At 35.9% G+C, this 144,179-nt stretch overlaps 8 protein-coding genes and 1 long non-coding RNA gene across 9 annotated transcripts in view; 5 read left to right on the top strand and 4 right to left on the bottom strand.

The window, feature by feature from the left end:
• LOC119188597 overlaps positions 1-4,547 on the top strand; it is a 43,748-nt gene extending 39,201 nt beyond the window's left edge. Inside the window, 4 exon segments of the mRNA XM_037436320.1 lie at positions 1-1,524; positions 1,667-1,914; positions 2,144-3,396; positions 3,399-4,547. The exon segment at positions 1-1,524 is cut by the window's left edge and continues 481 nt beyond it. Of these exon segments, the coding sequence (XP_037292217.1) occupies positions 1-1,524; positions 1,667-1,914; positions 2,144-3,396; positions 3,399-3,493 (3,120 nt within the window). The 3' untranslated portion in view covers positions 3,494-4,547.
• A 5,640-nt stretch (positions 4,548-10,187) lies between these two features.
• Positions 10,188-19,797, bottom strand: LOC115446068 (DNA topoisomerase 3-beta-1). The gene is made up of 15 exons (XM_030172626.2): positions 19,605-19,797; positions 19,244-19,533; positions 18,491-18,710; positions 18,032-18,278; positions 17,679-17,796; positions 17,209-17,291; positions 16,749-16,885; positions 16,112-16,299; positions 15,480-15,596; positions 14,974-15,129; positions 14,541-14,795; positions 13,919-14,106; positions 13,057-13,209; positions 12,380-12,560; positions 10,188-12,109 (listed from the first exon to the last, which is right to left on the bottom strand). Exons 1-15 carry the CDS (start codon positions 19,693-19,695, stop codon positions 11,978-11,980), a joined length of 2,556 nt encoding a protein of 851 aa, XP_030028486.2. The 5' UTR covers positions 19,696-19,797; the 3' UTR covers positions 10,188-11,977.
• A 464-nt stretch (positions 19,798-20,261) lies between these two features.
• On the top strand, positions 20,262-36,442 carry LOC115446054 (NEDD4 family-interacting protein 1). Its single transcript, XM_037447616.1, has 6 exons — positions 20,262-20,474; positions 20,579-20,675; positions 22,789-22,925; positions 29,912-30,041; positions 30,194-30,379; positions 31,163-36,442. The coding sequence occupies exons 1-6, from the start codon at positions 20,472-20,474 to the stop codon at positions 31,264-31,266; spliced, it is 657 nt and encodes a 218-aa protein (XP_037303513.1). The 5' UTR covers positions 20,262-20,471; the 3' UTR covers positions 31,267-36,442.
• Positions 36,443-39,776: 3,334 nt separating this feature from the next.
• Positions 39,777-71,211, top strand: LOC115446059 (multidrug resistance protein homolog 49). The gene is given in 25 exon segments (XM_030172611.2): positions 39,777-39,915; positions 51,647-51,829; positions 52,485-52,530; positions 53,892-54,085; positions 54,447-54,591; positions 54,943-55,043; positions 55,321-55,492; positions 55,803-55,927; positions 56,297-56,486; positions 56,831-57,052; positions 57,412-57,653; positions 58,176-58,263; positions 58,378-58,586; positions 59,038-59,210; positions 59,521-59,780; positions 60,224-60,375; positions 62,061-62,175; positions 62,450-62,699; positions 63,020-63,215; positions 63,631-63,793; positions 64,452-64,646; positions 66,462-66,671; positions 67,258-67,404; positions 67,726-67,839; positions 67,841-71,211. Coding segments are annotated over 24 exon segments (3,999 nt in total). The 5' UTR covers positions 39,777-39,915; positions 51,647-51,662; the 3' UTR covers positions 67,964-71,211.
• A 158-nt stretch (positions 71,212-71,369) lies between these two features.
• Positions 71,370-79,414, bottom strand: LOC115446060 (probable pyruvate dehydrogenase E1 component subunit alpha, mitochondrial). Its single transcript, XM_030172613.2, has 8 exons — positions 79,195-79,414; positions 79,008-79,082; positions 76,972-77,140; positions 76,379-76,602; positions 75,824-75,995; positions 74,857-75,006; positions 73,151-73,326; positions 71,370-72,901 (listed from the first exon to the last, which is right to left on the bottom strand). Exons 1-8 carry the CDS (start codon positions 79,246-79,248, stop codon positions 72,722-72,724), a joined length of 1,200 nt encoding a protein of 399 aa, XP_030028473.1. The 5' UTR covers positions 79,249-79,414; the 3' UTR covers positions 71,370-72,721.
• Positions 79,415-80,207: 793 nt separating this feature from the next.
• On the top strand, positions 80,208-85,729 carry LOC115446069 (AN1-type zinc finger protein 2A). The gene is made up of 6 exons (XM_030172627.2): positions 80,208-80,431; positions 80,787-80,829; positions 81,208-81,394; positions 81,772-81,926; positions 82,556-82,658; positions 83,019-85,729. Exons 1-6 carry the CDS (start codon positions 80,377-80,379, stop codon positions 83,160-83,162), a joined length of 687 nt encoding a protein of 228 aa, XP_030028487.2. The 5' UTR covers positions 80,208-80,376; the 3' UTR covers positions 83,163-85,729.
• A 1,016-nt stretch (positions 85,730-86,745) lies between these two features.
• Positions 86,746-93,173, bottom strand: LOC115446056 (malate synthase). Its single transcript, XM_030172609.2, has 7 exons — positions 92,860-93,173; positions 92,186-92,444; positions 91,551-91,878; positions 90,185-90,359; positions 89,545-89,653; positions 87,904-88,158; positions 86,746-87,401 (listed from the first exon to the last, which is right to left on the bottom strand). Exons 1-7 carry the CDS (start codon positions 93,108-93,110, stop codon positions 87,150-87,152), a joined length of 1,629 nt encoding a protein of 542 aa, XP_030028469.2. The 5' UTR covers positions 93,111-93,173; the 3' UTR covers positions 86,746-87,149.
• Positions 93,174-93,669: 496 nt separating this feature from the next.
• On the top strand, positions 93,670-97,614 carry LOC115446058 (telomere length and silencing protein 1 homolog). The gene is made up of 2 exons (XM_030172610.2): positions 93,670-94,343; positions 96,846-97,614. Exons 1-2 carry the CDS (start codon positions 93,920-93,922, stop codon positions 97,331-97,333), a joined length of 912 nt encoding a protein of 303 aa, XP_030028470.2. The 5' UTR covers positions 93,670-93,919; the 3' UTR covers positions 97,334-97,614.
• An 8,820-nt stretch (positions 97,615-106,434) lies between these two features.
• LOC119193821 lies at positions 106,435-107,712 on the bottom strand. Its single transcript, XR_005114065.1, has 2 exons — positions 107,591-107,712; positions 106,435-107,380 (listed from the first exon to the last, which is right to left on the bottom strand). It is a non-coding gene; the product is annotated as an uncharacterized LOC119193821 (long non-coding RNA).
• Between the last annotated feature and the right edge of the window lie 36,467 nt (positions 107,713-144,179).

Consider the following 144,179-nt stretch of genomic DNA (forward strand, 5'->3'; position numbering starts at 1 on the left):
AACGAGGACGACGCTGAAGAAGATCTCGATAAACCAACAGATATGAAGAGTATGGTTGAAGAGATGCCTAACTTTAAAATACACACTCACAGACTACAATCAAAAAAGCCTGGCGTATTTAAACAGACGTCGCTCAACGAAGAGCTGATGTCTGTAGAAAGATTAAGGGAAAAAGAGCGCTTAAGGAAAAACATACAAAAACAAGCCTCACTTAACGAGGAATACTTATATCGACGACAGGGCGCATTAGATTCCATTCGCGACTCAATATTTTCCACTTCAGCCACCACCGCAAAGAAGTTCCAATCCCTGAAAAACGGCCTCACTAGTAAGTTTAAAACGTCTACAACGAATATTGATAAAGTTACTGTGTTCGTGAGAATGCTTCAGGGTTGGAAGAATCACGGGCCGGTTCCTGAAGTTCCCACGCCGAGCGATACTCCTGTCACAAATGAAAAACCGTATCCTGAGAGGCGACATTCAAAAGAAGATGGATCAGATTCTTCGAAAGACAGCAGCCTTCAAAGCGATACGAGTGTAGATTCTGAAGACAGTTTCGCGTCTGTTATTTATGTGCCTAAAGCGGATGGATCGGGAGATCCGTTGTCACCAACCCCACTTTCTCCAGGACCAACATCACCTAGATTAAAAGTTTCATCAGTTCCAACTTCGCCAAGAATGAAAAGTTCGCCGGGTCTACCATCTCCGAGGATAAAACAAGCATTTCCATTAATCCGGCCTCCTGCATCACCTAACGCAGTACCAACACCAGCTACTGTTAATAAGATACTTGTAGCTCAATATAGTTTGAAGAACTACTCTACTTCAAGCTCAGTTGTTGCTGCACCGCTGAAGCCACAATCGAAAAGTCAACCAAATTCTCCGCCAAAATCGGAATCAGATGACAAAATTCTTAAGCCTGAGCCACCGCCGATAATAAACACAAACATGCCTGTTGAGGTATTCGAAGAGGTTGATCCAATACCACCCATCAAGGAAGAAGAAGAAACATCCACAGAAGTGACTAAAGAACTGATCGCCGAAATCAATAAAGACATTGAGGAAATACATAAACTGACAGCTGAAACTAATCAATTAAAACCACGTGTGGTGTTGCAAGACGTCAAACCTTACCCGAAAATAACATTACAAACAGTGGCAGAATTACCTGAAATACCACAATTTAAACCCAAAGAGCCGAATAAGTCAGCTGCAACTGACGCCTTGGACTCTAGAGCTGCAGAACGAAAACGTAAAGAGAGGATACGACAAATAAAAGAAATGTTAAACAGCGGCGGCATACCGGCTATAAACTTGAGTAGAAGGCAACCATTCCCAATAGTGCGCAGTACAAACAAAGCGGAACCGATCGCTAAAAGTCGTCCAACATTGATGACTTTAGAGTTGTTCAACCCAGCCACCGATGACATGGACAGCGATTCGAGCGGCGTATCATCGCCAGACTCCGTCGATAGTGTCATTAGTGTAGTACCTGAAGAAGTGCGGAAAACAGCCTTAGAAAAGGTAAGTTCAATTGACTTTATTCATATTTTCGTTTTAACACAGCTGTGGGTTTCAAAATATGCTAACAATTTATAATATTTTTTCAGATTTACCCAATAATTCAAGCACAGAAAACCCTAAAGAAGAGCCATCCAACGAAAAGTCGCGTTCAACTTCTCCAGCTCCTCAAAGTTTAATAGAAGCCGCTGCAGAAGTAGCAAACACTTTAGAAGAAGCATGTGAAACCGTCATACAATCAAGTCCAAGAGCTAAAAGGAAACAACTTGAAAAAATAGAAAGTTCTGAAGCTATGGCCATCATACAAGGAACTTCTAGTAGTAGCAGTAGTAGCAATTGGAGCCTCAACAAACTGTCACCTGGAGATTTGAGGATATTAGAAGATAGATCTAGGTCACAATCTCCACACCAGTTCTAGTGGTAGCTCGTCAAGCCTAGAGCGCTTATCTCCAGGTCGAAGGTCCAAAGACCGTTCACCAAAGCTGGGAAGTACTAGCAATTCCACTTGGAGCCTGAATAGGCTATCTCCAAACCGGCCAGAAGGTCGCTCACTAGATGAAAACTTGAGTAAAAGCCACAGAAGCCCTACCCGGTTACCTTACGACTCAATTTCAATATCAAGCACTGGATCCGAAAAATCAATTTCAAAGTCAGAAAGCTTCAATAGGATAATTGCAAACGAACCGCTGGTGACATGCAAGTCAGATATGCTAGCCAAAGAAGAAGAATGGGTTCAGGATCAAGACAAGAATCATCAGTTAACGGAGTTCGCTGAGAAACTCAGCGAAAAACTGTTACAGGAAATTGACCAGTATTCTAAACGTATTAATGAAGAGGATTTCGACCTGCCAAGCAGTAGCAGCAGTGAAAAGAGCATTTCTCTAAGACTCAAACGGGAAGAAGAAGACAGAAATACGCAAAAAATCTTAGACGAACTCTCGGATAGCTTGCAGCATTTAGAAGATCCTTATATCAACAAAATCAACACAGAAATGCAAGGGTTAAGTAAACTTAGTGCCGAAATACAAGAGAGGAGCAAAATAATCGCATCGCTAAATGATTCACAAGAGACTGATATCAGCAAACTGTTTCCTAAATGCAGCACCAAAGTGAAAAGCAGAAAACGATCGAAGGACGTCGACCCCATAATAAACAAATACAGGGAACTAAAAAGAACGATGAAAGTCACTAGTGATGAGGATATATACCTGAATAATTGTGCCAACATCCAATACACAGTGAAACCAGTTACTGAAGAAAAGTTACCCGACGTTGAAACTAAGAACCCAGATGATGACAGCGCCATATCGTCTAGCAACGGCAATCCAGAAATTACAATTGATTCTGGAGCTTACGATACGAGTCAATCATTAGAAACAGGATACTCATTGGAATCAGAAATCAGTGTCGATTCCCTTTGCACAAGCACGGACAAGAGGTCTTCGCTGAAAGTGGGACAGTCGACAGATTCCAGCGACTTAGACAAAATGGAAATAAGTCCTGAATCCGTCACCTCACGATCCAGTACGAGTACGGCGCCTCTAAAATCAGGATTCTCTATTGAATCCAGCGATACTTCTGCAGGAAGTGACTGGAGTCGCCGCGACAAGACGGGCAGTACAGCGTCTCTTGGCTGCGCGAGTATAGCATCACTTCCTTCGTGCAGCGAATGTTCCAAAGAGAGGAAGTTATTGGAGACCAGGTCTTCTTCGGAAGACACGGCTACTGTGCCGGTCCCGACCGCCAGGCCTCTGCCCCACGCGCCGCTCCTGCCATCCCTGAGCGACGGCTCCGACAGCCTGCCCTCAGAAGGTGGCGCGGTCACCTACCACCGATACTACCACGTCTTCAAACGGGGAGAGCTCGACCAACTCATAGAAAGTACGTGGAGAGCCTCCACGTGGTGTCCTCGTACTACGACCAGGCGAGTTGGTGCGTCGTCGCGGAAAAAGTACAAGTGTGGACCATATAATGTGTTTATGTGCATTCTTTGTCTTTGCTAAAGTTTCAGGTTCGCTGCTGGTACTTAGGGGCTGAGGGTATTGTTACGTCTGATCTCATATTCTTACGACACAGTGACACTACCGAAACAGACACTACGTGCAGTGATTACATCCAAGTGACCTTCTTGACGTACTCTTAATGAGCCAGTGTTAAGGACATTTACAAACTGATCTTATATGAGGTGTTAGCCATACGCGAATATGCCAAAAGCAAAGCTTTTGTTTTTTTAATATATTCTTAGTCATTATACTACATATTTTACTAGTTGTTATCTCTATAATAATCTTAAATAATCTTTGTCCGCGGCGGATCGCGGTCGGGGTGGCTCGTGCCGCTAGTACAGTGGTACTGTGTGGATTGTCATTGGGACGGAAGCGGCTGCGGTCCGCGGGCGCGTTAGTATTCGATGCGAGATATTAGTACTCGCATGAAATGAAAACTAAGAGCTTTAAATAGTGAAAAAAATAAAAATATTATATATTATATACTTCAATGGCTCAATATTATATAAGCTACTCATAGCTTATTACTCTACCATTCATGTATACCTACAGATAATGTTACTCTTACATATTCGGTATAACGTATGTATTCATACCATATTCCAAGACCAAAATAATTAGATATTATTGGGGCCAATTCCAGAGCCGTCAACCTGTATACATAGATCGAGTATACGTACCTAAACATTTAGACAACTCTTTTGCGAGCGACTTTAGAACTGGCCTTTTAAAAATTATAAATTAATGTAATATATTCTATGACAATAACAAGGATATAGCAATGATGTCATCAAATTTGTTTTCTATGAAGTTGTGGAAGTGGTGAGGATGGATGCAAGAGTACTAAGTCAGATTTAAGGGTGCTTGACCGCTAAAGAACTGAATTAACCAAAAGGTTTACAAATATACGTCACGTGGATCCACATTGGTTGATGTTTCTTAACTCTACTTTAATGGCCAGACACCCTAACCTCTATGGTAATCCTATAATATTTAATCAAGTGTAGGTAGCCAAGGAGTGTCAAGTAAGCTTGTCAGTCAACTGAACACGCTAAATCAAAACAGACATGATACATCAGAAACTGAATTGCCAATATGAAGCACTATTGAATTGAATTATAGTTATGTTATCAACATTGCATTAGCTTAGATGTTATGTCTAGAGAGTAGATATGAGATATGCATGCAAATAAATATCTACATTGATATCAATACTGACTTATACGCTTCCCTCCAACCTGACCACAAATAAATAATAATTTTAATTTAAAAAAATATTTCGGTTTTGGATTATGGTATTATTCTTTTATTTTTAAATGTAATATTCCGTAATGTAATTATAATTTCCCAGTATTAAAATGTTAAACGAGCTGGCCTCTTAAAAAGAAATAAGAACCTTTAAAATTAGCTATTAAAATACATTGTTATAACATATAATTGCAATTTTATCAGACACATTGTTTTTTTCTTACTTGTCCTATAATGTTGAATTCCGAGCGAAAAAATATTAAAGTGATAAAACAAATTCATTATAATAAAAACAAAATATTATTTACAAAAGAATATATTATTGATTTACATTGTAAGACAGGTAATAAAAAGCAAATTACAATTGTATCAATGTAAAAATCTAATCAATCCAACATGTCAGCTATTACTGACAATATAAATTTACCGTCTACGTGTAGAAATCCTATTTTAATCTTAAAACAAAACCACATTTGTGTAATTTAATATTTGGTCCATTTACTTTGGCAATGAAAATTTTAGGATAAACAATGAATCTCTATAAAAATCAAATGATTTTCAGATAACAAAAAAATACATTTATCATTAAAGACGATAGAAAAAGGAATTTAATAAAAATAGGGCCTACTCTATTGTAATGTTTTTTCCAGTCAGCAGAATTTTTTCTTTTTAAATCTTTCATAATACGACCACCCTGCAAATTGCGTTTGAATTTTAACAAAACATAAATACGTTCGGATTGACAAAATGTAATGATACAATTATGCCAGATGATTTCAAAATAAAATAACATCAAAACAGGTAATTTTCATAACCAACCTGATATAAGTAATAATGATTATACTCACAAGATGGCAATTATGTTTACAAAAAAAAAATACGATGATCTGCCGGGATTTGCTGTAAATAAAATGACTACGGCGTAACTCTGAAATACAATTCTGCCCTAAAATATTATAATCATAATATTCTAAATTAAATCTCGCTGTACTAATAAATATTTTATTTCGACAAAATAATTTTAATTTTCAAACAAATTTAAACTCCATGATTGTCATAAATTGAATAATGTTTACACGTCTCCATATACAATATGGCACGATATCCAATCCCGTAAATCATAAGTTTTTGTTTCATAGAAAACTCTGAGGTAAAACCGCTACTATTGCTTCAATAAGAAATGTCAAAAAAAATCTCATTTCTTACTTCGACATCGTAAACATAGCCATCTTGTATGATAATCGACAAACATAAAAACTAAATCTTTTTTCAAACCCAAAAGTTTCAATTTTAGTTAGGAATATTACAAAAGAATAAATTATTTTCTATTTAAAACACATTTAGATAAGTTTAAATAATTATCTGCGAAAAAAAACATAGAAAATTAAAAAAAATAGAACAAAATTATGACAACATTGCTTGAAGGATAATATAAAGTTGAATAAAGTATTCGGCATTGTATATGTATTGTAAATAATTGCATATAAGTATAAAGCTATATTAGAATACGTTATAACAAACAAGTGAGATTAAACTTAATTATATTAGTGGTAGTAAGTGAGCGCTGCGTATTTAATATTTTCTAAATGTAATTTAACGAATCTCAGTATAAGAAAATATTAAATGGCCAATGTCACATCACTACACGATAGTAAATACTGGTATAGTGTAGAATACAGGTGTGTTTATCATTCATCTCATTCCTTTGAAGACGTTATTCTGATATCTAAAACACATTATTTACACAAGTTCCCAAAATGTTTTTTCTCATAGATCCCTTTCAAAACTTTGCTGGTTCCAAACCTGGACCACTTTGGGAATCAATGATTAACACTTAGTAGAGTAGTAGAGAGCCCCCCTTTTTTAATATCAGCCAACAGATAATGCGATTATCTCACACATAACAATAAAAGAAGGGATTTTTTTTTTCTTTTTCTTTTACTTTTGATTTATTATCTCCGATTTTAAATAGCAAGGAAGCGTTTTTTACCACATTTCGCCATGATTTCGAATGTGTTTTGATATCAGATATCGACCGTGCCTTAAGGAAACAGATCAGTTTTAAATAAACCTGTATTTGTAACAAAATGCACAATCATTGTTGTAATCATACCTATGTGTATACTTTCATTGTAAATCTGAAACGTCCCTAATTTTTATTTTTTAATGTTTAACGAACAAAGAAATACAAGAAGTACTTACTTAATAACAAAATATAAAAAATTGTTTCTTATGTAAAGTTCGTGTAAAATTTATTATGCAATTTTAGTTGCAATAATAACGAACATCAGAAGGACCGGTGTGATGAATTTTTTCATCGTCTGTACAATTCGACCGATTTAAGTTGATCCCTTTGTAAATCACGATGTATAACTTCAGGCCTACTTAAATCAGTCGTATTACACATGGTATAAACACAGCACCATGAAATCCTATAATATTGAAATTGCTTGCTTCTAAATTATATGAAGGAAATCTTCATACAAAATGTACATTAATTATAAACTCAACACTAATGTCAAACAAAGGTTCCTTCAGCAAGATTGCCAAATACATAACTACTATTTATCTAAATTGAAAAGCATAAGTATATCAGTTTAAGATTTCCTTAACAGTCTTGTCCGTGAGACACTAAATCAAAGTTGTGAATTATTTGAAGCATATCAAAGTTGTTTGACACTTTATTTAAGTAATGCCGCGCCCACAAAATTGTCGAAACTACTAAAAGTTCGTCTACCTATTGATGTTATGGGACATATTATTCACACTTGGGAACATCAGTATGGAAACCTACAGTATGATAGCACACCATTAACTGAAATATATTCAATTGTATTACAAGGCTATTTTTCCTTTTTCATTTTGTGATCCGAGTATGTGTCTAACTAGAGTTTTGAATAAGTAAACTATTGTATGTAAATTTTTACAGAGCCTCATGAGCGTATTTGGACCTAAAATAAGACAGCATAAACACTTCGAATAAAAAATCGTGATATCATCGCGCAGTATGTTTCAAAATATATAGGAATCAGCAGCACCTATGTATCGATGGGCTGTATGATTTTTTTGTGACGTCTAGCAACTATAGAGCAATTCTTAAACGTTAACTTACTCGATACCAATACTTGATGCCATTCTTTATAATTCGTGCTATGGGTACTGATTTGTGGGTAATTGAATGTATATTTATCGTATTTTTGACGCAAGTGGACTCTCAAAAACAAAGTATTTCTAGTTTTGCACCATCTCCCATTTCTCTTAACATCAAGCTTTGATTGGATGGAGCTGGCTCTCCATAAAAGACGAATTATTGAAAACTTGAACAATTGTGTGGATGCGTCATTCATTTAATTTTCAATATTATATCCCGTGTTAAATTATAATTAATTTTAGATAAATAATTATATTTGCACTTGTACAGTACTCTGTTCTCAATGCGACCAAACTGAAAATGTTTCTGCTTGTTAAATTATCATAATTTCGGGTTTCAGTCTTGACGGGCAAATTTAGTACCAAGTGGAAAAAATATTGAAATAACACTTGTCTATGAATATAATAAAATACTTAATTATCGCTCCCTTTACTTTGACATTATTCTTGACAGTAAATAGTCGAAATTGCCCGCTACAGGACAAAATGACCCAAAATTATGATACGCTACATAATTTAATTGCATTTTGCGAACAGAGATAAATGATTTTATTTATAAGTCCCACTATGTGTACATATGGAGTATATATAATATTTCGTATTGGCTTCATCTGTGATATGTAATCGAAATATTGGCACAATATTATTTTTTAATTGTACAAAGTTATTTGAGTTAAGCTGTTGCTTTCTGTACAAAAATGTAATGTAAATTATTTGACGCCATATTTTGTATGTTTCTAATTGCATTTGTTTTGCTCTCTTCACTGTAAGGGGATATTTGGATGAATTATTCGAAATCATTAGCGTAATAGATTTATTTTCGAAGCACTCAAACATCTGTGTTTAAATCATAGTTAAATGTGTTACGAAATAAGCGTTGAAAATTTATATGATTTCAATATAACTTATATCAGAAATCAGTAAATATAAGGTTGAAGGTAACCGTTTATTTCGTGGCCCACAGTCTAGCGTAACTAGCCACTAAGTCCCAGTTTTTACAAATCATTGATTACTGTTGATCCCCTCTTACGAATACGAACAGTGTAATATGATATGTAATAAATACAGTAATACATTATAAGCTTACGTGTGTACGTACTGTACCTATACATTATAATAGGTGAAAACATTCACAATAAAATGAAGACTTCATGTTTCTCTTTTATTTTCGGAAATGTATAGTAATTATAAACAGAAAAAAAATCTAAAACCTTGATGTTTTAATTAATATTTACAAGATTAATATGGGGTACATAAATAAATTAAATATAAATACCCCAATTTTTAGATAACGGTAAATGTGACTATAGCCCGATATGTTGCTAAAGTAGTGTTACTGCTATCCTACTCGATGTCATCAAGCGTTTCTTTTTTTATTGCTTTGAATGAAGAGACGTGCTTACCGTTCGCCTGATGGTAAACGATACGACTGTCTGAAAGTATGATGTTGCCGCTGCAACGAATTCTCTTAGAGTAGTAATAGTGGCTTTAGGGTGCGTTAAATTAAAATTACTTTTTATTCATATTTATTGCTTTGAATGAAGCCATGAGTTAGCTGTTCGCCTGATGGTAAGCGATACGACCACCCATAAACAGTAGAAATACCATTTAACACTAAATGTCAAAGTATTGTTTGGTATTCCGCTGCGATCGCCAACCTGAGACATGAGATGTTAAATCTCATTATGTCCAGTAGTTATACATGATACAATGTTCTTCAAACCGGAACACAACAGTAACTACACAACGCTGTTTGGCGGCAGCAATAGACATTGCGGTGATACCTACCCAGGCGGACTATCACATTGAGAAACCTACCTCCAGTAAAATAATCTTAAATCTATTGTTTCTGGAAATATTCTGACTTGCCGGCCTGGCTGGAAAAAAGCTAAATCTAAGCTCTATAATTATTATGAAAATGAAATGACACAATGTTCCACTGCCGCATTTTTTAATTAGCTTTGTAATTTATAATACATAACATCACGCATTTTATCCCCGAAGGGGTATGCAGAGGCGCAACTAGGGCACCCACTTTTCGCCAAGTATGTTCCGTCCCATGATGTGATAGGGGGCGAGCCTATCGCCATATCGGGCACAAATTCCAGACTCCGGGCTGATACCGAGCAGAAAAACCCCAAATATCACTTTGCCCGACCCGGGATTCGAACCCAGGATCTCAGAGCGCTATTGTACCGGACGTGCAATACAACTACGCCACCGAGGCACTAATTTATAATAGGTATAAATAAAAAACGAAAATCACATTCAACTTATTTATTTTAAAAATAAATAAATACAAACACGATAGAGACCTAATTACACTATATTCGATTATTATGTTTAAGAGAGTTACACTTACTTTCAAAATTGTAGACAGCAATCCTATGGGGTAAACAGAAAGCAAAAAAATAAACCATTTTTTTTTGTGCCATACTGCGAACCTGTCGCCATTTTGACCTATAAAGAATCGCCGATTTTAGATTCGAACGCAGGACTATAGGTAACATTCTATACTATGCATCGATATATATGTGTTGTGTTTAACCGAATTGATCTGCAATCCATTCAAACTGACTTTAGTATGGTGTCAACATTGACAGCTCTTTAAAACGCTTTAGCGATACTTATTTTAAAAGTTTGGTTAGACAACATTTGGATGTTTTAGCGCTGCAGCGAACTTTAGTTCTAACTCCAGATTTTGAACAAATATTTTATATGGACGCCCGTGTCTATAGAATATACGTCAATGGTACTTACTGTGTATTACCACTGGGCCATTTATACAAAAAGGTTATGTACTAGTTAATTTAAAAATGTATCCTGATTATATGCTAACTCCTAAGTAAGCTTTTTATTAACCGACTTCAAAAAAAGGAGGAAGTTATCAATTCGACGTGAATGTTTTTTATTTACTAGTGGGCCCGGTAGAAGTCCTATCACAAAAGAAACTACTTTCCATCTTTTAGGTTTCGCCAACAGCGCCACCAATCGGGTCCAAAATTATCCCATCATGCAAGCTGACTAACTAAACTCAGGCAATTTCAATAAAATCTGTTTCATTTCGGAGATGAACGTGCACAAAAAAATATATTCATATAAAATTATAACCCAAATCGCCAACTTATCCAATCCTTTCCCGTTGATTTATCAAAAATATTTGATACAAACCATATCCCAATAATTAGGAACACAAAACAAAGGAATCAGTCAAGCCGATCTAGACGTTCTTAACTGATGCTCTTACACACACGTGGCAACTGTTTCATACTTAATTAGATTAGTATATTTTTGCTACAATAAATATGTTGCCACTGAAAGGTAGATTTTATATTGCACATTTATGGTACTAATAAATTATAACTAATACATGATGTTATACTAGTATCAAAAACCCGGAATTAGGGACGTTATACAGGCGGGTGCAAAACTGTTATGCGTATCTCGTACTTCATACAGGATGTTCAAAAATGAAGTATAATAATTGGACTACAAACGAGGTGCAAAATTTGCAATGAAATAGTAGAAGTGTATTTTTTTTAATCATACATAATTACATGGTAAGTATGAATTAATTTTTTTTACTTGCAATCGCCAGATAAGTGTAATGGAATTGTCTATAAAATAAATCTGGTTATCGCATACGTTGTTTTCTGCGCTATTATTTTATGACAAAAATAAAAAAAAATAAGTATGGAATTAGTAGTTAACAAGTTAAACAATATGGTTGTAAGGGCCATATTAATAAATGCAACTCAATTTCGCTCTCAAGTGAGATATCAGCTGGGACGCTGTCGCTAAGGTCAACATCTTAAGATAATCACTATTTATCAAGGGCATGCAAACATCGCCTCAATTGACACTATAAGTAACAATATACGGATTTTGAGAGCTGACTTGCTTATTCAACAGCACTGACTTAGCTGAGAACAAGCCCTTAAATGACAACTTAAGCATTGGTTATTAAATAGTTTAGAATATCAAATGTCGACTTGATTTGAACTCAAAAATTAAATCGATTTATTAATACGATCCTAAGACGCGGTTACTGGTTACACAAAGTAAGCTGCGAGCTGCGCCATCTTGTCCTTGGGCTGCTTGTTGCGGTGCTTGTTTGTGCGCGCGCGCGGGCCTCGTGGTCGCGCCGGCGTTGCGCGTGCGCACACCGCGCGGTGCTTCTCCACCTGCACACAGGACGGCACCAGTGAGCTTAGACTATTATATAAAAACACGACACGACTCCGTGTCGTTTAATTAGGATTGTTTGATAGACTAACACGTAACTGACGCGGTCTCTTGATCAGTTACAAATACCAAAATTAAACGACATCGACTTACGAGTCGCGTTTTTTCGGTCATTCTTAAGAGGGCTACACTTATGGCAAGATACGTGATAACCAACAAGACACGCAATCCCCGAATGTGTTGAGTGTCACTATCTCACATCCACTCACCAGCGCACTGAAGCTAGGCTCGCAGTACAGACAGGCCGTCATCTCGGTGAGAGCGGCGGGCAGGCGCGTGCGGCCGGCGCGGTACTCCGCCGTGACGAGCTGCGCGCCGCACGCCGCGCACTGCTGCTCGCACACCGCCACGCGCGTCGCCTCCTCGAATATGTTGATGATCACGTCGCAACTGACAAACATTACACCACATTCAGCACTTGACAAGACGCCTTCCTACAAACCTCAAAGCTCAGGGGCACCGTATCACTGATACGGCTGATACGGCGGTAGCAACCCTCCTGCTAGCAATAAATAACAAAAGAAGCAGAATAGAATCGAAATATTTGCAACTTGTCTAAGGCATCACGGCTTTATGCCTGAAGGGGTAAGTAGAAGTGTTTTCACACTCACATTTTGCCAAGTGAGTTCTGTCACATCAAGTCATAGGGAGCGAGCTTATCGCTACACTGGGCATAAATTCCGGACTCAGAGCTGATACCGAATAAAAAAATCTAATATAACTTTATACAACCTGGAATCTCAGAACTTCCTTCCCGTCCTTCTGTCATCACTTTTATTCAATAAAAAGTATCAATTGAAATATCCCACTGAACACAAAGCCCTTATCCTAAATCCATCACACACTACACTCCACTACACTGGTCCGTCCCCCCGCAGCTACCCACCGGTTGCAGGCGAGCTTCCACTTGGGCGCGGAGGGGTCGAGCACGAGCACGCCGCTCTCGCACTCCACGCAGCCCGACACGCCGGTCGAGTTCACGCCGTACGGACACGTCGGGTGCGTGCACGAGTTGCAACCGAAACCTTTGCGCATGTCCCTGGAACAATACATTTATATAAGTAGGGGAAATTGTTTTCTTGATTTCTGAACATGATAAAGTTTGTAATACCATGTTAGAGGTCATTAATCACGTTAGGCTCGAAAGGGGGGAGTTCAGAAATATAATCACGAAATATCATAAGAATGAGGGATGGGCTGGATAATGAGATTTCACGTGTTTTTATTTTTCGTTGATCGCGCGATTTAAACTAAAAGTTTCAATATACTTAGTACCAAAAATATACACGTGATTCTGGGCAGGGGGGAGGGGTAATCTAAAACCTCACCACATATTACCAGGAAGAGGAGTTAGTCACTAAAAAATATCACGTGATTAATGGACGACCCCTTCCGCAACATTGACATAAATAAATTTGCATTAGCATAACCTTCTCAGCAATGTATGTTTGATTGACAAAGGTAAAAGTGTTCCTAGTTTTAATAGACAATTATTCTAATGACTGGTTCATTTGTATACCCTAATAAAATTGTAAATGATAAATCATTTAATCAATCAGGAAATTTAAACACAAAAACAGAAAATCCAATTCTTATTTAACCCGAATAAAATGAAAAAAATGAAATTTTACCCCAATAATATAACCAGTGTTTTTACCCCAATATTTTTACAATACTGATTAGAGTCTTAGACCATGAAAGACATAACAAAGCTGATATTGACCTGAAGCTAGCTACGAACTACTTACCTGAACGGTGGGTGGTTGTAACAATATGGGCAGAGCGGGAAGCTCTTGCCCTTGTTGCCCGAGGACCAGGTGAGCAGCTCGAAGTCGTCGAGCGGACACTTGAGCTCGCGGTAGATGCGCACGGTGCCGTTCTGCGGCAGGCCATACGTGTCATCGCAGTGCGAGCAGTGGAGACGCGCCGGTTTGGCCTGATTATAACAATATTTCCGTTTAGAGGGTAGTTGATATATTTATTAACTCGGTGATCAACTGAAGTATTTTGAGTAAGTAAGAAAGACATAATTCTAGCAACCACACTAGAAAATAGTGGCGAAGCGTCCATACAACCCTATTCCTACCGGCTTCGTGTTTAACTTTGTTTATGATTGTCTTAGTTTTTGTTTTCTGTTAAATTGGCTGCAATGTGTTAACTAAGGCATTTTTTTTGCCTTGGGTTACCTTTTGAAAAATTTCACCCTTCGCCATTACTAGAAAATAACCTTTTTTTTGGTCAATATATTTAAAATACATTGGGTCTATAACCGGGTGTTGTGTAGAAATTGCTATAAGAGTACATAATATTTAAAAACAATTTACTTTAGTTTTTTTTTTCAAAACAGATTTTGATAATTAATAAATTTACCTGAATATATCTCATGTACCGCCTGCACTTCCCACATCTTGACAGCGCTTTACCGCTCGCCTTCAGAGACGAAAAGCTGACCTCAAACAGCTGGTCCATGGCCTCTATAGATCTCACGAAGTACTGGAACTTGCGACGGAATATCTCAGTGGTGTGGGAGAGTACGGCTTGGAAGTCGGCCCGACCTACCGCGATCAGGTTCAACTGTTCCTCTACTGCTGAACGCATTGTGGGTAGGACTAGCTCTGGATCAATCTAAAACAAAACAATAAATAAGCTTTATTTATAAATCTGGTATTTTTTAAATAATTATTATGATGCAACAGTAGTCAATATACGAGTATATCTGTTAACTTTCAAAGATCACATGGGTCAAGACCTATACAGTTTAAAAAAAAAAACACTAAAATATAATCAGTCAATCAAATCTCACCTTTTGATACCCGTGCACAAGCACTATGCCCAGATTGGTGGGGACGAGCCTCCTTCCACTGCCGACGGTAACGTAGTTCCGTTGGCATATGTTGTTAATGTGGACCGGTATGGACGCGTCGGTTCCTATACCATGCTTCTCCATTAGGGTGATTACCTGAAATAATGTTTGTATTTGAAAACATATACTTATAACCATTAAGTATTGATTTTTAATATTAATTTGAGAAACTGGCACAGATGGTGAACCAGCTTAATAAGGCAATAAAAATGTTTTATAAGTGTGCTTTGCCAGCCTATGAAAAAGAAGCAATACCTTCTTTGAGGCCTAACCCCTCAGTAGTAGAGGAGGCCCATGCCCAGCAATGGAACAGGATATAATATATGGCTGATATTATTATATACCTTTTTGGAGAACCTTTTAGAACCTTCAAATTGTTGCTTTCTTCATTACCTTACAGCAATGATTAGAACGAATAAAAACAACCAAAATGTAAAATATCTTACCTCTGACTCGGTGAGATAGTCTGGCGGCGAGGTCTGGCATTCAACGAGACGATGGTCATGCGCTCGCAACAAATCATCCACTTGCAATACTGGCACGAACTCATCTTTGCCAAATGCCTAGGGCGAAACATACAATTATTTATTTATTAAATTCTAATGTACATCAACTCTCATGGTAAATATACAATAGAGATTATGAACAAAGAAAGTACAAATGGCAGACTAATAGCAATCGGCGATTTCTTCCAGACAACCATTTCACATTTATATTAATGTTTAAAATTATATTAGTGTTTCCAGAGAGTCAACAAGTTCCACGGTTCCGTATCTTATGTTTACCAATGTAGTTTCTGTATGGGGTTTCAGGGCAGGATAGTTTCATAAGTTTTATGTCTATTATTGGAGGTTAACTAAAATGTTTGGGGTAAACCACCTCCCTATTATTCGTTCAAAACACACAATTATTTAAATTAAATTGTTAGAGTCCCTTCGATCCGTGTCTTATGCTTACCAGTGTAGATTTTGTCTTTTAGAGTTGAAGTGTGAATTGTCAGGGCAGGCTAGTGTCGTAAGTGATATCTCTAAATGTAAACTGTTTTACCCCAAACTAAAATATTTGGGGTAAGTCATACCTGCCAATGCATAATCTCGGTGTATCCTGCGTCCACAAGGGTGTTCCCGGTGTAGTAGAAGGTTTCCGTTCCAATCTGGAAGGTAATGGTGGTGCTGCAATATTTGCAGTCCCGTGACAGCGTCGCTATAAAGTGGCGCGTCACGTAGTCGTATATGCGCCACATGTCGCCTTCCAACTCCGCCTCGGCTGCAAAAGGAGAAAGATTGATGATTGTTTAATTAATATATATTTCGTGAGAAACGTTATAATGTTTAATTTTTTTTTCAATGTACTATATTTCAGGTTAAACTAAAACCATGCGTACTAAGAGACACTAACCCCTTTCATACGATTTCAAAGGCTTTTAACTTGTTCTAGATATTGATACTTTCGGATCAGATCTTGTGTGACGAACATTTTCGATAAAAGTAATAAAGACCCAACTATTACGTATTAACATAAAAGATACAAAAGAGCATTTCAAAGGATTTTAAATTGTTCTAGATATTGATAGTTTCGGAACAGATCTTGTGTAACGAATATTTTTGATAAAAGTAATAAAGACGCAACTATTTTAACATAAAAGATACACCACACAAAAGATCACTTAAAGGTTACAAAAAGATTTAAGGCCTCCGCAATGTTCGATTACTTACTAGCCGGTCTCATTGGCGTGATGGGTGGATGGTCACCAGCGTCGTGACCTTTCTTCGGCTTGTTGATACCATTTGCAATGATCGCTCGCACCTCAGTGCCCCATTTTACTGAATTCTGTTGTTGGCGTAGTGTTCCCCTGGAGGCAAAAAATTAAACCCTAAATGATACCATTCATTCCAATTGTAATATGTATGTCAGCTCATAATACAAGTGCTGCTTAGTTTCGGTACCATTGGCATATACGTTATGTATTTCATTTGAAATAAATACTCAAACATTTAATTTGTTTAAATTTATCCAATGTTTTTTCTACTGAAAACATTTTTTACCATATCTCTCGATGTAAAAATCTAATTATAAACTTTTAACTTACATGAATTCGTAAAAAAAAGATAAGATCTATTAGTTTGTTTTAAAGAACTTGTTAGTGATTCAAATTAATATAATATATCTACTTACATGAGATCATAGTTTTCTGGATAACTAGTTGTCTCTGTGCGCGGGTATGAGATGTAACCTTGTGTGTACAAGCGCTCGGCCACCTGAGAACAAAGTTAAAATTATTAGACATTAAATTATAGATAACTAGCTTTTACATCCGTGTGCAAATATTTTCCGGTATAAATATTTTCCTAGGATAAAAGTAGCATATAACACATAAAAGTAATTTCAAAATCAGATAAATGGTTACTCAGATTGACGCGTTCAAATAAAAAAACAAACTCTTAAATTTTATACATTAGTATAGGATTTCAGTCCTTTTGTCAATTTTTTTTTAACCCACAACCTAACTGAATTAGGATACTGGGAATAGAAAATGTTCTATCTCTCTCTATATGCCAAAGACTCTGTATATTCAGTCCACTAGAAATCTGGTATAAGAAGTAATACGTAACTTCAACTATGCAGTAATGTTGAGAAGAACTAACCTGCATAGCATGATGGGGTCCCATTCCCAAACCCGCACTAGCAACTCTCATCAGCTCCACAGTGTTAAGGGCGACTGGACGTGGCTTAATCTTCTCTTTAGCTTGAATATTAACTACCCTGTGGAATAAGGTAAATAATACAATACAAAACATAGGGTTACATCAAGATAAACTTACATAACATATTTTATTTCAACATTTTATTATAAGTATTTTGTTGAATAGAAAATAAACAAATAAGATATTGTTATACAACCCGTACTCAAATAGTTCTAGGAATCTTATGTGTAGAAATAAGTATTAAGCAATAGCATTACTTTACTAAAGTTTATTATCAACAATAGTACTCTTACGTTGCCTCTTTAATCTCCTTGATGCCCGCAAGAAACATATTTGCTATATCCTTCTCAAATGACCGCACTCTCTTCCACTCAAGGGGTAACTCCCTACCCTCAGATGTACTTGCGGTCACTCTGAGCACCCAGTATGTTTCAGGCTTGAAAGTCTGGATTTCATCATGGCGTTGTACACAGAAACCTAGAGTCGGTGTTTGGCATGGTCCGTAGGATATGAGGGATGCATCAAGATCTCCATATCTGCCTATAATTAAAAACAATTGTTTTAGATTCTCATTACACTATTAATATAAGAAATAAGTCACAAATAATATTCAATATTCAGTGATACAATATGTCTTAAATTATTTCATATTTATATTGTCATTATAATTTTAAAATAACTAGTAAAACGAAAATAGTATTTTCATCAGATACATAATTATTATAAATAAATAAAAACAATATGAGACGCACCTTGAAAATATTTAGTCTGGAACCTAGTAAATGCACATCCAATCCTCAAATCAAGTTCTTGCCTTGCGTCCACACTGCGCGACTCATTCTCATTAGGTCTGACCAGGTTCAACATGGCCGCCTTGATGTCCTTCTCTGTGATAGCTGAGAACCTCGCCCTGTATGTCACTTGAGGGGACAGCACATCCCCTTTCATATATGGTTGTACACATGACATTACCTGGAATATGATGGAGGTATGTAGTATCTACACAATCACGCCTTTTTTATCCGAAAGGGATAGGCATAGTTGTGACTAGTTTACCCATTTTTCTCTATGTGTTTCTCTCCCACAATGAGATAAGGAGTGAACCAATCGCTATATCAGGCATAAATTTCAGACTCCAGGCTGATACTAAGTAGAATATCCTCATACCACATTACCTGACCCAGGAATCGAACTTAGACTAAGACCTCAGCACTGCAGTTGGACTGTAATTTTACTACACCACTGAGCATCTGTTGCACAAATAGTCCTGGAGTTTAGGTAATGCATTTCACATAACAAAATTAAGATCTTATATTACATGGTTTTTAATTATTATGCATTATAAAGCTTTGGTTTATACCTGATAGTCTCACATAATAATTTTTATCCCGTAACAAACTATGCCTTATGAATTACATGAGAGCTGTAAACCTTCTAATCCACACTGAACCATTCGTAATATAACATCATTAGCAATGTAGATTTTGAGGACCCACACCACTCACCTCAAAACAAATGTTCTCTCCTTCTTTGTCACAATCAAGCCACAGAATGAGATAGTCACACCCTCTCGACTCCTGAGACAGAAACGCCGGTATTCTCAGTCTAGGCATCGCCTCCTTCTTTTCCGTAGGGCAGCTAAACAGCTCGATAGGATCAACTTTGTCCCAATTATTGTATTTACCCGTAAAATCCAAACTCATCACATGCCCACAAACCGACGTCATTTTGTAATGAACCGGCTCGTTTTTAAACGTTCCGTTCCATTCGTGTACAGCACATGCCGCGTTTGTTCCTGAAGTGAAGTAATTTATTTAGAAAATACACGCTTATGAATACGAAATCCGCCACGGTCAATAATGTTACCTTTGTTGGTGCCGCATTTTCCGTTGCTGAGTATGTTAGCCAAGTTTTGAGCTAACGATGGCTTTTCAGCCACCATTAGTGCTGTCTTCATCGTGTATTAATTTCTAAATAACTTGATAAATCATGAACACCTACACGCTTATATCAACACCCCAAAAACATTTACAATTTGACAATGACAGATATGTTACAATGATTGCCAATAAAATTGCGAAAAAATAAAACCAATGGGGTAGAGTTTGGGGTAGAGTATAAACACCGGATTAAAAGAAAATTCTAAGCTAAAATATACATATAAACATAGTGCTACCTATGATACTACAGAGAACAACCCGTTTGGTCATATCGAATAAATTTATTTGAAGTTGATAATATGAATAATTAAATTCAGACTTGGAGTATTTTGATATGACAACATTTTTATTATTGACGTTTAATTCGACACGTTCGAAAAGTTTGTGTACGTTTATTTATAATAACTGATAAAATAAATATAATATGTCATATTTACCAAAGAGCTCGCAAAAAGAAATGTCGATTATGTTACCGTTATTAAACGTAATGAATTTCAAGTTATTAAATCAACCAGGAGAGTCTTTATAAATATTCTAATTAATTATTATGCAACGTTCCTAGAATCAAATTGTTAGTTTAATTTCTGAACATTGACCGCAAACGTCATTGAACGCCTAGGGGGGTGCGCCAACTCGCTCTTCGCTGTTTGTTAAATTGTCGGAAAAACCTTGGATGATGCGCGGTGTATTATCAAATTGTACATATTAATTGAAATCGCATCGTTCACAAGTATTCGTGAAAGCACTCCGGTGTCGTAGAATTTCGTGTAACAGTTTTTATGAGACAATAAACATGGTACGGTGATTGTGATTAGAATAATTGTTTTTTCATTGTTTATTTATGTAACTGCTTGCGTATAGTATGTGCAGTATGTGAAAGTGTCCACGGTGTTGTTACAGAGCCACCCTCGAGTTGATAATGTGCATGCATCGGGTCAATTGCGAGTGATCCTCCCTGCTTCGATGGAAAATATGCCTCCTCCGTTCATGGACATTAGTGAGTTATAATTTATTATGTACGACAATCCTATTGGTTGTACCTACTGATAAGAATGTTTCCAATAACTACGTGTGATTCATACTGTTTTAATTTTGTTGTAGGCATAGTTGTCCCAGAGTAATGTAATTTTTTTATCCTTATAGTATCTTAAAGGAAATATTTCCGTAAAATTCTACATTAGAATGTAAACTAACATTGAATGGATATAGTTGAAATTGTTTTCTATCAAATAATTTTATCCATGAAATAATATTTATAGGGTGACAAAAACATTTATTGACCTTGTTCCATATTTATCAATGTAATGACATGTATAGTTAAACACCGTTTTTTACTATTTGCTAATCAATAAGACAATGTAACTTTATGAGGGTAAAAGTCATTGTCAATTATAATTGCAAATTTTATGATGATCATAAGTATTGGAGTGATAACATGGTCTTTATTATATAACATAATAATATAGTATGCATTGCATCAATAATTGATTAACTTATCAGCAAAATATGCCTGTTTTCTTTAACATACAGTTGAAATATTGATTTATATTTTTAGATCTGTAATTTCTTAATTGAAGGCATTGTATGAGGCTCCTGTAAGCCCAAGGCTCTGGGCAATTACCCAATTCAACACCCTCTAAGTTGGCCTCTATTTGAAGTGACAATTAACAAATATGATGAAGCTCGTTAAATAAGTCAAAAAAACTGTTGTACTATATTTTTAAAGCCAAAATACCTATTTACAATTTTTTTTTCAAATTACTAGTGGAAGTTACTTTGAAATTTGAGCAAATTTTTTATTTCCCACAAGCAGAATAACCAATAAACTGTGGTCTTTATATCTGATAAAGATTTCATGTAATATAGATAATTATAGACAACACAGTCACTTCTTTGTAATTGTTGTATTATGTTGTCTGACTATCTCCGATCCAATTGATTTATTATTATTATCATGTAATATTCATGCTGTTTATTATCAGTCACAATAACTATCATCATTTGTATTTCGGTTTATATTGTACAATGACCTTTATGCATCAACAATAAAGTAAATAAACCCATGTTATCATATAGTTAATAATATTTTAAGTAAAAAATCTAAAAATATACAATTACTTTATTTACAAAGGATTTATTTTTAGCATTTAATTTTTTCTTGTATTTCTTACTAATATAATGAATGAGAAAGTTGGTGGAAGTGTTGGGCTTGGGCTTTGCTAGAAGTAAATCTGAATAATCATGAACAGATCAAGATGAAATTTGACACACACCATGTTTTGGATTTACATTTAATGTAGGATATATTTTGTCCCATAAAGGTACACAATGCAGCTTTTTACTACACTTCTTTCACACAAGTGTAGTTACTAAAAAAACAATTATAAATAAATCTTTGTTGGTATCAAGTAAAGTAAGAATATTATGTAACAAACTATTTATCTACATCTAAACATACCTACTTAAATGTCTACAAAGCTATGCAACTAGTTGTCCTCAACTAGATAAATAACTATACACCTGTCACTTCTGTGGAAACTTAAAAGGCATATTTATTATTAAATTAGCATTGTTCTTATTTCTATGCATGCAGTAGTGTGCTTGATTTTTTACCTTAAATAAGCCTATATTATTCTTAAAATATTTGTAATCATGAGGAAATTTTGGGCTACTTCTGTAAAAAAGGAAAAATTGTTTCTGTTGATAAAATTTTTGAATTTTGATAGGGAATGTGTAACCTAGGTTATTTGGGTTTAAAATATTGAGTATAGAATTTTTATAATCCTGATTATGAAAGTCTTCCAATTGCCTATCCCCTGCTAAATACAGGTATATATTTGAAAACTTAGATATTTTCTACATCATATTAGCCTAATGTGACCACACAAATTTATAATCCATGCAGTTTTCTGAATTATTTCCTTAACATTAAGAAGTCATTTTCAATTTTGTTGTTACGATAATCTATGTTCTACCTACTCTTAAAAAACATTCATGTCTAATTGATAACCTCCTCCTTTTTTTGAAGTCGGTTAAAAATTTATAAATGGGTGGTTTTTACATCATTATTTATTGAAATAATATATTGATTAAGTTTGTGTGTATTTCAGATAACATGCAAGAGATACCGCCTCCGCAGGCTGATTTCTCGGCGCCGCCGCCGTACGATGTCGCCGCGAATTCCAAACTACCCACATATGAGGAGGTGCAGCGAGAGAAACAGATGGAAGGCGAGGGGCCTCCTCAGGTAACGTACCAGATATCAAAGTTATTAAATACCCTATAGGTATATCCTTAGTACGACTAATAATATATTTTCGGTGTAAAGTAATAGGCATGATTATTGTATGTTTAGGTGTCTGCGTCGAAGTTTTAAGGCAAAATTAAATGAGGCATACGAGGAGCGATAGTCACGGCATAAGTTAGCGTACGTAACTGTCAAATTTGGTCCAAATTTGAACGATTCATTTTGGTATAATGACATCTCATGATCGCTAGGACTACGTACATTTTCTTATGTCGAAACAATTACCCCCTGTGTTTCGTGCGCTTTTTGATATCAAACGAGTCATTATGAAATAACGGCCAGCACCCTTAAAATGTGAAATAATATATAACACGAACGTTCGTGTCGTGGGACTGTTATTGGTCGAGAGATCATCACGTGACTCAAACGTTAGTCTCACGACCAATCACAATCATCATAATCGGACGATATTAACATTCGTGTAGTGTTTATTTTGCCAAATTATAAGGGTATTGGATATTAAAAATTGCAAGGTCTACCCACTCACCACGTCCTTGACCGATTTTATGACTACAAAGATCGAAAAAACATATTTAACACCTCGACAAGAGTGACGTTGGTGACTGCGCCTGACACGCGCGAGTAATATTTCGCAAGCGTCAAATAGACGTGACATGCTCATTCATTTCTAACACGAGATGGTTAGGGTGTACGTCCATTGTCCATGACAAAGCAAAGTTATACTGACAAAGTAAAAATATAAAAATGCCGTATAGAACTGGCTATATCTATATATCGTCGGGCCATAAGGTAACGGTTACCCCACCATAACCGCTCAGTCGCCCCCCAAGAAAGCTGGGCGGTAGTAATAAGGGACTTTATCAGCGATAAAAAAAAATAGGAATGTCGGCAAGGCACACTAATTAAAACATCTTGTTATAGATTGCATATATATAATGATATTGACTCGCGTAAACGGCTTTCAATCCATAATTTGTAAAAATGCGTCTTCCTGTCTACATAACCTAACAACGGCATCCTGGACATGATGGCCAAGCGGTTTCCCTATCATTTCCAAAATTATCGGATGAATACAATTTTGGAGAATGATGTAGCTTTTTAAATGTAACAAATGAATTTAGTTTATCAATTTTTAAAACGGATTTAGAAAATAAATAATATTTTGCTTATGGATTATGTTATCTAAAGTAGTTTATATTAATAATAATATTATCCTATTCTTCCACATGGCTTTATCATTTATCCCATTCAACGTGTGCTCAACGCAAGACATGTTTTTAAGATAAATTGCAGTAAAATTTTGGCTTAGTTTTTTACTGCCTGACATCAAAACCCTATTGGAAAATACCATTCTCATCCGAGCTCCGTAACATCGCTCCGCTTCAGTGGACAGGCGGTCTTATAATTAGTTTAACACAGCACATTCATCACAGAATTGTCTAGAAATATAACAGATACTGAGAAGTTTTCTATAAGAATTTCGAGGGTGTGTGAAGTCTACCAATCCGCACTAGGCCAGCGTGGTGGACTATGGCCTAATCCCTCTCAGTAGTAGAGGAGGCCCGTGCTCAGCAGTGGGCAAGTATATAATACAGGGCTGATATTAAAACAGATAATGTTTCAAATAATTCATATTTTTTACCGAAACGCATCCAAATAGACCTCGTCGAAACTAACTGTACATTTTATGCTAATTAGAACATATTGTTGATTAAAGCGTGGTATACACAGATGTCTCGTTGAACAATGGCGGGAATGATAAACGAAATACGGTTCTAGTTATTATTTGTCATTAACCTGTTGTATAAACAATGTGTGTAATAAGTGTGTTTTAACTGTAACGATTACTTATAAATAATAATTATTTTTAATCAGCTAATAATTTCATTAGAGATTTGTTTTCGAAACGTCATATTTGAAACAACTCTTGGGTGTTAAAGATGAATTGAAAGTAATACATCCAAAACCGATATTTTAATGTCAAACAAACATTATAATAAAAGGTATTTGATTAAAATGTTCGCTTAAATAGCATCACCACTCTAATACAGAGACAAGGTCGTCGCCAGCCGATGGTCCACGGGGGAGCAAGTTGATATGGAGATTGAGAAAAGTAGGAATTGTAGGTAAAGTCGAGAACAAATATTCCTCTCCCAATCCCCTTCTCCCGCTTTAACAATAACATAGAGCAAAACATAATTAAGCGTACGGAATATTAGGAATGGGAATTCATTCGAGTTTCGACGAACGGCAATTGCAAGTCAAGTCCAAGACTTAGGACTTTGGTTGCTTTACATTTTACAACTTTTTTGAATCTTTGGGGGGGGGGGCTCTTGCCCCTCCTTGCCCCTGGCGACGTCCTTGTACAGGGAATCGTATTATTCAACCTTAAAAATATATATTTTTTGTAAACGTCACGTTCCATGCTACGAGAATTTTTCATTGTGTATTCCAGCCTTTAAAAGGGGAATAAAAATAAGACATTGCAAGTGCTGTTTTACAAACGTTTTTTAGTTAATTAATTAGTTAATGACTTAACCCGTTAATAAACACTTATAAATAATGAAGGCTTGTTCATTTAGTATGAATGTTTTTGCAGTTTGCGTTTAATAGAGTTTTCTGAGAAAAACATGCAACAAAATCTATGAACGTACTTACATTATAGCAGGGTAGACTATTATAAGTGGTGAAGGATTATTTTTAACAAAGAAAATAGGCAGTGAGTTTTATCATTTAGTTACTATTAATTAATAATTCATGCAATAAGTCGACAATTATCCCATTATAATAATGGAACGCTTCGCTAGGGTTAATACCTTAAAGGTAAATTATGAGCGAAATTGTACACCAAAATAGCCTTTATCGACCTTGCACATTTGACCTTTAATACACCGCCTACCCCGCGTAGGCACGACACCGCAACGGGGCGGCAAAGCCGGTGAAATGCCAAACCAACGCTAAAATAACTTTATTACAGCCTGTAGTCAGACTTGACCCTATAAGATTCGATAGTGATTACTGAGAAATTATTTTTTATGAGTTTGTTGGTAGTAAGATATATTTTATATCCGCCCGGATAGTGATCACCATATACAATTTGTTAAAACCCGCCATAGTGGCCCACGTAAGTGTGTCGCGTTCCGTGATCAGCCGTATATCAGGTTCGAACAGGCCGGCATAGTTGTGTCGACTGTCGAGGGATAATCATCTCTCGTCAGTGACAGTCTATGTGACTACACTACACCTTACCATCATTTGCAATAGGGTTCACTTTGTCGTGACAGCATATAAAAGATTTCAGTATTGAGAGTGAAGGAACAGAGAGTGCATGTGTATTGCGCACACACTTATGCACTATAATATATCCTGCGTACCTGGCTGATCTCCGCGGTCGAAATTCGGCTAGGAGGAGGTTATAAAAAAGATTGCATGACGAAACACCAAACTAACAACTAAAGACTGCCTCGTTGGCATAGTTGTATTACGGTAAGACTGGAGTTCAGACGTCTCAGGTTTGATCGGGTCGAGCAAAATGATATTGGGTTTTTCTATTCAGTGTCAGCCCAGAGTCTGGATTTTTAACGATATGCCGAAATTCGCCGCCTATCACTTTAACGGAGATCAATCAAATACGCAGGAGATATTATAGTGCACAAGTGTGTGCGCAATACACAGGTGCATTCTCTGTTCTTTCACTCTCATAGTCCGGTCAGACGGATTCCGACATGACTGAAGAGAGATCAGGCGCAGGACCAACGGCTTTACGCGCTTTCAGAGGCACGGGGATATCCACACCGCCAACTTCCTGACTCCGAGCTGCGACTGAATAATTTTTGAGATGGAAAATCCCAGGCACAATTATTTTTGCCCGACCCAGGATTCAAACCGTACTATCACAGCTACGTCACGGACTCAGTCAATGACACTGGCTAAAATCTCCTTCAAATTATAACAATTATACCAAATGTGTAAAGATAATAAAAAATAGTGCTATTTCATTCGTCTTAATAGATGTAGGTATTTAAAACAATGAGCTAGTCATCAGCTCGTACTAAGAATCTTAAATGACGCAATTGCCTCTATTGATTACTAAATACATCTCACTTAACAATGAGTTCGGTCATCTTTGTCGTCATACAATGATTACAAACACTGAATTTCATGCTGTGATGAAAGCAAATTTGAACCTTCCAGATATTGCATTGAGTTTTCTTATGTATTGGACCCCCCATTCAACATGGGGGAAATCACCTGGCTTAGTAACTGCGGGGCCTTGAAGGAAAGTTTAGAGGGGATATCTAGGGAAGGAGAAAGTAACTGATCTGCCGTGGTTATCGAGGGAGCAGTAAGTCAAAGGCAGCCATTTTTTATTACTGATTTGGAATGCACGTTAAACGAACTTTCTTCCTATCTAGATTTCATACATCTACATGAATTAAAATTGCATTTCCTTATTTGATAAACAGCAGTAACAACTATAAGATAATGTAGTTAAACATGTAATAGATCAGAAACGCCTTTCCGACTTATTGCTGTATTGATACCAGAGCTGCTCTTATAAAAAAGTGTCACTCCATTTTCAATAACAAACTTATGTAATAAGAATGCAATAAGGGCTTAGTGCCAGACTGTGTGCCAGACGTCAGGGCTGGTAATTAGTAGGGTGCGCTCAGAGCTGGCAGAACGCCAGCCGCGTCTTCAACCTCAGAACTGCATGTTCGTGTGACGCAACTTAAAACATGCATGTTCTACATATTTTTGCTTCGGATTCTCTACATGAGATAGAGATGGACTCGCCCCCAATTATTTTGGGACGGATTTGAGTCCCAAAAAGTTTCTTTTTATACGAACACAACAAAGTTCCCCCACTGAACTATGGTAAGTGAAGTGTGTTCTAATAGAATGTCTGACGTGAGATGATTAGTCCTCGTCAGTCGACACAATTGTCGGCCTGTTGGAATCGGATATACACAGGCTGATCCCGGAACTCTATACACTTATATTATACACTATGCCGGGTTTTAACACCTTGTGTACTGTGGTCGTTATCCGAGCGAAACATAGGTTAGTAAGATTGTATTTGATCGACTTATAGGTTTATGTGACGTGTAGCATATATAGTCCATTGAAAAGTTACATTTGGGGTTGCATTTTTTAGAGGACGCAATTTTATTTTTTTGAAGTGTAGGGGGGGTCAGTCTAAAGCTAAAACCAAGTTTGTGGGGTCGCCACCCTTGTCCCACGGCCGCCATCTTGAAAATAGGGGTTGAAATGGTTTTACGATGTATCTCTTAAACTATTTATCTGACAAAAAAAATGTATAAACATTTTTTGTTGCAAATTAAATTCTCTACAACTTTAGTTTAGTAACTTTTGTCGTAAAACTATAAATAAAAAAGTTATAAGCGAAAATGTTAAGAAATTCAATGTTAAGCAATGTCCATTGCAACGTCATCAGAACGTGTGTTTATAAGGTTCATAATACTTTTTTTTGTACTCATTAATACCCAAATACCCAAGGGACCATTAGGGAACAAAAGAACATCTGCCTGCTATTATTATTATTATTTCTAACCTCTCTTATTGCTATTATACTACTCAGTTTGAATGGATTGCAGTTCAATTCAGTTGAACAGTGAATGTTCGAAACGGCAAATCTAATACGTAGTACATATATATCGATGTATTTAGGCATGTATCTATTCGGCCTTGGATAAGATAGCGGACTTGCGGAAATTATTTGCCTAGCCTACCTAAAACGCGATAAGATTCGCCATAGATACCTTGGACTTACTATACTCCACTTAATATTTCAAGTGTTTGCTAGTCTTGGGATTCTGTTTATTGATATAATGATGTCACTATACTAGATATTAAGTTTATTTTTTTGCTGGTGGTTAGGTATTAATTTTAATTATTATCCCAATAGCGAATACTGTACACGAAGTATAAAACTTGCTATAATGGCCTGCATGTACTGCATTTCGGGATCAATTTGCGTATAATGTCAACTTTTATTGCTTTGAATGGCGAGACGAGCTTGCCGTTCGCGTGATGGTAAGCGATACGACCGCCCATAAACAGTAGAAACACCAACACCTTGAATTATAAAGTATTGTTTGGTATTCCACTGCGCTCGCCATCCTGAGACTTGAGATGTTAAGTCTTATTCTGTCCAGTAGTTACAATGTCCTTCACACCGGAACACAACAATGACTACAAACTGTTACTTGGCGGCAGAAATAGACATTGCGATGGTACCTACCCAGGCAGACCTACCACCAATAAACACTTGGGGAATAATCGTTTATCGTCAATGGAATCTCTGAAAGTGACTTCACTTACCATTAGATGCAAGATCCTTTATAGATCCCGTTTAAAAAAAATCGAATGCCATCGAATCTTTACTAATATATAAAGCTGAAGAGTTTGTTTGAACGCGCTAATCTCAGGAACTACTAAACAGATTTTGTTTTTTTTATCATTAACAAGAAGCTACATTATTCCTGAGTGCTACAGGCTACTTCTTATCCCGGGAAAGTTATTCACGCGGGCGGATTCGCATGCTGAAGTTAATATAATATATATGGGAGGAAACATTGTGATGAATTCAGTAACTAAGCCATCTTGATATAATAGTGATTTGCCAACGGTAGGATATGTTTTATATCCGCCCGGATAGCGACCACTGTACGCAAGGTGTTAAAACCCGCCATAGCGGCCCACGCAAGTGTCGCGTTCCTGGATCAGCCTGTGTATATCCAGTTCCAACAGGCCGGCATAATTGTGTCGACTGCCGAGGGGTAATCAGCTCCCGTCAGTCAATATTCTATTAGACTCCTCTCTACTTAAGATCAGGCGCAATGGTCCCGAACACGTATAAAAATATTTGAACCCTCTTCGTAGTAGAGATCTGTTCCTCCCAGTGGGAATGTACTGGGCTATTATAAACTCTTGTGTTGCAGATGCTGCCCCCGCACCAGCCTACATTCGCGGCGTTTGTAACAGTGGAGCAGACAGAGGGCAGCACCGAGCCGCTCGACCCGGAGAACAGCCTCCTCGGCACCGATATCATGTTCCTCACGTCTTTTATTGGTAAAAAACTATTTTTTTTTATTTTATTTATTTATTTATTTATACATATATTATTACACCATAACAGTTGATACTAATGCGATGTTATACAGATTTAATGATGATGATTCGTCTCCCATCTTGCATCATGTCATCCAACTGGTTTGTTTCAGTGGCGTTCCTGTTCAACTGGATCGGGTTCCTGTTGCTGATGTGTTTCTGCCACACGGTGGCGAGCCGCTACGGCGCGCTGGCCGGGTTCGGTCTCTCGCTCGCGAAGTGGACGCTCATCGTGAAGCACTCCACGGAACTCGCCTCGCACGAGAACTCCTGGCTCTGGTGGCTGATCATGGCTTTCGGTCAGTTTTTTTACTATTTTTTTTACTGCCTTAGTGGCGTAGTTGTACTGCATGCGCGGTGCGACGGCGGTCTGAGGTCCTGGGTTCGAATCCCGGGTTGGGTAAAGTGATATTTGGGTTTTTCTGCTCAGTATCAGACCGGAGTCTGGAATTTATGCCCGATATGGCGATAAGCTCGCCTCCTATCACATCATTGGACGGAACACACTTGGCGAAAAGTAAGTGCCCTGGTTGCGCTTCTGCATACTCCTTCGGGGATAAATGCGTGATGTTGTGTATGTGTGTGTGTTTTTTAGAGGCTTTGAGTCTCTTAGGAGACTATGCCAGCAGCTAGTAAAATTATTATGTTAGGTGACTGATGGCTTTCGGTTATTTTTTTTATTATTTTTTTCTCTATTTGTTTAGAGGCTTTGAGTATCTTAGACTATGCCAGCCTCATATTTTTTTTATGTTAATAATGTATTAAACCTTAACAGTAATAGAGGCTCGTGCCCAGCAGTGGGACGGTATATATAAAGCTTGTAATTGATATTATTCACAGACTTTGGACTGCCTTGGTGACGTTATTATATTACTAAGCGACTGCAGTGCTGAAGTCTCGGGTTCGATCCTCGGGTCGGGATATTGGGTTTTTCTACTCAATAACAACGCGGAGTATGGAATTTGTGCCCGATAGCCATAAGCTCGATATAAATTATTTCATTTATTAAAAAAAAAAAATTTACTATTCCTACTTTGGAGTTTGGAGGCAAGTAAAGTCCAATGTTTCGTGCCATTTGGCAGGTATACTGATCTGCGTGCGCGCCATCATCCAGTACCTGAACATCAAGCGCGGCTGGCGGCTGCTGTCGGGCACTGCGCAGGAGCGACTGCTCTTCTTCTACTAGACGCCTCGGGGCGACACGCCGGGCGAATGGACGGGCTAGGGTGACCATACGGTGTTACGGCAAAATCACTTATAAACAAATAAATAAATAAATAAATAAATAAACCCATCTGTCATAAATATACAATGTTTTGTCTAGCTTACTCTGATGTTTAAAGTCACTTAATGTGGTGAGACGAAACAAAGTATACTAAGGGAAGTTTAGACTGGCATTTTCTCGCAGTAATATATTACGCAATAACTTGCACTTGCGTTTACACCAACGTAAAAAATTCAAAACACATAAGACTCACCGCAAGTTCTACAAGCTTGAAAATTTGCAAAAATCGGTTTGCCGTAATATTGACGTCACAGCAAACTGACGTTTACATGGTAAAAATGTATTGCGGAAGACAACTTCAGGGTTTCTTGCTAACCTGAACCCTGTTCAAACGTATACAACCAGTAAGTAAGACGGTTTGTCTTTAGAAACAAGATTTATAGTCGAGTGGGGTGAATGGGCAAAACAGTTATTCCACTAAACGAATTAGACAGATAAACCCATGCTATTCTTATCCAATAAATAAACAAATTTCCAAGTAATATTTGCAATAATCAATTTATAAACAAAATATTCACTCAATACATCTGTGTAACAGCCGTAACGCCAAACCATCCCTATTCACCCCGATTCTTCGATTCTTCCCGATTAAATAAAAAAATATGTACTATTAACAGTAACAATATAATTATAATACAGGATAATTCCTGTAATGCGTGAAGTATGGTCACCTTAGTTATGTCTGAAATGGTTGATTCAAATGAGTTAGGTGTGAAGATGCTTGTTTCAGAACTTGTTGATTCTCTATAGTGTCGTGTCAGTGATTTGTTGATAGTATTTTGTGTAAATGTATTTTAATGTTTGCTTCTTGCGTAACGTGGGTCTGGTAGCCAGACGTTAAATATGTTTTCGGATTGATAAAAAAAAAAAAAAAACATAAAAATGATTGATTTTATGATTATTGAATGTTAGACATCGATTGAAACTAGTTTTCCGATGCTTTCGTTTTTTTTTTGTATTTAAATTTTCTTCCGACTTCAACATGAAAGCTGTAGTATTGGAAACGTCAGGAAAAATTAAAATATAAAAAACGCAATAAAATCCGAAAAATAGTTTTTGAAAATAAAAAAAATGCATTCGATTATTAGAATTGACCGCGTACCTAACATCTTTATAATAGTACTAGCTCGTGGATGCTGCTTATATTATTTAATAATTGAGATTCATAGAAAAGAACCGTCTTGACGTACAGTTGTCAAAAAAATCCTAAAAAAAATTCCTCGTATTTCAAATAAACTTTTTTATAATTTCATACGATCTATGAATTACTGACAAGGCATATGAGAATCGGCGTGTAAGCTGCGATGTCGTGCTCTCGGTGTTTAGATAATGTTTGTAACGTGATTTCAACGTATACTGACGTTAAGTTAATGAGAAATGTCAAAGTGCAGCGCCCCTACCGGATTATGTATAATTGTATGAACAGTCAAGAACAAAAGTGGCTGAAAATTAATTTAAAAGTCTTTGCCAATAACTTTTTCTTCGATTTAATTAAATTAAAAAAGGGTTGGCTTTATTTTAGGCAAAAAAAAAAAATGCTTCTATTGCATTTAACGTGTATAAACAAAGTGTAGGTAGTTTTGGGTTTGTTCGGCTACTTTTGTGGCTGACTGTACATATATTAAAATAAATATATAATTTTCAATTTGTGACTCAACTTATAAAAATAGTTAACACATTATCATTTTTTTTTTATAATATAGAGCATCTGATGTCTTGTTAACTTAACGATCGTAAACGGAACGGTAGTTCTTAGAACGATTGTCATCTTGTCTCTGAAAATTACGGTACCATAGAGTATAGAAAGTTTACGAGTATGGATGCGGTTTATTGTTCTGAAATGACGTAAATAGACGTCAACGCATGGACATGTACTGAGTTTAAACAATTAAAACTCGATCTTATGTCCTTTCGCATACGGTTGAAAGAAGGGAAATATACATCATTATGTGTATGGGAAAATAAAAAATATATCACTACATAATATTATTCTATAGGTGTTTGTATTCACCTATAGCATAGGATGTAACATCCTAATGTTTGAATGCTTTATTAGCAGAGATACGCAAAATTTCCTTGTAAATATATTACCTTTTAATAATGAGAAATATTTAACGTTTCAGGGCTAAAAAAAAACAAGAAATACTTACATGTAATTTATTGATACAGTTATAATAAAAAAAAAAATATTTTTTTTGGATAAATGTAAAAAACACCTTTTTTGGTCCTGATATCTCATTTAGTAACACGTAGTTAAAAACTCGTTTTGAATATTTATCCTTATGACCAATGGTCTTTCTTTATGCTTCAAACACAAAATTCTATCACAATTTTTCACTTTATAACGTTTTAAAGTGCGTTCAACGTATGTGACATTGTATTTAATAAGTGATATTGCGTGAAATTGAGCGTTATGAAACTTGACATGGCAAGAATGCTGTCAAAGGTAAGTGACGTATTTTGTACGCGACATTCTCGCTTATGTCACAAATAACGGTCTAATTTGTAGATGTTACATTTGTTTTGAACATAAAAGAGTGTTTCATTCGATTGGAATATTTATTTATTTTTACACTTGGTAAACAATGGTATACGGGCCAGTGGTTTAGGGGATTTATGTCGCCCGGGGCTGAGCCAATATGTTTGTTGGTCTTAGGAACCGGGCGAGAGGCCATCCGGAGCCAAAGTCGAAGACCTTTTTTAGACCTTCAGCCTTTTCCCTGGACATGAAGCCTCCTCCCTAAGCTATGCCACTCATACAGGCGTTCTTTATGCTATAGGAATTCTCTCCCAGTCAACCTTTGTGTGTAAAAATAGACTGAGTCAAGTGTAAAATAAAAAACATAATTATAACATCTAAAACATGGTGGTGATTTGTATAGCGGCAGTTTCATTGACTAGGTGTTGCTCGCGGCTTCGTCCACGTGAAAAGCCTTTCCCGCTATAAAAATCTAAAACATTAGCTATCCATATCGTCATAACTACGATGCCAGCGCCATCCTTTTAAAAAAAATCCCATAATTTTCCATGGGAGCAAATTACCGGGATAATAAGTACCCTGTATGTTAAACCAGGACATGATCTATCCGTATGGCAAATTTAATTTAAATCCGTTCAGCTATATCTGAGTTTACTTCCAACGAACATTCGCATTTATTTTAGTTAGAAGTTGATGATTTTATACTTCAGGATTTTTTAAAGTAATGTCAAATTGTGAACGCATTTTTAAACGTTTCGTAATCAGAGCGTTGTGTTTCAAAGACATGTGTAGTGGTTATTTATTAGATTTAAATATAATTAATTTATTTGTAAGTAGTTTAAGTTTAATTTGTAAACATTACGTACAGATTGGTATATTTTTGTAATTGGAAACAAAACGAATGGACTACCAAAATGGCGCTCATTATGCTGATACAAAAACAGATGTGAATATTATATTTTTTGTGGGTGCTTTTTCATTATAGTTCTAACTCGAATTAACCCTTTTGAAATCATTCCAAGACTCGCAAGGGTATTTAATGACCCTAAAATCTAAATCTACTCGTTTTAGATCCCCAACGTCAACTTTGATCAGTGTTCCTATTTTGGGAATAAAATTAATACAAATCTCAATTAGTTTATATTATATTTTGGTTTTGTCTGTTCGTCACGAACACGAATGAATAATAAGACGTAATATTACGTCTAAAGGTCAGTGTGAGACGTAACGAAAATTTTACGCAAAGGAGAATGCCCATGTCTGTCCCACTGTCTGAAGGGAGTGTATGGCTTTCCCTAATTATTCATAATTTACGATTTTCTTTTTAAAATACGAAAAGCCCAAAATAACAAAGAATGATTTTCGTTTTATTTGGAAGTGCATTATTCCTTATGTTTTTTGCGTAATTTATACTGGTCATTTTTCATTCTGCAGGTAATATGCACCTTATACCATAGCAATAGAGTTTACAATATGCAATTAATTATTGCAAGACAACGCAGACGTCCGCTAAAATTGAATAATTCGTCTGATATTGATGTTATTGGATTTATTATTTTCTTATTTACATACCAGAAAATTCTTACTATACTATCGCTCGCATCCCGTGAACTCTATTCCAATTCAATGAGGTTGAAAGTTGATTGTAAGATACTAATGCGCGTATATGCTCAAGCAGTTTCAACCAGTTGTGCACAAGCCTTTACAAAATATATATAGAAAAAGATGAGTTAAGTTTGTATATAAAACTTCGATAAGGCTATGTTTGGAGAGGCAAAATTTTGACAATTGAGAATAAATTTACCAAATTATTTAAAGTATTTAAAGTAGCTTTTTAGTGGCTCTATGTTATTCTTGACAAATTATTTAAATAGTTAAGTGTTTTCTTTTACGGTGTAAAAAAATAAATAATGCCTTTACTTTTATTTATAGTTAAGTTCAAAACTTTGTTTGTCACGAAACTTTTTAAAATTAGTCTACGTCACAATAATTAGTCGGCTTCTGTATAAAGTGGATTAAAAAAAAAATTTTTTTTTTTTGGACATACAATTAAACTATAAATATATAGAAACAATTTTTTTTTCTAAGTCTTAATAATATAACCTGGTCATAAATTTATTCGAAAATAACAGCTAAAACGAATTATCATGTTCGGAAATAACAATAATATTTTTTGGTTATAGGTATTTGAGAACAGCTTTTGTATTAAGGCTTATACAACAAAGTATTTTGAAGAAATAACGCAATCTAATCATCAGTAAAACAGTGGCGGAGCGTCAATTCAACTCGATTCCTACCGGCTTTACTTTTAGGTTTATTTTACTTTTTTCAAATTGCCCGTCAGTGCAATAAGGCAATTTTGTTTGCCTCAGATAACCTTTTGAAATTGCACCCTTCGCCACTGCAATGAATTGTAAATAACGAAAATTGTGATTTCATTTATTAGTGTAAGTTTTTAAATGTAAGCGGCGCTTTGTTAAATTCAAATATCGCACCAAATATGAACTACATTATGTGAATACTTTAGTTTCTTGTAATATTTAGTGCAATAATGTCTAGTTCTGAAATTCTAGTGGAAATAAATACGTTATTCGTAGACCTTTTTGTTTTATTGTGAATTTCTCCTATTTACCGTACTTTTATTTAGGTGTTGTTCACAGCGAAACGTCGCACTTGTGTTTTTAGGAGCTGTGTTTGAAATTTATAATATACAGGGTCATTTTGACATAGCGTTACTAAATGAAACCACACTCGTCTTCACCTTTGCGGACATTGTACCAAAAATCATCCATTAATAACTAATATTTTCGCGAAAAATCCTGGTTTTTGTTTACAAAATTTTTGATCATTTTGTTTAATGCGAATATGGCGTGTGCATGAGTGTATTTCGACTGAAAGTATGATGTTGCCGCTGCAACGAATTCTCTTAGAGTAGTAGTGGCTTTAGGGCGTGTAAAATTAAAATGACTTTTTATTAATATTTATTGCTTTGAATGAAGAGACGAGCTAGTTGTTTGCCTGATGGTAAGAGATACAACCGCCCATAAACACTAGAAACACCATCCAACACCTTGAATAGAAAATTATTGTTTGGTATTCCAACGCACGCCATCCTGGGGCATGAGGTGTTAAGTCTCATTATGTCCAGTAGTTACACTGGCTACAATGTCCTTCAAACACAACAGTGACTACACACTGCTGCTTGGCGGCAGAAAGACATTGCGGTTGTACCTACCCAGGTGTGTGTGTTCTTACATATGAGAGACCTACCACAAATAAAACATTTATTTTATTATTTTATTTATTTAGAAAACTTACAGCTAACATACACAGGTAGTAAGAAAAAAAAATATATAATAGAAGGCCAATTACAAGTTTCCATGTATAGATAAATAACATTAAAATAATAAAAGAAAATGGTAGACAGTAAGTACATGCTATACAATTAGAAGGGACTAAGAGTAATGGAGAGAGAAAACTAGATGAAAAAACGGTCGCTCAATATTTTATTTCGTTTTGTGGTGCTCGTGGTGAACAGATCCACGTCCACATCCGACGCCACTGCGTTAAATGATTTACTTGGGTTGTGCCGCTATGGCGGGTTTTAACACCTTGTCTACGGTGATCGCTATTAGAATATAAAATATATATAATTTCGAATTTGTATAATTACCCAAGTACCTATGTTTGCCAAGTTTGTATAGAAATACTTATTATATTTTTTTATTCTTTCTTCTTTGTTATATAAAAGAGTTTGTAGATTTTAGTTTGTTTATTATTATTATAATTTTTTAGAATAACTGTTTTATTTGTCTGTAATTTGCATTATCGGCTACTCATGAGTTTTTGACTCTCATTATAGGTATCCCAAGATACAGGCATAGCCTAGTTTGGGGACCCCTGACAATAATTGAAATGCTTAAACTCAGATATGCCAATTACTGTTTATGTACTTCGTAATGTTATTATTTCTGTGTTCTTTTTGTTGCAATAAAGTTAAATTATTATTATTATTATTATTATTATACTACCACCAAATAAGTGATTGTTAAGTTTATTCCCATACATATTTTTGTTTTCTTTTGACGTAAACAATTGTAGAAACTAGAAAGACGTGTTCGCTACGGCCCCATTAGACACAGTAATTCTCTCGAATATGATCTCGTGTGGTTACTTACGCCAAACAGCGATGTAATTAGCGCCGCTTTATAGATTTTGAAGTTGAAACTACTGGAAATAGTGGTACCCTTAGGATGTGGCAACCACCTCGATAAGGCCTTGTGCTTGCAGGAGCATAAAAAAAACATTACCCTACTTCGGCAACCGGTTAAAAGGCCTCGCAAGGATCAACTAACTTGAAAGGCCGTACTAACTTGAAAGATTTAATACATTCTGTTGGAGAGCTTCCATGACCCAGTCTGGATTGATTCGGTTTTATAATTACAGATCGGGACTTCGATCTTACGCAAAGAATATATTAACAGATATTGAAATATTGTATACTATTAAGTGACGAGACCGTATGGTGTGACGCATCCCCAGGGGAAACGGAGCGTCATGTCTATTTGTCGATGCATATTTTTCGTCACAACTTGACTGGTTTCCAAACAAACATAATTACATATCTACCAGTATAAGATTAATCACGAGCCAATTTCGGTGACGTAGTAGATTTAAAACAACAGCAATTTCTGACCAAAAAAAGATTTTATCCTTCCTCTTACGCTATATTATCGACGATTGACTTTCAATCCTTATTATCCGTATAGATTCTTATCACGGCAAATTCTTTCCTGTCTCACCTGATCGAAAAATTCTTCCACTTCAGCCGGATATATACTATGAGCATGAACATACTCCAAGATCACAATTACGACTTTATTCAGTGTCTTGTATTTTTATTTTAACGGACAAGGAATTTCTTTTGTATAATTGTGGAATTTAAGTAGATATTATAATTTTGACTTTTCGGAAGACCAACACCGCAGTCCATCCTGCGATCACGAAGGCTGCAATGTCTTCGAAACATCGAGAGAAAATTATAATAAGAAACCGCGATAAAATCCGTAAAATAGGTTTATTTTAGGAAATCTCACTTCCCTCCGCAACTTTTTCAACCTTCGTGAAACCCACTACTTTTCTTTACAGATGAAGATCGCATTATTGGAAAGCAAAGCATTCAGCAAGCAAATCCGGCAAAGCATTGACGGAGGAACTTAGGACAATAGCCAAAATAGAGCGAACACCGGAAATTAAACATGGGTTACAAAAATAAATTATAATGGTGTGATGATAGTGAAATGTAACTAGAAATAAAGATGATGAGCAGGTCATGTGATAGTTATGATGTCTATTCAAAGAACTGATGTTTATAATAAACTACGAAACGCGTTAGGACGTACTAAATATAAATTATATTTTTATATGGAAGAAATCGTTTCATTGATCTAGTGAAAAGATATGTAAGTGGGTAGGTACTGAAGTAATAAGTCGGTGAGGGCTTAGGTTTGACATGGTAAGTTTAATCACTGAATTTAAAACACATAAGAATCCTATATATAAGTTCGTGTCTGATATGGCTATAAGCTATCAAACTATCATCTTAGATCTAAAATACTGAAACATGAAGGCATTAGATAACTAATTGCACCTCTACCTGCCCTTGAAGATCGAGATGAGCTTATCTTAAGTTAATCAGCAAAAAAGTAATCGAAATGAAAACATATTTTCCACATAACGTATAACTTAGATCTCACTTCAAGTGGAAAACGCAAAATTCCCAATTACCCGTTTCATACTATTAATACAGAAATTCTGGCGCCAACTGCACCGTCCAATGCACCACGGGTTGATAAGTAACACCAGTGCCAAAAGCCACCCAGTGTGATGCCAAACACCGCGCAGGCTTGACGTATACTCGCTCAGTCCCGATTCCCGCGTAGTCCCTTCCCGGCCTTGGCGGGAACAGTTCGAAAATCGTGTCCTTATGAAGAAATTTAAATTTACAAATCCTTTTTGTGTGTCCCTCGCCTTTACTTGTTATTGGGATAATAATTTCTACAGAATACTTGGTGAGTATTTTTTTTTAAATGCCTGATATCGATCAGTTTTTTGAAAAGCTATGGCACGGGGAAAGTTGGCGCGTTGCCAAAATTCTACAGTGGATAGTTGTGTTTAGGGTTTGTTGCCTCTTATGTAAACTAGATAGGTGAAATGAAAAGGTACGATTTAGAAAGGGTGTTTATATTAAACCTTATTTATTAATACTTGATAAACATTAAAATGTATTAAGTATTTCAAGAAGTATCTACTCATTCTGTAGATTATAATTCATGTATTATTTATACACTTACAGCTGCATTAATTTGAATAATTAGTTATGTGTTTAATATTCTTGATACTATTATTTAACTACTAAGTTTCGTCTTACAGAATATTGGCACAAACAAATATTATTCATGTCGAGGTTTCATTCTAACTCTATAAATAACTATTTTATTTAACTATACTAGAATTGATAGGTACTATATGAATTTCTACTTTATGCTTCTCATCATCACATTAATGTGATAGCTTACTACCGGAATTCAAACAACGAAAATAATGATTTTTGTGGACAACGAATAATTTCTAAATCGTCACTGTCGACGTCCTTTCATCATCATCATCAGCCACATAAAGTCCACTGCTGAACATAGGCCTCCCCTAAAGATTTCCAGACGGACCTGTCGATAGCGGCGTCGATAGGTCCGTCGATGTTCTTTAATTAAAATTTATTTTACATTTACAAGCTTTTTAAATCACCCTTAAGATTTAAATACGTAGATACAAGAAAATGCCGGAAAAGTTCAGAAAGAAACTGGCCGGCATAATTGTGCAGATTAGCTAGAGGACCTCCCATTAAGATTTAAAATACGTAGATATAGGAAAATGCTGGAAAAGTTTAGAAAGAAACTGGCCGGCATAATTGTAAATCTCTCGTCTGTCGACGCTCTATCTGAACCCTTACCACCAGGTGCAGAAAGCCCATTTTTCCATGCCCGAGTAAAAAATAAGACTAGACTTCAACCTTAAACAGCAGTTATGGTGATATCAGCCAAACCTAACAAACTTCCAATTTAGCACTTGAATAACTTCGAACTATGTTTAAATGGTTACTAAGATGATTTAAATAAGCCTGAAGATCCAAAACATTCCATGTTTGATATAAAAACACATATTCTCTGTACAGTTGTTAACGGAAATAAAAGCCTGCGCTAGAGGAAATTCCTCATAAATACATACTAAGTATAAGGTACGTCTCTCGTAATGCTATGTTCAGACATCCAAGTTCTTGCAACAATATATTGCGGAAGAACTTTTAGATGCGTTTTCACTAGTGGCAATATTTTTATAAACATACGACTGCCCGTATTATTTTATTGCCCTAGTAGGCAAATGAGCAAGCGCTCCTCCTGATGGTAAGCAGCATCCGCCGTCCATGGACGCAACCATGGACTTACCAGAAGCAAACGAAATATTGCATTTCCTGCAACCTTCAAAATTTGCAGATGTCACCTTCCAAATTGCTTGCAGAAATCGGATTCAACAAGTTCTTCTTGCTAATGTAACGTATTTACCCGACATCGCAAACATTTTTTTGCATTAGAATGTAAATAGTAGATAAGTGTTGCCTGCAGCTTTACCCGTATGTATGTTGTATCATGAGCGTGACGTGGCTGTAGTAGTGGAAGGGCAGCAACCCCCCCCCCCCTCGCCACCTCTGGATTCACCACAAATGCATACTTTATAAGTAGTAATTGTATCATGTGTTGATTTATAAGAACTGCCTACATAAAGCTAGATACATCCATGTGAAGTATGAACTTTACCGGAACTAAATTCCTCGATGTATCCTTCTCCGGTATAAACAGTAAACCACCAAATTTTAAACCTTATCGTTGTTTATCTCCGTGCCAAATATTATCAAAATCCGCTTAGCGGTTAGATTATTATAGTTAATGTCAAGTACAATATCTTAAACGTGTCGTCTATTTTTATTATGAAAAAACACAAGTGTATATAGTACTAACAGTATTTTTCAATCGATAAATCTTAAATACTTTTAAGGCTACATAAATAGCTCATCAAAATTCGTTCCAATTAGTAATTTTATTCACGAAATACCCGCAAATTGACCAAGTTTAGATCGCGTTCGAATTGTGCCTCTAATCTCTACATGAGTAGATTCAATTTTAAGGTGATGACGTAAAATATATGTCATAAAATCCCTTTATTACATAATATAAGACGTCACTCCTCCATTGAATATTTTATGGGGTTAAAGCACTCTTTATGGAGTCATAGACGAGGCGCCTAGACACAATAAAACGGGCACAGAGATGTCTCACCACGCGGAAGTAGGGCAGATTGTCTGGCAATCACTGGGAGTTTCCTATCCTTACTATAATATTAGTGTCTTTATTATCCTCCTTTGCTATAGACACAGAACAACATGGATTTAAATTAGATTTTAGCAAAGACATTAAACAGCGTAGTTAATTATAGACCGAACATCAGGACCAAATTTTTGCTCCAAAAGTTAATTGGTAATATGTTGTGTTATTTGAAATCTCCGTATGACAAGATATAAGATCGTCTTTGGGTATTAATACAAAAATAACATATTTCCAGCAAATATGCTAATAAACGCATTAAACGCGTGCAAACTGCAAACCACGATATGGAAAAAATATGAAGAATATTACATAGGTGTAACATAATCGTATGTAATATTCTAAAATAGGTGTAACATAATCGTATGAGCGCAATTTTTTTTGTTATGATCTAAAAGTCACAGGCAATTGTTAACACAAAAGAAAAAATACGGTTTGTAAGGACCTTTTACACCGAAAAATGGCTAACACACATTTCACGGCTTAGTTTATACGATCCTATAGGCTCGCGGACATTTAGTTATCAAGAAAACAAATAACCGATAATATCCAAAGATATATCCGAAAGTTCCAGAAATCAATGCCGTTAAATAAACAAAATTCTATTTATCCAGCTTCATACTCGTACAGAATGAGGCTGCTGTCGAAGCAATGTGTTGTGTTCAGGGAAAAGCGACATGGCGTCGACGCGGCGACACGTTTTCCGTCATCCAAGATTTTGATCCAAGAGATTGATATTTAATTTCAGCATAACCAGGTATTATGCAAGTCGCCAAAGGGGGAAGGTAGGGGCAGCTGACCCCCCCCCCTAGAGATTTTAAAACTCGAATGAATTCACTAATTGCATTCCTAATATTCCGCACGCTCAATTACGCTCTGCTCTATGTTATTGTTTAAGCGGGAGAGGGAGCGTGGGAGTGGAACATTTGTTCTCGACTTTACCTACAATTCATACTTTTCTCATTTTCCACATCAACTTGCTCCCCCCTGGGCCATCGGCTGGCGACGCTCTCAGTAATATGCATGAATTCTTACATCACCTCTAAAATATACTTTAATGACCCAGTGCTTAAGTTCAAGTTAATTTAAAAAGGATAAGCAAATGGGGATGTAGGTAAATCAAGCATCCAAAGTCGGCTGAACTCCTGTTTGCACTACAAAACGATATTGTATTAATAATATCGTTACATATTTGAAGGCAGTGTGAATAGCTGATTGTAATTAGTTAGGAAAATAAATAAACTTTACTAACCGTCATGATTGTGTACGTAGAGTTTTAGATAATCTAAGATATACAGCTAAGAAACAACGAAACATAAATTATTAATAACATTGCAAAAATAATCCAAAGATCAATCTGACTCTTATGTAAGTAGAAGAAAATCTATATTTCTGGCAAAAGCAATCAATCTTAGTAATGAAGGGTAATATATAGGTATAACTTAAAATATATAAGTTCCATTCCTATTTACCCGTTCTCTGCAGTTCATCCTATTTAAATGCCTAGAATGAAAAATTGCCAGCAAAGTCAGACTTAAGTAATAGCCAGCGACAGCTTGTAGTCAAATTGAACGTGAAATGAATTATCCTTAAGGCGATACCTCAAGGTCCATTTTCATACATTTTGTTTCACCTTTAATCTGGGTAACTAAACAAGTATTGGCAAGTAAAGAATTTAAATTCACGTCTAGTTAGTGATTAGTTCTCGCAGTTGAAAGAAAAACGTAAAAATAATTAATATGCATGGATATTTCGGCCTTTAAAATTTAATGACTAAGGCCGAAATATGAAATTTTATTAGGTGAAACAAAATTATGAAAATGAAAGGTATATCCTTAAAAGGAAGAGAACAATTTTAGATATAAGAAGACCATCATTAAGACCATAATAAAAATTATTAGACATTCGGACCCGACTCTATATCCTACTAATATTATACATGCGAACGTTTATGAGAATGAATGTATGGATGTATGTATGTATGTTTGTTCCTCTTTCACGAAAAAACTACTGAACGGATTTGGATGAAACTTTACAGTAATATTGGTTATACATGAGAATAACACATAGGATACAGTTTATAATGTTTTTGTGTAATTTGGTCATAATATAACGATCCATATCAAGTAAGTTGGAAAAAAAATATATCCCGGAAAACTCGTTCACGCGGGCGAAGCCGCGAGCAAAAGCTAGATATATATAAAAATACCGTTATAAAAATTATCAAACATTCGGACACGTCTTTATATAATTCGTAATTTTTATCTTTTATTTTCTGCGGAACCCATGCTTGGTAAACTGTACTAAGATGCTGAGCGATTATTTTCTAAGTTTTCCGTCATTAACGCCTCTCTCACAAAAGCATGTAAATTAAATATATTATTTCATTATACTAAACAATTCATGTCAAGTCAAAGTTATGTAATCTAAAATTTACACGACATTAATAAATCTTTCTTTATTGTTATGTCGCGATGTCTTATTAGAGTGCGTGTTAAATCAATAAAAGCGAAGAAAGAAGGTTTCTTGAAATCTATGACCCTGCTCTATGTATATTTTAGCATCCGGACTGCAGAGGCGGCATATAGGGCCTCCTGGAATCGCCTGGAACCTCGCACTGGGCAAGTGACATCGAGCGATGTAGGTATAATTGAATTGACCAACTCAACTTAAGCATCTTAATTAATCCTAATAATTGTTGAAATCAGAAACCTTTTTTCCTCTCGCCTGGGTTCACGTGCCGGCGTAGGCCACAACTGGCAAGGAGCACATTAAAATGGCCTCGCAAAGATATGCCGCGTAAGCCGCGCGTTGCTTAGGCCGCCACTGCCTGACCGAAATATTACTTATTGACAAAAGTTCACAAAGCAATATTCATTACAAGATCTGTTGTAATAGTATGTGAGCCATTAGAACTAACGTTTTTAATAACCGCTGCCAAAATAAGTACGTTGATGATTGCCTCAGATTAATTTTCACGTGATAAAACAAATCAGTACGAAGCAGTGGCGATTGTTGAAATTTTCCAAAAGGTATCCTGACGTAATATAAAAGTACTAAAACGCATGAATGTAGTCTGCAAATAGTTGTAATGATACTTAAATTCTACATAAAGGGTATCTGTCAGTAATCGGGTTATATTGACCCTTTCACCAATTCCTACATAGAAATCATGATTTGCTTGGTTTAAAACAAGTATAGCACTTCACTTGCGTATTTGAGCGCATATTTGCGTTATTTTACCAATAGTGGATGTTGCAATAGCCAAAAACAAATACACTTAGTATCGAAAAATAAAATGAAAGTGGTGATGGTGATGATCTGATGAAAGGCCGTCTTAGTTCCTAATATTGACTACACAATACTTGTCTATATCATTAAATATTACATCAGGGCCTCCACCCTTCACATTATTTTAAAGACCTAAAAATAACTCATGAATAATTTATTCGCAAAAAGTACATAAAATCAACGAAAGCCATGATTTCTCTGATAATTAATCTACCATTACCGACTGAAAGACGCCATTGTGACGTCAAATGACGTCACGGCGGAACTACGAAGTTACGTAATACACGTTGCGCAATTCGCACCTGACTGTACCAGACGTCTGTCTCAATGAATCGGCTGTTACTGCAATAAAGACCATTATCCCGTAGCAAAAGTAATTATAATGAAGAACTGGCAAGTGCAGCTGGCGTATTACAATATACTATTTTAACCACGTCCGTCTGGCCGGCCCTTGATCCAAATTTAATAAGATAGTCTGGTCTATTTTGAAATTGTTTGTCTTAGGTTTTGATAGGGGTAAGGTTTAGTATTAATTCGTAAGGGCTAATAGGGTAACAGTGGCCTAGCATGGGTTTCTGTCGCCCGAGGTAACCTCCAAAGAGCTTAACGTCCCAAGGAACCCGACGAGAGGTTATCTGCGCGCAACTTTTTTTTATGACCTTTTTGTAACTCCAAAATGTGTCGCCTTAAAGTCTTTGGCGCCCACCGTGGGACGTAGCGCGCTAGGCGCAACCCCGAGATTGCTAAAAAGTTTAGATGTTAAAAGGTTTTATTTCACGCATTTTGCTCCTAGAAAAATTTTATAATAACTGAGGTATTGGGTTTGATCTCCGAGGCCGGTAAAGTGTTATTGGGTAGTTCTTCTCAATGTCAACCTGGAGTCTGTAATTTATGGCGATAGAATTTTGTCTACCTATCCCTTTGCGGATAAAAGGCGTTAGTGTGTGGGCTCCATGATAGCACGGTGTTTGGAATCGTGCACCCTATTACTACGGGACCTAACAAAACTGTCTAATCTGTCTACTGAAAAACGAACGGATGGTGAGATGTTATTAAAGTATTAGTCATATTTCAAATCCAAAACGATGAAAATACCTTTAAAGACGAGGCACCGTCACCTTGACTTCGCTCGACCTGCCTTCATTAGTTGGCACGAAGTTGACGGCTATTTACGGCATGGTGTTAAGCCAGCTTGAGTTTTACGTAACTGTTTCGATATAGATGCAATTATTTATGCATCATGCTTAATGGAAGTGTAACATTCCTTTAGATACATTAATTAAATTATGAATTAAAACATAAGACATCATTAATAATTTAGTTAAACTTGGAGTCCTTCAAGCGAAATGTGAAGAAGCAATTAAGAAGGCAGGCGTAGCTGCTGACCGCTTGAGGATGTTTTAACTTCACTTAACATCGTGCTTTCATCAAAAAACGTACCTATAAAGCAAGTCACACTTCTTCATCCCGCCCACTACATTATATTACATGCAACAATTTTTGGAAAGTTTGAAAGCTTTTATTCACATATTTTGCGGCTCTCCTAAATCTGCAAGGGTTAGATATCCCCTATGGTCCCCCAACGCTACACCACTGTTTAGAACTTATAATGAAGCACTGCGTGTCAGTGCTTTTCGTTCGTTGCCCTGATATAATACACCTTCGAATACAAACTGGAACACACTGCCTCAGTGGCGTAGTTGTATTGCGTGTGCGGTACGACAACGTTCTGACGTCCCGGATCCGAATCCCGAGTTGGACAGTGTTATTGGAATTTTCTGCTGAGTATCAACCTCGAATCTGATATTTCATCGTAGCACAGAACACATATGGGGAAAAATGTATGCCCTGGTTTTACCTCTGCCTACCCCTCGGGAAATAATGACGTGATTTTTAAGAAAACTTTGAGTACTCTGGTCTCTTCATAGATGACTCTAAATATTCTTTTGACTCCGCCTCTTCTTACTACTCTTCTGATTGCGAGCTTGGTGATTCCTTGGATGTTGTCTCGCAGTACTTTTCTGTGACGTTTCGCTCCCCCCTTTGCCAAATCGTCGCCTCCATTCTCGCGACCGGTCATGTTGCTGTTGTGCTTGTAGATGGTGTTATTGTAACTCGGCTAATAAAAGACTCATAACAAAATTTACACCTACAATTCAATACTAAATACTATTATTTTTTTTATCTGTTTTGACGCCGGCGTGATATGTGTTTGTTAGTGGAACAGTACAATACTTGTACATTTTTATATTGCAATCGATTTTTTACGTCGTAAACAATTACGACTGACTTCTGAAAATAAAGCTTGTAGGTCTTGCGGCGAGTCTTATGTGTACAGAATAATTGCAATATTGCCGCTAGTGTAAATGCGAGTGGAAATTCTTACGCAATATATTGCAGCAAGAACTTTGCTGGTATAAACTTAGCTTTAGAAATAAACTACATTTTACTAAATATATGCCAACTTATGCTTGAAAAACAGTAAAATATCATTTTAATGGATCTTTATAAAAGTCTCACGTTCCATTGTTTTTTTTCATTCGAATTCGCTATTCTTCATGAAAACCATTGTTACGAACTCTCATTGGAGTTTGAATTGGGAAAGCAAGGTCGTCCACGTACCGTGAATAATGTTTATATGCATATATTATTTATGTAGTATTATTTTTTTTAACAGACGCCATAATGGAAATGATTCGCGTAGGATATTTTTTATATCCGACCGGGTAGTGACCACTGTTCGCAAGGTGTTAAAACCCACCATAGTGGCCCACGTAAGTGTCGCGTTCCAGTATCAGCCTGTGCATACCCGGAACTAACAGGCCGGCATAATTATGACTACTGTCGAGAGGTTGGTGACCTTTGCCGTACACATAAAAAAAGAATATCCACAATAATAAAAATATATTATTACACCAGCTTATTAATAAAATTGAATTTATCATCTATTTTGACGAATCGCATCGATCCTAGCCATGAAACATTCGTTTATGCTAAATATACTAAAGTCATTACTAATAAATATTGTTGTTGTTGGGTTGTAAGTTGGGTACTACGCGGAAAATGTTCAACTATGCGCCGCATTGCGGGTATCAATACAGCACAAGCAGCGTGCTTTCCCCTAATCGATGCTATGGCGAATACAGAGACGCACTGGAGGAAATAAACCTTAATCTACAATTATTATTGTTTTTGGTCATCATTAGAAAGAAATAAAGTCGACTAATTTTAATACTATAGATAAATATCGAAATAAATCGGATTTATAGGTAAGAACACTGGCTTCTACTATAATTTTATTTAGATCTACTAAGTAGGTGATTGGAAAGTATGATTATAAACTTTTATTAACCTGTTACAAAGGGTCTTCTTAGGTTTCGACTGTGTTTTTTTTATAAATTAAGTACAATACAATAAAGAATAAAATAAAAAAAAAACATAAAAAACTGTGTGGTTAAAAATAATCGGAAGCAAGAAGATAACCTGCCAGATTTAATAACTCTGTATATTTAAGTGCTACCAGATTATCTTCGTCTTATTTTAAAAAAACATCTGCTTAAAATACTAAATCTTATTATCGTCAGGTCCACTCTAAGATGGTAACATCTAAAATTCTTTGCAGACAACAATATGAAATAGTACACGTTAATTGGTCCTCTAAAACAACATCATTATTAAATCCAAAGCTGTCCATTGAACCAAATCTTAGCAAGTTATTTGGTATAATTATAAATGTTTGTTAACATTATTTAACAAATTCTGAAATGAAAAAATATATAATATACAGTAGATTTGTGAGTACACCCCTAATGGGTTTGAATTTTTACTATTTATTAATTAATACAACGACTTCATAAAGGAGGAACACGTTGGATGCAGGTTGCTTTCAACAGGTCCGTCTGGAAATCTTTGGGGGAGGCCTATGTTCAGCAGTGGACTTTATGTGGCTGATGATGAAGATGATTATGGTTTATTAATAATAGCGCATTTTTATGAAATTTTTGTTCTTTACGAAATTGAACTTACTAAACTAATGAGCAGAGATAGATGTTCTATCACGTTGTCCAAAGGCCGTTTAAAATGCAATTTGTAATTCTCAAATAAAGTTTTAACTCATATGCAATATGCATAGTGCTAAAATGTTTTATTTTGCTCTTAAGTTAATACTAAATATAAAAACAAGTGATATAAATTGTAATGGTGAGATTGAAATCATAGTTACGTCCAAACATATAAGATGCGTGCCTCGGTATTCTACTCCAAACCTCTATTACAGCAAATCTCATCTCTAAAATATCGCTGTCTGGTGAGCTTTTATTAATTTATCTACTCCTCTATTTAGATGAAATACCTTTAATAAGAACTGAATTTTTAACCACTATTATCATGGTAAAGTTTATTAATTTTCAAAATACTTTTTTACTTTTCTTTTACGCTTTATTTTATGTTATAAGCGTTGCAAGCAATCTCTGGTATTAAAATGAGGAACGCTGCAAATTGCAGAGGGATTAATGAATGGAGAGAAAGAACAAAGGAACGCGGCCGCATTCTACTCTCTGTATTTGTACCTACCAATGGCGACATCACAAATAGTGACAACGAACACACGAATGAAAATATGAAAAAGCCGTTCTGATGAATGATCTTTGACAAAAGTCTGAACCAAAATGTACATTTATTTCGCTATGACTTTGGAACATTAGAGTTGACTGTATTTACATTAATATCTCTCAGGAATCCAGGTTTGATGATATAAAGCAGAGCATAATAGCCCTTCTAATATGATCTAACTTGGTGACAGGTGGCACCTACACAGACGGGCGCATACGCAGGGTTTGTTTACCATCGAGTAAACTAACTGGGTCTTACACTGCTAGTTCCATATCTATACAAACAAATATCAGTTACCACATAAGTAAGAGCATCACTTGACAACGGATCGACCGGCTGACTCCTTTTTGTTGTGTTTTGCTAAATCGATGAGATAAGACGGGATCTTTGGCAATTTGAAAAACTGGAAAAATTTTTTAGGCCACGGTAATTTCCGAAATCCCCTAATATTTTCAATTATTTTTTTTGTGCGAATTTAGTTAATTCCAGCTTAAATCGTAGGATAATCGTGGACGAAATAGGTGGTGCTGTTATAGAGACCTAAAAGATGGAAGGTAGTTCACATGAAATATGGTCTGTGGTAGGACAACGTCTGCCAGTCCTACTACTGTAGAAAAACTTCGGCTTAAGACTTTGGAACATATGAATAATCCTCAAAGCAAACATCAGACCATAAATTTGGCATTACGCTCCTCTTTGACTATGACCAAACTGACAATGTTGTCATTATGTCTTACAATTAATATGCGAATAAAAAATATTTATCAATGATATCGTGAATGAAAACGCAAGTTCTGCAAATGCTGTTACTTGTGACATAGTAAACGTAATTCCAGATTTATTTATATTACTGCAGCTAGAGCAATGTAGACTCTACGGTAGAGATCAGAAATACACTTTTTCTTTAAATAAGAAATAGTGGGCGCCTTGGGAGATGGCAGAAAGGGCAACTGTCTTAAGCCTCGCGCTTGGAAGGAGTAAAGAAAAAATTATGATCCTCCTTTGGTATCGGGTAAAAAGGTTTCCTAAGCATCGACTGCTCAAAGCCATGCATTGGTAACGGCGGCCACTATTAGCGACGTCTTTTTGCAATTCACATAGAGTTTACTTTAGCTGATCTTAATTGTACAGTTAATAAAGAACTCCCACCCCACCGCATGGTGGGCGGAGCGTGGATATAGAGTGCTGATTGACAAGAGATGTTTATCCCTCACCAGTCTACACAATTATTCCGTCTCATGGACGTAGCCATGTTTTAGTATCTGGGGTTAGAAAAGTAACTACAAAATTGTGTACTGAATGATATATTCATTGAAAAAATAAGAGAAGATTATCAGTCATCTACATCACTTATTAAAACAAACATTATTTCGGGGACTTTTTAATCCCTAAACTCTGTCTGGCTATACCCATGACTTGCCTTTTTGTTTGAAGTCAGCATAATATGACGTATTTATTATTCCAGAGCTGTTGACTCGAGAATGAAACGCGATGAGTCGTTAAAGAGCGTCACAAAGTTCCAGGCGCAGCGGCGTCTCAGCGAGCAGCGGCCGGCGTACTCGCTCGGTTGGCGGTCCAACTCGCTTACTATACAGACGCTCGCGCAGCACTCCGCTTATTTAGCTGAAAAAGCGCTTAACAAACAAGCGTAAGTAACTGAATACTAAAGCTACAAATTTTATAGTTTTTGATGGTTTTTAATTAATTTGGACCTAAATTTGAATTGATATTGTATTGATAAATTGGGAAAGACTAAGTATAAAAACATTTAAAAAAAATACCACTGAGCTGGAGCGAGAGGATTCAGTTGAATTTTTCCAAAATTAGTAAATTACTGTTTATGTTTCATAATTTATTTATCCATAAATGGAACTATCAGCTTAGTTACCAGTTAGTAATTAATAACGACCTTATATGTAATTCGTTATATAGAAAACTGGGTACCGCATAGTATATCAGTAGTATAGCTAACACTATAGTTTTTATAGATGTAGGTACTGTTTATTTTTCGAAATCTATCAGTTTTTGATTTAGGCCTCCAAATCTAGTTTTTAATGATGGTCTAGCATCGTCGACCTTCTTTGCTACGTGGACTACATTAACATAACCTCAGCAAAACTTACCACTAACTAGACTGGAGCTGTATTACGTAATCGTCACCTTTAAACAAAGTAACTGGTATAATCCTAAAATCTTTGCCTATAGAGTACGTAGTCGGGTACGTCGCGACGTTACCCGAGATATAGCATTGTATCCTTAACCGTTTACATGATTTTTACTAAATATTTATATTTTATTTACAGTGAAGAAGACAAACTCACTGCGATCCCCGTATCTTGGTTCCGGCTAGTAAGTATACAAGATTTTTAACAACATGGTCAAAGACCCACAGATAATCTCGTAAAATACAATGTATTACCTACTACCACCTACTGGTGGTAGGTCTCTCATATGTGAGAGTCAGCCTGGGTTGGTGCTATCGCAATATCTATTTCCGCCAAGCAGCAATGTGTAGTCACTGTTGTGTTCCGGTTTTAAGAACATCGTAGCTAGTGTAACTACTGGACATAATAAGACTTAACATCTCATGTCTCAGGATGGCGAGCGCAGTGGAATTCCAAAACATTGTTTTGTAATTCGGGGCGTTGGATGGTGTTTCTACTGTTTATGGTCGGTCGCATCGCTTACCATCAGGCGAGCGGCAGGCTTGTCATATTATTCAGGGTAATCAAAAATATTGCGAGCGAATGTTGACTAGATGTGATAAAACAAGAACAGTTCTATAGTAATTGTTAAGAGTAAAATTATGATACACCAACAATTATAAGTGAGGGAATTAGAAACACAGAAAGCATGAGTTTTAAACAGTTTACCAGGGAGGTAGAATCGCTGGTTTGATTATCTAGCAGCGTCACATAGTTAATCACCTTTCTCTTGTTTAATTAACCGTAACTATACTGCCAGAACATTAAAAAACAAAACAATGGGACATATGCCCTGGAATATGAAAATGGAATACCCCAGTCCCCCGTGACCATGAAGGATGCAAAGTCTTCGAAACGGGAGAAAATTAAAATAAAACCGCGATAAAATCCGAAAAATAGTTTCTATTTAATAGAATAACTTAACCGTAACAATTTCATTCATTCTGAAATGGGTATGACATACATAATGTGTATGTGCAATAATTTTTACTAGATAATAAATGTGTAGTGCGTGACAATCGATCAAACTATGCCCTGTGCGTACATTGGAGCTGATCCAAATAGTATTAATAATGATGTGATTAAATATTGCTCTAAATTCAACAGTGCGTAAAAGTAACTGAAGATTTACATTCAAATTATAACCATACAACTGTTTGTATCAATAATCGTTATTGTTATTTCACACATTATCCGAAGGTAATATGAGAATAGCAAAGAATACCTCCGGTAGCTCTGTGACGATTTTCTTTCTGCAGCTAAAATAACACACATTTTTTTGCAAACTGTTAATCTTTTGTTTTAATTACGTTTACTACTATAGTTGCGACCAGAAACCATTGTATAAAGGCATCTAAAAATTGTTTAGGTTCGTCCACTTCCTAAAAAGAAAATTGCTTAACTATAATATTTATGCTGAGACCTTCTTGACTGCTTATTCCACTCTGATCTTACTGTCGTGTGTACTTACATAGCATACTAACCACTACTCCTTTCACTTCACAGTATAGATTCGCGCAACTATGGGAGATCGGGTTGCTGGTGTTGGGCGTGATTCTAGCGTCCCTGAACGGTCTGTTCGTGCCGATCGGTGTTATAATCTACGGCGAGTTCACCGCACTCCTCATCGACAGAACCGTCATGATCGGCAGCTCGTGTCCTACGCTCACCATCGCGTGGTTCGGCGGCGGCAGGATACTGTAAGTACAGGAAATAATTTTGAGTTTGACCTAGATTTATCAAATGTTATGGCTTTTTAGTAATCTGTTACCTACTTAATTGAAAGGTTGTCGCAGTGGAGATTTATATTCTAATGAATATATCCAAATATGATACTGAAAGATCCCAGTTTCAATTCTACTACGAAAATCTATTCAGCAATTGAAATGTTGTCTCTACATAGAGAAGATCTCTGGAACTGATGAAATTCAAGATTAATTCACTAATTTAGCTAGGTAATCCTTGAATAGCAGAGGATACTATGATTATACGGTCAACCTTTGCTGCTAGAACTGCGACCCAATTCTCTACAGCAAAATAATTGCTACATTTAATCATCAGAACGAACGCAAGCCGCGCAGAGAACAGAGCAGCGCTGATTGAAGATTCGCAGGCGTTCGGCATAGGATGCACCGTGTTTTCGGTGGCGCAGTTTATAGTAGGCGCCATCAGCGTGGACTTATTCAACTACACCGCGCTCAAACAGGTTCGTGTTTGTATGAGAGACAGCAAGATTAACTGATCATATATCATCACCATCATGAACTATCAAATCCTCAAAAAGGCAAGATTATTTGATACTGAATGGAATCAGTCATCATAAAGAAATTCACGGTGAAGGGAACGTCATAAATTTTAAATACTTAGCTTTAACAACTAACGGTTCAAAGAGTGACAGAAGCACAACACTAATAAAAATGTTAATTTCTCTTTTAAACTCATAACATAAAAATAAATGAAAGTAAAATATGAAAATATTTACAAACTACTTCAAGTAAAACTCTGTGAAGTTCGTATATTATTTTACTACTAATATTATTTTGTTCTACAAGTGCAGATCGAGAGAGTGAAGACCCACTTCCTTCGCTCGGTGCTGCGTCAGGACATCACGTGGTACGACCTCAACACTTCCATGAACTTTGCCACGAAGGTCTCCGAGTAAGTTATTATCACCAGATATTGTGTTATACTGATGATTTCTTTTTAATTATGATCTGCCTATTTGCCCGGAAGCCAAAACTAACAGTTGCAATATATATTTTTTTGTAAATTATTATTATTTCAAACCTTTGATAGATTGATACATTTTTGTACCTTAAAACAAAGTATAACATTCCTACAAGATCACCAACCTAAAATTACTAACTGTATGAAATTGCTTTGATGTAAAGCTGCAGGAAAAAGAAAAAGATCTTAAATAATTCCACCACCACAGCGACCTGGAGAAATTCCGCGAAGGCATCGGTGAGAAGGTGCCGATGCTGATATATCTTGTGATGTCGTTCGTGACCGCCGTGCTGATCTCCTTCGTGTACGGCTGGGAACTCACGCTGGTCATCCTCTCCTGCACTCCAGTCATTATCGCCACCACTGCTATTGTTGCTAGAGTGAGTGATATCATGTGGTTGAAGTATACGTCTTATGTTTTTAGCAGCTTTTATCTAGTAGAAGATACATTTTAACAGCATGTAAATGTTAAATAGAAACCCTATTAAATATATTCAAGTTTTTCCAAAGTGTTAGGTATGTTTTTTTTTGGAAATTATATTACTTTTTAAACCGATGATAAATTTGTTTAAAAATGTATGATTTTTTGTAGGAAGGGAAATAACAAAGGATTTTCATTCTACATCAAGACAACAATATGTTAATGAAATTTATAAAAACGTATAACCTTGACGCCTTATTATTTTTCAGGTACAATCATCTCTAACGACGCAAGAATTAAAAGCATACAGCATCGCCGGCGTGGTGGCTGAGGAAGTATTAGCGGCTATACGGACTGTGGTAGCTTTTGGTGGTGAAGAGAAAGAAATAAAGAGGTAAGTATATCAAACTCATTTACAAAAAATAAGAAGTTTCAACCTTTCCCTTAACCTAACGAAATTTTTCAATAAACGTTCCAAATTTAAATCTTCAATCTGGTCCCTAGAATAAACCAATTATAAAAGACATTAGAAAGTTGTCAAAAAAATACTCTGTTTCGATTGGTGCATTTTTACGATGGATCAAAAAAAATCAATTGAGATCGATTATTAAAAACGGTGGTATGTCTCACGTTTTTACTATAACTTCACATTAGAACAGTAGACTCTGCCATGACATCGAGCAATAAAATTAAGAGCGGTACCATCAAACACAGTATAATCATTATTATGAGAAGAACATACATTACTATACCACGTTTTCAGGTACACAGTCCGCCTAGACCCGGCAAAGAAGATGGGCACAAGAAAGGGCGTGTTCTCAGGTCTCGGCAGCGCTGTGATGTGGCTCATCATATATGCAACGTACGCGCTCGCCTTCTGGTATGGCGTGGGGCTGATCCTTGAGAGTCGGCATGAGACTTCACCTATATACACGCCAGCTGTGCTGATGATTGTAAGTTCATGACATTTTTCATAATATTATCACTTATTTATCCTAGCAGATTGTCAAGAATTTTGTGTAGATATTTAGAACTTGTTGAATTATAATTTGTTGGTATTTAACGTGCTAACGTGATAAAATTTGTTTTCTTTTGAGTTTCACTTAGGTAACTGTTCGTTGCTAAGGGTATTAGTAATTCCATTCTAAAAACAAAACGTATCATTTTCTTAAAATAGAGTACTTATAGCTAAAATAAAACTGAACTAATACCATTGACAATTGCTTTTTAATCTTGTTATAACATAGTCTATAATTTTTTCTTATTCATATTTCATTAACACCCTGTACTTTTCCAGATATTCTTTAGCGTACTTCAAGGTGCTCAGAATGTGGGTCTAACTGCTCCGCACATGGAGGCTATTGCCAACGCACGGGCCTCTGGTGCGGCCATCTTCGCCGTGATAGACAGGAGCCCGGCCATAGACAGCCTCTCCACGGAGGGCAGCAAACCTGAACTCAATGGCGATTTGGAGCTTAAAGATGTCTTCTTTAGGTACCCGGCTAGAGAGGATGTTCAGGTGAGGAGTATATAGAGGCGGTTCGGTGATAAATTAGAAATAAAAAGTTTGTGGTGAAACACCCATGATGAGAATCAAAGTTACTAACGTTAACATGTGCCTTTTGAGACTTTGGTAAATTTCACAGAGGTAAATCATTAATCGAGCAAATAAAAAAGAACCCTGAAAGCAATAAGCTTTTTAAAATCAAAATAAGGTGTATCGGTAAAGTCTCACTATCCTTACGAACAAAGAAATAAATTGTTACTTTACGTCACCTATCTACTAGTCACAAGTACCATTACGGTTGAGCACCGATTCCACCCCAAGACCCTTCCATCACACTGTGATGAACTGGCTATATTAACGACAAATTCCAGGTTCTACACGGAATAAACTTGAAAATCAACCAGAATGAGACAGTAGCTCTGGTAGGGCCGAGTGGCTGCGGCAAGTCCACTGTACTCCAACTGCTGCAAAGACTCTACGACCCAGAGCAAGGCACCGTGAAGGCAAGCGGCCACGACCTGAGGGCCATGAATGTACGGCATCTGAGAAATCATATTGCTGTTGTCGGACAAGAACCTGTTCTTTTCGCTGGGAGTATCAAAGATAACATACGGTAGGTATTGGAAATAGATTGCCCCTTTTAAGAAAGTAGGTAGTCGGTAATTATAGATCTTTTACCATTTATGATAAAACGATCAAAACTGTATGTGGTAAGATGTCGGTTAATTAGATCTTTATCATTTGGCGACATAAAAGCGGTTGTAAATGTTGAAAACGTTTAAACCAATAATATAACGTGTTTTTTTTTGCAACACCAACGTCATACATGTTATACCTTCGAGCTGTTTCTGCAGCACTAGTGCCACAGTAGAACTCATACTCGTAAATATAGCGATGTTATGTTTTCCATTACGCGATATAATAGACGCCAAAGAACAAACGAACCACGAAAAATACAGATAAATTACTGTTTACAAAATTCAAATGTACCTGTTAAATATTATATTAAGGATATAGCATACGCTGAACCTAACTTTTAAAGTATGCACCTAAATAGCTTCGCGATACCATATAAAATATTTTGTACTTACCTAATTTAGAAATGCCTTAACGTGTTTAAAAATATTTTTTTCAGCATGAGTAACCCGTCGTGTACAGATGAAGAGATCATAGTCGCCGCGAAACAAGCCTATTGCCACGACTTCATCAAGAAGTTGCCTGAAGTAAGTTTTTTTAATCAAACTAAAAATCTACTCTTGAACCTAGGGATCCCTTAATTGAATATAAAAAACGTATAAGTTGGAAGCAATTCAAATAGATTATCATTCACAAAATAGGGCTACGATACAATGATAGGCGAGCGAGGGGCTCAACTATCAGGGGGTCAGAAGCAGAGGATCGCCATCGCGCGTGCGCTGGTGCGGAGGCCGAAGATCCTGCTGCTGGACGAGGCGACGTCGGCGCTGGACTCGCACAGCGAGGCGAAGGTGCAGCGCGCGCTCGACGCCGCCGCGCACGGACGCACCACCATCATGGTCAGCCACAGGTAATAGGAATCAAAGTAGCTACCAACTATGTTTTCACTAGGTTTTGGATGACTGATACTAAATTACATAGCTGTGTGTTAATCTATAATATTTTAATTCTTATTATTAATTACGCAAGGAAAAAGCCATTAAATCGAGAACCCAATATTTTCAGACAATCTATAAGTATATCTTTTCTAAGTAATCCACTGAAGCTATTTTGATTAAAGTTAGTCCGAAGTTAACTGTATTTCCAAGACGGGACATAAACACTCTCTTAAATTTTTCACGAACCGGAGGAAACGCGGGCAAAACGGCGCATAAAACAAACGAAGTCTAAATTTCTATCCCATCTATGAAGAATGGAAGATAATATTTTACATTTTAATAATATATTTACTATATTAATCAGCTTCATAAATAATTGTAATGTAACATGAGATACAATTAATCATTGGTTTATTACGACAGATTAGCAACAGTGCTGAACGCAAGCCGCATAATATTCATAGACAAAGGAGAAGTGATAGAAGAGGGCACTCACGACGAACTACTGGCCCTCAAAGGACGATACTATCACTTAGTACTTGAGAACGAACCCAGCATGGCGGGGAATATGTCATCCACTAGCGATCTGGGCAAACGTGAGTATAATGTTAGAGGAAGTCAAGGACTTTATGAACTTTATGTCAATTCGAGAAGAGGGCTTTTGTGGAGTATATAGTCCTTATTTATCCCCAAAATATTCCCCAATTATCTCGAAAATATCCCTATTTTCGGCATAATTGGATAAAATTACTGCTCACAAGCATTATTGGAATTATTGATACATTGGTGCTTTGGTTTTAATTTAGTACTCCTACATAATACTACCGATATAAGCAAATTCCCTAAAAATAAAATTGTTTGTTTACTTTGGTAACCGCTTTATTATTTTCGCTTCTCAATACACAGGCACCAAATTTCGCACACCCAAGCTAAAAAAACTAGCATCAGTGGACTCAATGAAGAGCACCAGCTCGCTGGAGTCCTCAGGGTCGGAAGACAGTCTGGTATTGGAGGAGAAGAAGGAGCAAGTGTTCAAACCGACCACGTGGCAGATTATGAAAATGTGCGAGCCAGAAAAGTGGCTGATGGTCATCGGGGTTCTGGCGGCCATTGCTGTTGGGTCCTCGTTCCCTATGTTCGCGGTGCTGTTTGGTGAGACATATGGTGTAAGTGAAAACGCAAATACAAATTTTCAATTGTATTGTTTTAGGTCATAATATTGTCCCAATATTGGGCAAAAGTCTCCCCAAAATCCTACCACGAATCTTGATCCTGCGTTATAGTGAAGTAGTCACTTCAAATTAAATCCAGATCATCTCTGTATTGCCAGCTAATATCTTCATTAAAAATTGGTGCAATAACTACATTGTTTTGGTTACACAACTTTGATTAGAAAAGGGAGTAGGAATAACTAGAGTCTAACTTAGTTTGTGTTGAGAGGAACTGACTGATCAACAAACACGTTTAAAAACTGGTTGCATCACCATGTTACCACCTCCACAGACTTCATCCACCACTTCGTCATGATTGAGTAATTGCAAACTAAAATACTTATAATAATGATTAACTTTCAGACAAATTAAATAAAAACATATTCCTTAATTTTCAGCTACTAGAGAGTACAGACGACGACTGGATCCGCAGCGAGACGAATGTCATCGCAATTCTTTTCCTTCTCGTGGGCATACTGACCGGCGTCGGCATATTCTTCCAAATCTTCATCTTCAATCTGACTGGAGTGCGGCTTACTGCTAGACTCAGGTAAAAACTTTACTTTTGTACATATCTATACTATTATATAAAGCTGAAGAGTTTGTTTGTTTGTTTGTTTGTTTGTTTGTTTGTTTGTTTGAACGCGCTAATCTCAGGAACTACTGGTCCAAACTGAAAAATTCTTTTTGCGTTGGATAGCCCTATGTTCGTGGAGTGCTATAGGCTATATATCATCACGCTATACCCAATAGGAGCGGAGCAGTAATGGCTAATCTCAGGAACTACCGGTCCAAACTGAAAAATTCTTTTTGCGTTGGATAGCCCTATGTTCGTGGAGTGCTATAGGCTATATATCATCACGCTATACCCAATAGGAGCGGAGCAGTAATGCCTAATCTCAGGAACTATCGGTCCGAACTGAAAAATTCTTTTTGCGTTGGATAGCCCTTTGTTCGTGGAGTACTATAGGCTATATATCATCACGCTATACCCAATAGGAGCGGAGCAGTAATGGCTAATCTCAGGAACTACCGGTTCGTACTAAAAAAATCATTTTGTATTGGATAGCCCTTTATTCGTGAAGTGCTATAGGCTATATATCATCACGCTATGACCAATAGGAGCAGAGCAGTAATGGCTAATCTCAGAAACTAGGAGGTTGAACTGAATAATTCTTTTTGTGTTGGATAGCCCTTTGTTCCTGGAATGCTATAGGCTATATATATCATCACGCTATGCCCAATAGGAGCGGAGCAGTAATCGCTAATCTCAGGAACTACCGGTTCGAACTGAAAAAATATTTTTGTGTTGGATAGCCCTTTGTTCCTGGAATGCTATAGGCTATATATATCATCACGCTATGCCCAATAGGAGCGGAGCAGTAATCGCTAATCTCAGGAACTACCGGTTCGAACTGAAAAAATATTTTTTGTGTTGGATAGCCCTTTGTTCCTGGAGTGCTATAGGTTATATATCGTCACGCTATGACCAATAGGAGCGGAGCAGTAATGAAACATGATGCAAAAACGGGGACAATTTATTGGTTTTGAGAGCTTCTGTTGCGTGCGCTGCGTAAACGGTTAAAATTATGCAACAATAATGTATGACGGGATTGTTCCTCTTAAAAAGTTCTACAAAAATATATCATAAAACAAAGTCCCCCGCTGCATCGGTCTGCCCGAACGTGTTAAACTTAAAAACTACCCAACGTATTAGGATAAAATTTGGTATGGAGACAGTTTGAGAACCCTGGGAAGAACATAGGCTCCCGGGAAAATATATAGCGTGACTTTAATAACGGAAAACTTTAGCCCGAAAAACTTAATAACGCGGGCGGAGCCGCGGGAAAAAACTAGTTTTCTCAATATTTACAAATTAACTTAAATATAATGAAAAAAATAACTTTTATAATCCGGCCCAAAGTAACAGAATGCTTAAAGAAAATGTAGTCAATGAAATAGGAAAATGCTTGAGGAATAAATATTTCGTTAACTCTAGTATTTCGATCATATCCCTGAAATCGAATCATTCCCTAACTTCTAAGTAAGTATTCAAATCTCCGAAGCTTAGACAATAGACTTCTTAACCCGCAACTCTCCCTTACTATACCGAAATGTCAACAAGCCCACTTATAATCTTGGTATTGTGAAGGCCTGTAGGTCGGAAATATCACTTACCATAAAAAGTTAGACTTGCTCATTAGATGTTCTATACTTAATAATTATTGATTTCAGGGTGGCTGCATTCCGGTCCATGTTAGCACAAGAGATAGGCTGGTTTGACGATCCCAAGAACGGCGTAGGAGCACTGTGCGCCAGGCTGGCGGCAGATGCAGCTGCGGTGCAAGGCGTGAGTACTGGACATAATACAATAGTAGATTTAGTAGGAGATATAGTAGCTCTGTAACCGGCGTGTCTACCGGCTCGATTCTTCATCTGTTCAAGTTGCTATATTGGTTTCGTCTTCTTCCAACTGCTCAAAACGATTTTAGCTTGTACTGCCGCCCTATGTTCAATCACTTTTGGAAGATCTTATCATGCTAAATGTACCAAAAAATTATGCGTTTGGTTTCCTCTGCTATTAAAACAATTTTTTAACAAATACCCCATAATCAATTCTGCAGGCAACAGGAACTCGAATCGGCGCCCTAATGCAGGCATCAGCTACTATCGTGATCGGCATCACGCTGTCCATGTTCTTCACGTGGCAAATGACGCTGGTCTCGCTGGTATCGGTGCCGATGGTGATCGGAGCCGTGGTGCTCGAGGGCAGGGTACTGGCGCAGGGCATCGCTGACGTCAGAGAAGCTTCTGATAGAGCTACCACCATAGCCACTGAAGCGATTACTAATATCAGGACTGTTTGCGCTTTTTGTGAGTATTACATCCTTTGTCTGCTCTTGTGAGAATGCAAAGCATGTGTGGGTAAAATTAAATAATGCTTAACAAGAAATTAGGAATTTTATACAGTACATATTATTTTGTTGTAAGTAAATTTGACTACAGTATGAACCGAATTGAAGAAACGAAATCAAAGATTACACTCAGTAAGATGGTCTGGGAGAGGCTTATGTCCAGCAGGGCATTGATGAATACGAGCTGATAATGATGACGATGATAATGAACGTGCGTCTCCAATATGTGTTACAGAAAATTTGACAGCCTCTAATAAATTTTGAATTGATTGTCTCTAGGCGGTGAGGAAGGAGTCGTGGCGCGGTACCAGGAGGCCGGTGCGCACGCGCAGGAGACCGCCCAGCGCAGCATCCGCTGGCGCGGCAGCGTGTTCTCGTTCGGGCAGACAGCGCCGGTGGCGGGCTACGCGCTCTCGCTGTGGTACGGCGGCGTGCTCGTCGCGGACCAGGAGATACCTTACAAATCTGTCATTAAGTATGCATTGGATCATAATTTTATAGTGATAGTAAACATAAGTGTTTTTAAGGGGAATAGCGGTAAACCCAGTTAAGAACGTCGCGATAGATATGTTTTGAGGTATGACCCGATTGTTGGTATCTATTGGCTACCAATACAGAACCGACTACATGTATATTTTATATCTATACATTCTCTTTGATGTACAATTAAGTGTTTATAATTAAGTAAATAAATATAGCCTACTATTGTGTCTTATCTTATCCTGTTATCCATAAAAATACGTAAGTTTGTCCATTCCAATACCACTACGGTTAAGGATTAGATTTTCACCTGCCATGGCATAGAAAAATCGACGAATGTACGAAAATGCACGGATTACCCTTCTACCTACTTCTTCTTGTTGGCTATGTGGCTATTTACTTGTGTCTAGAGTATCAGAAGCGTTGATATTCGGCGCGTGGATGATGGGTCAAGCTCTCGCGTTCGCTCCCAACTTCGGTGCGGCGGTGAGCGCGGCGGGACGAGTGATGACACTGCTGCAGAGGAAGCCGCTCGTACAGAGCACCCTCGCGCCCGCACTGCCTGAGAACTACGTGAGTATATCTGAACTACAAATCGATGGCTTCTAAGTAAACAATCATGAAAAAAATATGATTTTCACTTTTAATCGTTTCTTATCTAGTTACTGTTTACTACCAAAACCATTAAAAAAATCTTAATTAATAAGCTCATTAAAAAAATCGTTTTGAAATACATTTCAATTAACCAAAATAAGATCCATGTCATCAACCTGATTTGCGGTCTTATAACATAATCTAGGGCTTTTTTGTGGAGGCACGCAGTGAAGTACAAAAATTATGGACTTACAACTTTAGTGAATTAGCGTGCCCCCAAAAAAAAAGTGACATAATCTACTATAATAATAATATCAGCCTCATATAATAATAATATCAGCCCTGTATTATATACTGTCCTACTGTTGGCCACGGGCCTCCTCTACTATAGAGAGGGATTGTAGAGGTATAAGTTCTTTCAGTAGTAAGACAGCGTGGTAGCGAGAGTCCACCACGCTGGCCTAGTGCGGATTGGTAAACTTCACACACCCTCAAAATTCCCATAGAGAATTTCTTTGGAAGAGGCCCATGTTCAGCAGTGGGCATCCTGCGGCTGATGATGATGATGATGCTACTATCCTCAAGCCTACATGGCAGGACATACCAAAGCGTAAAACCATTAAACTATTTATTGCAGGTCGCGAACGGCAAGATCCAGTACAAGAACATACGGTTCAGATACCCGACGCGGCGCGAGGTGGAGGTGTTGTGCGGGCTGTCCTTCACGATGCCGAGCGGCAAGCGCGTGGCGCTCGTGGGCCCGAGCGGCTGCGGCAAGTCCACGCTCATACAGCTGCTGCAGCGGCTGTACGACCCTGACGAGGGGACTGTGGTAAGTGTTACAGTTGTATCTCCCAAGGCAGCTGTGGCGAAGAACTTTGATAGAATATAATTGACTAGCTTTTGCCCGCGGCTCCGCCCGCGTTATAAAGTTTTTCAGGCTAAAGTTTTCCGTTATAAAAGTAGAAGTTTCCCGGGAGCCTATGTTCTTCCCAGGGTCTCAAACTGTCTCCATACCAAATTTCATCTTAATACGTTGGGTAGTTTTTGAGTTTAACACGTTCAGACAGACAGATGCAGCGGGGGACTTTTTTTATAATATATTTTTTAGAACTTTTTAAGAGGAACAATCCCGTCATACATCATTGTTGCATAACTTTAACCGTTTACGCAGCGCAGGCAACGGAAGCTCTCAAAAGTAATAATTTTCCGTTTTTGCAACATGTTTCATTACTGCTTCGCTCCTATTGGTCGTAGCGTGATGATATATAGCCTATAGCACTCCAGGAACAAAGGGCTATCCAACACAAAAAGATTTTTTCAGTTCAAACCGGTAGTTCCTGAGATTAGCCATTACTGTTCCGCTCCTATTGGTCATAGCGTGATGATATATGACTTTGAGCACTCCACAAACAAAGGACTATTCAACACAAAAAGAATTTTTCAGTTCGAATTGGTAGTTCCTGAGATTAACCATTACTGCTCCGCTCCTATTGAATATAGCGTGATGATATATAGCTTATAGCACTCCACGAACAAAGGGCTATCCAACGCAAAAAGAATTTTTCAGTTTGGACCGGTATTTCCTGAGATGAGCCATTACTGCTCCGCTCCTATTGGGTATAGCGTGATGATATATAGCCTATAGCACTCCACGAACAAAGGGCTATCCAACGCAAAAAGAATTATTCAGTTTGGACCGGTAGTTCCTGAGATTAGCCATTACTGCTCCGCTCCTATTAGGTATAGCGTGATGATATATAGCCTATAGCACTCCACGAACAAAGAGCTATCCAATGCAAAAAGAATTTTTAAGTTTGGACCGGTATTTCCTGAGATGAGCCATTACTGCTCCGCTCCTATTGGGTATAGCGTGATGATATATAGCCTATAGCACTCCACGAACAAAGGGCTATCCAACGCAAAAATAATTTTTCGATTTGGACCGGTAGTTCCTGAGATTAGCGCGTTCAAACAAACAAACAAACAAACAAACAAACTCTTCAGCTTTATATAATAGTATAGATTATAATCAGTGCGCTAATACTAGTTATGAGACTTAAAGCCTAATTTATAAGGAAGATGAATACAGAATGATGCTACTACAGTTTTTCGGTTGTTAGGCAACCCTAAAGAAAACAAAGAAAGATATCCAGAATTAAATGTCTAGAATTATGGACTCCCCAGAAGAATATAAGTAACATATTTATACTTAGATGAGCTCTTAGATCAACTCGTAAAGCAACTGAATAATTGTTCCTTACAATAACAAAACACACTTCAAACATATTCGCATATAATAATAATATCAGCCCTCTATTATACCTATATACTGTCCTATTGCTGGACACGAGTCTCCTCTACTACTGATAGAGATTATAGATGTATAATCCCTCGGATTGGTAGACTTCAGACACCCTTAAAATTCCTATAGAGAATTTCTCAAATATGCAGGATTCCTCACGATGTTTTCCTTCATCGTTAAAGCAAGCGATAATTCATAAAGAGTACCCCCATTATTTTTGGGAAAAATCAGGGGTGTGTGCCCTTAAGATTTGAACCCGCGGACACTCGTCTCGGCAGTCCGTTCCACACCCAACTAGGGTATCGCCGCCGAATTCTCATATTAACCAGTGATATTTCCCAGTACCTAGACGACCACTGCATCTCCAGTGACATGCGACTGACCACACTGCGTCGGAACCTCGGCATCGTGTCACAGGAGCCGGTGCTGTTCGACCGCACCATCGCGGAGAACATCGCGTACGGAGACAACACGCGCATCGTGCCCATTGAAGAGATCGTCAACGCGGCGAAGGAGGCTAATGTCCACTCGTTTATTGCTGCTTTGCCTGATGTAAGCCTTTTTAACTACAATATAAGGCTCCCCTTATTCCTTCTACGGGGGCATATCCGCCTTTTTGCAATTACGGGCATTCTAATCGAAGAACAACTTTGATACTCAAGCCTAAAGCCTATAGCCAAGAGTAAAAAAAAATACCTAGTTACCTATTCGTCTATCAAGGCTGCCTTTTGATAAAAACGCCTGTAATTGCAAAAAGACGGATTTACCGCCAAGGCGAAATAGGCTCCCTGGCTATACTTAATAATTAGCATTTCATCGGTGGGACTTTACATGGAAACAACGTCCCATTATTTATGTGCTTTTCAAGGATAAAAAGTACTATGTCCATCTAGGACTTGTCTGTCTGTAAAATTTCAATCAATTCCGTCCAGCGGTGCATACGCAATTGGCGACCAAAATTACTTACCATTTTAGATATTTACCTAATGATTGAACTGGAAACAGTTCATATGAAACATTAAGTTTCCTTTTATTAGTTGAGTACTGAATGGAGACGTGCAGAATATCAGAGATAATTTTTCTACATTGGTGTATTTACTTTCCACTAATATATTTGATTGTTAACCCTATTTCCCAGGGCTATGAGACGCGTATAGGTCTCCGCGCGTCGCAACTGTCCGGCGGTCAGAAGCAGAGGATTGCGATAGCCCGAGCTCTCGTGAGGAACCCTCGAGTCCTGTTGCTGGATGAGGCGACATCAGCCCTCGACACTCACAGCGAAAAGGTAGAACCGAATTTAAAGTTCTTAATTTTATTTTTAAAGAATGTACTTACCCTAACAAATTTTACATAGAATGTTTGTTCTACATTTATGACAACATGGAAGAAAAAATTGTCACGACCAAAAACTTAAATCTTCAAAAACAAAGACATTCCTTCAAAAAAGGATTCCTTCCTGCCCATTTTACAATTGATTAATAAATACCAAAATCTTATTCACTCTTCGCACTTTACTTGGCGTAGCCATAATTCCATCCATCACACTTACCAGCTAAAAACTCAAAAACTCCCATTACCTATTAACTAAATGTAAATATTCCTAAAGGTGGTACAAGAAGCCCTCGACAAAGCTAGCGAGGGTCGAACATGCCTGATCATCGCACACCGTCTCGCCACTATCCAGAACGCGGACATCATCTGCGTGATCGACAAGGAGACTTGTGGCTGAGGCAGGCACGCACAAGGAGCTGATAGCTCTAAAGGGCATCTACGCCAAGTTATACGAACTACAATGCGGATTCGTGGAAGAGAGTGAAGAAAACCTGCAGAATGTTGCGGCTTAGTTGCAATTCATGTATTTTTATTTTTTTATAATTTGTCTAAAATGTGAACAAACATTTAACTAAATATGTTATAAGCAGCTTCAGTATTACATCAATGACAGCTATCATTCTGTAATATGTCTCGAATTTTAGATATATCATAAAAAAAATAACACACAAGTCAGATTACATTTTAGACAACTTGTTTAAATATAAATATAGTAAGAAGAGTCAAACGGAATTTAGATTGACAATACGCATTTACATATTCGTATTGCCCGTCGGCGATATTTGCGTACCTTGTGACGTCACGCGAAGGTTTTTATGGCGTAAGTTATTTTATAATTAAATCAATACATTTATCATAATATTCAATACCGCACCACGCCCACTCAGTTTCAGACGGATTGTCGCCTTTCAACGAAAGTATAGGCTTGGGAAGCCTGATCTACTCTCCAAAATGTAACGGGAATTAGTAAATTTTATTTATTGTTTACTTGAATTAGGTTTTCTGTACGACGTGTACCACCACATCAAACAGGCCCACATACTGAAGAATTTTATTATACCGCAACTTTACCTACCTTTATTACAAAAGTGAATTGTCAACATGAGCGGCAGGCAAGGACAATCAGCTTATATCTAAGACCCTCAGATATTACCGACGGGTTAGTAATGTCATCAATTTATAAACGTTAATATATTTATAGGCAAATGCTCTCTATCAAAGAATGTGAATATCTAGTTTTCTAAACTTACAAGATATCGCTTAGTAGACGTTTTTTTACCCAACAATTGCTTTTATCGGATTCTATAAATAATAATATTCTTAGGATACATCTTCATTTGTAAGTTTTACTTGCTTAAGTTACTTACGTAAGTTGTAAATAAGCTGTGTATCGCGAAAAATAAGTAACTCTGTGTGCTAGTATAACCAGCTTACGCAATAATTCACATACGTAAATTGTTCGTAAGTAACTTACGCTAGTAAAACTTACAAATTTAATGCCCGTTAAAATTTCACAATTTCGTGGTAAAATTAGATATATTTTAAATCCCGGCCCTTTACAATATAATGCCCTTAGTAAAATACGTCCAACACCTTCCGACATTCTTCCCCCTTTCCAAACATTCCCCCTAAAAAGACATTAGATAACCTTGAGATAGTAAATAGGTGATAAACACCCTAGATTTAAATATTCTACCGATTATTACCTACCATGATTTTGTGTTGTATTATGTATTTTTTAAATCCTTCCCTACACTGCAAATCCAAATACTTAATGAACACTAAAATATATAATGGAATTAACGTAAAACTATTCAAAATGAATAATTTTGGGATATTAATATAACTTGTGACGTCAGGAACATGATCAAACAATAGTTATTACTGCTATGTGCCGAGAATTGTCTTCAATTGCATTGATTGTACTTCCAATATAGGTTTATTAATGAACAGGACCGTAGCCAGATTTCGTGTAGGACACATTTGAATAAATTATTATTTATCTAATTAGTAATTAAATAAGTAGGTACCTTATATATTATGAAGGACAGATGTATTATACGACTAAATTTGTTGAATTATACTCGTATTGTGTTATAACTATGCACTGAGCAAAAAAGTTTTTATTTCTTTGAAACATAATATGCTGCTTTGAGATTAGTAAATGTGATATAAATGTCATTCTATGGAGTATAATATAGGTACAAGATGTCGTTATTTTAATACCTATTTTTGTGTTTCATATTCTCCTATTTTACCCACAGTGTTAGTTAATCTGGGAGGTCCCTACATCGCTTTTCTTGGCTCCGGCCCTGTTCACAAAGTAGAATCAATTAATTCCTAGTTTGATAACGTTATGTACTTGTGTACATTTGCCTTGGATGCGCATTGATGTGCCTTCATGATGTCTTCTTATCGCTGTAGAATTTACCAAAGATGTATTATGAATAATTATATATATTTTTTTATTTATTGTCCCTCGGGTCATATATAATGTCTACTGCTTGAATAATTATGGGTACAAAAGACTCGCTTATAATGCTAACGCTGTATGAAACTGTATAAAATGGGGCTATCTTACAGTTTTGTTTTGATCTTAGCCAAGATATTTATGCGTACTTATTGGTCAATACGTCATTTTTATGTAAAAAAACTTTTTTTTTTGTTTGTTTCTCATTTGACTTGGCTATGGACCGATTTAAATAATCGATTCCAATTTTAAACTTTGATCGGATCTCGAAATTTAACCAATCAAAATAAGTTATTTGTATGTCAAGAAAGCTTCACTCTGATTGGTCAATTTTCACGATCGGTCTGGCAAGCGATTGGGATCGTGGATAGAAATCGGCGGTTGTTCATATAATACACCTACATAGTACATGGCGGTCTTACTTTTAAAGTAACGGTTAACTATGCTTCCGTATTGCGGTATTTAACGTAGCATTTTAGTAGGCTTTAACGAAGATATAAGGCAGCGTTCAAGTACACAGTATATTAGCTTCGACAATGTTATATTAGATGTCAATAATCTATTATTTTTGAATGTCTTAGCAGCAGGGTTTCTCAAAGTGGGGTACGCAAGCCCCTAGGAGTGTACCATTGGACGATAGGAGGTTTGTTACAAGATATATGTAAAGGTGGCTTGATGACTGGCAAACACGTGCGGGACCCATGGGCGCGACTATTTATTTCATAGTAGAAGGGGGGGGGGGGGGGGTGATCAGTTTAAGGGGTTAGCTGTCATTTCAAAAATTTACCAGGGGTTCGTGAAGCCAAAAGTTTGAGACACCCTGTCATATAGTATATCAGATAATGTTATTAACATGACCGACGTTATCGGTCCGACAAATCGGGTTCTATAAAAGACGTACGACCAACAAGGCGTGTAAGGAAGTGCCATCGACTATTTCGAACTGAAATTACAGTACTCGGCAGTAAATATCATACGTAGGGCTATAAAAAAATCAATAATCGGGTTTAGAAAAAAAAGCTCTCATTTACTTAGCAACTGTTTATTACTAACATGTCTACTTTTTCTATACCTCGATGTGTACAATTTGCTGCCGAGTACTATTACCCGTTTGTAACAGTTTGGTGTACTTGAATGCTTCCTATTGGTATATTGTGCTCAATGACATTAGTTTGTGATAATAAAAACGATATTTTTGTACTATAAATATCATGTCATGTTTTTCTAATTAAATATTTGTAAATGTATTAAGTGTCGAAATAAATTATGAGCATTATGTGTTTATTTATTAAACCTTGTCCTTTAATTAAATCTCCTTTAATAATATATTTCAATGAAATATAACAAATATTCAAATAATGTGCACACATCATAAAACGATACGATCGAACGACACGATACGTAACGATTTATCGTATCTCATACATCAACAAAAACAACCTGACATATTCCATAATTTTTAATTGTATTCAATTAAAAAAATAAATAAAATATAACCAAAATAGTGGATTACCTCGTTGGCAGTTAACATTACTTAATCTACAAATTGAACTAAGAAAATATATATAAATATCAACAATCACAAAACGGTGAATCGGAAACATGATATTTGTACCAATAATACATGCCCAAATTTACATAACAAAATGGCCGACGAAAAAAAAAATACGGTCACGTGATACCTTAACAAGACAGTAATACAAGTTTGTGCAGAAATCGCAAATAAATAACGTTTCGGATCTACATTCGATGCTTATATACATCACGCAATTATCCAAGCGGTATGCAGAGGCGCAACCAGAACACCCACTTTTCGCCAAGTGTGTTCCGTCCTATGATGCGAGCCTATCGCCATATGGGGCACAATCGATGCTTATTATTTAGAAAAAAATATCGTTTGACGAAAAGCGGCAGATCTCGATCGAGATATCTTTGTGTCTATCACTTCACGTTTAATGAGTTTTTTTATACTTCCACGGGAAAGTGACCCCACCTGATGATAAGTAGAGTGCGATTCAATAAAATATCGATTGACGAGAGATGATTACCCCTCGACAGTTGACACAATTATGCCGGCCTGTTGGAACCCGTTGATTTGACGAGTGCGTATCATAATTCTCAGTAATTATACTGGTTTAACGGATTGCACTATAATATTCTATAGCTTAATAGCTCGAGAGAAAATAGTTCATTTGAGACACATTACTATAAAAATATTATTTATGTCACATTGGACAGTAGCAAAGTCCGAATGTGCAGATATATTACTCTAAAACAGCCACTAATCGAATTTGAAGTCTGTATGTAAGATGTAACCAAGAGCCACGGAAACAATAACGACCTATAATGCATTAGATTTTAAATGACCCTTATTCCAAGGGCAATAAGGTTCATATTTGCAAAATTTGTAAAGTCGATTTTATTTAACGTAGGCCATTCTTGTGCGTAAGGCTGTTGATTTTAACCTTGAATAAATAATTTGAAGGCGGTAATGATAAGCTATCTAATTTAATTCTGTGCAAACAATTACTATTTGTGTTCAGTGAGCCAAGAAAGGCCTAAGATTTTTTGATACCGCTGACAATATTAATACCAAAGCTACTATCTCAGATGTTAGGGTTGTCACACATCTGACCATGCCAAAAAATTAGGAACTGAAACAACAATAAATTTCAATAAATTAATATGTTTTAAAAATATTTTATTATTGCCCATTTTCGTTTCGACGTGACAACCCTACGCGCAGTATACACAACGAGCAAGTACAACCAATCGTACTTATTACGCCAGCTTCATCAATCTAATTGCGCGGCATAACGTTAACGTGTTCTAGAGGGGCGTTGGGGTGAATGCCCCGGATGTAAGGCTCCAAGTTGTTGTAGTAGATGTCTCCGGAGAGCTCCTCGATGCCCACTTCCGGTTCCGATTTGGACTGCTTCGTTGCCTCGTCAACCTCCTTCCTTACTTTCGCGTCGATTTCCTGATAAAAAAGAAATTCTTTAAGCAACCTTGTGTCATAGGAATGTATGAAAACAGAAACCAAAAAGTTTATATTAGAGACGGTAAAGTAGAAGAGAGAGAAAGAGAGAAGTGGAAAGAGAAAGAAAATTGCGAGAGAGAGAAAGAGAGAAGTGGAGAGGAAAAGAGAGAGAGAAAAATCCAGAGGGAGTGGAGGCAAATCAAAACACAGGTATAATGACGGTGATGACAGCACTAGACCCATTGTTACCTTGAGTTGATCCGGCGTGACGAGCTCGTTGCTGATGATCTTCTCCTTGAAGGAGGTGATGGGGTCGCGGGTCTGGCGCACCTCCTGCACCTCGTCGCGCGTGCGGTACGACGTGCCGGGGTCCGACATGGAGTGCCCGGAGTAACGGTAGGTTTCCATCTCCATCACCAACGGACCTGCAATAGAAAATTTGTTTATAAACATCCAAAATTTATATAGACATCTATGCCTATGTCTATAGACATTTATCTTGAGCAGAATTTTATATGGACTGCTTGGGTGCCGTAGTTGTATTACGGTAGGAATTCAGTACTGAGGGCTCAAACGTGATTCCGGGTCGAGCAAAGTTATAGAATTTTTCTATTTAGTATTAGCCCTGAGTCTGGAATTTGTGTCCGATATGGCGTTAGGCTCGCGACCTATCACATCATGGGATGGAATGCACACGGCGAAAAATGGGTGCACTAGTGGTGTTTCACCATACCCATTTGGCATCTGTCTTTGGGCATCACTAAAGTATTTTTTTTTATTGTACTTCTTAGTATCTCATAGTAATACCGAAAAAAGATTTGTTTAACTACAATAAAAAAAAATAGCCTTGAATATAATCATTTGAATTATTTCATCGCTTCACGTGTTTATCACTTATCAAATGTAGAGACAACAGAAGAAAGTCTATAAATAAACAAAACCTAAACCTTATCATTTTTGATAGAGCAGTATAAATATAATGCTAATACTAGCGTAGAATAGGGGACCGGCCTATGTTTGATTTTGTACATTATTCTATACGTAATGATTAATAATACGAAAAAGAAGCACTCCTGCGAAAACTGCATAAAAATTGGTTAAAGAATAATCGAGTCATTCATATTTAAAATATTGTAATGTGCAAAAGTGGGCGCGATGTGGGGATATCGCTTCACATCTTTCTTTCGCACGCGTCGTAATTCCCGATGACGTCACATGTGGGTATTTCGTCTCTTTTCTGTTTCTTGTTAATTACCCCTTCTACCGAAATTCAAAGACTTATAACATGTTGATTTTTTACCGGATTTTAATAATTCCTTTTGTGTTATAATTTATATCATGTAAATATTTGATAATAGTAAAGAACAAATATGAGTCCGGTACCCTATTTGACTACTAGTATTGAATAAGGCATTTTTATATGGGGCCCATGATTTATCTACTTAGAACAGGTACTAAAAACTTTGTACTTATTCCTTTTTCTCTTTTCCGAGGTAGACAGATGTATAACATCCTCATTTAGATGTTAGGTTCCATGGGGTCGAGCCTGATGTCATTTACCGGGACAATGCCATACTCTAGGCAAAATATCAGAATATGTCCCATATTGAGCCATAATTTTGCCTGACCCAGGGACTGAACCCGATACCTTAGGAAACTTGTTTCATGTACCCAATACAACACCACTGAGACAGTCCAAGAATTTAAAACACAATCATCACAAATGAAATCGAACAGTAATACCGTACTATGTTTTGACTGGTGTGAAGTTAGTCACAACACCCGCTCTTTGTATCTGTTGTTACCGCTAAAACTCAATAACAATGGCTGTACTGTCACTCGTGACAAACTTCAAACCGGTCGTGAATGAGCGACGGCACTAAGTAAGCCAAGAATGCCATATATGCCTTCATTACTAATACATGTGAACAAGAAAAATTATACTCATTTCTAACCTTTCCCGCTGGTGCAGTACTCGATGGCGTATCTGGTGGCCTCCCTGCTGGCGAGCACGTCCATGCCGTCGACCCAGATGCCGGGCACGTAGTCCCCGCGCGAGTAGTAGTCGGTGCTGGCAGACGACCTGTCCACCGACGTACCCATACCTGGTAGCAAACGGAAGATGAATGTAGTTTGATGTTATTTTAGTTACCTATAGCAGGGGTGGCCAACCGGTCGATCGCGATCGACTGGGCGATCGCGACAACAAATCCAGTCGATCGTGGCAAGGCAAAAATATAAATACGTAGAAGAGACCGCGCAATATACCTAATCACTAACTGCTCCACGCATCGTCTTGTATCATTTTTTAATCAAAATAATAATAAATTGTGTCCTGAACTATGTTGTTTCATTTAAGATTTCAAGATGTATGTAGCTTGGTAGATCGCACAGAGTATCATCAGTGAAAAGTAGATCTTGGGTCTTACCAAGTTGGCCACCCCTGACCTATAGTATTAGAGTTGGGTATACTGCCGTGCTAAGCTCAAGAGCGGTACCTCAAAAAAAAAAATCTTGTTTTTTATGGCGTCCGGTAGCTTAAAGAAATGCCTATCCAATAAACTTAATAACAGTATCTTGTTTAGTACTTATTAAACAAACCTTAAAAGAGTTTTCTCTATCTCAGTTTTACTTAAACTATAAAACTATATAAACATTTACAAAACTTCGATTATCTTGAAATAAGGTAACCCAGACATACCGCTTTTGCGCTTAGCACGGCAGTACAGTCCACATCAAAAACTATGACAAGGTTTCTGATAAGCAGGCAAGTGTTTCTCATTCTTTTATGCAGTGATGACTCTAGTTTTATATTTATATCGCCATGGGGAGTTTTTGCCTCTCGGGGAGCACCACAAGCATGATTAATAAAGTATTTTGAAAAAACCAAAAACTTTACTGTGGCATCTGAACTTTACTGACCATATCCGTTGTTCTCACAGACGAACACGCAGGGCAGGTCCCAGAGCTTGGCCATGTTGTACGCCTCGAACAGCTGGCCCTGGTTGGCTGCTCCGTCTCCGTACAGGGTGAAGGTAACTCCACCGTCGCCGCGGTACTTGTGGGCGAACGCCACGCCTGCACCCAGCGGTGCCTACACATACACCCTCATTAAGAGATCATATCAATATCTAGGGAGTGACTGCAGAAATAGACTAAAGTTGAATTGTGAAACTCATGTAATATTTTCTTATTTTCATATTTGTATGAAATTTGTGCTATTTTATACATAAAATAAATCAATTGATCATTGAATGATAACGCTCTTGTTATTTCTTATTGTAGCTGGGGTACCAAATAGTGAACAATTATTTATAAAATATTTTTTTTTATTTAAGTATTTTAGATTTGATACTTTAAAAAATTACATTAAGAATAAACCCTAGAATTTTATTGTAAGTTTACGATTTTTTATGTAAACAAAATCATGATATATTTCTATTTCAATTCATTAGGTACCTAACCCTACAACCTCACCTGAGCTCCAACAATCCCGTTGCCTCCATAAAAGTTCTTCCCGTAGAGATGCATGGAGCCACCCTTCCCTCGCGAGCAGCCGGTGCGGCGGCCCGTCAGCTCGGACAACACGCCTAACACGCTGACGCCCATCAGGTGTGTCCAGCCGTGACACCGGTATGCGGTGATCACGCTGTCCACGTCACGCATCGCCGCACGCATGCCGACGGCTACCGCTTCTTGGCCTGATTGTGGACATTGATATTTGGTTGGCTTTATATGGGAAACAGGGTTATGGTTTTAACTTTACGGATATCATTTGTTTTGTGCCCTGTTTAATCGAAAATTGATAGTTTGGCAAAATTTAAAATACTTTTTAAAGATATATTATATGACATAATATATCTTTACAATAGAATATAATTTTGCATAAAATAAGATTCACCCTTAAACATTGAATTTAACTAATGACTAAGCATTGTGATGGTCCAAGTTAAAGATTGCAGTACACAACTTTACAATTTAATATTCTAAATAATATTGCTATAATTTTTATCATGTTTAGGCACGGCAATGCGAGTAACAAGCTCATTTCAACAAACAACCTTACTCACCTGAATACAAGTGACAGAATCCTCTGATGATCTTTTCCTTGTAAAGATTTCCCGAAGCAGTTTCAATTCGTCGCAATACCGCCAAGTGTTCGTACAATTTGAGCGCATCTTCAGACGTAAGGGTTGTCGATAGTGCAGGGCCCTTGTCCAACTTGTGGAGTTTGTAAGGCTAAAGCAATTAAATTGTAGACATTATTGAAGAAATTTGTTTTCCTGGACCAATGGGAACTTTACTAGGTTTTCCTCATATTTCCTTTTCATTCATTTCAGAATGGAAATTAAGTACATAAGTTGTTTAAAGATTAATTTTAAAAAACAATAATTGTGATTGCTCACAGGTAGCTCTGGACCCATTCTTATGAATAAATAAACATTTTTAATGAAGCAAACAAATGTCCAAAACAAGTGTGTAATCAACCAAAGGACAGACACGTTCTATTGAATAAATTTGAAAATCATCTTGAGGCAAAGAGACAGTCCAAATTGTTCATTGGGCAACAATATTATGAAGGTGTTAATTTTTTTTACAGAGAGTGTACAGTGCGAAACCATGAGACAAAAAATCTTGAGCCAAACAGACAATCCTAATTGTTCACTATGTTATATTATTACAGAGGATTTTAAAGATTTTTGAGCTTATGTACAGAGTAACAGTGTGAGACAAGTTATTGCAGGTTTCAATTTAGACTGTTTTGATGAGGGTGTTTTCCAACCATTTTGTTTTGACTAATAGAGGAAATAAATAATTGATTACATAGAAGCTAAGAACATTATGATTTTAAATACAATCTGTATTAACTATGAGACTGACATAGTAGAAAGTGACTCAGTCTATTAAATAAATAAAAAAAAAACAAGAAAAATATTATGTAATTTAAAAAATCAAGTCCTGTCAAATTTAATTTAATGTCATGTAAAATTTTACTTAAACTGTGTAACCTTTTCAAAATCATTAAAGAGAAGCTATTTCTACTATGTTCATGAACATTCAATGAGAATAATTATGGGTGCGAACCCAGTTATTATTTATTATCAACTAACCTACATTATTACATAGATATTTCTACACTTTGTATTAATGTACAGTCAGCCCCAAAAGTGGCAAAACAAATTCATAATCTCAAATTGCTTTTAACTATTCATGCCCATATCAAAAATCTTTTTTCTTCACTAAAATAAACTTCAAAGAGTTCACTTAATTAAGATGAATAAAAAGGGATATTTTGAACAGAGTTTTGGCTAGAATTGTTTTCAATTTGTTCTGGCACTTTTGCGGCTGATTGTACTAATGAAAACCACTTCTCACTGTAATGACCAAAAGCACTATTGAAGTAACATTGAGTATACTCTACACATTATCAATAAGAATTTGCAAAACATCAATATAATTATGAAAATATATAAATAATATACACTATGTTGTTTTCAATAAATACTTCCTTATTCAGATAGTTTACACATAACATTACTGTTAATTTAATAGATTGTTGATAATTAAACACAACAATATAAAGAACATAGGAATAAAAATATTTAAAAAAATATTAATCAATATTGTTATGTAGAACTTATTAAATGTTTCTTCTTGGGTAATAGAAAAATCATGTAAAAGGTGGGTAAAAAAATTACTTCATTAAAAAAATAATTACTGCCAACCTAAATAATATGTGTGAAATTTTAAAATTGATTATAATTATTTATTGATGATAAAATATTAAATACAAAAGGGTTTCTTCAATTAGTATATATTGGGGGAAAATATATTCTATTTATAAAGCTAAACTAAAAACATACTTATATAGCCTGTTTATTAAAATAATTCTTCCATTTATCAGGTTGATGGAATATCAGGTTCTTTCACCATAACATTGACACTTGACAGCAAAACACAAGTAGACTTGACATCTGAAGGTTAGGTTACATAATTAACTACTTTCATACGAAACAATACATGAACTTTAATATAAACTTTAACCAGCACTTACAGGACACACTGTTATAAAACTCAAATTGAGAAAATATGTATTTTTCCTTACCTTAATTTCAAATTTAGCTTCACTTTTAGTACTGTATTTCGAACTTGTTGTCGCCGAAACTGGAGGCACCGCTTTCTACAACGATATTATCACATTAAAGCTTTTATAATTTTCAAAAATAACAATTAAATTGTTTGAAATATTAATTGAAATTAAACTTAAAAAATAAATACGTGGTCGAACCAACCGTGATAGTATTTGCAGCCAAAAGCTTTGCAGTGGAAGGAATGATTTTACTCATTATGGCAATTATTTCTTCGACGATGCCCAGATTTATTCAGTGATCCTGAAGAAGGATCACTATGTACTGATTTTACTGCAAGAAAAACTCGAAAAATAATTATTGCGGATCTTCCGATCCTAGGTCAAAAATGACATTTGTGACATTGAATAACGAGGCAGGTTAAAATTCACTTTTTTATTGCCGTGGCTATTCGTAAATTGTGACATTTTTGTAAATATATTTTTAGCACAAAAAATTATCATTAAATTTATTAAATCAAGATAGTATTTATGTATTTCATAAAAAGATTTTACTATTAATATAATTGCCCATTTTTTACTATTATAATGCATAGAGTACACAGTCCCCGAAAATTTCTACTTCTATTTATCAAATATTACTAACAATAATAATTTAACCGAATAAATTACAATCCCTTTCGCCAAGTATGTCTATGCACTGACTTCTGACTTAATCAATTTGAGGGTTGATTACATGAAATTCAAAAAATTCTCGAAACCTGAGCGCTGAAGACATGCTAAACATTAGAATCTTCTAGCAAAACAAAAACAATATTATATAATTCTTAATATTTTACTTAGGATCGCTTTACAGTGCAAATCTTAATAACTTGGATATAGCGAAAATGGATTCATTAGCTTTGTTCTGGTTGGTCCATTTTCGCGATCGATCGAAAAAAGCAATTAGACTTCAGTGAAAACAGCAGTATAGGTAAATTGTTATGGTAATTATCGACGAGTGTGTACATAACCAATATGAATAGTTGGTAGTTTACGAGGTACGCTACAGCTATCATGAGAATAATCCTTGCACGTAGAATTGTTGATTTGATTATAAAAGTAGTGTTTCCTGTATTTTGAATTCATTATTTATTAAATATTTTTATTATATAATTATGTTGTATATCTGTGCTAAATTGTAACAATATCCATACATTGGTGTTCTAGAAAAAAAATTGAGTGTCATCATTTGACATTTCTTTGAAAACGATGAATGACGAATTTCAGAATCTTTTGCAACAAATTACGTTATAAAAGTGTTTAACAATTTTGTTTCGTCATTATACGCTAAAGAACGTTAAAGAAGAACAGTGAAGTTATTGTATTAGCAAGTTAAATTATAAAAATGGAGTTTCCTCATATTGGAAAGAATTGTTCCTATAAATCCTGCAATAAATTGGGTACGTGTATTACTATTATAATTAAGTATTAGTTGTTAAGTTTGTTAAATCCTTTATTTCCTTTCCTTAATATGTTCATTCGGTGTCATCTCAAAATAAATTAATACTGGATTTAAAACTTATCAAACAATAACAAAACATTTTTATTTTGTCCTCCAACATAAGGCCACACTGCACCTTGACAATGATCGATTCAATGAATCAGCGGTTTTTAAGTTACAGTTTTTGAGATATACATTTACTAAGTAATATTTTGCAAAATTTGTTTTTTTTTTCTAATTATTGTAGTGAATATGGGTTATTCCTGTGTCCCAATTTATTTATACAACCATTATTTAGAATTGTGGTTTTGCAGATTTCTTGCCAATGAAATGTGGAGCTTGCCGTGAAGTGTTCTGGTATGTTATTATTTAACCATTTAAATCACATGGAAAAGCATTGGTGTTGTGTATAAATAGATATTGTTTAACAGTTTAAAATATGTTTAACAACTAAATACAGTTAAGTGGGAGGTATCTTTAACTCTTGAAAATATTTGTTTACCCTCACTGTGAATATGATGCAATGTTAACAATAGGGTGGCCATGTTTTAAAATTTGTCCCTGTGACAAATCAAGCATTAATTCATTACTATATTATTATAAATGACTCGGCAATAGTAACCAATAACTACTACTTTTTAAGGCAATAATAAAAAAAATGTCACTACTGAGAATATTCAAAACAATGTTTTTAATGGGTCACATTTTGATAAAACAATTCTCTTCACATTTCAGCTCTGATCATTTTGCGTACGTAAAACATGAATGCCCAGAGCCCAACACTCGTGACGTACAAGTACCTGTGTGCCCACTCTGCGGGGCTCCTGTACCTGGTAGAAGAGGAGAGCCACCTGACATAGCTGTTGGTGCACATATTGACAATCAGTGTACTTCAGATCCCGCTAGGGAGAGAAGGAATAAGGTGTGGTACAGATAACTAAAATTTGTTCACAATATTTGAAAATTATTTGTTGATAAGTGGTTACTTACGTTTTAAATTCAATACTCGTCATCAATTTAAAAGAAAACTTCCACCGTCCTAGCGATTAAAATATTATAGATAGAAAGAGTTCCATTGATTGAATTGAAGAAATTAATTTTATTATTGCGGTTCTGAAATTATATTATTCTGGTTTTCCTAAATTGATTTGTTCTGCTATTTATGTCATGGTATCATTTTCAGATATACTTTAAATACCAATGAAAATAAATTTGTTCATAATTCTTGTAATGTAAAGAATAAATAATTACAATACAAAAACAATAACAAACTAAAATATAATTATTTATTATTTACAGGTGTTCACAAATAGATGTTCATACAAAGGCTGTAAGACGAAAGAGATGGTGCCTCTAGTGTGTGGAGAATGTTCGCTCAACTTCTGTCTGAGGCATCGGCACGCGACCGACCACGCTTGCGAAGGCAAACTCGCCGCAAAGAGGAGACAGGCTGCGTGAGTTTTTTTATATATGCCCAACAAAATGCTTTCACCTTGCCTGAGGGTACAGTCCGTGAACTCCAAAAAATCACAGCATATTTTTTTTTATTGCTTTATGATGAGGCGACGTTACCGTTCGCCTAATGGTAAGCGATGTGACGTTCGTCATCCTGAAGCATGAGATGTCAAGTTTATGACTACAATGTCCTCCAACCAGAACACTGCTGCTTGGCGGCAGAAATAGACAATACAGCGGTGCCGACCCAGGAATAAGCACATATGAGAGACCTACCACCAGTAAAATTAATTCAACATTTCATAACATTCTTTGGCGAATTTGCAAGTATTGAATTTAACAGAGAATGTAAGTGGTTTGACGAGAATATGAAAATGTTATTGTTTTCTGAAATATATGCACAATTGCAAATTTAATTTACATATAGAATTCTCATGAAGTGACCATGGACATTTCCATAGAGATAAGTACGAAGTACTAGGCTATTTATCAGTTATTTGGAACTGGCATCGTTATCTCATAGTGTACATTGTTTTTGAATATTTACAAAACGGTATTCACTTTTTGACTTTTAAAAATAATTACATAATCTTGCAAAAATTAATGAGAAATAATCATTATATTTCAGTGAAGCTGCAATGGCGCGTATGAAGGCGGCCGAAAATCGCAACAAGCAAACGGCACAGGCCGCCACGCCGGTCACCACTTTCGCTGAAGTACAAGGGACCATGGTAAGTAAAGCATCCATTTAGACAGCCTCATACAACAAATAGAAGGGTATTATCAAGCCACTTGCCCGTCTCATCATTTAGCTGTTAAAAACCTAGTTTTGGCTAGACATCTGAGCAAGTGTAACATTTTTAGTATATTGTAGATTTTTCTGAGATTAAAATAGCATATATGTTAATTTAGGATTTGGTCTGCTTTTGTATTAAATCTATTTACCATTTTACACATTAACAATTAATATGTAAGCATCCAAGTCTCCAAAAACTTTCACATTTATAATATTGGATAATATGATTTTGGTGCCACTATTTGGTGTCTTCAACATCATGCCAATCCCAATTATAATGAATTCCTTGTTGTAGAGTGAAGACGAAGCGCTGGCGCATGCATTAGCACTGTCCATGCAGGAGAATGCAAACATCCACGCGCGAGACAACAACTTCGCGCGCGCCCTCACGCGGCAGCGCGTGGGGGGCGAGCAGAACTCCAGGTGCTCCGTCTCATAGCATCGCAACACATATTAACGACTTCACTATATGCAATGGGAGTATAATTCGTTTTTCTTATGTCAGTGATACGGATTTTACTAAAACATATTTATGATTATTTAATATTGGGTTTTCAAAAATTCTATACCTCTGAATGACTTCTAGACATATTAAGATGTGTGGTTACTGTATGACAGATAATAAATTTGAAGACGGATAAAAACGAATTATATTGTGGTCTGAGTTACAAAGAAAATGTGCAGTAGAATTAAGGGTGCTTTACCTTAACATAGAGACAGAAATTGACGCGCAACATGACTGTCAACATGTTTGCCAACACAGTACAGTGTTAGATGATACAGAATATAACGTCATATATTGCAGTGATGGATGTTTATTAACGACAGATTTATGCAGTTGAATGTAAAGGAATTAATATCTTGTGGACCCATTACTTAAGGACTAATCTAGAATACCCACAGCTATAATGCCACAAGCACAATGTATTTTATTTAAAGTGTCAAATGGGGTGAATAGGGATACTGAAATTAATGTTAATAAAACTGATCTTGTGTTACAAAGACTGATGGAGCGAAATGCTATCCAAACTCTAATAAATAACAATGACATTAAACATTTTTTTTGCTTATTATATAAGAATGAAGTCATGTGAAGTGGACTGCATGACGACTTAGTTATATTGAGTGCACCAAGTGATATAAGATTTTCTCCTCAGTATCAGCCCGAAGTTTGCAATTTGTGGCCAAAATGGCAATAAATTCGCCTTATAATATCATGGGACAGAACAAAAGGTACAGAATGGGTCTTAGACTATACCTCTGCCTACTCCTTCGGAGATAAAGGCTTGATGTGTGTAATGAATAATCTCGGTGATATAATTTAATATTGTTTGTATCGATCCCTGTTCGCTCCAGTTGTCAGCAATTGAATAAATAGCTTTCATGGGCGCCGCCAAAATTAGTTCTAGGGAGGTGCATCTGTACCTGTGCACTATACTACATAATATCATTAAGTTTTATTTTCAAATTGCGCGGGTTTTTGAAAATGCTTTATCATACAAAAATCTCTGTGGTCAATAGATCCCATTGTTGCAGATTTATTCAGTGACATATTTTTTGTTATTTTTTTACGGGAAGGGGTTACACGAGTACCTACTTGCATCCCCCTCCCTGCGCCCATGATAGCTTTGTTTCACCGTAGCTTTGTTGCTGTGCAGTTATTGCGTTATCGGATAAATAATGTGTTAAAATATTTCTAAGAGTTTATAAAATTTTGTATGCACCTCTGTTCAATCTAACGACTGATATATTCCTATGGTAATTAAGATTGTTAGTAGCACACTTAGGACTAAGGTGACTTAACTCAAAAAAGACAATTTGTGGGAAACAAAGAAAAAAGATTTGAAAACAATATAAAAGGCAGTGAATTGGGTCGCGGTGAAAGTGAGAATCTGTTTCTATTCTATATTTTTTCGTTTTCTCGTCATAGGGTTATAGAGCTAGCTTTGCAAGATAGTTTTTTTTAACAAAATCAGAAAATATATAACCTTTGAGTTGGGTAATTTTAGTTGTAAGAGTGCGGAGTATTTTTGACGTGCGCGGCAAAGGCGGTAACTTTATTTGGTTCATTTTTCTGGTGCGTAATATAGAGATAAACCAAGTATATTTTTATGTAAGTTATTTATAAATAAGCAACTATTAACATATTGACATGAAAGTTAAATACCAAATAAGGTTTATATGTAAATTGAATGGAAAATATTTTTATGCAAGTATTATTTACGATAATCAATAGCAGTCTTACTTATAAACTTGTTTTAGCGTTAAGAGGTGGTTAAGACTTACAGCTGATCGAGTAAATTTGTGTTTTAACTAAGCATAGCTTAGCGAAATTTTTATAAGTAAGACTGTAGGTGTTTATTTTTACTAGACCATAAAGTCTCTGCTAATAATAAGGTTGGTTTGAATTGCAAGATACAGCCGTTTTCAATAAACGATCCCAATCTCAATCTTCTATCCGATTCCGAAAATGAACCAATCAATAACTCATTTGTACGCATGTCAAAAAAACTTTGTTATGATTGGTCCATTTTTGAAATAGATCGAAGAAGCGATTGGATTCGGTTATTGAATATGACGGTTAGACGAGTTATGAACCTAATCTAGTTTGGTATGTGTACGTTTTCATTTTATTTAACTCGGGATTTGAACAAGGTCTCCTAGTTTGTCGAATATGCATTCCTAATTTATTGAATTATTTGTAGCGATGTAGGCACAGAACACATGCTTTTTAGATATATTATAATTCATATTAAAAACATTAATCACAATTTGTAAAATTTTAATATTTTTGTCAATTAAACTTTATGATTATTTTATTGTTAATATTCTCTTGTATTTCTTATTATGCTTAGAAAAGCCTTGGATTATAAGCACAATTATTTAAAAAACAATGTATCAAGAATTTACAATCTCTGCTTATGCCGTGTTGAAATATAATTATTAATATAATTGAAAATTATATTTTTGGAAATAAAATGTTAATGAATAAAGCATTTTGAAAAATGTGTAGTTTTAATGGTACGGTGGAAGTTTTAGGCCCTGATTCTTTGGGAAGTAAATTGGTTGATTAGGCTTTTTTTCGTTGCCGTAGTAGGCAAACCAGCAAGCGGTCCGTCTGCTGGTAAGCAGCATCCGCCGCCCATGGTCTATAGCAATGCCAAAAGCATAGCCAAGACGTTGCCTACCCAGGCTGTTAGATATTCAACATTGTTTTAATAATAATAAGCCAATAATAATCAACGATCTTAAACTCAATCTTCAATCTGATCCCGAAAAGAGATCAATGATAATAAAATATTTTTAACGGTGTTAAAAAACTTTATTCTGATTGGTCGATTTTTGCGATAGATAAAAGATTGGGTTCGTTTATTTCAATCAGCGGTAAATAACTTGAGATTGTAATATAGGTCGACAAAAATCTTACAGAACGTGGCCAAAATTAGAACTAATTAGTTACCCCTTAGAAAATGTCAAAATCGACATAGATGTGATGTTGCCTATATAAGTTTCTCTATCTTCATAATATTGTGTATAAACACAATATAACGATATTCGAGTATTAGTACATTTGGCTAAGTTCGGATGGATTTTGGATTAATTGTAAGGAGACTTGAATATACTGGAATAAATATGGACAAAAAGAAACGGTGTCACTGCATATGTAGCTTAAACTAAATAACCATAATTTCGTTGTATTTCTACGTTATGCGATCTTACCCCTCATCCGAATTTAGCCGAATGCACTATTTGTTTTATTTTCTTAGGTCGTGTTCTAATATAATTATTCAAGAGTATGCATGCTTCCAATAATATGTATAAGAACTACAATGGGTAATAGAAAAGAAAAGACTCATAAACATGTTAACAAAATATAATTTATAACAATATATGTGCTGTTAAATAAAAATATCACAGTGCTTAAAATTATAATAATTGTATAAAAAATAGTTTATATTTCTTAAGTTGTGAAATACATTTTTTTGCATCTAAAGCATTTTAAAATTTATTCTATTCTATACACCGGTTTTAAAATATAATAAATCATTAAAACATAATGTATATAATAAACAATAAATAGAAATTTACAAAATAAAATATCCCTTTATGGAGATCTAAAATAAAATAGGCAATAGTTTCTAAGATATGTCTATGACGAAAATATTATTTTGGTTTGTCAGTATTCATAAATTTTAAGACAACATCTCATCATCATTTCTTTTAAGAATAAAACAAATTATGATAAAAAAATACGTTCTCATAAATTCCTAATGAATCTATTTTTTTTTTATTTCTTTCTACTTCTTTATAAATTTTATTTAACTAATAAAAGTAATTATTTTCATTTTTTTTCTTTAGTGTCGAGCACAAGTCATTATACAATATCCAATAAATATATTATTACAATATAAATATTTGGCAATAATCACAGATTGCTCAAAAGCGCTTTGTTATGCAAAGTTCTGAACTTATGATTATCATTCAGATACGTAGTGATGAACTCTGGAGGATTTCTAGACAGAAACAGCTCTAGGCTCATATACCTCGCGGCGGTGAGCCGTTTCCTCTCAGCGCTAGATCTGCACAAATTCTTATGCGCGTGCGCAGCGAAGTTGGCCGCCGTCTTCTCAACAAACTGAGACGTTACGCGCTGTTTCGGATCGTCCTCTAGAGCAGGCTAGAATATATAAATTATAATTAGTTTATGCCATTTTAAAGTCATTCATCCCTTGTAGATACCTGACTATATACGGTTATAGCCTGACCAGATAAATAAAAACCTTTTCGAGCGTTACTTATAATTTTTCATTTCAAAGTCAACGTTGTTAGTACTAGAAATTAGTTCCATATTTTCCTACAAAACGGCGACCTTTATGATCTGGCTATACTTAGTTGCAATATGCAATAATTAATCCAAGTTGATAGGTCATTGCTGATAAACAGATATTACTTTATAGTTTATACTATCTTATGTACACTAGCGTAGCTTGACATAGAGGCGCCCTATATCTATATTTGTTGGGGGCTCTTCAGGGCAGTGCGAACTTTTGGGCGCCCGCTTAGTTTAACGTAGGTATGGGCCAAGAGGAGACCCGAAATTCAGGGGCCTGGTATCTGTGATACGGCTGATATAGCGGTAGCAACGCCGCTACTTAGTAGGTACTCTATGTTGTCCTTACCGCAAACCTAATCCATTGCCATATCTGATATCTAGAGATCTCGGCGGTGGCGGAATCTTCAACATTACCGCTGTAGAAGAAATGTCCGATACCAGCCAGCCAGTAGTAAATAAACAGTATGGATATAGCGACGTTATGCTTCAGGCCTTGTAGCGTTACCCCACCAGTGGGAATGGAAAGTAAGTCTTGGGCGGTTATGACGTAGTCGAATTTACGCGATATTTGATTCGGCATAGCGCCGTGTTTCTTCCAGAGCTGAAAAAATATAATTTATGGTCTTTAGCATAGCTATATAGCATAGTGTAACTACTGGTCATAATGAGACTTAACAACTCACGTCTCAGGATGGCAAGCGCAGTGGAATACCAAACAATTCTTTGTAATCCAAGGTGTTGGATGATGTTTCTACTGTTTATGGGCGGTCGTATTGCTTACCATATCAGGCGACCGGCAAGCTCGTCTCGTCATTCAAAGCAATAACAAAAATCTAGTTGTTTTATTGTATTGTTCCAGAAACTAAAAGATGACTTCCATTTCCTTATAATTGCGACTTTTATAATTTACTAGTTCTTTCTCACAACTGTCCGCGTAAAAGCATTTTTGGGACAAATATTTTTTCGGAATAAAATATAATCTATTACACTCTGGAGAAATGTAGCTTCCTATTAGTGAAAGAATTTTCAAAATCACTTCATTAGTTCCAGAGACTAGCCCCTACGAAACTAAAAACATTTCAATTTTATAATATAAATATAGATAATTGCAACCGAAATTTATATGTATGCTTTACCTATCGGAATGCACAAAAGTTTATATGCGCCTGATAAAACTACCATAAATTAATATGACAGTAGGTTATCCAATTGCGCGTACAAAGTAGCCCTTTTTCAAAGAGCATAATGTATAACAATACTACGGAAACCTTACTTTTAAAACCAACGTGGAGAAAAACCAAGGAATAGTTATTTGGTAGTTTAAAAAACAGCGCATAAAATATAGCAGAAAAAAATCCATTAAATCCATTATATTTAAAAAAATATATTGAACAAGATTCTTTTATAAAATGAAAATAAAAAGCTGCTGTAATCGAATTGTGGTAAGGTCGTTTTTTTTATCCTCTACAACCTACGTAACTAAAGGGCAGGGACGAATAAGATATATATATATTGACTTCGTATTTTAGTGGAAACTACTGAAAAATAGAGAAACACATATTTTTTTCTATCGTGGCAAAGTGACAATGTTATGCTAAGTAGGTACAGTCCATTACAAATACAATAGATATCTATGTAATGGTGAATCGTCATTTATGTAATGACGAATAACAATGGACCACGTCGGTTGTAAGAATAATGCCGATTTGCCTTACTGAGGATATTGCAGGCAAAGTTCGACAAATTCTCTAAGAGCAAACCGAAACTCAAATAAATAATAATTTACATTGTTAAAATTAACTTATTGTTTACTTGCTTCAATAAAGACCTTAAGCATTCTATATAGTCATTGGTCTAATCATTGTTTTGTCCTTCACTCGAGTCATTGGCCTAATCACCATTTTGTCCTACTTAAATCAACTGACAAAGTAACAACAGTGATCAGGTACCTAAATACTTAAATAACGATTAATGTATCAAACCCCACCTCGTTCACATGTGGTGCAACTCGAGTGTCGTAAACCATGAACCCATCTACGCCACAGTCTATTTCCTTCAACTTGGCTTCTAATATCTTGCTGATTTTCATTTTTGATCTGCAATTTTAGATTTTATTGTTATTAGTTTTCCTGGTGGCGTAGTTGTGCTGTATGCACGGTACGGCGGCGCTCTGTGGTCCGGGGTTTGAATCCCGGGTTGGGCAAGTGATATATGGCTTTTTATGCTCAGTATCAGCCCGGAGTCTGAAATTCGTGCCCGATATAGCAATAGGATCGCCCTCTATCACTTCATTGGACGGAAGACGCTTGGCGAAAAGTGCGTGCCCTGGATGCGCTTCTGCATACACCTTCGGGGATAAATACGCGATGTGTGTTTGTTTGATACCTCACTCGTTTACCGACCTAAAGTGCAAATATCTATGTATGTAGCTAAGAAGTACGTATAAAAAAGAAAAAAGTTTTCTGGGATGGAATTAAAAATTACTATTTCCTTATCAAAATATTTAGTAGATAAATATGTCCTAGCTAGGTTAGTCAAGATGGCTAAGGATATCCTAGTATGGGTCATTATTATAGGTCTTAGGCTCCTAGGGTCCCCACTATAATGATATGTGCTAAAAGGCTTACTCTTTATCGGTGCCATCCGTGCCAGGTTTGAGCATGGCAGCCGCCATTCCGCCAGTGGCCGGCGCGCCTCTAGCGTGGCAAGTTTTAACGACCAGCTTCAAATAACTGCTTAGAAAATGTCTGTCCATGTTGACGTACTTGTTTCTGTCAGGTAATTGATATTCGCTGCGGTGACCTGAGAATGGATTAATGCGTAGTGCGTTGGGGTAAGATCGGATCAATGGTAAGACCGTTTATTGAAAATTAGTAATAAACCCGAAGGTTTCTATTAGGATCGGTTGGCGCTGTATTAGGGATATGATTTAACAGCAGTGACGGCCTTAAACGACGTGAGATCCTAGGCGAAAACAAAAATAAAACGACACGAGGCCCCGATCGGTGCAAGAAAAACAGTTCCCCATTTTGTTTGCCCGGTTCGCCTCCCCTTAAGGGCGCCTGTGTTTCATTCAGTGGTATTACGAAATCCAATCTTACCCCATACACGCTCTATTAGAAAAGTAACAAAAAAAATAGGTAAGTATAACGAAACCAGGTTACTGAACGACGGTTCTCAAAGAATTTACTACTGAACCAATGAGTTCATTCTGACCTACACAACGCTTATTATATTTCTTCATATTAAACTATTTTAAAGTACTAAGTACCTCTTACTCGTGCCTCTGTCCACGTAAAAAGTTTTTCCGACTTAAAAGTCCCGTTTTATATTTTCCTAAATTAAAAGTAGTCTTTAGCACTCAGGAGCAATGTAGTTTGAAATTAGTGTAAATTTTTCAGAGTCGATTTAGTAGTTCCTGAGATAAGCGCGTTCAAAGAAACAAACTCTTCAACTTTATATATTACTAGCTTCCGCCCGCAGCTTCGCCCGCGTGGATTTCGGACTTAAAAAATGGAGGAGGTGCTCAATTTGTCGGGATGTTTTTTTAATGTATGGTGGTATGCAGGTAGTCCGATTGTCCGGCCAGGGTCTGATGATGGGATCCTGGTGAAATCGAAGGAACTTTTAACCATTAAGGTTGCACACGCGACGGAAGCTTAAAAAATGAAGTAACTTCTCCCGTTTTCCCAACATTTCCTTTCTCTGCTCTGCTCCTATTAATTGTAGCCTGATGAAAAGTATACTATAACCAGCTCAGGAGTATGAAAAATAATTGTACCAAATTTCGTAAAAATCCGTCGAGTACTTTTTGTTTCTATAACGGTTATACAGACAGACAGACAGACAAAAAATTTACTAATTGCATTTTTGGCATCAGTATCGATCCCTAATCACCCCCTGGTAGTTATTTTGGAAATATATTTCATGTAGGTACAGAATTGACCTCTCTACAGATTTATTATAAGTAAAGATTACTTAAGGATTACTCACCAAATTTCGCAACTATTGACGCACAATAGTCCCATATGCCGCAATTTAATCCAAGCGAGTGATCCCTCAGCGCAAACAATATCTCATCCAGTTCAAACGTCGATACAATGTTTTCTATCAACACGCATGCTTTGATGGTCCCCTGGGGTAGGCAGAGTTCTCTCTGTGCCCACACGAATATATCATTCCACAGACGAGCTTCCGAGGCACTTTCCAACTTCGACAGGTAGAAGTAAGGTCCGCTGTTTGCTTCGTAAAGTTTCTTCGCGTTATGATACATCAGAATCGCGAAGTCTACTAACGGACCGATCGCTTCTTTGCCGTCTATCTGAAAATGAACTATTTTAATTAATGTCGTAGGCCTATGCTATGTATAATCTACATGGGTGTAGTTAAGGAGGTGGGGGGATCAAGGGTTGTAATATAGTTTAAAAATTTCGTTACATCCATAGCCAAATTATCATGATAAAAATGAGCCTATGTGTTAATCCAAGACATGGTGTACTGGTGTTTAAAATTTCATCTACATCTGTTTAGTTGATTCTGAGTTTACTTCTAACGAACATTCAAACATATTCACAAACTTATGCATTTGTATTATTATAGATTTAGAAGGCAGATGAACAAAGTCTTACCAAAATATTGTGTTCAATCATATTCCAGGCTCTAGGCCTTAACATCAACACAGGGCAAGTTGTGATAGTGAGTGGAGCTCCTGGGAGCTTTCCTCTAACTGCCAGGTTAATGTTCTGGAATGCCAGAAGTTGGTTCCTCCAGGTGGGACAGTGGCCATCGTCAAAGTCCACCTGGATCCCTTGTACATCCTCATTGAGTGCGGAGACAAAGTGTGCTGTGTTTGACGCAGAAACGTCACCTAAGTCTACATGTCTGTTTCTACAAATTATTAAAGCGGCAACTCATTAATAAATCAGAGTGGTAGCAGCATTTTCCAAAAATTTCACATTTATAATGTTAGTTAAAAGATTAAATAGATTTAAAGTCAGCAATGAGATATTAAAAAAAATATATATCATGTATCTCTAGAATTTATTGCATTTAGTTTCGGTTTATAGGTTTAATAAAAATTATCAGATAAAGGCATATCTAAATAATTTTATCTCATCTTTGGACCATCATTTTCTTTTTGGGTCAATTAATTTGAAAATTGAGAGCTCCCATTCAGTTAATCTTTAATTAATATTATTTTATTATTTTATGGTTTATTATATTAAAACCTGCATTATTTATAATTTATGTAGCTGGGTATTAAATATATTTCAGTTTTCTGGAAAATTAAAAAAGTACTTACTGTAATCTAAGAGGCAAAGGAGCTATATTCCATGATTTGTCACTCCTTTCAGGAGAATTCTTAAATTCCAACACAGATGAAGCTTGTATTTCCACCATTCGCCGGCGCCTGTTCGAATAGAGAAATTCTATTTGTTCATCAAATGTTCTGTGTAGATTTGCTAAGAACTCTAAAGCCTCTTTTTTAAATATTTTCTTTTGTAATTCTTCGAATTTAGGCGGTGGCGATTGTAATAACACTACGTTTGCCATGTTTACGAGTTCACGGTTACGTTTTGAATAAACTTTGCACTTGTTGATAATGTTATCACTTATCTTATGACGTTTATTATCAATTTCGTACTTTAATTGTTACCAACTTTAAAAAATACCTGTTAGTCTAAACTCTTTTATTTATAGAATATGCCTAATCTATAAATTCATAATATAAACTTTAGACTGTTTTATATTAAATTACGATAGTGTTCAGAGTCTTAGGCCAGGTAATGGCTGAATAAACCTAAGAAATTTCCTATTTTTTTAAATTTATAATAATATAACCAAATTGAAAATTAAATATTAGGTAGGAATTATACAATACCAAATGCGTGAGGACAATTAAATCATAAAAAAGTGGTTACTTTCATAATATGTACAATTTAACAAAATTAAACATTATAAGTAAGTAAAGAGCAACGCAACTGAAAAAACGAGTTATTTTCATAATCGAATTATTCTACAGGTCGATTCGAATTATTCTACAAGTACGCCTCACAAAATAATATAATCTATAACTGAGACTCTTCATTCATCACTTATTATTCATACTTCACTCATTCCATTCGGACGAGTAAACGAGTGATAATTCTCTTTGCGAGTGATTTACAAACAAAAGTTATAATTATTTGTGTTGCTCTAAAAATTTAATTGAGTTGAATTAATTATTATTGCACTTAACTATAATAAAAATAAATTAGTGTTTTTAATACTAATTTCATCGGCCATATTTTGATCAACGTTTTTTGTCCCAAGAATTTTGCATTTTTCCGACGACATTCATACCATTTCGTTTTCGTTTAACGATGGCCGACTCGGATGAAAATTCATCTGCTCCAGTCACCGAGATAAAATTTAAGCCAGTAAAGAAGAAAAACCTACGGCAGCGTGTAAAACAGGAAGAGTCAGACGATGAGGAACAGATATTAGCTAAACTAGAGGAAACTAAAACTATGCAGAAACTTCGAGAAAGACCTAATGGTGTGAGTGTTATAGCACTTGCGACAGGTCAAAAGCCTACTTTAGACGAGGAAATAACTTGCAAGGACCCGTTTAAAGTGAAGACTGGCGGCATGATCAACATGCAGTCGCTAAAAAGCGGAAAAATAAAGCAGGTGGATGACGCCTACGACACGGGCATCGGAACACAATTTTCTGCTGAAACCAACAAACGGGACGAAGATGAAGAGATGATGAAGTACATCGAAGAGCAGTTAGCTAAGAGAAAAGGTATTGTAATTTATTGTTTTTTTTATATTTGGGTTAAACCGGTGGCTATTTCAGTTTTGGTACCTGATAGGTGTTATTTTGGTAATAATAAATAGAGTATTTTAGGCCCCATAACCTAAGAACAATGCAATGCATCGTACACTGAGTATATTGCAACCAGTGTAATCCACCTAAAATCTATACAGAGGTTACATTCCCAGAGATTAGTCAGAATTATTGTCATAATAAATCTGTGTCAGGTACTTTTGTATTATGAAATGTTTGTTATTAGATCTAGTGATTATTGTGGGTTTTAAGCCCTGTACCTACATAATTGTATGTATCAGCTTGGAACAAAATGATGTGTATACTTCTAATAATAATGGTGCCCACCATTTTGGGAACTGAACCCGAGCTCATTTATGAAATGCTCATTGAAAACAAACATTTTACACCCTCCTATCAGTAAAAAAATATTGGGAACATATATTTGAGATTAATGCTTAAATTTTTTTACTGCCCACAATATTGCAGATGCTTATCACTTTGTCTGTAAACTACACATGAATAATATCAGTTCCATATCCTAAAGTACATAAGGGCAATGTCTTCATTATTGTGTCTTTTGTCATTGAGCACAAGTCTTGACTAAGTGGTTTTTCCTCTAAATAGCTTTCTTTAGGATACTAGTATATTCCAGAGAACAGTATCTTTCCATTATATACTAGTTATACAATTGAATGTTTGTCCCCAATTCTGGCATTATATGATTTCTTATATTTATGTGATTGTTAGACATAGAATCTAGATTACTTTTCAGATTTGATCCTGGTTTTTTATAGAATTTTCTCCCATTTTGAAGACTGACCATGTGGACTGCAAAGTTTTTGAAATGTCTGGGGAAAATTATAATATAAAAAATCATGATAAAATCCCAAAAAATGTATTTTGGCATTGTGTTTAACCCGGCGTCATTGTTGCCGGGTATCTAATACCCGACGCATTTTAAAACTGTCATAATTTTAAAACAAAATGCGCGTGTCTTTTGTCCTTTACAGTAGCTGCGGTCGTTGACCTCTATTTGCGTATTCTCTTCTCTATTTAGTGTTGCTCCGGCTACCTCATAGTTTAAACGTGTGTAAAGAGCGCGCGGGTAAGTTATACCCGGCCACAATGGCCACGTAACATTTATAAAGACAGCGTGTTTGTTGTTTTTTATTGTTTATTGATAAATTGCATATCGTTTTTCACAATTTTATGAACCATGTCTTACGAAAGCGAACAACGTCGACTCTTAGCCTTATTTGAATAACTCGAAAACAAACCGGCGTGATTTCCTTAGAAAACTCAGTCTATCAATGCTTGAAGGTCATCTTCGCGTGAGAAAAAATATGGAGAACTTACCGAGAGGCTTACGTAAACGTATTCACGAACAAGTCGGTGAAATGATGACCTACCCTTCGAATAAAAGTTCTAAAACATATACGAGATGCAAAGACTGTCCTTCTGCCAAAGACAAAAACTAGGCATAACTGCAATAAGTGTAATAAGCCTATTTGTATACAACACATTATCCCATTATGCCAAAGTTGCGTAGATCTCGATAGCGAATAAGTCGATATATTATTAGTAAATAAGCTTTGTTTTATATAGTTCATAATTTCATGTTTATGTTCTAAAGAAAATTTTATGTTTTGTCTCTAAATGTCTATTATGTTATGTTTTCGAATAAACGTTTTAAGTTATGTTCTAAAAAATTATCCCAGAATAAAAAGATTTAATTTGATGAGTAAGATGCTCATTTTATGATAAATAAATGTTTGATTTTTATTAATAATGTATTTAACTACCTATTTCCCTATTATAGAAGACTAATATTGACATGTGCTTGATTCAGTGTACAATAATGTACATGGGTAAAATTTACCCGGCCACAACGGCCAAGTTCTGTTTATTAGCCACAATGACGCCGGGTTAATGGTGTTGTATAGGTTTTTTTCCCCTGCTGCCTAAACTTAAACTATGTATATTTTTCTTTAATTTCTAATATTGTAGTTACTACTATGGTGGTAACTATAATATTAAAAATGAAATCATTAGTGTCAGTATAATGCAGTCTATTTAAAAAATTTGATGAACCATTAGGCAGTGGGATGTATGTTGGGATAGTAGTCACCAGTGGGTTAATGTCATCTTGACATAAATCATGTCCATGTAAGCTTTCTGGTAATGCATACAACAAAACACAAGTGTTCACTGGTTATATAATTTAGTTATAATCGTGATTTTACTTGTACTAAACAATATCTGAGCAGTAGGTTCTGCACTCTAGTCCATGTACTTCCACCTGTTCACATGTGTGGTTGATAGTGCAACAGTATTGTTTCTGGAATTTTGCCTCCTTGTTCTACAAAAGAAATTCCTTGAATTGTATACATTACATTTTAAGATAATTATGTAGTTCTGATCCAAAAACAGGAAGTTTAGTTGTGTAATTTATCATTCCTTTTTTCATTGTTGCAGAAGGGCACAATAATGACAAAGGCGACAATGAACACAATGATTCATTGAAATACTTGTCGCCTGAGGAAGCTGCTTTGCTATCCCTACCAGAACATCTCAGGATTTCATCAGCAAATCGTTCGGAAGAGATGTTATCTAACCAGATGCTCAGTGGCATCCCTGAAGTAGATCTTGGTATAGATGCAAAAATTAAAAATATTGAAGCAACTGAGGAAGCCAAGATGAAGCTACTATGGGAGAGGCATAATAAAAAAGATGCTCCTTCGCAGTTTGTACCCACTAACATGGCTGTGAACTTTGTCCAACATAACAGATTTAATATGGAGAATGATAGTAAGAAAAGAAAAATAGAGAAACCAGTTGTGGTGAAGCCTGAGGACAGTGTTATTGACGATAGTGTGGAGAAAATTGTGAAGAAAGCGAAAGGGGAAAGGGCAACAGATGATTACCATTATGAGAAGTTTAAGAAACAGTTTAGGAGATATTGAGTGCATGTTGTTTGTGACAGTTATTTCAAAGCCTTGCGTATGGCTTATCAATTCTTTGCAAGTATTATGCAAAGTAGACATTTGAACTTTGAAAAAACTGCTATCCTAGCTAGAATTAGAGATAAGTGAAAATAAAAAAATTAAGTGTTGACATCCACAGGTTGGACTGAATTACATAATAATAATATGTTTCCTTATTTTAATTAAGTAATCTTAACTTTAAATTTCTCATTGAGTATATAGGAGATGATGAAAATATATTTCATGGTTTTCTGTTTAGATGCGTATTCCTTTAGTTTCCACAATTATGGTGGTATCTCCCTTTAATGTCCTACTGTCGCCCTTATACTCAAATATTCTAGATTTTTGTATGGTTTCATAATCAATTTGACTGTGATATGCTTCCACTGATATGTTTTTTTTTGGGTAATCACTGCAGTTTTAACCTGGTTACCCTGCGCTTATTCATTGCTTAAGAAAAGTTCTTGAATTTTGCGAGGGCGGCACTTGTTTGAAATGGCCCGTGATGCGTTTGGGTCGGCGCTGTGTGAGTGGACAGAGCAGCGTTGCATTGTCTATGTTGTCGTTAAATAAGGTCAAATGTGTCGAATTTGGTGTATGTCAGTGTCGGGGTTGATGCTCATTTGGGCCATTTTGACCTCGGCACCGGTTCTCAGGAAACTTTTGTTTGAGAAATACGCTTCTATAATTGTTCTTGTTGCTGCTTAGCTCGCGATTCGGTCAGTGCCATAGCTATAACCACGGGCCAGCGGCCAATACACAATTCGTGGAAATTTATAAGTTTTAAGCTATTTCATAATCAACTTCCGACAACTAGAATTACAAAAATGTATTGATTGATTTTAGTACCTTTAGCGGTATAAAGTGTATTTTGTTAATTTTGTGTCAATGTCTCTGGGGCTTACCAATAGCTGAAATGAAACTGAAACTGCTTTTATGAATGGTAATAGAAAGGCGGTTGGACAGGCAAATAGCGCAGAGTTTTGCCGTAATCTGTGCTTTAATTAGTTTCCCTGATCCTTTGAGCAATTCCCTATTTCCAATCAAATGGCTTGACACATTTTTTTTGCATATTTATTGTCGTAGAAATAAAGGTGTCGTCTTTCCTGATTGCGAGTTCTTAAACTTGACCCCAATGGGGAATGTTGATTATAATAATTTTGTTGCTGTGTCTACTTCTTCACAATCTCTATGAATTGAACTTAGATTCAATTGCTTTTTTGGTAACTGTGCTAATATGTATGTTAACTTCTAGCAGGACACCGACTCCTGGCTGTCCACCTGGAAAATACCCCGGCTCGAAATTGACTACGTCAAAGTAGTCGCGCTGTAATATATGACACTTATTGTGTTGTCTGTTTTCGTTTACAGCTGACACCTACGTAAGTTTCAAATTTGTCAATATCTTGCAAAATGACTATTGCGTTGCTTGTGTTCACTAGTGCGTTTTTTTTTTCGCAATCCAGATACAAAAATCGCCATATACAACACTTACGTACGAAGTCACATTGAATACTGTTGTGTAGTTTGGGCACCTCAATATAATGTACAAAAATAGAATGCATTCAGAAACGCTTTCTAGGACACCTTACTTTTTCTTCTAAGCTACATAAACGGGTAGTGTCGTACAATGACAAATTGAAATATTTTGGTTTAGATAGTTTGTCCACCCGCAGAAAACTTCTTGACATGACTTTCCTCTATAAGGTACTGAGAAATCAAATAGATTGTCCGTCCCTCTTAAATTCATTTAGTTTACGTGTTCCGCGTCGAGTGCCTAGGCGTGCGCTCGTTGGCGCTGGTTTGCTACATCAGCCCTCTGCCAGAACTAACTTAAATCAATTCTCCACCATATCCCGTTTGTCCAAGACATACAATTCTATTTCTGGGAAAGTGGATGTGTTTGTTGATAAATTGTCGTATTTCAAAAAAGTTGTTGTGATATTGTTGAGAGATCAAGGTGTGTAATGTCATTTTGCACATTTTCCGAATTTTATAAAAGTCTTTATTATTTTACTTATAATTTGTTCATTGTTTTTGAATATCATAAAGTCCCCACCCTTTTTTTTTTTTCTCTTTAAACTAATTTAAATTTAATGTAGTTACTACGTTTATTTGTAAAATATTACGCATTTATGATGTATGACTAGTTAATTAATATTAATATGTGTGGTGTTATTTTTTTTGTCAATGCATGCTGTGACACCTTAAAATGTTGTGCATTTAAACCTATCATTACTGTTATGTTTTATTGGAGCTATTTATAATGTAACAACTACTGGTTGTCCTAATTATAAATAAATAAATAGTCTATGTATTTGGGTACTGGTGCAGAAGAGATTAAGTTCACGATACAAAGTTATATATATTTTAGGAATAAGTAGGTACTTCGGCTTACACAAGGGTTCAGGAGTCTAAGCAACGCGTACATTACTCAGAATATTGCTTCAGCATTGCCACCACAACTGTGCCAAGCGCTTTATTTCTCGTTGCGAAGTCAATTGCAGTGTGAGAGTGCCAACTGAACAGCACCTCAAGATGTTCGTAAGCGTCGTGGCGTCGGCCTGATATTGCTTCATGCCCTATTGTAGCGAATGGCTGAGAAGTAGACTTTTGGTGGGCCCAAAGTTACGAAACTCTTGTTAAATGCTGTTATTCTTGGACAAAAAAAAATGCTTTGAACATATCAATTCTAGGCAGCATTATAACTTTTTGTAAGTGTCCGGAAGATTTGTTTGTGGATACTTACGACAAATCATCATCTTGATACAATTTTCTTGCCTTATCGTAACTTTCTTTGTGTAATTTGTACATATGGCGGTGTCATAAGATATTGGCTCTTGGCATGTTGGCTGGTGAATTTTAAAACAATTTTCATATTAACCCTTAATTTGGCAAAGTATAAAATGCTATAAAACCTGAATTTTGTCATCAGAAATGTTATTTATACACATAAAACGACTAGAAAAATTTGAAAAAAATCTGAAAAACTTAGTTTTCCTGAAAACTCATGTATGGCACAACATACACCGCCAACTACTCAAGAATACAAATCGTAAATGTGTTGTATGCAGGGGCATACATTGCCAATTACTGTAGGTACTAACTACGTATGTAAAAAAAACAACTATTATATTTATTATTTATTTTTATAAAAAAATACATAGAAATTACGTAGGCACATGGTAATCTAGTTGATAATTACGGGAATTTTTGCCAGTTACGAAACAAAGGCGGACTTGGCACTTCATACTTTGTACGACTGTAAGTTTTGAACACAATCGGCATCTTCCTTGTATGGTCATTGTCATAAAATGACCAACGTTGTCAAATCGTGACGTTTCAACTGGACTGGCTTGTGGTTCTCTTTTTTTGGTGCCTTTGTTACTACCCTCAGAACGCTGGTATTTTTTTAGACCTTCGTACAATTCGAATTTAAAGTCCTTCAAAGCAATTGACTTTTTCTTGGAATCTCTTCTGTGAAGGAGCCATGCGTTATTGATACAGATGTCAAGAAGTTGGGCAAATATGCCATCTCCTTGTCTTGAAAGGTGTTCTATATAAGGAGATAAGCATATCGGCCAAGTCAACCCCTCCCATATGCTTGTTGTACTCCTTCACAATTTGCGGACATTGAACGTCAACCTTCGTTTTGGAGTCCTTGCAGTATCTTTTTATTGTAGCTACTGGTTCAACGCCGACATAGGAACTTATCAAGGTCTATATCGCAAACTCCGATAATCAGTATAAGACGGCATGCTTACAACACCCATAATGATATGAATCGCTAAAAAATCCCGTAATTCGTCTTCAGTCAAACCCAGAGTACGTCCAGTTTGAGATATTGCATACGTATTTGTTTGTTCGACAATATCTGTCAAAATGTCTGGGGAAAAAAACTTGTAGAAATACTCCAGGGGAGTTAGGACTGTGACGCTCCTGACAGGTTCCGATTCCTCTTCTATAGAAGCCACATGTCGAAACACAGCTTTTATCCAATTATAACTAAGAGTAAACTTTTGCATTCGTCTAGGTCGTTTAGCAACATGAACACTGGGACGTTGTGATCTTGTTTTTCTGGGAATACGTGATGTGGAGGAGGCATTCGTCGACATGCTAGGTGTTACCAAACCAGGGGGTGCATTAGGTGCAATTAGTGTAGCAGTTGCAGGAGTAGCAGGGGTTGCAGGCGTTGCGGGAAATGAGGGAATATCACTCAGTACTGGTACTTGACTACAATTCGGTTCTAGAGATGGGCTTGAATAAACATTTCGGAAAATTGGTGTAAGGCGAACATTTTCGCTGGTGGGGTCTTCATCATCTAGAAGATTAAGTCTTTCTAAAGAGCTATCAATTGAGGGTGCAGAGGAGCTGGACATGAAAAGCGGTGTGTGCACACGTATTTCGTCTTCAATATCAGAATGTTCACTATCATCAGAGGGTGCATTTTGAGCAGGGACAAGCGCTAAAATTCTACCACCACGAGTTTCAAGCTTTTGCTGCAGACAAAGAAAAAAAATGCTAATATACAAACTAAGCAAAGCAAAACCCTAAAATTGGCAATATATGCCCTGACATACAAATTAAATAGGGGTATTTTTTTACAAACTTGGCAATGTATGTCAGCATACATCATGTTAATATCCAAAATAACACCAATGTAAGAAGTTAGAACTGCAAACTTATTAGACAAATTATATAATCATGATATCAAGCATAGGATTCAGTCGTGAAACTTTCCCAAACTGGGTAATAATCAATAAAATTATATAAATACCTTGGAGAGAACAGCTGACGGCCGCCGGTACGCCATTTTCGTCAACTAATGTCAAAACTAGTGATACCAGATGCCTGTTTTATATTTTCTACTAAAAGTTGTTTAAGTTGCAAGGTGATAAAAATATAATTTTACGTTATTTATGTATTTTCTAATACAAAATATTTTTTTAAAGTTGATGTATGTTGGGGCATACATTATCAAATTAAGGGTTAATTATTTCTTTAAAAATTTTCTGTAAACTTAGTAAGAAATTGTAATATCAGGGTATTTTTCAACGATTTTTTTTTATATATATAACTCGTAATCTATTCCTGTAATACCTGAGGCTAGTTTAGTATCCTCAAAGAATCTCCTGCTGGTGTTGCCGTTATTTGTATTTCCGAAGTTTGCTTTCGGTATGTTGACTAATAATCCAACTTCATTGAGGAACTTAATCTGTATTTCAATTTAATCTTCGTCTGTCTTTCTCTTCCGATACTTGTCACACGCAATTTGTATGCTAAATGTAGAATGCTTTCGAAAAATCTTATTCTAGCGTGTAAAATAGAATGGATGAATTCAGTACCATCCTTTGAAATTTTCCTTTTGTCCTTCAAGTTGTTAAACTCTTTGGAACTTTTTCTACAAATATAGCAATGACTCTCGGATGTTGTTCCAGTAGCTGCGTTGCAAAACTTTCCGTCAACTATTGTCATTGAAAATTGGGAAGAAACCACAAACTTTTTGTTGTCAATATGCACCTCAGTCGCAACCAAATTATCAATCGAAATTTTAACATAATTGATCTCTTCATTTGTTAGGTATATCAGTTGTCTCTTTGACGAAGCGAAATCGGATTGGACGACAAAGTCGGGGAGATAAAGGTGTTGGTATTTCCCAAAACACTTGTTGGTTGTCCGTGCCGCAAACAAATCGCACAGGTAGAACGCAACTTAAAAAAAAATTGCAACAGAGTCGGTCTCATTTTCAAGTTTTATTTGACTGTGCCTCCTGGGATCAGTCGCAGCCCCATTTACGTATAAGTCTTACTTTGAAGTCAAAGTATTCCGCTCTCGCTCTTTTATTTTGAATACTTCTAAGAATTCCGATAAGCGCCTAACGGTAATATCGATTAAGAGTTGTAATTGGGTTTGGCGCAGGTACTCGTTTCTGGAGCAGGACAACACTTTTTCTTCGCTTCTTGAATTATTAAGCTATAACACGGAAAGAACTTTTTTTCGTGTTTCAATTTCTGACTGTCCTCGTGTTAAGTCTGCGTCTATAAACATTTTTGAAGCTTCCATGGGGGTTAGATGCGATGGTTTTCCGCATTTAGATGTATCATAAGTTTTATTGTATTTCTTTGCACGTATCGGAGAACTTGTTGAACCTATATTCTTCGAGTATATGGGGAGGATCACGTTTTGCTGATTTGCTTTATTCAGCTTGAGCTGCGTGAAGTATAACACCATCTTTTACATGGGAGCGAATCTCTTCCATGTTTCTTCTTTTACTCCTTTTAGAAGATTCATCAAACGATTTACAAGAGCGACCTGGATGATTTGTAATTGTTACTGGAATTTCAAAAGTACCTTCTATCTAAAGATCTTTGCTTTTTTAAGAAAATTTCTTATTTTTGTGTGCTTTAATCCACTTTTGCTTCACTTATGATTTGAAAATTTTGTGAACCGTATTTGGCATATAGTTCAGCAGTATTATTGCAAAAATACAACCCCCATGCCTTGCTGAACAAGATTAACTTTTAGACCAAGTATTTTAAATAACTCTTCTTCTATTTTATTTTTCTGTGATTCCTGCTGTGGCCTTATACATTATATTTAGTATAAACTTCATAAATTTAATTCTTGCATGTAACGGCGATAAACCCACTTTAAATGCATTAAAGATTTGTTTCGCACTCCCTCTAAGTCGTTTAACTCTGCAGGTGTGTAGTCTTGAATCATACAGCATTGGATGATGTGTCAGTGATTTTCTGCGCTACTTTTCCGTCAATCATAGTGAATAGAAGTTTGTGATTTATTTTAAAAGTTGCGTCACCAATGCAGACCACAGTTTAATTTAAGTTGGCCATTTCAGATTTCATCCTTGATATTTCATTATTTGTCAGATCGGTTGATTTAAAGAAAAACTGAAATTGTATTGGCTTGCAAAATCTGGTTTATTTTACCAGTATATTTCAGTATTGCTTTCTCTATGGGATAAAAGAAGTGAGACAAAAGATGTCAAGAAATCTTCATTATATCGCAGCTTATACTCTGTATGCCCAGATCACCATCACAGCGCTATTTTGACACAACAGTAATTTCTTCACTCATTCTTGTATGTTCTGTGCTTTTTGTCTTGAATATTCTGGTCACCCTATTGGCAAGCAGTGGTTGCAAACCTACACAAGCGTACCCCACCCTTTTAGAGGTTTATAAAAAATTATATCACACTTTATTTTTCGAGGCTTATATCAAATTTAAAAATGAATTTTAATATTTCCTAAATGCTCCGCCGGCATCAATTATGGCGTCACAGCGTTGGTGCATAGACTGCACGAGCATCTCACACAGATCTGAGCCCCGAAATAAATCTCACACCTGGTCGCAGAGAGTTACGAGTGCTGCTTTCGTTCGTTTGTTTTCAAAGTCCCATCTTTGAACTATTATGGCTCTTAAATTTTCTATGAGGTTTATCTCCGAGAACCGGGACGGCCAGAGCTGTCTTTACTTTGGGTATGGTGTGTTGGACAAATGCCCTGAAAAAAATAAGATTCTGGTAGTTGTTGCCGTGGGGAACCATGTGAATAGTCTGCAGCATGACTTCCTCCAGCTAGTTGGCACGTGACTCGCCATTTGCCGTTCGGTCAATATAGTTTTCCTCTCAATTGTCAAGCAGTACTTCGTGTATAATTTCTACAATGCAGCACATTTTGATAATTATAAAAAAAAATCAACACTATTTTTATTAAAGTTTGTTGAGCGACAAATGCTGGTATTTCCAAGTTTTCGCAAAAATAAAACGGAGTGCCTTTTCATAAAGTTTTACATTCATTCAATACCCGCCATCTTGTTATTCATTCATTTTTGACGACACTCTCCTAAAGCGTATTGATATGCCAATTCTCGACCTTGTAAATACGTAAGACCATAATTATTTTTAGATACTTCTTTCTATTTAGTATATTTTAATTTAAGACATATCATTATTTTTTATTACTTCAGCCACATTATTTAGATGGGATATTATTATTTAGATTATCTGAGAGTAGACATTTATTATACAACTTTTTAATTTTATAGTCTATAGTATTATTGGTTATTTTACAGTTTTAACAGTGAAATATGAAGTATGTTGGTGCTTAAAGTTACCAAACATTTTATAATGATGAATATGTGGTATCATCAATGAAAATTAATAATTCATGCAGCTTCTGCTTGATCTGATGTTCCTTCGTGGCGATTTATGGGTAGTCCTTTGGTAACTAGCTAATATAAAGTTGTTGTTTTTCATCATAACCTCACAAATTTACCTATTCTCGCCGATTAAAACTTTTCACACACTTTAAACCATCACAAGTAATATTTTTTTTTTGTATTTAACCCTTAAATGCATGATTTTTTATTTATAGTTAAAAAATTATGTACATGACGTTTCAGGGTCTGGGAATTACTGGAAAAATACTAAAAAAAACATTTGAGAAGTCTTAGTCCACTAAATTCTTCATTTTGTCTCTGTAGGATCCAGCCTACATTATGCATTCCAAGTAAAAAAGGTACGTTCGTAAGTAGATTTACACATAGAATGATTTTACTCAAAATTAAAACAATCAGATTATATTTTTAGTTTATTTATTGTGATAATCTTTAAAACAATTATTTCTTTTGTTATAACAAAGTGAGATATTACATTTCTCACATATTGTTTGTGTAAATCCAGTACATTTAGGCATTTTACACCTATTACTTTTGTCAGAAAAAACTGGCCAGTGGGCTACTTGGTCGAGGCGAACATATTTTACTGGTGCAACCTGGCAAACACCCTTCTTCCTTTTCGCCTGTATTTCATGCTCTAATGACGAACTTGGTCTACCCCTTTTTACATCATTTTTTTCCCCAAAAGGCAAAGGGTTTCAGCTATTTCTAGGCGAAAGGTGCCCAGGTTACATAACTTCCCACCAAATCCAGGTTTTTGTGACATAACTTTCTTATAAGCTAACCATGAATTTATCATAGCAAGGTCCAAAACGTGATGGAACAATCGCATATACCACTTTCTGTTTTTTTATGGATATATGGTATCTTCCAATATAACTGTCAAGGAGATCCACGCCACCCATGTGGGAGTTGTAGTCTTTGACAATCTGTGGGCAATCAATTTGAATTTTTTCTTTTTTAGTTTTGTCGTATCTATTTATTTTTTGGACTGGATCAACTCCCACATAAGTCGATAACAAAGTAACTATTTTGTTATCTTTCCACATGGTTACAGAAATATCTGTACCATCATAGGTGGTCATCTGTTCTTCATAAGATCCCCTTGGAACAGACTTGATTGAGTGATTCATTGTTGTTGAAATGTAATAAGCTTTTGAGTTTCTCAAAACGATTTATTGTCATGCAATTATATATATGAGCAAACCCATACTTAGGAGACCAATACATTCTAACATTCGGGTATTTTATTACAGACATAAAATATAATATACCTATGTAATTTCGGACCTCTGTGATACTGGTTGAAAAAGTGGAATTAGGGTCTTTCTGGATAGCATATAAATTAGCTTCTCGAACAATTTTCTCTAAGAGGTCATCAGAAAGGAAAAATGAAAAGAAACCATACATTGTATCTAAAGACTCCAGCTCACCATATTGTAAATTACCCAAAAAAGCTATGTCATCTTCAGATGTTTTCATACCCTGCTTTTTCCATAATAATCTTCTCATCGCTTGACGTGGAGTTTGCCCGTTACGAACAGCAGGTTCCTGTTCCATTTCTGGATCTTGGATTATTGGAGGATCCTCTTCATTGGGGTCTACGTACGTAGGACCAAGAGATTCGCCTTCGAAAGGAATATCATCAGCCTCTTCTGGTTCAGATTCCAAAACTCGACGAATTTCGTCTCGGTCCCTATAAAACTGCACCTCTTCATCATTTTCCTCAATTTCTTCTTCTTCAGCCCCATCTTCTGATTCATTACCATCTAAGTCAACTAAATAGGCGCTTATTTCATCATCAGAACCAGTCCATCTTCGATTAGCCATCTGAAGTATAATTTTGTACCTTTGTTATAAATATCTCATACAATATCATAAAACATCTACTTTGGTACTGAATGCATAGTGTAGGATATGGCCTACATAAAAGTATTTCCAAGATTTGTGGTCATGCCTACTACAATTGTAAGTTTTACTAACTCTACTCAATATTTATTATTTATAAAAGCAAAATACTAATAAATCAGCACATCTTACCTTGAAAAATCCAAAAAAATCTGTTCACAAAATCAGTTCAATCACAACTTCTTCAAATCGCAGCCCGCCAAAAAGTTTTAGCAGCCAAATTTAAATTTGAAATAAACTTCCAGTACTGCCAACATAAGAATTAAAAAAAAAATTAAAAAAAAGTTCTTGATCGACCGGTGATATATTTTTTTTTTCAAGGCAAAGGCGCATGTTATTCAGCCATCAGAATGTTTTGTAGTCTGCATCCTACATTATGAATTTAAGGGTTAATTATTTTAAATAACACAAAAACACCTTAATAAACACAAATACATTAAAAATTATCACCGGCTCAATCGAAACAAATATCTTACAAAATAAAAATGCGGATTTTAGGTTTTAAAAATCACTCCTTTCAAATGGCGTCCTTCTAGCCGCAAACATTCTTGCAATCTTTCTTTCATGTTGGCGAAAACTCGCTTGCAAAGTTTTGGACTGATAGCCGCAATCTCGCGTTGGATATTTTCTTGCAGAGGCTTTATTGTTGATGGCGAATTGGTGTAGACACGAGATTTGAGGTATCCCCACAGGAAAAGTAGCGACTCCTAGCGAGGAGTCAGATAAGGTGATCTAGGGGGCCAGGCTATGTCGCCAAAGCGACTTATCAATTTCCGGGAAAAAGTTGTTTAACTTTACTCATTGAGTTCCTGGCGGTGTGTGCCGTAGCCCCATCCTGCTGAAAGTGGGTTCTGTTATTATGGCTGGCATGACGGTGCAATTCCGGTATAAAACAAATGTCGAGCATTGCGCAATATCGTTGTGTATTTAAAGTTTCTCCTCTGCCATAAAAATAAGGTCCGATTATACCATTTCCAGAAACGGCGCACCAAAATGGTCTTCGGGCTGTGAAGAGGCCTTTCATGAATTTCTTTTGGATTGCTCGAACTCTAGTAACGCGTGTTCTATTTATTAACGTTCCCTCTGAAGTGAAAATGCGCCTCGTCACTAAAAAAATGTTATTTAACCTCGTAGGTGTAGATAATCGTTCCAGAACGACTATCATAATTTTTCCATTTTACGAAGTCATCTTCTTTCAATTGCTGGATGATTTGGAGCTTATATGGATGGAACTTCAAGTGTTTTTTTTTTTATAATTTTGTGAACAGGGGTCTTTTTCCGTGGATGCTGCAATCTTTCGGACAGACTTACGTGGATTTGACAAGATTCCCTTCTCACAAGTTTTGCGTTTTCATGAGTACTAACACTCGTGGAAGGTCCAGGCCGAGGCTCATTTTCAACTGATCCAGTTCTAAATTTCTGTATCCACGTCCATATCAATTGGTTTGGACCATCCTTTAATCGCCGGATATCAAAATGAGAACAAAACCGACGCCTCGCCACATTGATCGAATTATTATTCGTAAAATACGCCTCAAGCGCAAAAGCACGGTGCGCTCCCGTCCTCTGACTCATGGTTACTAAATAACCCGCAACACTCCCGCGCCGAATGATATCCCGCTCCCTCTGCTGACGCTTAGTTAATCGCCGGGAACCCTGTTCAACGTGTAAAATCTGCCAGCGGATACCTGTACCTATCTCAGTAATAAAAATAAACACAGCGCGAACGAACTATGAGTATTTCAAGCGTATGTATAAAAATTGGAGCTACTTACAAAATAATAAACTTACGTACCTAAACAGTTTATTTACAAATTATCTATTTACACTTCCCTTTGACGAAGCAACTTCTCAAAATGCAGTCGCTCCTCGTTCGATACACAAACGTGTACGTTTTAGGTTATTGTCTTAAAGCTTTCGCAATGTGTCTCTGTCACTTTTCACGCGGTTAAAGGCGTCCACTATCGCACTACCTAACTCATGATGTGCCTCGTGTTCCCGGAAACACATGAGTCTTTTTATTTCCAACTACAAGAAAAAATCCTGGGGTGTTAAGTCCGGGCCTCTCGCCGGCCAACCCATGGGGCCGCCGCGGCCAATCCATAGGTCACCAAACTCGTTGTTGAGGTGGGCACTGTACTTGCATAATGAGCGGTGCAGCCGTCGTGCTGGTAGTACATTCCTCGAATGTAAGCTGACGGCACATCCTCTAATAATTCTGATATTACTGTTCCTAACATTTGTAAATACGAGTTAGATGACCTTCAATAAAAATAGGCCATATTAATTGGTCGTCTATAATTCCGGCCCAAACATTGACACTGAACCGAACTTGGTCGTGGTCTTCCCGTATCAGGTGAGGATTTATGAGAGTTAAGTAATGTTCATTGTTCACATTGTACATTCAAACTAGAATAAATAGAGACTCGTCCGTCCACAGTATGTTAGCGTTGGTATTGTTTAACAACCACTGACACAGAGCGATTCTTGCCAGTGCATCGTTGTCGTGAATTGCGTGCATCCGACGGAAATGATACGGGTATAATCCGTAGTATTTAATGTTTTCCACACAAAGTATTGGCTAACATTAAATTCCCGTACCGCCATTCTCATTGCCGAGGATCCCGCTCAAAATACTCCAAAATTTCCTCTTTGTTATCCGGCGAGTCATTCAGCCGTCCTCGGCCTTGCACAGGAGCCGAAATGCAATCATAATAAAATGGAATGTGAATCAAAATACCTCTTGATAGCACCTATTAAGTGGTTTGTTGAGTGTGTATTTTATTGTTTAACTCAAAAACACCTTATTAAACACAAATACTTAAAAATGTATCACCGGCTAACATATTACTAAACTAAGCATTATACACTATAAAAACGTATTTACATGGTTGTTATTCATGACAAAATAGTTATTCGGGATAACGCTCTAATCGTGATTCAACTTACTTGCCCATTCCATAAATACGCGGACTTGTCGTTAACTTCAAAAACAAGTAGGATAAACTATAAAATGATTGGCACTTTAAGGGATTTTCGGATCATTAACTATTTCTTTAAAATTTGATCCGATAACTACGGTCGCTTGAACACTACAAATCGTTTCTTTGGTTTGTGTTCCTAAATAAAAAGGCATTTTGGGTTATAATTACAAAATTTTTAATAGAATGGCATCATTGGCACTACTGGTACAGTGGTTATCACTAAAGGATCAGTCAATGGCACTAAGTATCGATTTATAGTTTTCCTTACTTTACGAATAGCGAATTAAGTTTAAATTGTATAGGCACTTCGAACTTTGTTGCCGCAGTTTTTTAGGCATTTCATTGTCTGCTGCTTCAACAGCTTTTAATACATTTTCTTCCGTATACTTTTTTTTGTATTAGAAGCATCACCTCTATTTACTTTCGGCATTTTGTGGACGTGTTGAAAAATGTTAAAAATCAATTATCCAAGAACTTTCAATTATTGGCATATACCAATAGTATAATAATTGGCATCTACAACGACATCATTAATGATTGGCAACATAAAATTGTATAGTGATTGGCAGTGCCAAAAAATTTGTTAAAACATCACCTGATGAAATCCTATACTGCCGTGCTAAGCGCCAAAGCACGATGTACGGTGTGAGGGAAACCTTATTTCGAGATAATCGCAATTTTGTAAATACAGTCTTATAGTTTTGTATGTAAAAATGAGATAGTCACTCATTTATGGTTTTTTAAACAAGTTCTAAACAAGCTTTGTTCAAGTTCAAAGTTCTGAGCTTAGCACGGCAGTATAGTGCCTTTGATAGTTGCGATATCTTTGGGCAGCCTCAAGGCTTATTATAATTTCGTCTTCGACAATTTTAATTTCAACTTTTTAACTTGCAATTGGATAATGTCTATAAATGCATCAAAAGTTCCAACATCTTGCTAAAACTTTACTTGATAATCAGCAGTTCTCTTCACCGATGCCATCGTGAGCACCTTTTCCGTGCCCAACTTCTTGATAATTCCAAATAAAAAGGTTTAATTCAGGGGAGTCGTTCTTTAGTTGCGTTAAAATATATTTATTTCGATACTGGCTAGAAGAGCTGTCAAAACGTGAATACAATTAATTTGTGGCAATTTATCGGTAATAAACTTTATTAAATGGTCTAAATGAGCCCACACCGCCCCTGCATCGAGACGTGTGCTCTGGCTAACCGTGTAAAGAGATTCCGTCGTATGCCCCTTTATTTTTAAATAAACACCCGCTGTATGAAGGGCCTAGGTATTGTAAATGTGGTATAACTAAATTTAATATTAGTGTTTTTAGCTACAAAAAAAATATATATTTTTCATCGAATCTAAAAGCTACAATACAGGTGCATAATTGCAATGTTATTTTTACTATGATATACAGAATGTTTTTTTTAAGTGAGCCTGGATGGCTGGCAAAGTCATTCGTTCAGTTGAACTATTAGAATTATAACTAGTGTTATCATCATCATTACTGCTGTCCACGCTCAGAGATAATTAATTCATTTTCAATAATATTGTCTATTTTCACATCTCGTTTAAAACCATGTAAAATTATGTTTTTTTGTTATTTCGACGACTTACCTCCAAACTTCTGAGTGACTTCTGCACACGCATTTTGTAACAAAGTTATCATTTTTCCGGTACTGAAGGGTCGTTCAGTATTATAACGCGAATTATACTGCTCCGCGAACCAATGTCCAAAAGACACCGAAACTATTTTAACTTATTTATTAAAAGATTACAATAGTTAACTTAAGTAAACGTGAATTTAACTCAGCAGAAGTATTTAAACTAACTTAATGAAACAATAAATCGATTAATGTAAGTTTCCCCGGCTGTTGCAGGTGGCTATTCCGCGTGATCAGCAAAATGTATGGTCCACCGGTGATGTGTCACCGTGATCTTCGTTGGTGGTCGCGCGTTCTCCGTACTTAGCACGCGCTGTTTGACTCTTTATTTGTGTCCAAATAAGCTCGATAGCTTTGTACTTTTTTTTTTGGGACTCTGCGCCCCACACTAGTCGTCCCCCGTATCCAGGACAAGGGTATTTTCTGTATAATTTTATATCTATCCACTGCGTGGATGGGACATTCGAGTAGGAGATGTGGGACCGTCTCCTGAACGTCAGGGTCACATTGGCACGCCGGGCTCTCCTTGCACTTGAACCGATGTAAGTACTCAGAGAACCCGCCGTGCCCCGTGAACACCTGCGTCAGCGTGGCATCCAGGGCGATCCGCCTTACGACCCTGTGCGCCCCGACCGCGTCCGGAAAGCACAGCTTCGTCACCGAAGCAGTGTCTCCGTCCGCGTATCTCCGGCTCCACTTGTCAATCGAGTCCTTTCGGATCTGTCCTTTGACGAATTAAACCGGACATTTGTCGTAGTGCGCACGGGTCTTCATGTATTGTGCGGCCTCCTTAGCGAGTACGTCCGCCCTGTCGTTTCCCTCCAACCCCACGTGTGCCTTCACCTAGAAAAATTCAATTTTCTGGGTGCGTTTCCGGGCTTCTTTTAACATTTTTTTTATTTGAAACGCTATGGGATGGAGGGTATCACCTCTGGTGATTACGTCGAGAGCGGATCTTGCGTCGCTAAAGATGCCGCACGCAGGAAGCCCGCTATGGATCGCCTCCTCCACGGCTTTGCGGAGGGCGAGAAGTTCCGCCTGATAGACAGAGCAGTATGGCTCGAGCCGCAATTTTCTGGTACTCGTCTCGGCGGCACCGTTCCATATGGACAGCGCCGCTCCGACTTTCCCATCAATCTTGCTTCTAAGATAGGTTTCAGTCTTAGATAGCAGATAAATTATTAATTTCCGGCGTTAGTTGTCAGATGAGAGATAGCAGAGTACCCAGAAACAATATCATGATATCTTATAGCCAGTGGTTCTAAAACATTATTACATTCTAAATCAAGTAAGGTTGTTATTTGGATTTGGTTACACGAGAAACGCATTGTACCTAATACGGAATTGATATTTTGGATATGAGGTTCTATATGTGGTATTTCGAATGGAGTCAATACATCTAGGTAACTTGCACGGATTTTTAGTTCGCCAAACGGATCAAAATATATACCAGAGTTCGCGCGGGCCGGTACGTAGCTGACGGGGTCGGCGCGTCGCCAACAAAGACTATGAAGTAAACAAGAAAGTTAGCTCGGTCTGGCAGGAAAGAAGAAATAAAAAAGATGTTTATAATCTTAATAAACGTAAAGGGAGGATCGTGTTGCGATCCTCACCGATGAGGACTATAAAAGCTCTAATCTAGCAATCCTTACAAACGACCTGGCAACTCTGTAGTCATTGACACTAAATGCCATTATACTCGGTTTTAACCATGTCTCAGTAAAATACAAACTATCAACATTTTACCTTTTTACAAATAATTCAATGTCAAGAACTTTGCCACAGAAACGATTTATTTTATTAAGAAATACCTGTAGCTTTTTAATTTCATTATATATTTTGATGGCGTCGTCCTAATCTAAATTTTCTGTAATCGATTTGATTACTGAGCCTAATCCGTTGATTAAACGCTCTTTCTTTTCTGTAGCTTGATTTGAAACCTATGCCGTCTTATTACAAAACGAGGTTTAACTAAAAACTCTGGTTTAAACCTATGCAAAGTACGGTTTATATAAAAATGGTATTTCAAAAAGTGGTTTAACGATAAACCATGGACTATTTGATGGTCTAATCCTAAACCTCGGCGGCCCGTAGTTTGACGATGGTCTGAATCGTAAATGTCAAATCAAATTTCAAATCATTTGTCAGATTATCTTTTAAATTGGCGTCTGTTTCGTTGTCTTGTGTTATTTTTTATCGAAAATGGATATTAACGTGGTAGATTCAGTCGATATTGAGGATATTGAAGCCGTTGAGCTACTGGAAACGCCACGCCTACTCAATAGACTCGACTGAGTACTCCAATTTTCAGATCTTTTTTTTCTTTCGTTGATCCATCACTATAATACAAAGAGTCAATTGTTCTATACAATAAGACACTGATAATAAATTTCAAAGGTATTTGCAATAGTCACCGCAATAGTTTTCTTTTAATTTTAAGGTTTCATATAACGCGCGGGAAGCTTACGTTTCGTAACACGCATTTTGATGTATTTATTACCAGCTAATACAACATTAGTCAAAACTTGAAACCTAAACAAAATTGCAATCGAAGTTACAACTATTATTGATCTTGGATCAAAATAACCAAGTCTGAATATTTTTTATACTCCTAAATATTATTTAATCATTAACATTGTATGAAAACATTTTCTTTTTTGGGTATATTGAACGTTGCGATTGAATGATGTCGTATTGAACGAATGTTGTTTGTATTTATTTGTGGTTTATATATAGTCCATGGTTCAAATGGCGGTACTAAGAAGTCTACGGTTTTTATGAGTTTTGTAATACGGACAAATTTAAACCGTGGTTTCCCAAATAAGCCTGGTTTTGTTAGTACAGGTTTAAGCTAAGGTTTATTTCGCTTTTTGTAATAAGACGGATGATGTCTAATCTTAAGTATAGAAGTTTACTTTCTATATTGAAGTCTATCTGTACATCGATAGTATATGTATTATTAGAAGCATTATGTTTTAGTTTAAATGTATAATAATTACTACATATTCCCTTAAACTATATATGTTATAAATGACTGCTAAATGGTTCGCATCTATCTGGTTGGTATTGGGCTTTCGTTTCGGTTAAAACTAGTATTTCTTTGTGATTATCTATTGGCTGTAAAACTGCGGTGCTTACGGCTAACCGGAGCATCGCCCTGAGGCGATGGTGTTCCTGATAACTGAAACGCCATAGTACGCGGGAGTGGATTCGTAATAGTTTTCGCAGTTACATTTTTTCCAACAATTTCTGCTATTTGCTCTGGATGGATGCAAACAATTGTGTAAGGACTAAGGGCCTAAGTATTTAGGTTACAATTTATTTTTACGCGCTGTTTTTGCCACCTTACTTATAAAGTTTATACACTACTTAAATAGTGCTATTTCCGTGTTTTGGTTCACTTTGCCTATGACCTGCTGTTTGTTATCCGAAAGCTTTATATTTATTAGTTCCTGAACATTTTCCATAGTTTGTTTTTATTTCAGTACGTATTCCTGATAGAATTCATTAGGAAAGTTTAGTTCTAAAGGATTCCTACTGTGTGTGTATCCATAGAGTAATTCAAATGGTGTGAATCATTGTTTGCGATGATTGCTTATTTCATTAGACTGATTGGATCACCTTTGTCTGTAATTTTCTGAATTCTCAATAGCTCTGCTTATGTTGAGTGAAGCATTTCTATAGGCGAGTTTGTATTCGGGTTATAGGGTGTTGTGAAGTGTATGTTAATATAATTTTATTATGTTCTAGTCAGATTCGATTAGATCTTTCAAAATCTCCGCGTCATTTTTATAACAACTGGGCCGCTTAGAACCACCAGTTTTGGTAACTTTCGATACAATAGTTTGATTCGATACTAGTGCTGCCTTATTCTTCGAAAACATTTGCTGCAAGTCAGCATCGCTCACAAGTATATTAGAAATTATTTCAATGTTACTGTTCTTCTCTTTAATCTCGTTAAGATTTTGTAAAGAATTTTCATTATCTTTTACTACAGTTTCAATTTGCCCAATACCCTCTAGATCATCCACAAATATTACTGGTAAAGTATTAACGTCGTACGGGGTAGGGGGGCTGATGTCAAATGAACAACCTGCAACCACTTGGTCATATTCATTTTTTAGTGAATTGTTTTCTTTGTCACTGTTCTCTTGGAATTTTTTTGTCTTTTTTCCTTTACCCATTCCTTTTGTTTTTTTATTGGTAGCTTTTTCACCTTCTAGCTTATTCTTCTTTTCTGTTGGTATTGGGACTGAACTAGAAGCAGATGTGTATTCTGGTTCAGTCTCAATATAATCTTCCTCACTTGAGCATAATACACTTTTTCCTGCCTGAACATTAAGCTTTTTCTTTCTCTTAGGTTCAACTATATTAATGGTACCGTAACGCATTTCTTTTAACATGTCTAATATTGTCTCATCTACAGCTTCAGTTTCTTTTATATCTTGGTCCCAATTCGGCAGTCTTTTTAAAACTTCTGTCGGATTAAAAGGATGAATTCCTGTTTTTCTAAAGCCAACTATAATATTTTCAGGACCATTTTCGGTTAATTTGTCCATTAATTTGGATAGTAGCTTAGGAAAACATCCTTTTGGAATCGAAGAATGTTTTTTGCCATCTGTCTTCTTCCATTCGAAAAGTATGTTTCGCTATGCCATCTTCATTGGTCTGAAGAACGCGACATCTAACGGTTCTGTAATATGTGTAGAGTTAGCAGGTAAAAATATGAAATGAATATCCTGTTCTTGGCATTTTCTAATTACATATATCAATTGACAGATGAGATGACAAATTATCACCGATTAAGCATTTCTTGCCTTCCTTGCCTGCAAAAAACGGTAGAATAATGGATGTAACCCAATCCTCAAATATGTTCGCATCAAACCAGCCAGACTGTGATCGGTTATAACGGCATCCTTTTGGACCAGACTTTGTCCATGTATCATATACATTTTCTGATTTATAAACTACATAGGGCGGTAGAAGTTCTCCAACAGCTGTACAGGCTATCATTATTGAAACAGCTGCCTTTGAGTGGTTCATGACTCTCTCTGGGTATTTAGTCCCTCTTTTAGTTATAATCTTTTTTCGGCCGGGGTCATCCGCTAAATTAGTTTCATCATAATTTACGATGTTAGTGATCGGAATATCATTTAAAGATATTTTTAATTGTTCAAAATACGCATTTATAATTTCTGGGGAAACCGCAGTTCGATTCCTTTTAATATTTTGTGATACCCTCTGTGATATTTTGTCATTGTGCCTCTTTAACCCGTCATGACTTGTCAAACAGCTACGCGTGTGACGGAAAAATAACCTTATTATGTAGTATATAAGGTTATAATCCCGTGACACACGCAAATGTCATGTAGCTGTCTTGGCTCGCCGGCGAGCCACGAGAGACCAAGAGTTAAAAAGCTTTTAGCGAAATCAGACCCAGGCATGTTATCATTAAACCTTTTTTCTGAAACAACTAATTTATCTAAATAATTTTTAACAAGGAATCGTAAATCGTATACCTCGAGAGGATATCCCCATTCAGCACATAAGTTTATGTATTTTACAAATGCTAGTTCGGTCTCTTGGGATAGCACTGTCTGGCCACGTTGTCTCTTCATATTTTTTAGACTATGTCTATAAAGAACGGATTTGTCAATTTCAAACTTTTTAGCAATGAGACTTAAAGAACCTTGACCATCATGATATTCTCGAACAGCTTGTTCAACTAGTTCTTTAGAATACCTTTTGTACCTCTTACCACGAGGATCTGGCTTATATATTCTCGGCATGATACACCGCGGTATAGCTTACCTGTTAAAGATAATTTTAATTTGTCATTAATCATCAAATACATTTTTTTAAGGACAATACTCGCACTCAGGAAGAAATGCTGTGTCGCGGGGGACTTTACGAACATAGAATTAACGGACACAAAGTACACCCAGACTAAAAACAAATATCTATGAATCACAGAAATATTTGTCTCGGGTGGGAATCGAACCCATGACACTCGGCCCGGCGATATTGGTACCTTAACCGTACGCCACAGTGACAATATATTATATTTACCACCACTTTTCACCGAATGTATCCGTCCCACGATGTGATAGGGGACGAGCCTATTGCCATATCGGGCACAAATTCCTTACTCCGGGCTGATACTGGTTTTTAAAAAACCCAATATCACTGCCCGACCCGGGACTCGCACCCGTGACCTCAGCGTTGCAGCCGTGATACAACTGCGCCACCGAGGCAGTGTAAAATGTTATTTTAAATATACATACATAGGTATGTAGCATTTTTAACTGGTTTGACAACCCTAAAAAACATGTTTCTAATTACCCCTTTCTCATTGTTATTAACCCCTATTAACCTCTTTCTTCGTTTCTATTTACCCTAAAGACGTGTCTATTCACCCCCCACTCGTGTCTATTCACCTCGAATAAAAGGAAAATTCGACTGTTCTGAATTACTAGAAAAAAACAAAATAAAATCATTGAATATTCATACTCACCAGTATGTAAGGAAATAGATAGAAAAATAAACTGTCGAAATAATTCGATTCGATATTAACTTTTAAGTTAATATCACTAAAAATCTTGGTGTTTACGAAAAGTATTTCGGGGCACAAAGACACACTTACGCACACAACCACTTTAACCGCTCTTTTCTTAGAAATGTCAAACTTGACAATAATTTATGGGTTGCCAGAAAAGGAGGCACATGTTGCTACTAATTTAATAGTAAAAATTACCACCATCAACTGGCTGTAGACATATTTAGAAACAAATATATAAAACTACCAGTTTTTTTTCTATTCACCCCGCGAATTCTATTCACCCCATTTTACGGTATCTGGTTGCATATTTTCATAATATTGAGTTAGTAAGCTAGGGCTATATTAATATCATTTCAACATTATTGGTTGTTTAAAATTTATGGTCAGCAAGACAAAAATACCTAAGCTATTTTAAAATTAGCTACAAACATTTGTATTTGAACTTGTGCCATGTTATATTTTTCTGGTATTTTATAAGTTTTTTTCACTTGTGGGGCATTTTATTTCAATGTAGAGTTCATTGTCACAAATACCATCTGGAGAGCTAGCTATGAATGGATATTGTGAAGAAAAAAATTACCCACACTCTCACTTTTTACCTAGCTTCTTTTCCACAAGTGCTCTCACTTTGCCTTCTAGTTCTCGAACTCGCTTCATGCCTTTTGTATCTGAGGTTTACGTTCCCATAATTTTGACTATTAGTGGCCCATTAGGACTATTACATTTACTTACTTCATGAACTCTTGAAACTGTAATACACCCATACTTTAGCTCATGCCATAATCTGTTTTTATGTTGGGTCCGAGTGGTTTCCAGACACTAAATTATTTTTGTTGAAATATTTCACCATTTGATCTAAGAATAAATTACAATCACAATGTTCTTTAATTAAATAATGAAGTGATGGCTTTTTATCCATCCCATCATTATTAAAATATTTTAGTAATGCACAGTTATTAACTTTTCTTTTCCTAGCTTCAGAGATGAACTGTGTAAGTAGCACATTATTATGTTGGCAGTCCTGTCTGTAGTCTCTTTTTCTAGTTAAGAGTTCTTTCGTTCTAATATATTTAATATTTGTGCCAACTTGGGCCAGTTTAGATTTTTTCCAGTAACAGATTTCTGTACTTGTTGGCTTCTCGCTTCTTCTGTGAACCAACATCAAGAAAGCCTCAGCATGCTTGCATCCACCCGTTGACACAGCACGCTCATGGCACTTAATGCTAAGCAGTTTTCCTTCGTCTTCATCAACTACCATGGTTGTTGCATAATATTTCGACCGAACTTTGTATTCTGGACACACCTTGCACTTAATAGTACACATTCCCCAATCAAGACGAAGTTGAACGTATCCTATGGCATAGTCACCGTAGGATTGCCTCGCCAATCTGAAAATAAGTAAAAACAAATCTACAATTGTACCTAATTGCAATTGGCAGGTTCTGTTTTCTTTTATTTTAAAATTCAATTATTCAAAAATAGTTGTAATACTTACATAAATTCATATTTTGAAACTCAGCAGCACAAAAATCCGAATTATCAAAATTTTTGCACATAGCAGACTATAAATGGTGAATTATTAGCACATAGCAGGTATTAAAAAAACATGTCGTTTTGTTTTATTATAATTTAATTAAAAAAAGACATTACTCAGACTATACTTTAAACAATCATAAAAAGTATGGTAGTCACGGTCAATAAACCGTTTTAGCTCCTGTAACTGATTGAATTTAGATAGAGTTATTTCCAGTGGGCTTCCATACAAAGTTGAAGTCGTCTTTTTAACAGACTCCATATTTATTCAATGAGGTTCAAGACGCAATGGTAAAGCGGAAACCTCACTTTTTTATGTCTATGCTTTCTAATATTTGATCTGCTTCATATATTTGTGCTCTTTCATAATTTCGAATAACTGAGCTTTTACCATAGTCGGTTAATAAGCAAGACCTTTACTTATAATCCAATTTTGCATTTTAGTCTTTGTGCTTCCCATAGTCGGTGCCTTGTTGATTGCTATTGTATGGTAAGGAGGCATTATCCATGACGATTGTATAATAAAACAACGATTCTTTCGAAGACAGTAGAACGACTAATTTATTCTAGAACAAAGTTACACATTATTGTACATAGATGGCAGCACTAGTCTCATATTTTAGATAATAACTTTACAACACCCCCACTATATCTAATAATATGCCCAAACTAAAAAATTAAACTATCTGCACACCTAACATATCTAAAAATTTATAATGTTTAACAGAACATAAACTTTTGGTGAACAGATCTGCAGGCATTTCAGCCGTTGGTAAATACTTAACACTCACAATATTATTTGCTACACATTCTCTACAAAAATGATATCTAATGTCTATGTGCTTGGTTCTTTTGTGGAAAACTGGATTAACAGTTAACTTTTGCGCACTCTGGTTGTCATTAAATATATCAATAGTATAATATTTTTGTGTTATTTCATATAACAAATTTCTTAAGTAAACTGCTTCTTTGCAAGCTTCTGTGATCGCCATATATTCAGCTTCACTACTAGATAGCGCAACAGTTTTCTGTTTTTTGTTTCCCATGATATTACACAGCCTGATAAAGTAAAACAAATTCCAGTGTATGATCTTCTATCAATTACATTTCCTCCCCAATCAGCATCTACAAAACCTTCCAATAATGAGCTTCCTTCAGCTGAATATTTCAGACCGTAACTTCTAGTATATTTTAAATATCTCAATAATCGCTTTAAATAGGAACAATGCTCTTTGGTAAAACAGTTATTAAATTGACTTAAAAAAGCTACTGTATAAACAATATCAGGTCTCGTCAATACAGCCAGATACATTAAACACCCTATGATTTGCTGATATGGAAAATTATCTATACAATGCTCATTATTAGATATATTTAACTTAACCTCCATTGGTGTTCTAACAGGTTTGCATTGACTCATATTAAACTTATGCAACAGCTGATCAATATAATCTCTTTGACTTAAGGTCACTATTTGCTCAGATTTATTAACATTTACATTTACTCCAAGACACTTCTTTATTTCTCCTAAGTCTTTAATTTTAAACTTACTAGCTAACAATTGCTTCAAATTGTTTGTCTCAGCAATATCATTTGAAAAAATAAAGAAATCGTCAACAAACAATGTTATAATAGTTTTCATTTGATCTTGCATTTTTGTGTACATGCATGGTTCTATTTTTAATTGAGTATAATTCATATTTAATAAACATTCATCTACTTTCTTATTCCATGCTCTTGCGGACTGTTTCAACCCATAGATAGATTTTTTTAATTTAAGTACCTGACCATTCTTAGGTTTTTCAGAAAAACCTTTTGGTATTTGCATATAAATAGTTTCCTCAAGAGTACCATTCAAGAAAGCAGTTGTTACATCTAGATGTTGTAGTACTTAAACCTAGTTTTACTGACAATGCGAAAAGTAACCTCAAAGTGGTATGTCTCACTACTGGAGAAAAAGTTTCTGTGAAGCCCACACCTTCGATTTGCGAAAAACCTTTAGCTACTAACCGCGCACGAAAACGAACTTTATTCTCACTATCGTATTTCTTACGAAACACCCACTTGCACTGTACAACTCTACCATCTTTTGGAGCTTTACTTAATTCCCATGTATCATTGTCTTTAAAACACTGTAACTCTTCTTGCATAGCCAACTGCCACTGCTCCCTCTCCGGACCATTCAAGGCATCATGTATTGACAAGCCTGCTGCATCATCATATATTTCACTGTCAACACACAGGTTAGAGAACCCAAATCTCTCTGGTGCCTTCCTTGTCCTTGTAGGCCGCGATTGTGGACTATTCGCTTTAACCTCTTCGAATGTGCTGTCTGCATCCTCATAGTCGCTTGGAACATATGTCTCATTACTTGACTGCAAACTGTTTAAAAAACTTTCAGAGTCATTTTGACTGGATGTTGACATACTCTTATGTTGCTCAGACGAACTTTGGCTAGATCTTGATTCGGGATCATCAGAATTCTCTCTATCCCCCACTGAATCAACATTCTGAATTTGCACTTCGATGAGATGCTCAGGATTTGATTCCTTCTCGATGATGATCACGTCTCTACTGGTCGTTACAGTCCTTGTTTCTGGATTGTATACTCTGTATTCTTTTATATTATCTGGATATCCAATGAGAATACCTTTGGTCGACTTCTTGTCCCACTTTTTCCTCTTTTCTTTTGCAACATGGATCATAACAGGGCTACCGAAAATACTTATATGACTTATATCAGGTTTAGAGCCAGTCCACAGCTCATATGGGGTTCTATGGCTTAATGCTGCTGCCACAATTCGATTCTGTAGATACACTGCTGTATTCGTGGCTTCACACCAGAACTCTGCCTAAACCTGCATCAAATAGTAGACATCTTGCTTTTTCTACTATTGTACGGTTGAATCTTTCACACAATCCATTTTGTTGAGGAGTGTATGGATTGGTCTTTTGATGTTTCACGCCAAAACTATTTTGGTAATCTTCAAATTCTTTACTGCAGAATTTCAGCCCATTATCACTTCTTAATACTTTGATTGTTCTCTTTGTTTCATTTTCCACTTGAGCTTTAAAAATCTTGAAATACTTCAAAGCCTCACTCTTGTCTTTCAGAAAATAAACAAACGTCATCCGACTGTGATCGTCAACAAACAACAAGAAGTATCTTGAGCCACCTATAGACACATCCTCCATAGGTCCACATATATCTGTATGGACAATATCTAGTAAATTACTGCTTCTCTGACCAATGCTCTTGAACGGTAACCGGGATTGTTTACCTTCACAGCATGTCGAACAGGAAGATTTGCTAATGTTGACTTTTTCACCAAATGACATACCTTGCACAGCATTCTTCATCTGATTCAAATAATCTTTATTTACGTGTCCTAATCTGCGATGCCACGTTACTCCTGACACAACTGATGCTGCTAAACTAGTTTTAGCAGATTAACCTTATACACACCATTGACTAACGCTGCTGTGGCGACCAAGTCATTTTTTTTATTGTAAACTGAGCAACCACTTTCGTTAAAAGAGATATTGTTACCATTCATTATCAATTGGCTTACTGATAACAGGTTTGTTGTCAGACTTGGTACACATAATACGTTGCGTACTTCAATGTCGTAATCATGATTTTCTGTTGTAGTCGTAATTTTCACATCTCCAGAACACAATATTGACATCTTTTCACTGTTAGCAACAATTATTTCTCTGTTTTGATCATATTGTGCATTCATAACCCAACATTCATTGGCTGTGAGGTGTACACTTGCGCCCGAGTCGATATACCATTCATCTTTGTTGAAGTTTCCACTCAAAAACACTGCGCTAAAAGCATTTGATTGCATTCTCTCCTTATTTTTCTGATTCGACAAGTTATTTTCGTTTTTACACTGACTTTTGTAGTGGCCGATTTGTTTACAGCGATAACACTTTATCTGTTTGACATTTAACATACCAATATTAGTGCTACCAACATTACTTTTTCTGGCCATAGACAAATTTGTGTTATTATTCTTTTTAGACTGAATAGCAAATGCACCGCTAACTTCACTCTCTTCATGACTTGCCAAATTCATATCCAACAATTTGGTTTTGATGGAATCTGCCGTTATAGGAATGCCGGAATGTTCTATTGCCATGATCATAGGTGAAAATCGATCAGGCAATCCCGCTAATAGCAATGATCCTGTCCATAAATCGTTGATTTCAAAACCTGTTCCGCTAAATTTCTGTGCTGTATCAATAATCTGCGTCACATATGACGTCATCGAACTGCAATTCTCTCGGCGAATCGAAATCAAATTCCTTAATAGACTTATCCGTCGTGAAAATCCACTGTCATCGAATAATTGTTTCAGCTTCTCCCATAATTCTTTGGATGATGAAACATTTTTTACGTGAACATATAATGACGGGTCGATCGTCATAATCAATTTCGCTCTGGTTTTTTCGTCATCTGCGGTTTTATTTCTTGTTTTAATTCTGGCTTCACACAATGTTTCATGCCTTCAAGAATTAAAAAATTCTCCGCTGCGAAACACCATTCGCTATAGTTATCGCGCCCCGTAAGCTTCGGCACATTAACAAGATAGTTGGTAGTCATTATTGCGATACACTTAATCTCGTACACTGAGATAAATACGGCAAAATAATAACAGTCTGTCACTATACAGTTCTAACACGTCCTTTTCACTTGTTAATATTGCAGAAAAACTATTTTTTAACGCGAAATTATGAGCGTAAGGCTCATAACCTATAATAAAACAACGTTTCTTTCGAAGACAGTAGAACGACTAATTTATTCTAGAACAAAGTTACACATTATTGTACATAGATGGCAGCACTAGTCTCATATTTTAGATATTAACTTTACAACAAATTGACTGTGGAGACAGATTAAAGCTTTTCTTCAAGACATTTTTTTAATTTTCCCTATTCATATTGGTTGGGCGTGTAAATAGCCCAACCAACGAGAAAAAAAGAATGAATGATTGAGGGCCAAGGAAATGCAAGGCCGAGCAGGTACTACCTACGGTGTTCCCTCAAGGGAGGAGAGCAAGGGCTACCAGGTAATACTGCGCAAAAATTACTCACCGATCTTGCAGCCAAAGTCAGGAGGCGCACACCGCAGAGGAGGTCCGGGATACCAGGCGATGCTCCGGTTGCCGTCCACGGGCGATGTGGCAGGATGAGGTTCGAGGATCGGTGAGGAAGGGAAGAAAATTAAAAGGGAATTAGGATTGATGTGGATAGTAGGAAAAACGTAAAATATTTGTGACGTGAAGAAATTTTCATATATAAATTAATGACAGTCGAATGCCTGTTTCGAGCATAACGGCCAGTATTACATCCAAAGAGGCGGCATCTCCTAACTAAGCTACAAAGGTCGGATGAATAATTTTACGCAAACCGCACCCTTGCCCTTAGCTGATGTTGAGGAGACACCAAGCGGCTCAACCAAATATCATTATAATAGTCGGCTGTTTGCGACTGGGATCTAAATATTAGTTGAGCATTAGGTATAAATACCATGTTACCACCGGTGTGGACTATAATCCACCGTGGCCCTTCGGAATCAAACACTAATATGCCTTTTTCTGATTCGATTTGACAACATTTTCGTGCACAATGCGTTGCGTATAAATATGTTTCATTGAAATATACAACCGGTCGCTCAAAACCATGACGATTGTTTCTCAAATCATCGAGATACCGATAAGGACAGGAGACAATGTCAAATTTCTCCATTAATAGTTTGTAGCTAATACCTACTTATAACGTAATACAAATATAATGTAATACAAAAAAAGGCGGGGGCGCGCACCGCGCAGTCTATGGTGTATCGCAGTCGCGTTACGAGGCGCTTGTACTTGTGTCACGTCGGCGTGCGCCGATGCGAGGACGAGCGGGGGGCCCAAGGTGCAGGCGCCGGCAGAATAGCGGCACGTCACCGGCACGACCCATTATTGGCCAGCGGAGCGGCAGGCTTACGACGGGAATTTACTCCCGGTTTAAACGCGCGCTACATCCTCCTCTTGCAAGTCACGATATCGCCCCCGAAAGTAACGAGCACTAAAACTTAAGAGCGTGTTAGATTGTAAGTAGAGACATTTTAAAATAATTGTGTATTTTTATACACAGATCACTTATATAAGCAAACGAACATATGTATCAATCATTTTATACCATCAGGACATCAGTGATAAATACGTTACGTCAGTAATCAAGTAGGGAAGGGCGGATGCGTTTTCAAGGAAACAAGGACCACTGTATTTGTTATACAATATATTTATTACATATATTATATTGATATACATCAATAAACATGGCCAGTGATATAATGTTTCATTAACATTAGGCATTAGACATTACTATAGCACCAGTTATATATCTATTATATCTTTTATATATTATATATTATACAATATATACCTATGTTAGGGTATACACCCTAACATAGGTACGACTTACAAATTATTAAATGTATAATCATATCATAGCATATGATATTAATAAATAATATTTAATTGTGAAAGAAACTAAAAGAAAAAGTATATTAACTTAACTTGTCAGTCTCTTAGTATTGCTCTGCTCGACGGCTCACGATGAAATGCCCCGTATCAACCAAGAGGCCGGTATTTATATAATTTCGAACGTCAAAACATTTAAGCACTACCGCCATTTCAGACAAATGTTTACAATTTCTATTTTAGTTACCTTAATGCATTTGTTTACAATAACTTACACAAATAATCACATTATAAATAGTAATATAGCTTTTTTATAAATAATCTATGCTATTAAGCGCGCCTTTTTGGCCGCTTTAGGTGGCCGTCCTCGTTGACGGCGAGGCTGAACCGGCTCGATAGTCTGAAAGCCATTACTAACTAAACCGGTCAGGTCCGAAACATGGTACCGTCCTATAGGCTGGGCCTGACCGTCTACTAACTCATAGGTGGTGGAGCTGACGACCTTTTTGACCTCAAACGCTTGATGCTGATCTTCAGTCCAAGACCACGGCTCATTCTTCTTAGTAAGCTTGGTGAGCGGTTAAGCAATTTCAGAAAACCCTGGCACAAACTTCCGAAACCAAGAGCAGATTTGCAGGAAGCTATTCAAGTGCTTAATTTGGTTGGTAGGCTCGTTCATTTGTTGAATAGCCTGCACCTTGGACTCATCAGGCATTATACCCTTAGGAGTAATAAGATGACCTAAACACTTAACTTGATTACAGGCAAAGTTGCATTTATCCCTATTGGCACGCAACCCAAAAATTCGTAGACGGTTGAAAACAGACTCCAGATCTTCCAGGTGCTTTTGGAAATCACCTCATATAGGATTATCAGGCCGTCTAAATAAACTAGAAGAGTGTTATGCTTTAATTTAGTTATGCATCATCATCATCAGCCTATATCTTTGTCCACTGCTTTACTTAGGCCTCCTCCAATATGCGTCATTTTACCTTGTCGTCGGCCTGTTGCACCCAGTTTTTGCCAGCGACCTTTCGTAGTTCGCCACTACACCTAAGGGCGCGTTTACATATAACGTCCGGTTTTACAGGATCCTTTTTAACGGATCCGTCGCTACTGGAGATAGTATTCACACAGCATTTACAGGATCCTTTTTAACGGATCCGTCGCTACTGGAGATATACTGCACTTTCGTTCTTCAGTGTTCGCCTACTTTCAACGAGGATGGACGTTGTCGTGTTGTATTGGTACTATCGTCGCCTGTGTCTGAGGAAGCCCCGGCGTTATTGGATACATCCATTATTAAGGCAAACATTTTGTCAAGGTGCAGCTCTTGTGCGTCAGCTAAAAGAAGGCGAATCTAAATTTATTGCTTATTTCCGAATGACGACGTCTACTTTCGATGACCTTCTTAAACGATTAGAAAAGGATTTAAAAAAGAAAGACACACGGTGAAGACAAAGCTTGTGCACTGAAGTAAAACTAGCGATATTTTTAAGATAAGAACTTTTATTTTTGTTATTATTAATTAAAATTTAAAATGACAAAAAGGTTTACGAAAACAAAGATTATTTTAAAACAGAGTTAGATCTGGTAAGTCTGACTCCTGGCTGACTGTAGATTCTACTGATGCCGAACCTTCTACTGCTGGTGTAGAGTCAGGATAATGTGGCCTACTAAAATAACCTTGGGTGTCGTAGTGAGGAGTGCTAGAACTTTGCGAATATGGAGACCACTCGTAGTTTGACTGACCATATCTCCTGATTTTAATATTTTGTAAAAGGTTTATCACTCTAGACTGAAATTCTAAAATTTGATCCTCATTAAGTGAAGATAGTGGCGGCAAAATACCTTTGAACAACGATAGATTAGGATCTTCAAGCTCATTTTTACTTTTTTTTAACTGATCATTCATGTATTCAATCATTTGGGTGTCTACTTCATTAATTTCTTTTGATTGCCTTGCGTTTCGGAGGGGCAAAATTTTGTGTTTTCTTTTGTCTGTCACTACTACTTTGTCCCATAATCTGACCAGGTTCTTCTTCGTTTTCTTTATTATTGTACATTCAAGTACTAACGACTTCAAAAATCGCGTTTTAAGTTTTACATCTTCGGACGCACCACTTCAATATTCAAAGAAAAAAAACCAAGATGATTAGGTCTAATCTAAAGATAGTCTCGAGAAGTGTAATGTATAAGCTATTATACCACAGGGTAAAATATTCTCCATTATAATTGTAAGTAATTAAAAATATTTTTTTAATAAAATATTCGTAATTATTTCACTTTTTGATCAAACACTTACACGAATAATTAAAGTGTATATGACATACTTATGTCTAACTGTTGCCGTTTTATATTTAAAAATTGTTGGTCATACATGTAATATTAGATTTTCTTTCAGTTTTAGACAAACAATTTAATATGAACGGTAAAATAAATAGAAATGTTTTAATTTTGATAAAAAAAAACGTAAAAAATATAAAAAGTACTTTTATTTATATACTTAATTATCTGTCAAGTAAAAACAATGTAACAAGAAATAAAAGGCTGTCTTCAAGCTTATAAAATTAAACATCTTTAAATTATAATTAATACTGATATTTAAGTGATCTCTTAATAATTATTATCAATATGTATGGTTTAATTATTATCAACATTGCACTTTCAAATTAAATAAAAAAGTAGTGTAGCTTGTGTCATGAAGACTAAAAATAAAGGAAAATAAAAATTATATTATAGTATTATAAAAACTAGCATAAAAAGAAGGAATCAGTGCCTTTGATATAAGATCTCTCAAATCTTTTTTTTTTTTTGCACTTAATTCTTGTCTTTTTGTATATACTCCATGTAATGATATTTCTTCTGTAGGTTTAACTGTTTTTCTTTTGTTTCTTGTATCTACTTCTTTGTAATGCTCCTCTTTGTATGATGTTTTATACAAAAAAGTAGTCACATTTTCTTTTGTAATCTTTAAAATTTTTATTTCATTCCAATTAACTTTCTGTCCATCGCTATTAGTAGTAAAATTATATCCCCATTCTTTTTGTAATGATTTTAAATCATAGAATGATTCGAAATTTAGTTCGTGCACCTTGAGAGTATGTTTAAACTTTTTAGCGTTCTTAATCAAAGTGACATATTGGTCTGGGGTGTAGATAGGACCAGATTTTAAGTTTTTTTTATTTCTTTTTCTATTAAGCTATGTACACTATAAGCCTCGTTTAGCGTATGGCCTCTCACAAGAAATTTATGAGTAATGCTTTTAAAATTTAAATTTTGTACTGCATATAGATATGCAAAAACGAGTGAGCGTTTTGTCTTAAAAAAATTAATATATATTTTAATAATTAACTGAGCGGTGTTACGTGTTGGCAGATGAACGTTACAAGAATGAATTCGTCTGAGGCTTCGCAGAGCCTCGTATTTATACTCTGATATTGTTTACAATATATGGAGGTGAAAATGGGAGGGGAGGAACAAAGAACCATTAGATGATTCACAGTAAATGTGTCATACTACACCTTACGATCCATTGTTTAAAGTATTCACAACAGTAGGATAAAGTGTAGTAGGGCACTTAACTCTTCCCTCCTTAAGTTCAAAAGCGTCAACTGAACTTTGAAGATGATGATTTTGATTACATATTTTTCTGATGTTTAACACAATTTTGTTTTTATATTTAATTGTAAGTATTATCAGTATACAAAATAAAATAACATAAATTATAATAGTGCCTATACTAACACTTTTAGTGTTCACTATTAATTGTTCCTCGTCACTATTCGCTTTATTGTCTTTTAACACTTTTGACATCAGCTGCAGGTTTTCAATATCGACATCATCCAAGTTGATGGGTGTCCTCTGGAACTTAGGGTGCGCTGTTATTTCAGGTAAATTCACCACAGGCATCCTTTTGATTTCGGCTGACTGTCCTTGATAGCGACGTTTCCTTAATGTTATGTTTCCCAATTTAATTTTACAATCTTCGTTTAAAGTAAGTATATATGTGCCAAATAAGTGATACTGATTTATATCGTTTCCACAATATTCTTTCGTAAAAATATGGTTTGCAGCATAAATTATTCATTTATTTTTTGTTATAGATTTTAATTTAATATTCTTCGCTGTTACTCTTATTGGTGAACACGAAGTTATTTCAACTGCAAACTTCATCAAATCTATTATACAATTATCCTCATTCATTGAAATGAAATTAAATGATTTATTTGAATCTGTAAAATGTTATACATTATTTAGATTCCGTCAATATTAACTCTACCACCAGTTTGGAAAGCAGTTTTCACCAGAGAAGAATGGGCAAGAAACTCTGGTGTTGCTCTTTTCAATCAGTTTAGGGTAAAGACTACAGTACATGATAAAGTAAGTAGAAAAAAAACAAAAAAAGTTTAGAGCAGTTCATTTATAGGCTCGTGAAATAAGGAATAAATTAATTTAATTTTTTATATGACTGCACAACCCTCTCAGGAATCATGAACTTTCTCTATTATCCTTATAATTATTTCCTCCCAGTACCTCTAGCAATTAGAAATTAGAAATGTAAGCGAAAATGGGCAGAACAGTCCAAACAAGCAGCACCCGTTCACGAGTGTGACGCATGTGCCAGCCATCGGCCTCATCAACCATATTGTAGGGAAGTGGCCGACCCGTCACACGACGCCGCCGCAGGTACAGACAGAGAGTATTTCATACTCAAGCCGCTTACAGTTATATTACAAATAAAGAGAAAGAAAAAAATATATATATTTCGATCAAGTGACATGATTCCAAAGACAATCACACAAAAATGCCTAGTCCCAGGCATTTATATCCTCAAGGTATTCTGAGATCTTGTAATAAACTTTATTACACAACTTGCGCTTAATAGTGGCTTCGAATTTCGCAATATTTAAGGATTTGATCTCAGTGGGAACTTTGTTATAAATCTTTTGGAGCCTTGTTTTGTGATTAAGTAATTTATTTTTGTTTCTAGTATTTAAACTATGGATATCGCTTACTTTTGGAAAATTTTCTATATTTTTATGGACATACACTTAGTTAGCGAAAATGAATTGTGATGCTACTGTCATTAATTTGCTTCTTTAAATATTTCTCGTAGCGAACATCTAGGGCTTAGCAAATATATAGATCTTATCGCTCTTTTTTGTAGAACAAATATAGTATTAATGTCAGCAGCACCACCCCACAGTAAAAATTCCATAACTCATCAAACTATGAAAGTAAGCAAAATAGACCAATCTAGCTGTCTCAATATCAGTTAGTTGGCGTATCCTGCCCACTGCAAAAACTGCGGCGCTCAGCTTTTTAGCTAGGACAGATATATGAGGGCCCCACTGAAGTTTACAGTCCAGTGTGATACCCAAAAATTTGGTTGTATCCACAAGGCTCACCTCGTCACTATTTATAAAAATGTTAGCGTTAACTTTTTAACATTAGGTGTGACGAATTTTATGCATTTAGCTTTTTCGCTATTTAATAATAAATTGTTAACGCTAAACCAATGCACTAATTTTGAGAGAGTGTTGTTTACATCGTCAAGAATTAATTCATGTCGTTTTATTTTAAATAATAAGGAAGTATCATCTGTAAACAACACTACCTCACATTTGTCCCTTATGAAATAAGGTAAGTCATTTAAATAAATTAAAAAAAGAAAAGGTCCAAGAATTGAGCCCAGTGGAACTCCCATTGTAACAATAGAACTAGGAGATTGTTTTCCATTGACATCAACAATTTGTACCCTATTGCTTAAATATGATTTAAATAATTCAAGGGAAATGCCATTAACCCCATAGTGGCTCAATTTCGTGATAAGAATATCGTGGTGAACACAATCAAAAGCTTTGGATAAATCGCAGAAAACTCCTAAAGCATTCTGAGTATCCTCCCAAGCAGCAAATATATTATGTATGAGCTCCACACCAGCATCTGTAGTGGAGCGACCCCGGGTGAATCCAAATTGTTTATTATGAAATAAATTATTTTTAGTAAAATAATTTTGAATTTGTATAAGCATCAGTTTTTCAAAAATTTTGGTTATTGAAGGTAGCACAGATATAGGTCTAAAGTTAGTGGGGTCATCTGTACTACCGGATTTAAAAAGCGGGATTATTTTACCTAATTTCATTTTATCAGGAAATATACCACTCTTTATACACAAGTTAAAAATTATAGCTAACTGGGGAGCTAGTACAAATATAACAGACTTTAAAATTTTTGTAGAAATACCCCAGAAGTCACATGTGTTTTTAATATTGATCATTTTAAATGTTTTTATTATATCTAAACTATTAACACAGTCGAATAAAAATGATCCTCCACATCCAGACACATTTTCTTGTAATAATTTGTTAGCAATTATGGGAGAACATTTTAATTTTTTTGTTATAGAAACCGGTATATCAGTGAAAAATTTTTCAAAAGCCCTAGCTACATCTAAGTCGGTATTAATAATTTGGTTATTAATATTTAGGCTGAACTCCGTTTCGCGAGGTTTAGCCTTACCAGTTTCTTTGCTAATTACATTCCAAATCATTTTAATTTTATTTTTTGAGTTTTTTATCTTATTGTTTAAGTAGAGGGATTTAGCTTTATGGCAAACCTGTTTAAATATTTTAGAATAGGATTTTACAAACTTGGCAAAATCTTCACTATGATTGTAGGTTTTTTGAGAATATAAATCAAATAATTTCTCTCTACTTCTATGGATACCTATGGTGGCCCAAGTGTTAAAACTACTTGTTTTGCCCACTGAAACTGATCTAGATGTGAAGATAGATTTAAATTCCTTACAAAATGTGTCAAATACAGTATTATATAACGAGTTAGGGTCAGTTCCCTTTAAAGGTACATTAAATTTTTCTGTTAGTTTATGTCTAAATTTCTCTAACCGAGCCTTTGTTACAGGGACTACTGCAATATTCTTATGGGATGATTTCTGTAACACATTGCTAAAGCTGACTAATTGACCACAGTGATCACAGCCAAGTTTATTGATAATACATTTCGTAACTGACAGTATATCACTAAAAATATTATCTATGCATGTAGCACTAGTATTGGTTATTCTAGTGGGCTCTGAGAATTGGTTGGCTAAATTAAATGATAAAAATAGACTTTTTAATTTTTCTGCCAAAGACGAGTTTTCTAACAAATTAATGTTAAAGTCTCCGCAAACCAGCAATGTCTTATTAGATTTAGTTGTTTTCCTCAATGCATCTTCAATTATAGTTTCAAAACTATCATAAATTGAGGAGGGTGGTCTGTATACACTAATTACAATAAACTGCTCCAACTCAATACAAGATATTTCGGCAGTTTGCTCAACAGAGAGACTCACTATGTCCTTACGATCTTTAAATTTAATCTTTTTATTTACCAGTATCAGTGAGCCACCATGTATAGCATTTTGTCTGCAGAAGTTACTACCAACAATATGATTATTAAAATTGAACATGAGTTGTTCTGTTTTTAACCAATGTTCTGTAATACAAAGTATATCAATATTCTCACAACTCATGAACAATTCAATTTGTAGTTCCTTACCTAACATACTTTGGATATTTTGATGAACTACATTTAAAATATTATTTATACATTCATTGTTAGTACTAGTCTGACTAGTAGGTAGAGTGCAATTTGATTTTATTAATTCATCATTTGTATAAATAGAATTTGATTGTAACACAATGTCAGTAAAAATATTTCCATTATTAATATTCAGTTTATGAATGCAAGAGGTGTGATCCTCTATTGTCGGAATGTCTAATTTAAAGAATTATATTTTTTAGGAATAGGTACCATAGTATCATTCCCCTTGTCAAAGTAAAACTGCTCAATAGAGGTCTGCCAAATTCTTGGCTTTATTATCAAATAAATAAAGATATAGCAGATTTGCTATTTGTCGCTTTATAAAATTAGAATTAAATTTTATTTTATTCATTTTAAGTTTTTAAAACATTTATTTATATCTATACATTGCACCTTGCTATGTTTATCTACAAGGGCATTTAGAATAGTATTAAGTTTATACCTAAGTTTGTTTTCTCCATGCGGCAACACTTTTTTCACAAGGGAATGTGAACATTACAATTTGTTTAACATCAATTGATGCTAGTCGGTTAATATAATCAGTGAATTGTTGTTTGTTCACATTACCCCTGTCTCTGATTAAAATAATCAAAGTAGAATTTTTATTGAATGAATAATTTAATATTTTCATTATAATTTGTGAAAATGAATGACCTGGCATACAAAAATTAACAACTTTTTGAGTCATTTTTTTGTTAAATAACTGTCCCAGTCCTCTCTCAATGTCATCACTAAATATAACAATATCGCTATCTACACATTTTGTTGCGGTACTGTTTGTTTTCACAACTTGGTTTGTGAATGTCTTGTTTGTTGGGCGAGACAGACTGTTTAACTGAACAGTTGCAGTCACAAGAGTTATAATTATTAATAAGTGAATTGAAACGTTCGGAGTTATAATTAGATGTCTACTAATTCACTTAACGCTAGTACATGTTCATTAATTTCTTTTTTGGAGAGTTCATATTTATTTGTCATGGATTTTAATGACTCTTCCAAACTTAGTATTTCAAGTTCTAGTTTGCTAATTTCACAGTCATATTTCTGCTTATTAGTTTTTATTTCTTTACAGCAAGACTGCAGCTGTTCTTTTAAGTTAAGTCGTTGTTTTGTGTGTCTCAGATTTTTCACATGAAATTTATTTCTATTAATTAATTTATGTGTTTTTTTAATAAATTTATTTATGTTAATGTATTTTTTTAGTTTATTCCTGCTGCATTTACCAATCCCCGTAGAATAATAACTATGACTTTCGGAGACAGTAAAGTCAGTTGTTAAATGGGGGGTATGGTTATTTCCAGAAAGAATCAACTGCGGAGAGGTTTCTATTAATTCACCAAACAAACTTTGATTTTGTAGTATAGTTTGATTTAGTTTGTCAGACTCAAGTTGGTTAATGAGCCGGTGTGCTTCCTGTAAAAGTAATTCTAATTCAGTGATGCGTTTGAGAGCTCGCTCATACTCATCACTGCATTGCCCGAACCCTAGCACAACAGATTGCAACCTCTCACGATCGTCAAGACATTCTTCCAGTTGTAAATGTAACTGAGACATCTCATTCTTAAGTTTCGTATTTTTGTCAGAGATCTCCAACAGTACCTTTTCATTTTCCTCTCTTTCCTTATTTAGATCTTCAACCAACCCCTTAGTGGCTTTCAACTCTTGCATAGTCAATTGGAGCTTTGTTTCCTTTTGACGTGCATATGCCTTGCGAGTCATCATTGTAAGTGATGAAGATAAAATCAAATAACTTAAGATAATTAGTCGATAGCCACTCGGGGAGTTGCTCGAAAATTTTCTAGGAGTTAAAAAAAAAAACAATGGAAACCGCGGTGGTATTATTAACTATAAGTATTGTAATGTAACGATTATATTATTATTACTTACTTCACTTCGACTTGTAAATTTTAAAGAGAGAACAATGAATCACAACTTTAATAAGTTTTGAACTTTTCAACGTAACGAACACAGGAGGTTGTTTTTTGATCAAGTCGAGGTTAGAGGGCACACGTGTCTCCGGTTTATTTCTCGACTCCTGATTTTGAAGGTTTTCATTTATTTAAGTATTTAGTTAGTGTAAATAAAATTTATATTAAGTATTAGTATTGGTAAGTAAATACATATATTTATTAAAAAAAAAAAAAAAAAAAATATATATATTATTATTATTATTATATTAACGAATTTTCGCCATGAATGATCCACCAGACCCTCCGGATCCTCTTCCCCCGGATCCTCTCCCTTCCACTCCATCTGTCTCGACAAATGCATCCTTAGGTGATAAGCGTAAACGCCCAAGCTCCAGTCAGCCTCTTTCCATTCCTTCTAAAAAACCGTAGAAGTGTACACCTCAATCCAACACACTTACATTAATCCAGATTTTAATAATAAAAAAGTAGAGTACACTGACAAAGACATTGGTCCTTTCCTAGTTCACGTCTCAAGACTTGAACCTGACACTGCATCTGGATTTACCATAAAAGCAATGAAATTTGCCCAACTCTTGTTTAGAAATAATATAGGTGGCATAAGTAAAGGAGGCATAAAAGCATTGGGGCGTAACCGAGTAGCAGTTGAGTTTGTAAGTGCGGAAAAAGCCAATTCATTTATTTCTAGCCAGATACTAGGACCTCAAAAATTGTCAGCAGTAATACCGTCTTACCACGTCACCCGTATGGGAACGGTACGTAATGTACCCATAGATTGGACAATGGAGGAACTGGTTTCTGGTATTGAAGTGTCACAAAATAGCGTAAGAGTTATCAAAGCGAGAAGATTGAATCGTAAAACTTTTACTGAAGGTGCCCCTGTTTGGGTTCCTACTCAAACAGTGGTACTGACTTTTCAGGGACAGCAGCTACCAGAAAAGATTTTTTGTTTTTCTATGGCAATTCCTGTACAGATTTATAATCTCCCAACAATTCAATGTAATAATTGTTGTCGTTTTGGACATGTAAAGCAACAATGCCGATCAAAAGCTAGGTGCTATAAATGTGCACAACCTCATTCCGGTGAGGATTGCTCAGTCTCAGAAGTGAGCTCTACTTGTCTCTTCTGTTCTGCTTCTCATTTCGCCACCAACAAAATATGCCCCGAACATTCCCGGCAAAAGTCGATTAAGATTATTATGTCTCAGGATAATATATCTTATACTGAAGCATCACTACGCTTTCCTGCTGTCCGAAGATCTTATTCAGACGTCGCCCAAATTATTCCTTCTCAGTCTAGCCAATCTTATGCTCCAGTGGAAAACATCCATACCAGCCCTCGCTCCACATCTCATAAAAGACTGTTCTAATAAACCGTTCTCCTTTTACTACCGTAAGTAACTCTTATGATAAAGAATCCCATGCTAATATTACGCGCACACCCTCATCCTGTCTGCCTAACGGCTGTGCTATAACAGAATCAACAGAATCTGTCCCTCAGGATAACTTAATTCCCTATTAGTGTCCACTTTAATTAATATCATTTCTAAATTTGACGATGCATTACCGTACACTGTTATTGATAAGCTTAACCAATTGCTCATTTCTATAAATCGTAAAATTCCATCCCCTCAACATCCTTCAATGGAATTGTAAATCAATACGCTCGAAAAAACATGAACTAATTCATTTAATAAACAAATATCAACCATTTCTCTTGGCTGTCTCGGAGACTTGGTTGAGCCCGGGCTCGACCTTTCGAATATCGGGTTTTCATGCCTCCGTGACGACCGAGACGATGGATATGGAGGAGCGGCGCTCCTCATACGGAGAGATATTATTTTCTCCCGTATAACCATTCCATCTCACTCCTCTACATTTAATATTATTGCCTTAAAAACAATGAATAAAACTTTTGTATCAATATATATCCCTCATCCCAGTATACATATAATCACAGAGCTTAACTCTCTATTATCTTTCTTTTCTGGACCGTTAATTATTCTTGGTGATTTCAATATTCACCATACTATGTGGGGTTCTTTTAATTGTGACTCTCTTTCCCCTCATTTTATAGAAACTTTTGATTCCTTAAACCTGTGTGTATTAAATGACGGGTCTCCTACGCGTAGAGTATCTCCTCTCCAAAATCCTAGTGCTGTAGATTTAAGCCTTTGCTCCCCTCAATTAGCTTCTCATTTGATTTGAAGATTTTACCGTCTACCTACGGTAGTGATCATTTTCCTATTCTTATTACTATCCCTCAAGAATCTATTCCCCTAAACCGGTAACTCCTCTTTTGAAATATAGAACTAGTCAAGCAGACTGGGAAAAATTTCAAAGTGAGATAGATATGAAGCTAAATTTATTACCGCTGATATCTGATTCTTCTTTCCTTTCATGTTACGATCAATTTGTAGTGGCAATTAAATCTGCAGCTGATGTGACAATTCCATTGAAAAATTCTTCTACAAATAAACTACCTTCTCCCCACTGGTGGGATTCAGACTGTACCGAAAGTGTTCGCACTCGTAAAGAAGCAGAAAGACGTTTTTCCCTTGATCTGAGCTATGATAATTATCTGGATTTCCAGAAATCTTCGGCATATACAAAAAGGTTGCTGCGGAAAAAGAAGAAAAATGGCTGGATAAGGTTTTGTGAAAGCCTTTCCCCTCGCACACCTTCCTCCGTGGTTTGGAAAAAGATTAAATCCTTTAGGCTCTCTTTTGAAAATCCTAATATTGTTAGCCATGACCCTTCTTCGTGGTTAAATGAGTTTATGGATAGGCTAGCCCCTCCTTATGTCCCGTCTGAGGAATCAGTCACGTTGTCCGAGCATCTGAATGATCCCTCTGACGGAATGAACGCTAGTTTTTCTTTTTCCGAACTAGAATGTGTTCTCAGTAATCTGCGCGATTCATCTCCGGGCTTGGATGGTATACCATATTCTTTTATAATAAACTCTTCTAATAATTCAAAATTATATTTTTTGAGTATTATCAATAAAATTTTTGAATCGGGCCGTATTCCTGATGCCTGGAAGACTCAAGTTATAATCCCTATTTTAAAACCGGGAAAAGACCCTTCCGATTCATCTGCTTATCGCCCCATTGCCCTCTCGTCTTGTTTAGCAAAAATAGCAGAACATTTAGTTAAAAATCGCCTTGAATGGATAGTAGAGCAGAGAAATATTATTTCAAAATCTCAGTTTGGTTTCCGGAAGTCTATGGGTACCATGGATAGCCTCAGTATATTCACTACTGACATACGGTTATCGTTATCGAAGGGTGAACATCTAGTAGGTGTATTTCTGGATATTGCCTCCGCATACGATAATGTTCAACTTCCAATACTCAGGCAAAAGTTGCACAATCTGAGTATTCCTGTGAGGTTAACTAATTTCATATGCAATCTTTTTATGGATCGTTTCATAGCTGTCCGATATCAAGGAAATTTTCAACCTTTTAGAAAAATTTGGAAGGGTTTACCCCAGGGTTCGGTATTAAGCCCAATACTATATAATTTATACACATACGACCTGAGCGAATCGGTTAATAGCTTCTGTAATATATTGCAATATGCAGACGATGTAGCTTTATATACATCAAGCTGTTCCTTCTCTGAAATCACATTCCGTCTCAATTCAGCTATTACATACCTAAACGATTGGCTTACTAATCACGGATTGACTTTATCGATTCCTAAATGTTCGGTTGTTGTTTTTACTAGAAAACGGATTATTCCTAATATTCAAATTTCATTAAATGGTCTTATAATTCCTATTCAAAATTCAGTTAAATTTTTAGGTGTCATTTTAGATTCCAAATTATCTGGGGTCCATCATCTCAACTATATCTCTGAAAAATGCGAAAGGAATGTTAATGTTCTGCGCTCTTTATCGGGTGTCTGGTGGGGCTCACATCCATATTCTCAAAAGTTATTATATAATGCGATTATTCGAAGCCATTTTGACTACGGTGCTTTTTTGCTTGAGCCCTGTAACAAAATGGCTATTAGAAAACTTGACAAAATCCAATCAAAGTGTTTGAGAATAATTACTGGAGCAATGCGTTCCTCTCCTATTAATGCTCTTCAGGTTGAATGCTTAGATCCTCCTCTATTCCTTCGTAGACAATTTTTAGCTGATAGATTTTTTTATAATATAGTTCAGTATTCCAATCATGACCTAATCCCGAAGCTGCATAATTTATCCCTAATTGTACCCCATTGTGATTATTGGGCACATAAGGACTTGCCATGTTTGTTGAAATCCTATGTTAATTTTAGTAGGCTAGATCGACCGTTAGTTAAATTTCCCCATAATCCCATATTTAGTGTTCCATTTGAAGCTCTTATTCTTAAACCCAAGGTTATATTAAATTTAGGTATAACTAAAAATTTACCTGCAGCAGATAGGGTGTTTAATAACATTTTAAAGACCGACTGGCAAGATTGGCTCCATATTTACACAGACGCCTCTAAAATGGAGGGTTCAGTAAACGTTGGTGCTGCTGTGTGGATTCCCAGGTATCGGATCACCCTTAGCTTCAGTTGTCCCTCTACCTGGACCATATTTTCGGGTGAAGCTATTGCTCTGCTTGAAGCCATCAAATTCGTTGGATCACATAAGGTCCCGAAAACAATAATATTCTCAGACTCTTATAGCTGCCTCCAAGACCTTCTTAAAATTCCTTTTCGCACTAGAGATAACTTTCTTATCACTCTAAAAATTAGAGAGCACTTGTTGAAAAGCCTTACACTTGGTTTAGATATTAGGCTTGCATGGATTCCCTCCCACTGCGGCATAGCAGGAAACGAGGTAGTTGATTTACAGGCCAGGGATGCTATCAATCTTGGCCTTGGTACGTATAATGAAAGTTTCGCTCGTGACCTTCGAATTGAGACTAAATCTCATCTGAAAGAAAAATGGACAGAATTTTGGAAAAGTTCTTCCTCTCTTATTGGTCATAGATATTTTAACATTCAGCAGACTATCCCTGCTAAACCATGGTTTTTTAAATATCGTGAGTTTCCCAAACATGCTACCTCAACTGTTATTCGCTTGCGTCTGGGTCACATAAGTTCTCCTGTATTTTTAAATAAAATCAGAGTCAGGGATCACTCATTATGTGAGTGTGGTCTGGAAGAAGGAACTGTGGATCATATATTTTTTAAATGTCCTAACCTTTCTTATTCTTTGTATGATTGTCTTCCTTCAAATATCTCGAAACCTGTCAACATGTCCTTTTTATTAAGTTTAGTTGATTCTCCTTTATATATGAACTTATTAAATATATTTTAATTAATAATATTAAATTATAACCTTATTAGAAAATAACCTTACATAATAAATAATAACATGTAACGTGATTATGGAGGGTAGAGGTAAACGTGACATGCGTAGCTGTCATGTTAGTACTTATATATTATATATTTTTTCTCTTTTATGTATTTTCTCACGGTTGATATAATTAACATTATTATTTTAGTTTTACTAAGAACTTTCAAGTTAGTAATTATTCCTATTCAAGGTTTTTCTTTTGCTTTTTTATTTCATTCGTATATGTTATCTTTGTTTTCATATTCACCCGGCCTAAGACCTTTTTTGACATATAGCACGTGTGTCTTCTACCAATGACAATGCTTTTCAAACTTGACATTGGCATAATTATCGTATAAACGATACAGCCAAATAAAATAAATTGGATTGGATTGGAACACAGGAGGTTATATAGAAATGTCACTTGCCGATTCTTGGTTTTTCCTGTAAACTTATAAAATATCGGTGGTTTATATTTATGACATACATAAAACACTTAGCACTACTTATTATAAAGTGATTGACTTGGAAAAGGGCCTAAGTATTAATTTTAAAATAATAAAAAGTTTGAGACACGACAAAACAGCTGTTAACGTTAGTGTTGCCACACGAGAAACATTGAGGATATATCATTTTCTTGACACATAAATTTATCCTCTATGATTTCTTCACTTGGCTTCATGAGCGCTAAAACTTTCAACTTTTTCACGAGGATAAAGGAATTTTTAGGATTTATTAGTAAGGTTTCATTTATGTTTCGGTTAAACATTGGGAAAGGATGTAACTGATAATAATTATACATCTCAAATTGAATCGTTGGAACTGATAAGATAAATGTTATTTGTTTGGTTTTTACAAACGCATTAATATTAATATGTTTCTCTATATTAATAAGATTTTTATAGGTTACAGGTAATATAAGATTATCGATCTTTTCGATATCCTTTAAAATATTAAACAATTCATTATAATTCAATAAAAATTGGTCTAGATAATAATATTTGAAAATTATGAGTTAATAAATTATAAGTATTTATAACTAATTCTTTAATTCTTTGGAAATGGGTTCTATTTAAAAGTAACTCCATTTAATCTATAGTTTTTCCCAGTATAATAAAATTATTTCTTGTAGAATTAGTTAAATCAACAAGTGTATCCGCTATTTCGGAAACCACTGTTATTCTTTTATCAATAGCATTTTGTTTAGACTGAATACCTCTTATGAGTGTATCATAATGAATAGCGTCTTCGTTATCCAAATTACCTGCAATTACCTTTAATACAGTTCCTAAAGGATTTAATATTCCTCTTTTATTCCTGATATTTGGTATTAAGTCTTCATACCTTTCTACAGTTATATTTAAAATATATGCCGTTTGCACCTTGGCATCTAATATATTTCCGTCCAACATGTGAACATCTAAGTTTTTATCTAAATATTCATTAATGTCATAATATTTTCTTATGTTATACTCTATATTATTATGGATTAATTCTAAGTTTAATACTTTAATAATTTCCCAATTATAATAACTAATATAAGCCGTTCCTTCCTTTATTGGTAATATACTTACCGGGATTATTTTCAATTTTCTGAAGCTGAAGTGCCAGCCTTGGGATTGCTTGCATAAGAAGCATCACGTACCTGTGAAGGACGTTTAATATCTTTAATTGGAACCCTTTTGTCTTTCTGTTTTCCTTTTACAGTGACTACGTTCCTATTTACGTTATCCATGATTATTGCTTTTTGATAACGAGGTTTATCTTTGCTTCTAAGTATATTTACGCCTTTAATAAACACTGTATCTCCTGGATTAATGTTAAATTTATTTTCTCCTACTCGTTTATCTTTAATTCTTTCTTTATTAAGAATCATTTTATTCGTTAAATATTTATAGAGATATTTTGTTCTCTTTATATGTTGGTTTACTAATTTTTGAGTATAACTTTTATTAAATTCGACATTAAAATTATTGTTTGCGTCAGTATGACCAAATATGACTTCAAAAGGAGTAAGTCCAGATGCACTAAGTACAGAGTGATTATAAGACATTATAGCATATGTCATCACTGATACTGGATCTGTTATTTATCTTTCATATTTAGCGATTCTATATATCGCTAATATAGTAGAGCGAAATCTTTCAACTATACCCATGGAGTTTGGATTATGTGTAGTTCCTATATGCAACTCTATTTTATAGAAATTTAACATTTCTTTTAATAAATTATTATTAAATTCTGAATCTGGATCAGAACTTATTCTGTTAGGAATGCTATAAAATGAAAAATATTTCAAAAGTGCTCTTATGATCTCTGGGATAGATCTATTAGTCACTTCTAATGCTTGGCCTAATTTACTAAAGGCATCAACAATTGGAAGGAAGTATGTTCCTTCAATACTAAATAAGTCGATAAAAAATTCCTGAAAAGGTTTCGACTGAGTTTGCGTTAATTGCATCTCTGGCTTAATTGGCTTCCTATCATACTTCATTTTCTTGCAGACTTCACAAGAATTAATTATACTTGCTACAGTATGATCCAAATTTCTCCAAAAATACGTTTTTTTTTAAATGAGTAATAGTTTCTCTAACACCTCTATGACATGATTTACCTATATGGTATTTAAGAACAATCTCGCGCTGTTTATTT

This window comes from Manduca sexta, chromosome 7 (assembly GCF_014839805.1).
Source record: "Manduca sexta isolate Smith_Timp_Sample1 chromosome 7, JHU_Msex_v1.0, whole genome shotgun sequence".
Classification (NCBI taxonomy): Eukaryota; Metazoa; Arthropoda; class Insecta; order Lepidoptera; family Sphingidae; genus Manduca; species Manduca sexta.

Excerpts from the sequence above, each read along its gene's own strand:
- LOC115446068 (XM_030172626.2), bottom strand. The coding sequence starts at position 19,695 with ATGAAGACAGCACTAATGGTGGCTGAAAAGCCATCGTTAGCTCAAAAC. Across the intron at positions 13,210-13,918 it reads TACAACCACCCACCGTTCAG|GGACATGCGCAAAGGTTTCG; the intron begins GTAAGTAGTTCG and ends GTATTGTTCCAG. Across the intron at positions 12,561-13,056 it reads TGGAAGCTCGCCTGCAACCG|TTGCGACGTGATCATCAACA; the intron begins GTGGGTAGCTGC and ends AATGTTTGTCAG.
- LOC115446054 (XM_037447616.1), top strand. Across the intron at positions 30,042-30,193 it reads GTTCCTCACGTCTTTTATTG|TGGCGTTCCTGTTCAACTGG; the intron begins GTAAAAAACTAT and ends GGTTTGTTTCAG. Across the intron at positions 30,380-31,162 it reads GTGGCTGATCATGGCTTTCG|GTATACTGATCTGCGTGCGC; the intron begins GTCAGTTTTTTT and ends GCCATTTGGCAG.
- LOC115446060 (XM_030172613.2), bottom strand. The coding sequence starts at position 79,248 with ATGAGTAAAATCATTCCTTCCACTGCAAAGCTTTTGGCTGCAAATACT. Across the intron at positions 76,603-76,971 it reads ATTCTGTCACTTGTATTCAG|GCCAAGAAGCGGTAGCCGTC; the intron begins GTGAGTAAGGTT and ends GTCCACAATCAG. Across the intron at positions 73,327-74,856 it reads GTACTGCACCAGCGGGAAAG|GTCCGTTGGTGATGGAGATG; the intron begins GTTAGAAATGAG and ends TTTCTATTGCAG.
- LOC115446069 (XM_030172627.2), top strand. The coding sequence starts at position 80,377 with ATGGAGTTTCCTCATATTGGAAAGAATTGTTCCTATAAATCCTGCAAT. Across the intron at positions 80,432-80,786 it reads TAAATCCTGCAATAAATTGG|ATTTCTTGCCAATGAAATGT; the intron begins GTACGTGTATTA and ends GTGGTTTTGCAG. Across the intron at positions 82,659-83,018 it reads CTGAAGTACAAGGGACCATG|AGTGAAGACGAAGCGCTGGC; the intron begins GTAAGTAAAGCA and ends TCCTTGTTGTAG.
- LOC115446056 (XM_030172609.2), bottom strand. The coding sequence starts at position 93,110 with ATGGCAAACGTAGTGTTATTACAATCGCCACCGCCTAAATTCGAAGAA. Across the intron at positions 91,879-92,185 it reads TGATTGAACACAATATTTTG|ATAGACGGCAAAGAAGCGAT; the intron begins GTAAGACTTTGT and ends GTTCATTTTCAG. Across the intron at positions 88,159-89,544 it reads TTGCACCACATGTGAACGAG|CTCTGGAAGAAACACGGCGC; the intron begins GTGGGGTTTGAT and ends ATATTTTTTCAG.
- LOC115446058 (XM_030172610.2), top strand. The coding sequence starts at position 93,920 with ATGGCCGACTCGGATGAAAATTCATCTGCTCCAGTCACCGAGATAAAA. Across the intron at positions 94,344-96,845 it reads GCAGTTAGCTAAGAGAAAAG|AAGGGCACAATAATGACAAA; the intron begins GTATTGTAATTT and ends TCATTGTTGCAG.